The sequence below is a fragment of the Pseudopipra pipra genome, chromosome 21, assembly GCF_036250125.1.
Source record: "Pseudopipra pipra isolate bDixPip1 chromosome 21, bDixPip1.hap1, whole genome shotgun sequence".
NCBI classification, from domain to species: domain Eukaryota; kingdom Metazoa; phylum Chordata; class Aves; order Passeriformes; family Pipridae; genus Pseudopipra; species Pseudopipra pipra.
The window spans coordinates 2,693,362-2,815,257 of NC_087569.1; the positions used below are offsets into that span (position 1 = coordinate 2,693,362).

At 56.1% G+C, this 121,896-nt stretch overlaps 6 protein-coding genes and 1 long non-coding RNA gene across 9 annotated transcripts; 4 read left to right on the forward strand and 3 right to left on the reverse strand.

Moving 5' to 3' along the window:
* The first annotated feature begins 37,545 nt into the window (after positions 1–37,545).
* Positions 37,546–40,444, forward strand: METTL27 (methyltransferase like 27). The gene is made up of 5 exons (XM_064677640.1): positions 37,546–37,730; positions 37,800–37,928; positions 37,998–38,133; positions 38,277–38,369; positions 39,034–40,444. The coding sequence occupies exons 1-5, from the start codon at positions 37,623–37,625 to the stop codon at positions 39,270–39,272; spliced, it is 705 nt and encodes a 234-aa protein (XP_064533710.1). The 5' UTR covers positions 37,546–37,622; the 3' UTR covers positions 39,273–40,444.
* A 596-nt stretch (positions 40,445–41,040) lies between these two features.
* LOC135425688 (claudin-3-like) lies at positions 41,041–41,601 on the reverse strand. The gene has a single exon (XM_064678241.1). It carries the CDS (start codon positions 41,599–41,601, stop codon positions 41,041–41,043), a length of 561 nt encoding a protein of 186 aa, XP_064534311.1.
* Positions 41,602–44,499: 2,898 nt separating this feature from the next.
* Positions 44,500–45,458, reverse strand: LOC135425396 (claudin-4-like). The gene has a single exon (XM_064677642.1). The coding sequence runs from the start codon at positions 45,223–45,225 to the stop codon at positions 44,596–44,598; it is 630 nt and encodes a 209-aa protein (XP_064533712.1). The 5' UTR covers positions 45,226–45,458; the 3' UTR covers positions 44,500–44,595.
* A 7,263-nt stretch (positions 45,459–52,721) lies between these two features.
* On the forward strand, positions 52,722–53,917 carry LOC135425398 (claudin-3-like). The gene has a single exon (XM_064677645.1). The coding sequence runs from the start codon at positions 52,884–52,886 to the stop codon at positions 53,526–53,528; it is 645 nt and encodes a 214-aa protein (XP_064533715.1). The 5' UTR covers positions 52,722–52,883; the 3' UTR covers positions 53,529–53,917.
* A 715-nt stretch (positions 53,918–54,632) lies between these two features.
* Positions 54,633–57,678, forward strand: ABHD11 (abhydrolase domain containing 11). Of its 2 annotated transcripts, XM_064677643.1 has the most exons (6): positions 54,633–54,758; positions 55,679–55,814; positions 55,895–56,068; positions 56,463–56,633; positions 56,720–56,901; positions 57,160–57,678. In XM_064677643.1, the coding sequence occupies exons 1-6, from the start codon at positions 54,682–54,684 to the stop codon at positions 57,296–57,298; spliced, it is 879 nt and encodes a 292-aa protein (XP_064533713.1). In that variant the 5' UTR covers positions 54,633–54,681; the 3' UTR covers positions 57,299–57,678. The 2 variants fall into 2 exon arrangements, with proteins under 2 accessions (XP_064533713.1, XP_064533714.1); XM_064677644.1 differs by lacking the exon at positions 55,895–56,068.
* Positions 57,679–58,100: 422 nt separating this feature from the next.
* LOC135425399 (uncharacterized) lies at positions 58,101–61,063 on the reverse strand. The gene is made up of 2 exons (XR_010435591.1): positions 60,892–61,063; positions 58,101–60,460 (listed from the first exon to the last, which is right to left on the reverse strand). It is a non-coding gene; the product is annotated as an uncharacterized LOC135425399 (long non-coding RNA).
* Positions 61,064–61,293: 230 nt separating this feature from the next.
* MTMR4 (myotubularin related protein 4) lies at positions 61,294–118,830 on the forward strand. Of its 2 annotated transcripts, XM_064677647.1 has the most exons (19): positions 61,294–61,378; positions 81,718–81,791; positions 92,603–92,692; positions 95,401–95,517; positions 96,168–96,250; positions 96,395–96,561; positions 98,344–98,440; positions 104,038–104,151; positions 109,761–109,957; positions 110,150–110,278; positions 111,313–111,424; positions 111,861–112,056; positions 112,524–112,709; positions 113,492–113,662; positions 113,766–113,920; positions 114,249–115,422; positions 115,743–115,853; positions 116,102–116,190; positions 116,577–118,830. In XM_064677647.1, the coding sequence occupies exons 2-19, from the start codon at positions 81,789–81,791 to the stop codon at positions 116,752–116,754; spliced, it is 3,369 nt and encodes a 1,122-aa protein (XP_064533717.1). In that variant the 5' UTR covers positions 61,294–61,378; positions 81,718–81,788; the 3' UTR covers positions 116,755–118,830. The 2 variants fall into 2 exon arrangements, with proteins under 2 accessions (XP_064533717.1, XP_064533716.1); XM_064677646.1 differs by lacking the exons at positions 61,294–61,378; positions 81,718–81,791 and adding an exon at positions 90,152–90,359.
* The last annotated feature ends 3,066 nt before the right edge of the window (positions 118,831–121,896 follow it).

Consider the following 121,896-nt stretch of genomic DNA (forward strand, 5'->3'; position numbering starts at 1 on the left):
GGATTAGCGACACATTCCAGCCGCGAGCGACCGCCGGGCGGATCAGCGGGGCTTTGCCGGCTGCCCCCCGGGGATTGTCGGGACTCAGTGGCACGCTTTAATAACTCAGGATATTTTTTTTTTTCCCTGCAGAAACAGCGGGCTCGGCCAAGCCCCGGGAAAGGCTGGCGGGGGGGATGGACAGCGGGATGGACAGGGGGATGCACGGCTGCCTGAGGACGGAAGGTTCCCCCTCCTCTGGGACCGAGGGGAGCGATCGCGGCGCTGGTCCCCGAGGCCCCGCGGCTCCCCGGGGACCCGGGGCTGCCAGGGGCCAGGGAGGCAGACGTGCGTGTGCGGGGAGGAATGTTTGCTCGGGCAGGTCCAGCCCCTGCGCTATTTCTGATCCCAAGAGGCCCCGAGGGAGGGCTGTTTATCAGGGATAGACTGTACCAGATTGACTTGGCATCTCCGAAAAAAAAAACAAAGCTCGGTTTTGGGGGTGTATTTTCTTTCAGACAAGAGGTAATTACGAGGAAGGCTGGAGGAGAAGGAGGGTGACACGGGATCTTTTGGGCTATAAGGGAGAGGACGGGGTGTGCTGCAGCTACCAGAGCTCCTTACAGTGCATTTTTGGGAACAGGTCACCAGCATCCCTGAAGAACAAGGGGCACAAAAAGGAATATAGTGGGTAAGGAAGCTGCAGGAGAGCAGGGCATGGGTGACTTTGAGAACTGGAGTCTGGAAATGCTCACAGGTGTGATGCTGCAAGAAGATTTTGCACTTAGAGCTGTCCATGGGGCTGGTTTTGTCTGGTGGAAGCCCTCAAGGCAAAGACAGGCTTCAGATGTCACCCCTAAGCCAGCAACATGACATGGCTGTGTCCAGAGGGTCAAAGGGTCAAAAGGATCCTGGGGTTACCACAGTAGGGGTCCTGGGATCCTGGGGGATGGGATTTGCCACCTCTGTGCTGCCACTTGCCCACTGTGTGCCCTTGTCCTGTCCCTCTCCTGGGAAGCACAGACCCTCACTGGAGCTGTCCACAGGCCTCCATGAAGTTCCTCGAGGTCCTGGAAGCTTCCCACTGTCTCCTGGCTGTCTCCTGTCCAGCCATGTGCTGGGGTGGTTGCTGATGTTGGATAGGGGGACCTGGAGCCCTCAGAGGAGGGGACAGAAGTTCTGCAAGGCCTCTGTTCACAGGAGGGACCTGATGGTTGGCACTTCCTCACAGCTTCCAAAGAAACAAGACCTTGGCCACTGCCATGGGATGTCTCAGGTGGGGAAAAGGCACCTTCCAAGTGCCTGTGTGGAACTGGAGGTGTCTCTGACCCATGGGATGGGCTCCTGAAGGAGGCACATTGGGCATCCCAAGCGTGGGGACAAGACAAACCAAGCTGCTCCCGAGTCATGGGGAGGTTAAACAGGAGACACCTGCATTTATCCCACTGGGAAGGAAGGATGTGAGACCCCACCTTGCTGCTGTGAGCCCAGGAGGGCACAGGACATGAGAAGGAGCTACAGGGCTCTGATCTACAAGGCATTATCAGCCTCAGGACGTCCTGGCTGGCAGGTACCCGAGCCTGCGCCTGGGACTGGCTCCCAGGCAGGGAACAGGGCCAGCAGAGGAACAGGCCTGGGGCTGGGGCTGGGACAGAGATAACGGTGGTTCTGGGCCAACATCTGCCCCTGGTGGGTTCACTTTGGGAGGGGAGCTTGTGAGGATCATGGGAGTAAGCAGGGGACATGCAGGGACAGCAGCCACCCCAGGGCAGCCCATGGCGGGGCAAGAGCTGGCACGGGGTGACTCCTTTCAGGAAGGTTCACCCGTGCAGCTCTCCAGGACTTGCTCTCTGGCACCAGGAGGCAACTTCCAGGAACTTCTGGGTGCCTGGGAAAGCCTCGGCCGCCGGCATGTCCAGCCTTTTAAGGAGCTTGTCCTCCACAGCTGAACTCCTCCTGCCTTCTCCGGGCATCCTGGGCAGTGCAGGCACGGCCAGCAGTGCTCCAGCACAACACGGGACTGGCACAGGCAGGATGAGCTGGGGACCCTGCAGCACCTGGGCTTCAGAGGGAGCAGAGGGGAAGAGCTTGGACAGGGATTTGAGGGGTCTCCATCCCTGAGGACATGGAGAAGGTGTTGAGGTGTGTCACAGTGACACCTTCTCTGAGCATCATGAGCCTCACGGTCACTGGGCTGGGCCGTGTGTCTGCACTGGGTGGCAGAGCAGGAGGGCACCTGGGTGTGTGTAAGCACCTTCTTCTCTGCACTCGTGGCTGGCCATGAACCCATTGGCATGTTTGGGTGCTCCCAGCTGTGTGTCTGTCCTTAGGCTCGTGCACCACTCGTGTCTGCACTCACCAGCACAGCCCCCATGTCCCTGTGCCTGTGCCGGGGGGGGACAGCAGGGATGTGTGTGCAGATGTGCACGTGGGGCTCTGCCACCACCACAGGAAGCTTCTGTGGGACCTCGGGGTACTGGCTGGCTGAGGGTACCTGCCCCCTGCAGTGCCCACCGTGCCTGAACCCTCCAGTTTTGTTTGGGGCAGAGGAGGGCACAGCTCCCGCTGTGCTGGTTGACATCATCCCACTCCCCGCGTGTGGCATCATGCCCTGCCAGCTCTCCTGGCAGTTGTCACTTCCAGAAGAAATCTCAGGGGTTGCTGAGGGACACGGCTTCCTCCAATTGTCCCCGAGCTGTGGTGCTGGGCTGGGCAGGGGGCTGAGCTCAGCCCACGGCCTTGGCACCGGGGGCACCAGCGCCAGCACCGCGCGAGGTGGGGCGGCGAGATAAGGGGCCCAGACACAAAACACAGCAAAGCCAAGGCTGCCAAGGCACAGGGACAGGAGATTTCAGGACATGCACCTTCCAGAGGGACACCTTGTCCTCACAGGGAGGTCATGGCCAGGGAAGATTCTCCCCGTGCCCTGGTTGGTGGCTGCGCAGCAGGGTTAGAGGGGGGCAGAGGGTGGTGGAGCTGAGAAGCAAGTTGGAGCCATTCATAAAACCACAGAATCATAAGGCTGGAAAAGCCTTTAAGATCGATTCCAACCATCCCCCCAGCACTGCCAAGGCCAACACTGACCCTTGTCCTCAAGTGCCACATCCACATGTCTGTTAAATCTCTCCAGGGAGGGGGACTCCACCACTGCCCTGGGCAGCTGGGACAGAGCCTGACCACCTTTTCTGTGATGAAAGAGTCCCCAGTATCCAACCTAAATCTCCTCTGGGGCAACTTGAAGCTATTCCCTCTCCTCCTGTCCCTTGTTCCCTGGGAGCAGAGCCTGACACCCCCCCCCCCCCCCCGGCTCCCCCCTCCTGTCAGGGAGTTGCAGAGCCAGAAGGTCCCCCCTGAGCCTCCTTTTCTTCAGGCTGAGCCCCCCCAGCTCCCTCAGCTGCTCCTGCTGCTCCAGCCCCTTCCCCAGCTCCATTCCCTTCCCTGGACACACTCCAGACCCTCAACGTCTTTTTTGTCATGAAGGGCCCAAAACCAAACCCAGGCTTTGAGGTCTGGCCTCACCAGTGCCAAGTCAGGGAACAATCACTTCCCTGGTCCACTGGTCTCTGACTCCCAGCTTTTGGCACAGATCCCAGGGCTTGGCCATCTCTCCCAGCTCCTTGTAGCAAGTGACCTGGAGCAGTCTGATATTTGAGCAGCTGGATGGGACCATCCCATGTCATGGGGGCTGCCTGGGGCTTGTAACAGGCACTGCACCTGGCAGGGGTCCCGGGACCCCTCTGAGCAGAGCCCAGTGACCCACCCCATCCCAGTGGGGAGCAAGGCTGTAGGGTAGCCCCCAGCACCAAGGGGGTTTGGAGGAGGGAGAAAGCACTGGGTGGGCTGAGTCTTCTCCAGCCATGGGAGGACTGGAGCCATAAGGAAAATCCAGGACAGGGCCAGGTGCAGGGAGTCCAGCCAGCACAGACCACACCCCACCCTGTTTGGAGGCACATCTCATGAAAAAAGTGACCTGTGGGCTCCAGGTTTGTTTTCTCGTCACGTCCTGTGCATTTTTCAAGGCTTCTTTGGGTTTTGATCAGCAAAAAAAAAAAGGTTACTGAAAAAAGAGTTACTGAAAACTGTTTCGTTGCAAACTGCTCATTTTGCACGACTCGTTCTGGGCGAGCAGCTGAGCCCTCAGACCTTGCGTGACTTGCTCCATCTGACACTGCTCTGGGAGAAGTCACTGCAAGGTCTCCCTGCTTCTCCCGCTGGGATTTGCTGGGATCATGAGCAGAAGCCCAAGGAAAGCAGCAGCTCTGCAGGTTCTGAAAGGGGTGTCAGGCCCTGGCCCAGCTGCCCGGGGCAGTGGTGGAGTCTCCATCCCTTGAGGGGTTTAATGGACATGTGGATGTGGCACTTGGGGACGTGGGGCAGTGGTGGCCGTGGCAGTGCTGGGGGAACAGTTGGACTCATGATCTCAGAGGGCTTTTCCAACCCAAGTAATTCTGTGATTCTGCTGCCCCACAGCAGCAATTCGGCAGTGGCCAGGGATCCAAAATCTGTGCTGCCTCATCTCCAGACAGCTGGGTCCAGACACAGCCCACAGTACCTTCACACAGCATTTTCTAGCATTCCATCTACTCCTTCCCCACATCCCTCTTCAGCATCAGGAATGTGTCCCTTAGCACCTGCTCATCCCACCCCAACCTCTATGTGCTGCCAGAAGCACCTCGGGGGGCTGGAGGTGGCCCAGCGATGCTTGGTCCTTCTGGCACACTTTGGGCATCCCCTCCCTCCCATCCCCTTCCTCCCATCCCATCCCTCCCATCCCACCCCATCCCACCCCATCCCATCCCATCCCATCCCATCCCATCCCATCCCATCCCATCCCATCCCATCCCATCCCCTCCCTCCCATCCCATCCCATCCCATCCCATCCCATCCCATCCCATCCCATCCCATCCCATCCCATCCCATCCCATCCCATCCCAACACTGCCCATCCCATCCCACCTGGCAGCCACTGCTGCATGATTTCTCATCCACAAACAACTGCTGGTAGTCAGGGTGACTCCTGGGCAGGGAGAGCTTCCTGCAGAGCCAGCCAAGGGGCCATGGGAAGGCAGAAAGTCTGGAGAGACCCCTCCTCTTCCAGGCAGTTGTGTTTCCAAGGCTGCTGTGCCCCAAGGCCCCCTCAGGCAGATAACAGCCTCCTGTCTCCCAGCCCTGCTGCCCCAAACCCACCAAAAGCTCGTTGAGAGGGTTAAGGTCCTGATTCTGCCTGTCACATGTCCTCAGGGTGGATGAACAGCCAGGGAAAGGGCTGGAGCAGGGCAGGGAAGGTTTGCACCCAGAGCTACCCGGGGAAGGAGAAGATGTTCAGGAAGCAGGAGGAAAGGCCAAGGTGTCCCCACTGTGGAAGGCAGCTCCGTGGCATCAGCAAGAAGCAAGCAAGGCTTTATCCTGCCTGTGGGAGAAGCTGTTTGGAGGCATTTCACCCACGGATGGGCACTGCCCAGATGCCCTGACTCCCTCATGCCCAGGTATCCACCTCCCTGGGCTGCCCCAGCACTGGGGTGGGGGCAGGTCAGGGAGCAGAGCCCGGGCAGAGGGGGCAGATGAGCTGTGGGCAACCTGCCACGTTCTGCAGCCCAGCCTGACCTGGCAGAGGGCCCAGGAGGCAAGGGGGGAAGGCTGCAGGAACTTGATAAGGGGTGTGGAGGGTGGGGACACGGGGCCGGCTCCAGGCTGCCCGAGGGGAGCCGTGGGCACAGCCGGGGTCCCAGGCAGCAGCTGAGCAGTGACGGGCAGGGTGAAGGGTGGGAATAGGCACAAGCCTGCTTGGATGTGGCAGGGAGGGAGTGTGGTGCCCTCAGCAAGCAGGGAAAGGGTCCCTGCAGCCTGGGCTGGCTCAGATGCAGCTGCATGGGGGCTCAGGGAGCAGCCTGTGCCCAAGGGACGTGGAGAAGCCGGAGCAGGGCAGTCCTGCTCTGCCTGTGCACCACCTGCACGTTCCTCTCTCCTCCCTCCCAGCTCACAGGACCCCATGGTCTGGAGCTACAAGGGGTTTTGGCTGGAGCCTGATGGTCCCTGAGCTCAGGGACACCACAGTCCAAGGCTTCCTCCTGAACCTCTCTGAATGTGCCCCCAAGATCATTCCCCCTCGTGCTGACCATGGGCAAGAGTTGGCCAACTGGCCCAGCAGTACTTGGGTGTGCTTAGGCCTTCACAGGTAAGGATGGACTGGCACCACAGAATCACAGAGTCATGGAATGGTTTGGGTCGGAAGGGACCTTAAAGACCATCTCATTCCACCCCTGCCATGGGCAGGGACACCTTCCACTAGCCCAGGTTGCTCCAAGCCCTGTCCAACCTGGCCTTGAACACTTCCAGGGATGGGGCAGCTTCTCTGGGCAACCTGTGCCAGGGCCTTACCACCCTCACAGGCAAGAATTCCTTCCTAATATCCAATCTAAATCCCTCCTCTTGGAGTTTAAAACCATTCCCCCTTGTCCTGTCACTCTTTCCTTTTATTTCAGAAGTCTCCTTTAGGCACTGAAAGGGTCTCCTTGGAGCCTTCTTTTCTCCAGGCTGAACAACCCCATCTGTCTGTGTTCAGAGGAGACAGGCTGAGACCATCCCAGTGGCCTTCTGTGCCTCAGTTCCCCCCCCTGGACAGGTGGGACACCAGAGCTTGTATGGCCCAGGCAGGGCAGGGCTGGGCTGATCTTGGTCTGAAACCCCCAAGGCAGTGAGACAGGAGCCAAGGCAGGAATCTGCTGGCTCTCAGCCCTTGGGATTCCCAGCAGGATAACGCCAGCTGGTGCCAGAGCTGTGGGTCAGGGAGCTGGGGGGTGGCACAGAAGGCAGTCCCTGTCTGTCCCTCTGCTCTCTGTCCTCCCATCCACTGCTGGGACCACGGGCTGCTCTGTTCCTCCTGTGTCCCAGCACCTTGTTTCTCCCCGTAGCACATCCCAGGGGGATGCCCTCCCCGTGGTGCCCTGAGGTCCAGCTCCTGCTGCCCGACGGGGGCTGCTCAGGACCTGCCCTGTTGCTGCCCGGCACCACCTCCCACCTCCACCGCAGCAACCAAAACAGCCGGTGCTTCAGAGCCCGCCCAGCCCCTCCTGTGACCCAGACAGGCCCTGCTGCGAGGGAACAGGGGGTCAAGGGCCACGGGAACATCTGGGGGGAGGCGCAGCCCACCCCACACCCGCACAGAGGGGCTGCCACGCACAGGCAGCGCTTGGGGGTCGGGAGGTGCGGGGGGCTGTGCCCTCAGCCCCGGGCCGTGCCGGCAGGGGGGTGTGCTGGCAGCAGCCCTCGGACACAGCCGCTCCCAGGACCCCCAGCAGCAGCACACAGCTGGTCACCGGCCACCAGCACATCTGGAACCTCTCAGGCCGGTCCAGGCAGCTGCTCACAGAGAGCACGGCAGCAAAGGGAGAGCTGGATGCTGGAGCAGGCCAGGCCTGGGGCAAGGAAGGGGCACTGCACCCCACTAGAGCCACCCCAGAATGTGCTGCTGTCCCCACATGCTGTCTGAGAGGGGAAGCCACACAAGGAGGGGCTGAGGGCACTTGGTTGTCCAGCCTGGAGGAAGCTGAGGTCAGACTTCATCGGGGTTTGCAGCTTCCTCCCAAGGGGCAGCTCCAATCTGTGGCCTGTGTGACCAGGGACAGCACCCAGGGAATGGCTGGAGCTGTGGTAGAGCAGGATTAGGTTGGGTATCAGGAAAAGGTTCTTCCCCCAGAGGCTGGTTGGGCACTGCCCAGGCTCCCCAGGGCAGTGGGCACAGCCCCAAGGCTGCCAGAGCTCAGGGAGGGTTTGGATAACACTCTCAGGGACAGGGTGGGATTGTTGGCATGTCCTGAGAAGGGCCAGGAGTTGGACTCGATGACTCTTGAGGGTCTCTTCCAACTCAGAATATTCTGTGATTCAATGAGTTTATGATTCTATGATTCTTGCTCCAGTCCTGCAGGATGTCATCCCTTGTCCCCAGGGCTGGGCTGCAGGGACTGGATGAGCAGCAGAGCCAGGGCAGGGTGCTGTAGGGATGCCATTCCAGCCACTCCATCCAGAGGCTGCCAGCACCCCATCACTGCCCACAGGTTTGTCCTGGAGGGACAGACGGGGTGGATGGACAGGATTAAGGGACACAAGCAGACAGAGCAGAGAGGAAGCAAAGCATGGCCACAGCTGGCTGGGAAGGGTCAGCCCGAGCAGCCCAGCTGCCCCTTGTTGGACCTGGATGTCTCAGCCATCCCTCTGGGCCTGGGGGTCCTCCTCCCACACAGCCTTTACGTGGGATTCCTGCATGGTCCCAAGGGAGAAGCCAGGAAGATCTCAGACAGGCTTTGGAGCATCTGCTGGAGTTGGTCACCCCATGATGAGTGAGTGGGGCCACCAGCAGAAGGAAAACATGTCCCAGTCTTATTCCTGCCCAACAACTTCACCAGCAGCCCAGTGGAGAGTCCCAACACAGCCCTCCTACTCCACCATCCCTCTTCAGGCAACCTGCCTCTTCCCCTGGCCAAGAGCCCTGGCCCATCAGGGCCTTCCCAAACCAAGCTCCATCAGGGGATGGAGCAGATGATACCTGGATGCTCTCCCGGAGGCTGGAGCCTGGCTCTGTCAGCTGTTGTTGGCAGTGCCACGAGCATCACTCCTGTGTAAAACAGGCAAAACCCCAGTTGCACTGAAACAGGGCACAGTGGAGGTGAAACCCAGCCCCTGTCCTGCCTGTGCTTTTCCCTCTCCCAGGCAGGTCTGTCTGCTTTTAAAGCAAAGGGTCTCCTTCCATGTAGTTTCCCCAAGCCACTCTGGACAATTCCTACCAGCCTCCAGCCCAAGGAGGCTCCTGCCTGGGCACGTGGTGGAGTCTGTGCTGTTCCCTGCAGCAGCTGGACCATCTCCAGAGCATCTGCAGAGCACCAGCCCTCCCCCAGCCAGGGGTGACCCACCACTGCCCACCAACACACTGGCAAGGGAAGGGGAGAGAGGGAGTGGTGTCCTAGTGCCAGGGTCAAAAACATCACTAATGAAGCATCAGTAGCTCATCAGGGGAAAGCAGGGCTGTTCCCAATTAGTCCAGATCTAGATTAGGCAAGAGAGGTGAGTAAGAGCGTGGGCTGGACCCATGTAAAGTTATTGGCTCAACTAGACCAAAAAATAAACTGGAAAAAAAAAAAAAAAAAAGGAAAGAGAAGAAATACCATATTCAGGTCTGGTTTGTTTATTCAGAAATAGAGAAAATTAAAACCTAAGTACTAGGAAAAAATATGCCAGCTCTAAATTCTGCCTGAGATGATGATTTTATTAGCAAAGAATCTGGATCTCAAGTTATGTCTCAAAACAACACAAAACCAGATGCAGAGGTCAATACTCTCCTGCCTAATAACAATGCTTTCAGTGACATCCTTAAGGAAGGGATGGACTCATCAGCATTGCAAGAGACTTTTTAAACAAAGTTGGCCAGCAAAGACAGCAAGATTTCACTATTAGAATCTGCAATTCAAGTTGAGACAGAGCATAATGAAAGCTCTGTTCCAAATGCAATCCCATGACATCACCAAGACTCAACAATTAACATCAGCTGCTTCCCAAGTAGTTTGAAAAGTGGAGGTAAAGTCATAACTCATCAGCTAAAACTATCCCATAAGAAAAATCTGTGGTATCCTTAATAAAAAGGGGGCTTCAAGCCATTTCCAAGGGGAGCAATAGCAAAAGTAGTAGGAAATAAAGTAGGTGAAACTAAGACAAATGTTGAAAAAATAAAACTTTTGCAGCAGAATCAAGTCTTGTGAACAAAACCCTCTCACTACCAACCAAAGAAAAGGTATCTTGAAAGATATCTTAGCAAAGATTAATTTTGCAGGTTTGAGTAAGACTACTCAGTTACAGAGAATAATGTGGGCATGCCAAGAGTGTTGTCAGAACAGGCTGCCCAGGGAAGTGGTGAAGTCACCATCCTTGGAAATGTCAAAAATCATGTGGATGTGGCACCTGGAGGACGTGGTTTAGTGGTGGCTTTGGCAGTGCTGGTTTAATGGTTGGACTTGATGGTCTTAGAGAGCTTTTCAGCCTTAATGATGTTATGAATTTTAAAAGAAAAGACTCAAAAAAACCCAAGCCTAAAGCCTTGTCACAGAAAGGGTTAAGAAGTCCTGCAACCAAAAACCAGAACTGGGAGCACTGGGACCAGAAGGCCTCTGTTAATTGGCTTTTTTGAAGTCTTTTCTTCCTTCCAGTCGCTGGTGTCCAAACCCCAAATGTTCTGCATTTCGCTGCAAAACCTTCCAGGCAGCCCTACAAGAGGGGGTTGCAAAGTGACACACGGGAGGTGAGAGCTAACGAGGGGGAATGAGGTGTCTCCCAAGCGTTTGAAAAGCTGGGATTGATGGGATGAGAGCTACGACCGCTTTGGCAGCTCCGGGAACCTCCCATGGGAACGAAAACGGAGGCAGATGAATGAGGCACTCTGTCCATCGAGTGCAGTGGCTCTGCAGGGATGTGACAGGGATGTGACAGGGATGTGACAGGGATGTGACAGGGATGTGACAGGGATATCTCCATTCCCATGGATGCGAGAGGCCCTGTGAGCGCTGTCAGTGGTGGTGTGTCCACAAAGCCAGATCTCTAACCCAAAACTGCAACCAAGACACAGACCATGTCTGGCAGAGCATCTCCCAGGAGGCCTCCTTGGCTTTGCTTTCTGCCATCTGTCCTGGAGGAAAAGCTGATGAGGTTCCACCACAAAAAAATGCCACTATCAGTCCCTGCTCGTTCCTGGCATTTCAGATCCCAGAGTAACATGCCAACTACTAAGATATTAAGACATCTTGCAGTTTGGAATGGACAAATATGGCACTGCATCCATGATAAAGGTGCCCAGTGGGAGTAGGAACAGTCTCCAACACCCTGGGAAACCCTCTCTTATCTTTAAAGAAAGCTGCAAGTACATGGCATTTGGCATTCTAGAGAGTGTTTATCAGCAATGCTGATGGCAAAGAGAAGCTTCTTTAACTCTTGAAAGCCAAAGCAAAAAAAAAAAAACAACCTTATTTTGGACATTTTGTACTTGGCAGTCATGTCTTACATTCTCAGTGTGGGAAGATGACTGAGAGGGTTGGATGGGTTGACCAAGAAATAAAACATTGTGACCTGAGGGCAGGTGCTTGCAGGACATTTGTTCCAAAGCAGGAGTAAAGCAGAGGAAAGCATTGAATGTGTCATGTTAGGGAGCCTCAGAGAAGGTGCAAGGTTGATCTCAGAGGGGCTGGTGGCAGAAAAGAAGAGGAAACTGAGGGCTGTCCCTCTTCACTCCCTCCATTCCTGGCAGCAGAGAGCCCTGCACGGCCCCTCTGTGGGCCTTTGGGGACCCTGCTTGAGCCCCTGGCCCCTCAAAAGCTGCTGCTCCAGCAGCTCGTGCTCCCCTGGCTCCTGCTCATCATCATTCCAGGAAGCCAGGGGAAAGCAGGGGTGGTGCAGAGCCCTGGGACAGGCTCCTTTCCCTGCTGAGTCCCACTCCTCATCCAGGGTTTGCTCTGTGGATTTGGGTTCATTCTGGGGCCTCATGGCAGACAGGAGCTCCTCTTCTTTTCTGCAATCAGCCTCTCTGAGATCAGCCTTGTACCTTCTCTCAGATTCCCTAATATGACACACACAGTGTTTTTCTGAGCTTTCCTCCTGCTTTGGAGCAAATGTCCTGCAGGCAGGAGCTTCCAGCAGCTCTGTGCAGTGAGGAGGGTCCAACCCCGTGAGGCCCTGACCCAGTTCTTGTCGGATCCTCAGAGTGACAACAGGTTTCTAGAGAAACCAAATCACCAGCCAGGTCTGGTCCCTGGCGACTCAAATACAGAGGTGAAAGCTGCAGTTAGGAAACATTGTGGGTTTTCCTGGTTTTTCTGCAGCTTGGGAATAAGGGCAGAGCTCATCCAAGTGAGGACACGGTCTCTCAGCACCAGGTCCAGGTCTGCAGCCTCACTGCTCTCCCACTGCCAGCCCGTGTCCCAGGGGCCTGGCTCTGACAATGCCCTCCCTAACAGGAACAGAAAGCCCATAGGAAACTTTTCCCACTTTAAAAATGTTTTGCCCAAGGAGGGTAAGAGAGCACAGAAGGTGGGAGATGACCCCTGATCTGGAGGCGCCCAGGCAGCTGATGGGCATCACCAAGCACCAACCAGCAGCAGGGCACTGGGTCCTGTGCTGGTCATCTTTCAGATGCACCAAACTGAAGACCACAAGGCCACAAACACGACTGGAGTGGTGCTGTCCTGTGACCACTGAGACCAGGAATGAGCTTTTGGCTGAAGTTCCTCTGCCAGGAAGGCAGCCAGGCTGCGTGTGAGGAGAACTCAACCCCTGCCCTCTGCAATTAGTTCCAGTCATGGTCAGTGTTGAAATATGTGCTAATCCACACTTGGGCAGGCCCAGCTTTAACTCCCAGCCTTTGGGTCTCGTTATATTAATTTCTCTGCTCAGTAAAAGGGCTCCCAAGTACTCACTTGCTGTTTTGATTCTGCAAGGCAGCAAGCCTGATGTGATCATGTGTCTGTTCCCCATCCCTTCCTAATGTGTGCAGCAAATTCAGGCAATTCTGACAGACTGCTGGTGCCTTAGGAGGCAGCTTTTAAGGATTTAGGCCAGGTTGGATGGGGCATTGAGCAACCTGGTCCAGAGGAAGGTGTCCCTGCCCGTGACAGAGGTTTGGAGCAAGATGGTCTTTAAGGTCCTTTCCAACCCAAACCATTCTGTGATTCTATGCTTTTATGATTTTTATTTTTTTTTAATTGGACAAATGTGTGGGAAGAGAGAAGTTGTGCTGATTTCTCCCCCTTCCCATAAAATTCCTGTAGGGAAGAATGTAGAAAACATTTTCACTGGTGTCCACATCTTCATGGAATAGGTGATCCAGGAGTGGATCTGTTACTCAGATTTCCATTATCCCAGTTGAAATATTGACCCATGAGGAGACATCCCCTTGGAACAGGACATCCACTCCACGAGCTCCTTATCACTGGTAACAAACCATCCTGCTTCTCCCATCCAGTCCAGCCACCCAAACTCCAGCTGCTGGTCCTGCTCCTCAAGCTTTGCTGTCATGGGAAGCATTTACCCCCCAGGGGCGAGCAGAGACCTCAGGGCAGGCTCTTCGCCTTCCAGCACTCGCATTCCAGTCCCCATTCCAGATCTGTGCATGCACCACTGCTTTTGCAGAGGGGATTTTCCAGGATAAACAGCTGAGATGAACTCATGGAAATCTGTGCCTGGTTAACCCTGGTTAACAACCCCCGGCAGGAGCCCGGGGACTGGGAGCCCCCTCGGGGGCAGCCTGGGTCAGGGGTTAGGGAGTTCTGCCGGGCACCAGGAGCTGTGCAGGTGGCAGGGCAGTGGGGCTGGCAGGGCTGGACATCCTGTTCTCCAGTCCTGTTCTCCAGCCCAATTACCAGCACCTCGGAGAATGAGGTCATTGCAGCGGCCAGACAGTCTGGGAAAACACTTTCACAGCTCCAGGAGGATTTCCTTTTTCCTCTTTTCAATTGTTCCTCTGTGCTGCCTCCCTCTGCTCCCCCCTCCCCATCCATGTCCTCAGGCCTCCTTTGCACTTGGGCAGAGGCAGTTCCTGGATGCTGCGCTCACGTTATTCCCACAGGGAGGCAGGAGAGGCAGCCCCAGCCTGCAGAAAGGCTGCAGGGCTGCTGGGGGACACCCTGGTTGCTGCAGTGGGTTCTGCTCTCCCTGTGCTATTGCGTGGCCGTGGGAAGGAGGTGGCCACAGAGCTTCTCCTGGAAGCCTCTGGTCAGCCCCGATATCGCTGGGACTGGTGGGGGGGGTGGCAGGGCCAGTGGCTCTGTCCTTATATCCTCCTCTTGGCCATGTATTTGGGACAGTGATGTCTGCTCAGCGTGGCAGGCAGGAGGACCTCAATATTCTGCCACCAAAAACATGAAAGTCCTGGAAGATGAAAGTCTTCAGAGTAAATATATCCAAAAATATCTCCTGCAGCAGCATTTGCCAGGATTACTATGAGGTTCCCTTTGCTTCCCACTGTAGCTCTCAGATCCAGAGTTGCAAAAGCCTGGACGTGTGTCTCAAGGCCCATCCATGGGTCCCTCTGAAGTTATTTCAGGAATCCTGTGACCACAGCTGCTTTTGTCCTCCAGGACCACACTCAGCCTCCCATTTCTCCACATACAGTGATGCTCCCCCTCCCCTGACATCCCTCCCAGCCCCAGCACAGCCCCAAGCCCTCCCTGCTTCACCAGGGGCTCCTTGGCAGGACCCAAGGGTCACTCTCATGGTTAGTGACCACCACGTCCTCCACCCACAGAGGTGGATGTGGTTGTGCAGGATGGGTCCCAGGGGATGGGCAATGCAGGACCAACCTGGAATGCAAGTCCCTTGCCTTCTAATTCATCCAACAGCTTTCTTGGGAAGCAGACAGCATTTAGGGGCCACCACCAGCAGCTTGGCAAGGGACTGGCTCAGACACAGCAAGGTTTTAACCGTGCTAAAGCAGGGATCACTGGTCCACTGTCCCCAGAAACATCACCTAAATGTTTCCCAGTGTCCCCATCACCCCTGCCAGCTGCCCAGCTCATCCTGCTGGTGTCCTGCATCCTCTCCACTGCTGCTGTCCATCCTGGGAGCTCCAAAGCCCAGTAACCCTTGCTGGATCACTTGGAATTGCTCTCCCAACTGCCGATGGTTTGTCTTATGCATCTTGTTCTGAACTCCTTGGTTCTGCATCCCCAGGGGCCTGTCCCCAAGCTGCTCAAGTGCTGCATGGTCACTGTGCTACTGGAGGAGCCAAGCAAATCCCAGAATCCCAGAACAGGCAAGGCTGGAAGGGACCACAGTGGGGCATCTGGTCCAACCTGCCTGCTCAAGCTGGGTCATCCCAGAGCACATGGCACAAGTTTGGGACATGACACAGGTCCCACATGGCATGGAGTGGTTGGATTGGGGCATGGGAAGGATGTGTTTGGACAGCTGGTGTGCCCCTGGCTTTCTGAGAGATCAGACTCTGGCTTTGGGGCACCTCTTCATTCAGACATTGAAGGGGAACATCCAATGAGCCGGACACTGAGGAAGAGGAGCCCTCAGGACTTGGTGTCCTGGCACTCCTGGTCCAGCCTGGCTCTGAGGGAAGATGTGTCTGCAGGAAAAACCACATCCCACAGCCACCATCTGATGCTCCACGAGACATCCAGGGAAAGAAGATCTGCAAACACACTTTTCCAAAGGAGCTGCCAGACTCGTCCGTGGCTCCACCACAGCCCCGGGCTCTTGTACTGCCCAGCCACTGCTGCCTTATCCTTTCAGTGTTTATTCCCACCATGCCTCCTCACTTTGGAAACTGCTCCCACATGCAGCATCACCCTCCCCTGGAGCTCCCTGCCTGCCCTGTGCTCAGGGCAAGCGTTCCAGCAGGACTTTGCCAGGCTGCCTTAGACATGACCTCAGGCCAGTGTGCAACTTGCTCCAGAGGTGCCTGTTTTCCTCTGGGGGGAACGCACAGAAGAGGGATACACAAACCCGCCTGATATGTTCAAAGAATTACTGAGCATCTGCAAGGAGAGGGAAAGAAAAACAAACACGCGGATGAAAGGATTCCTAGAACATGACAAAGGGGGAAGAAAAGGAGACAGGGATGAATAAGGCCACCCAGACAGGTCCGAGGCTTTTCCGGGAGTCCACCATTCCCTGGAGGAGAGGGACCTCAGCTCTTTGGCCAGACTGTCACTGGCTGTCCCCCCTGTTCCTCCTCCCTGGAATTTGCACTCAGACAGGCCACATGGTGCAACTTCACAGAATCATGGAATGGTTCTGATTGGAAGGGACCACAAAGACCATCTTACTCCACTCCCCTGCCATGGGCAGGGACACCTTCCACTATCCCAGGTTGCTCCAAGCTCTGTCCAACCTGGCCTTGGACACTTCCAGGGATGGGGATCACCAGTGAAGAGCTCCTTTCTGCCAAGCATGGACATTGCTCCATAACTCCTCAACCTCTGCACGGACCACTTGGAGCAGGTAATGGTTCTGCAGTTATTATTAAATGTGCCTCTTGTCCCTTCTGCATCCTCTCTAAGGAATTCTTTGCTCTCTCTGCATGAAATCCACACTTTCTTTACTGTCCTTGGCACCAGTCACGTCAGGCACATCCATCCATCTTCCACTCTTCCAAGGCTCACTCCATTGCCATTCAGCAGTCTCTCAGATACTGTTCCACAGCTCCTTTTCCCTGCCTCAATACCAAGCACTTGGTTTTATCCATCAAAAAACAACGAGGGCAACATGTGATCTTCCAGAATAAGCAGAGGAGCTGCAGCTCTCGCTCTACTCGAGAAGCCCAATGGAGGAGGATGCTGAGACCAGTTCACATCCCTCAGGAGATGTTCAGAACTGCTCTTCAAACTCCACACTGCAGTGCTGAGTGCTCAGGGGGGATGACACTCAGTTCCTGTGCTGTGGAAACCCCCGTGGTCCCCGGGAATAAGCAGGGATGGGGCTGCAGATTTCCAGGAAACTCATCCCTGGCAGCCTGAAGTCCTGCTTGCCCTGGTGGACCTCCCACTGCAGCTCTGCCTTTCCACAGAGCCCAAGCCCTGCTGAAGCAGGGATAGGTCTCTGGGTGTCACCTTGTCCCTGGGGATAAGTCCCTGCACTGCTCTGAGGCTCAGAGCTGCTCTTCACTGCCATGAGGGTCAGGCCCACAGTGAGGGATGTCTGAAAGAGGGATGAGGGAGGATGATTCCCTTGGTCTCCAGGTGCAGGACTGAACCAGCTGGAAGCTGCTTGTTCTCAGGACTGGTTTTCATCCTGTGTGTGATCCAACAAGGAGAGGCAGGTGGGATGGATGGGAGGCTGCAGGGAAACAGAGCTCTCCAAGTAAGGGTGGGAGACAGACCCTTCTTGTGGCTTCAGCCTTTGGGCAGACTTTGCTGGCTCATAAAACAAATCCCAAAGTGCCTGAAAACTGCCAGTTTGAGATCAGAGATCCCATGGCTGACTGGATCACAGGCAGCACAGTGGGGGAAAAGAAACAGGAGGGGACCAGCACGAGAAGGTCTGGGGCATGTGGAGAGCTCAGAGGCACATGCCTCTGTGTGCAACCCCAGGTCCAGGCCAGGCCCAGATCTATGCCCAGGTCCATGCCCAATTCCAGGTCCATGCCCAGGCCCAGCTCAGTGCATGCCTGGAGAGCAGGTGACACTCAAAAGGAGTCCCAGGGCCCTCGGGGTCTGACTAATGTGGTACAGGAGGAGGATCCTCAAAAGGAACCCAATCCTAGCACTTCTCATCCAGGTGTCCTCTCTCCAGGGACCTCTCAGGCACTTGTGCCCTCATCTCCTCCCCACAGAACCCAGATCCTGCCCCCTGTCCTCCCACTGCATCCATCTGATGCTGGATCATGTGTCCAGCAGGGAGCTGGTCCCAGGGGGTGCTGTGTGGCTGCAGAGCTGTTTCCTTGGGTGCTATTTGACCTCATAAAGGTGAGACCTCCCAGGATGGAACGGGGAGGAATCTTGCCTTGATGGGGTACCCTGGGCACACCAGCACAGGACACAAACTGGAGCTCAAGGGCTCTTTCTGGGCTCCACAAACATTCCTGCTCCTGGGTCCCAGGCTGAGCTCTCGAGTCAGGCAGCGCCAGGACCATTAATAGTGCAATGACAGTGTTTAAATTGGAGCTGCCACCACCACAGACACAATAACTCCCCGTGCCCGAGGAGCTGATTAGCAACAGCCCCGGGCTGCATTTTCCATCACCCTCTGCAGAGCAAGTGAGGAATTTGGCTGGGGGGGGGAAAGGGTGAAAAGTGGAACTCTGGGGCTGTGGTCCACCCTGTCATCACCAGTCCTTCCCCGTGGCTGTGTCCTGTCCCCTCTCCCTCCTGTCTGGCTGCTGGAGCCCCTTCTGCAGAGCTTTGGGGCTGCGCTGCGACTTATTGTCGAGTGTTTACTGTCATTGCCGGGGAGACATTAGTTCAGATTATGTCAAAACAAAGTTATTCCAAGCCCAATCCTAGAGAAAAATATTATTGTAAGCACTGATTGGCGAGGGGCGGCGTGTCCACCGCCAGCAGCCCCAAAGCCCAGGGGGTGGGGGGAGATAGGATCTTTGTTTTCAAGCCAGGCTCCCAGCCAAGAGCAGCCAAAGCCGAGGTAGAAGAGAGATTTTGTGAGGCAGCCAGGAATTCAGGTCAAAGCTTCATTTTCTCCAGAAAAAAAAATAAAAAAAATCCTTTAAACTGTAAAGAGAAAGTCCTGTTCCAGCCCCAGCCTTGGCCAGAGAGTATATATGTGCCATATTGTCCAGGAATTGAATGTAAGGAATCCAGATATGCCATGTTATCCAAGAATCACATGTAGGAAATCCAGGAGTGACTTGTTATCTAGGAATCACATGCTGGGAAGCCAGACACAGCCTGTTAGACAGGGATTGTATGCAAGGAATCCAGATGTGGCACATCAGATGGGGGCTGGATGCAAGGAATCCAGATGTGCTGCGTTACCCCAGAGTTGCAGGGAGGGATGAGAAACAGGCAAACACGTGCAGGCTGTACCGAGTCCGGAGGTGCAGGTACTCAGATGGCTCCAGCCTTGGCTCAGAAAAAGATGAAAAGCAAAAAACAGCCTGAAAACCAGGGGCTGAGGTTGGGGATAGACTAGGGACAAGCCCACAGGGTGGGGGACACGGCGGCTAGCTTGGAGCAGGGCAGAGGGGAACAGGCTGGGGGCGGAGGTGGGGTCAGAGACCAGCCCTGGAGATGGGGGTCAGCAGGGATAGGGGTCAGCTGATGGATGGCTCTTCTCAGTAGTGCTGGACAATGGCCCCAGGGCCACCAAAAGAGGTCCAGGAGCCAGAGGGCCCTCGAGCACATCTGACAGAAGGAAGGGGATGCACCAAGGAGTGGAGGAGACGATGGAAGGGTATAAATGAGCCTAAAGAGGTGCAAATAAGGACAGCAAAATGCAGGCAAAGTCTCAGGAGAAATTCCCAGACAGTGAGATAGAGTGGGCAGTGGACACCTCTCCCGGGGCTGGAAGGGGCTGGATGGGAGCTGTGGAGCCGACTCCCCGGGGAGCTGGAGGGGACAGAGCCCAGAGCCGCCGGCCAGGCAGGGAACCCAGAGGTGCAGCCACCTGATCTCAGCCCTGGGGGGCTCTGTGGGGACATCTCAGCAGGGTGGTCACTGAGATCACCCCAGGTGCCACCCCAGGCTGAGCATGGCCTGCTCATCCAAGAACACAGACACAGATATCACCACCATCCCAGCACCTTTCCCAGCACATGTCCCCTGGGACTACCGCCTAGTTTGGAAGTCTACAAAGCATCACAGTCCCTTCCTGTGCTTCCAGGACATCTTCCCAGGAGCTGGGCAGAGCTTCAAACCAGCCAGCACCATCCCCTGGCAGTTAAGACTCCTCTGGTGCCATCCCTAGGGGACACTGGGAATAGGTCCATCACCCCACTGATGGGGCAGTTTGGTGCCAACCCACGATCCAGCGCTGTGAGCTTCCCACAGCAGCATCCTCTGGGGCTCAGGTGTGCTGCTCTGACCACTTCCCCTCCCCTGCAGGACGTGGTTTCTCATCTGCTGCTTCTCTCAGCCTCTATTTTCGTCGCTCCCTCCCGCCCGTTGAACCAGAGCCACGGAAATAAAGCGCTGGGCGGCTCTGGGGACTGGCCAAAGCACGGGCTGTGCAAATGGCACCAGGCAACATGCCCAGCATTATTCTGGCATTGACATGGCCTTTTAGAGACTGACCAGAGCCCTCCCCTCTCCCAGAGCTCCTGGAGGAAGGGGCACCCTCAAGGTGGAGGTGGAATGTGCCCCGGAGATGTACAGAATCAGCAAATTGTCCCTTGTTTTTTTGAGGAGGATGGAGCAGAGCAGGAGGCAGCAGGCAGGGGTGGGACAGCAAAGATGCCCCCAGGCAGATGATCAGCATGGCAGCAAACATCTGACTGTATCCATGGGTGTTCTCAGAAAAGAGCCTGATCCTGCCTGTGCCATCTCCTGGGTGACTCCAGGCAGACATTTCTCAGCCCAACTGACCTCCTCATGCAGACACACAGGCGGTGTCAGTGCCACCCTTGTGTCCCAGTATCCCCTGCTGCTTGTCAGTATTGTCACCTTTGGTGGCTGATATTTCTATCCCATAATGTCCTCTGTTCCTCTGCACTGTCTTGTCCATCTCCTGTGTCCAATGTCCACCACCATCCTGGTTTTAGGGTACTCTGTGGGTTTCCTGTGCTCTGGCCAGCTCTTTTGTTGGACATGGACCTGGGCCCAGTTTTCCTGCAAGCTCTCTGAGGTGTCCCCTAAGAAAGGGTAAAGCCCTGACAGGAGGGTGGAGACGGGGGAGTGTTGGGCTCTGCTCCCAGGGAACAAGGGGCAGGATGAGAAGAAGCAGCCTCAAGTTGCTCCAGAGGAGGTTTAGGTTGGATATTGGGGAAAATTTCATCACAGAAAGGGTGGTCAGGCACTGGCACAGTTGTCCAGGGAGGTGGTGGAGTCCCCATCCCTGGAGGGATTTGACAGACGTGTAGATGTGGACATGGGTTAATGGTGAGGGAATGGTTGGACTTGACCCTCTTAGAGGGCTTTTCCAACCTAAATGCTTCAGTGATTCCATGACTCTTAAAAGCTGTGCACACACCAGCTTGTTCCCCACAAGGGCCATGAAGGAATGGGAAAAACACCATGATTTGATCCTCATCAGCAAAGGTTACCTGGAGAATTTCTCCTACAAGCTGGCCTGGAGCCTGCCTCACAGGAAGATATTTCGTGGCAGTGCCAGAGCTCCAGGTAATGGTGAATCCTCCCAGCATCCAAAATCTCCTCCAGTGCCTGGTGACCCTGGAGGAGTGGGAAACTGTAGCTCGTTTCAAGGCTGCATTTGTCTAAATTAGGTTTCTAACCAGTGGACTGTAGCAGGCATTTGTCAACGCTCCCAAAAGCATCCCCCTCCAGGAAACATCTTTATGTGCAAGTACCTATAAAAACGGTGATGTCACCCCCAGGCCCCTCTGAGGGAGCAGGATAAACCACGCCCCACATCCTGCAGTTCATTCCCCAGCCCCTGGGACCAGGGTCCATGACCAGTGGACAACCACGACTGGTTGTACATCCCCCTCCCTCCACCATCCCTGGCTCCTGGCAGGTCTCCAAGCCCTCGGCGTTGTCCTGTCTTTCCAAGTCTCATTCAACGTCAGTGTCAGCATCTCAGGGGCTCTTCCAGCAGCTCATTCTGGGCTCCAGGGTGTGAGTGAACCAGCCCTGTTGGTCTGTGGTTACAGGGCCTCCCCTATTACAGATGTTAATTGCTTTACCCCCCCAAGACTGAACGTGCCTCTGCTTTGACCCAAGCCCAGGGCGGGGTCCTCTCTGGAATACTTATGGTTTTTCCTTGTTACAATTAGGCTCCATTTGTTTTACGCAGAGCTGGGATTTGGGGCTGGCTTGACTTGGTCGTCCTAAATGTGTATTTTCAAAGGCCTCTCACTGCCCTCAGCCAGGGACAGCTCGCTGATTTCTTTGGCTTCCCCTTCTACACCAACAGTTCTGCCCCTCGCTGGAGCCCTCCCTGTTCCCCCCCCTCCCTGGGGTGCTCCGCCTTCTCCAGGTTGGACCCCGGGTTTGACACATCCCAGGCTCTCAGCTGGAATCTTTCCCCAGGTGAGAGGAGATATCTCCTGCATGCCCTGCACAAGAGATGTCAGGACAACTGGGAGAATCCCATGGGCCAGATGGGCTGTGCTGGAATTGCCAGCTATGGGTATTCCATCACCACACCTACAACCTTACCCTGTGTCTGTCCACAGCCAACCTGCCAGAGCCCTTCCCAGGTGGGTGGACCAGCCCAGCCAGGACCCTGGATGCTCTGCTGGGTCTCAGGGCAGACCCTTTCTGAGGTCTTCACCAGCCACCAACATCCCACTGTCCCAGGAGATGCCACCAAGGCCTCTTTCCTCACCCAGTGGCCACGCTGCTCCACACCACCAGCCTTCCCATCGTCTGACTCTGCCTGCCCAGCATGAGTCACACCTCCAACATGCATGGCTGAAGCAGCAGGATGAGGAAGAGGGGAAGGCACGCTGCCCTCTCCAAGGCAGCAAAACAGAGTAACCCCTTTGGCCTTCGTTCAGCTTCCTCCCCTCCTTCCCACATGCTGATCAGGCTCCCGCCTGCTTCCCACCTGCTGCACCACACAGGGCAGCCTGGTCCTCCCCCTGCAGCTGCACACCACCACACTCACACGTCCAAACCGCCTCTGACAGCTTCTTCCCTGGAAGAATTATTTCAGGCTATGAAATCATGGCTTTTGGGGCACTGTTGAGATGTCCTTGAACGAGTCCCAGGCTTTGCTAACACCTCCCACTCTAAATTTACAGTCCCAGCCGGTCACGCCAACGATTGTTTTGCATTTTAACAAATTGACCTTTCAGATGTCCAAATAAACACTCCGTTCATTGATGGCCGGGGCCAGCACAGCCACGCTGCTCGGGGGGCCTACAGATCCCCCACCCCCAGCCCAGCAAGTCTCCTGTCATCAGCAGAGACCACTCGCTCCTTCCCCTGGCAGCGTCCAGATCTGTAGTGACCAGCTCTTGTCTGTGATTTTTAGAAACTCTCGAGCAGTTGTGTTTCTGACTGCACAAGACACCCCTTAAGCCTCTACCAGGCATCTCCGGGGAGTGAGTTTCCCTCCTCGAGCCTTTCCTGTAAACTGCAATCACGGTTCCCCTAAGGGACCCTGCCTCTAATTAGAGGAGCTGAGCTGCCTGCAGGACAGGGTGTGGATGCCAAGGCCATCAGGATGTGTCTGCTCCTCTCCTGCCCCTGGGCTGAGCCAGAGCATCTCCCTGCAACCGCTGCATGCTCGGGGTCACAGTGCTCATCCAGACTCTTTATCAGCTCTTCCAGAGCTTGAACAACCCCTCCTGGCAGCTGCATTTCATTCATTCCTCATCCCATCTTCCATCCCTGTGAGGCAGTTAAATACTTTACCTTTGGGGCTGGGGTGTTTTTAGTTCGTGGAGTCCTTCCGCCACATTTTTGGCAGCCCTGGGGACCAAGTCCCTCCCAGCCACCTTCCTTCCCTCGGTTTGTTTGCCGAAACTCAAGCTGCTCCTGGCCATGGTTTCACTGAGTGTCTCCTGACACTATATTTGTAACGAGGGTTGGGCAACACCAGGAGGAGGCTTCGTGTTTCTAAAACCGTCTATTTTTGGGCCCCGCGTGCAGCGATGCTGGGGTTGAGCTCGGCCCTCCTGGACACTCCTGCACCCCGTCCTGCCTTGTGGGATGTGCTCTGGCACCAAACCTGTGCCAAGGGGCTCAGATCATCGGCACAGGTCACTCACAACGGGCACCACCCAGCAGCAGCACACCTGGGGTCGACTCTCTGCCCACCAGGCTCCCTGAACTCACACGTACAGTCCACACCAAGCTCCCGGGACCTCCTCGGTCTCCTGGCCGGTGGGATCATTTCCAGGAGGAAAGTTGGCAAGGCTTGGGTGCCACGTTTGCGAGGTCTCCACTGGGCACACTTTGCTGGGCACTGGAGATGATGTGGGTCGTCCTTGCTTGTTGGTCACACCAGGATCTGCTGCTCCGGGAGGTGCCCACCCAGCCCTGCCAGCTGTTCCCACCCCAGGTTACTGGTCCCTCAGCAGTGGGGTGAACCTGGCTCCGAGCACGTTGCCTGCACCATTCCCTCTCAACACACCTCCTGTGGCAATGGGAAGCCTCCAAGGGGATCAGCCAGAGCAGGGATATGTTCACCTCCTCCCCCCGTGGAGCCACATCTCTACCATGAGGGTCTACATCAGGCCAAGCTTTCTGCACCACACCAGAGGGGGTCAGATCCCACCACACCAAAATGGGTGTTGCTGACTGATGTTCCCACAGGTGGAAGGACAGAGGCCATAACACCCCTTGGATCTCCTTTCCACCCAGTCGGAGGGGAATGGCCACTGGCTCCAGAAGAATGCTGGTCTCCTCCCATAGAGCCCTTTTCCCATGGGACAGAGCCTTCTCCTGGAAGATACTGCCAGAATCAGGACCCTGGAAGGAAGACCCAGGCCCAGAGGACAAGGTGACAGGGGCTGTCCAGGCTGCTGCTGGCAGCAGAGATGTCCAGGGGGCTCGTGGATCCTGACAGACACTGGTGCCAACCTGAGCTCCCCGTGGATGTGAAGCAGCCCTGCTCTGTGGCACATCCAACATGGACCATCCCTGGATCACCACGCGGGGTTCGGAGGTGCCGTCAGTGCAGGCGTCGGTGACTCACGGAGTGAGAACAGGCAGTTCTGCGGGACAGGGGAGCCCAGGGAGACAACAACACTCTGAGATTTATTCCACAAAGCAGCCTGAAAACAAACCCGAGGAATGTTTATTATTTTCCCTCTGTGGCAGGGAAATAAAGCCCGATTGTCTCCCGCCTGGAAATGCTGGCATCCCCACACACGGCTCCTCCGCTGAGATAGCACAGCACACGGACACTCCCAGCCCTGAGTCAGGGCTGCCTCTCCATGGCCTGCTCTGCTGAGGAAGGGAGATTTATGGAGTGACTGAATCCCTGGGATGGAGCCCACTGGGAAAGGTCACACCGAGCCACAGGACCACCTGCCACAGCCATGGACATTTGGGTTTTCTTTCCCTGCAGCACAGTCCTCAGGCTGAGAGTGATGGACATGGAGGAGGGACCCATCACCCCTTCCCTGGAGCTGTTTCCCCCTCTCCATGGGGGTGCATTGGTGGCAAAGGAGGGCTGGGATCTGCATTGGAGCTGCTTATGTCAAGTCCACACCTTGCACACCTTGTGCCCTCCTGTGACATCCTCCCAGGGCACAGAGCCCCTCCATCCCCTCCACAGCACCCCCAAACACTCCTCCTGGCTCCAGCAAGGCCAGGCAAGGTGACACTTGGGACACTATGAGTCAAACATCACCCAGCCCAGCCCAGCTCCTCTGTAAGAGCAGGCAGCAGTGCTGGAGTTACTGGGGGAGATGTCAGAGACTGTGGACTAGGACATAGGCTCTGCTGAGCCCAGACACCCCACAGACTGCACAGAGTCACCCCAAAACACGGCTGGTCTCACCCTACACCACACCCCATCCAGGTGCTCTCTTGCCCTGCTAACACAGCTCTTCCAGGAGCTGCATTCCTTTGCATCCCTCCCTGGGGTGTAGTTCCCAACGGCACCAGTTCTGAACCCCCCTGGGGTGCCATTCCCAGTTCTGAACCCCCCTGGGGTGCCATTCCCAGTTCTAAACACCCCTGGGGTGCCATTCCCAGTTCTAAACCCCCCTGGGGTGCCATTTCCCAAAGCTGCACCCTCCCTTTCCCAGGAGCAGGAACAGCAGTGCTGAGACTGGTACACAGAGGGGGGTTTGGGGATGGGGGAAAACACCTCTGGGAAAAGAGCCCTGGGAAGGGCAGGTGTGGGCAGCACTCGATGAGCAGCCCAGCAAGATTCCAGCACATCCAGTGCAGCCTCAGCGGGCCCCAGGCTGGGAAAGCGAAGGATGAGCTGCCCCAGAGGAGGATTGAAGCCACTAAAAGTGGATGGCAGGAAGGTGGAGTCACAAAACCCCCAGGTGAGGAGACAAGGGACTGTGGGCCCCTTGGCAGCGCTGCCACCTTGTGATTTCCAGATGTGGGCAAGGATGGAGAGAGCCCTGTGGGCAGTGCCAGCCCGTGCACAGCGAGTGCAGCCACCCCCAGCTCATGTTTTCCACACGTCTGGCCAGGGGCCTTCCCTGCGATCCGGCCTTGCAAGTTTTTCCAGCTTTGACCTCAGTCGTGCTGCAGAACACACAAGCTTGGGAGGGCTGGAGCCCATCCCGTTCCCTGCCCTGTCTCGCAGGGCCCAGCCCTTCACAAATCGAGAATGTTTATTTAAAATCATTTAAAAAAAAAAAAAAAAAAGAAAGAAAGAAAGAAAAGGGGAAAAAACCAAACCAAACCAAAACAAAAAAAACCTGACAGAGAGTTAGGGAAGCCCTGAGACAACAAATGAACACGAGGGTGATACTGAGCTTCCAAAGGGCAGGCAGAACCGGTCTGTGTCTCATAAAATAATGAGTGACTATTAGGAAAAGGTCCTTAAATACCACAGATAAAAAAAGAAAAAGCATCTGGCACGGCCCGTTCGCAGAGAACATCTCTTGCCTGAGAAACTTAATTGTTTTGTCAGGAAGAATTACTGGAAGAGGCCAATTAGAGCTGGATTTTGGTTTGGTGCCTGTTCTGATGGCCCCAAAGATTAGCACCCACACGCATCCCAGTGTCCCGAGCAGTGTCACACCAGCTCTGGCCCAGCAATGCCTGGGAACTGCCAGGGACACAGGGATGTGTCCTGGTTTGTGTGGCCACCAGCCACCCTAGGAGAGGTCCAGGGGCTGTTCCTGAGCCCTGGGGACACCAGGTCCAGAGGGGCTGGGCTGCTGTTGCACAGAGAGATGTGAGAGCGGCAAAGGGAAGCCCTTGAACCCTGGGATCCCGTGGCTGGTCCATGGGGAACATCCTGTGAAGGGTCTGACCCTGAGAGCCGGAGAGGACAGTGAGGAAAGAAGAGTCTTCCCACTGATGGGGCAGCGGGATCGTCCCCGGGGCACCGGCTCGTGCCCGGAGTCAGCGTGTCTGGGAGGACCCCAGAACGACCTGCTCTGGTGCCTGGGAGAGGATGTGCAGCTCCATGGCAGAGCAAAGCTGGTGGGGCAGGACCATCCTGGATCAGGGTCAGGTGCCAGAGCCGGGAGGGGGGGTCACGTCCCAGGCAGGTGTGCTGGACAAACAGCTTTAGCTGCAGCCTGGGATGGACAACCCAGGGCTTGGGGTCCCCGTCCTGCGTCTGCTCCCTTTGCCTTTTCTGCAAACCTCCTTCATGATCTGGACCTCCTGTGACAGCCCCCAGTGGTGGCACCTCTCAGAGCCCTCAGCCTGTCAGGCACGACTGTCACCTGTGGGGAATCAGACAATTCCAGAGCCCCTGAGGTGGGAGGGGGCTCGTGGAGGTGTCTGGCCCAGTCCCACTGCCCCAGCACAGCAGGTCTGAGGTGATCATGTTGCCTGGGGCCACGTCCAGTCAAGTTCTGACCATCTCCAAGAGCAACGTCCCACCAACCACCCTGTTCCAGTGTTTGGTGGTTCCCACAGGGGGAGAAAAATTCCATCAGGGAAAAGTCAGACAATTCCCTGTGTTGCAAACAATCACCTGCTGCAGCCCAGCAAGCCAAGGCTACGAGACCATGTGGGGCATGGAACAGTGCAGCTCCCAGTGCCTCTTCCCTACTGGTCCCCTCCTCCTCCTCACCCCCATGGTCCTGCTCTGTCACCCTGGACAGTCTCCTGGTCAAAGCAAGCGTGTGCTCTGGTGAAGGGATGGGTGGGAGCAAGGGCTGTGCTTCCTGGGAGCCTCTGAGGTTCAGGATTGCAGGGGCTGTGCTTCCCTGGAGCCTCTGAGGTTCAGGATTGCAGGGGCTGTGCTTCCTGGGAGCCTCTGAGGTTCAGGATTGCAGGGGCTGTGCTTCCCTGGAGCCTTTGCCCTGCAGGGGTTTGGGGCTCAGGGCCAAGGGCAGCGCAGAGGTCAGTGAGGGCAGCAGGGGAAGTGGAAGAGGGCAGAGGCAGGGAAAGCTTTGGAACAGCCTTAAAGGAAACCTCCATTCCCTCACAGCAGACAGCGACCCCGAGCATGAGAAAAACCAGACCCTGGGGGAGAGATAACAGCACAATTAGGGCAAAATTGGAATCCTAAACCGTGGCTTGCTTGCTCTGCTGGGGAAAAAGAGCAGAAGAAATGACAAAAGACAGAGAAAAGAGCAGAAAAAATAACAAGAGACCTGCCCCAGGCACCCGCTCCTGCCTGCTGGGCACAGCCCCAGAGAGCTGGTCCATGGCAGGAGCCAAGGGCAGGGGTCGTGCCCACAGTTGGATGGGGCTGGTGGCACTCAGGGATGCTTTTGTGGGAATCCCTATGGTACCCAACCTCTGTGGAGCACTGCCAGCCTGGGGGAGCATCCCACCCCACACTGGGGGCTATGCCCCCATAGGCTGAGGAAAGACGGGATTGAGATCCCACATACTCACAGTGTGTCCCAGGAACTGCTGATTTAATCAATGGCTGGGACTTTATTGCAGTCATGGAGTCCATGGAAAGACACATCTCTGGTGCTTCTCAGCTGTGGCCGTGGGACGGGACCTGAGGCAATTCCCTCTTTGGGATGCAGCCCATAAGTTTAAAAATCCCTGCACGAGCAGGAGGCTGAGAGCCAAAGCCACAGCAGGGACAGGACACTGAGCCCCCTGGCAGCAGGCATCAAGGTGGGTGAGCAGCTGAGGGCTGGCAGGGTGGGAGCTGGAGGAACATGAAGGAAACCCCCTCTCCTTACACCCTGATCCCAGCCCTCAACACCCAGAGACACAGCCCTGAGCTCCCCCGTCTCGGCCTTCCCGCTGGATGTCTGGCAGGGTGTGGGGAAACCAGCTGCTCCCACCCAAAGCCCCGTCAGAGAGGCCAGAAGAGCAGCAATCCCTGTGGCCACAGGTCTCCAGAGCTTCCCCCACTGCTGTGTCCATTCCCACCAACACCAGCCACGGGCCCAGAGAGCAACCAGGGACAACCCAGGGGTGGCAAATCCCCTCACTGACCTTGGTCTGAGAGATTTGCCAGGGCTGCACAGCATGGGGGGATTTAGGATCTCAGGACACCGCTTAGGGCCCCACGGCCAAGTCCAGCAGCCCCACATCCCAGCTCAGCACCCACACACAGCAAAGCTCCCGAGCAGTGCCCAGCCTTGCACAGCCTGTCACCCCCTCCCACAGGGACAGTCCCCTGCACATCACTTGGGGGGTTCTGGGCTGGGCAGTGCCCTCATACCAGATTGGGAACAGGGCAGCAAGGGGGCTGCCAGTTTGGGATTAAGGGGTGTAATCCCCTTGGACCCCCAGCACTCTCATTACGGGACAGAAAACATAAACTAGTCCCTGGGAAATGACTCTGAGGGGGTCTCTCCTCACCCCTGACTCCACAGGCAGCACTGGTGGGAGCTGCCCCTCTCTGCCCACATGCTCTGCCAGGGGACAGGGCAGCCCCACAGGACAGTGCCAGCGTGCTCCCCGTCCCCAGGCGGTGCAGGAGCAAGCCCAGCATCCCAGGATGTGCCTGTCAGGAGCAGGAACACAGCCCATAAATCGCTCCAGCTGTGCTGGGAGCTGGATCCAGGCCACGACCGTGGCAGCCCCTCCTGCTCCCCTTGCCAAAGGGAACAGGCAGGGCACGGGGCTCTGGCTGTGCTGCCACCACACGCAATCCGTCTGCAATGCTGCCTGTCCAGCCAGGGGGGCTGGGCAGCTGCAGCCTGGATTTATATCAAGCAGGGCCAAAGGTTGGATTATTTAATTTTTAATTTTTTTTTTTTTTTGCAGTACAGCAGGAAATAGCTGGGATAGTTACATACCTGGCGAGGTGGCTGAGGAACCAGGGGCCAAGGAACACAGAGGCTCTGGCACTGCCTGGAGCGTTCTGGGGTTCTGTGAGCGGTGCTGTGCTGTGCAAGCCCCCAGGGCTGTGTGGGGACCTGCCTGAGCAGGGGGTGGTGGGACACAGCGAGGACCCCACGTATGGCCAAGGCTTCAGGAACTGGTGGAGAGTGGCTAGCATGAACTGGGTGGCTTAGAATTATAGAATCATGGAATGGTTGGGGTTGGAAGGGACCTTAGAACTCATCTCACTGCAACAGATGGGCAGGGACACTTCCCACTATCCCAGGTTGCTCCAACCTGGCCTTGGACACTTCCAGGGATGAGGCAGCCACAGCTTCTCTGGGCAACCTGTGCCAGGGCTTCACCACCCTCCCAGCCAAGAATTCCTTCCCAATATCCCATCTAATCCTGCCCTGTGTCAGTAGGAAGCCATTCCCCCTCTTCCCATCACGGAAGTCTTCTCTGACACTGGTACTTCACTGACACCTTGGCCCCTAAATCCTTCTTCTACCAAATCCTCCCTTTGCTGAGGGATCAGAGCACGTTCCTCCTGACCCTGCTTTTCCACCCCCATGGGGCTCCTCCAGCCCTGTCCTCTCCAGCATGGTCGTCCTGGCTGCCCCTTCTGGCCTGAGAGTTTCCTTTTACAGCATCTCCCTGAACGAGGTGGGTTGGGTGGTGATTTTTTTCTTAAAGATTGTTTCTTCAACATATCAGCCTTACCTAGAACTCTGAGTTGGTCCTTCAAGGCTTCTCACAGGGCTGTGAGTCTGGGAATTGCAGGGTGTTGAGGATTGCTCTTTGGGAACCTCACCTGCACACAGGTTATAACAGTCCCAGGCAAGTCGTGGTCCTGTGAAACAGCATCAAACACCCTCCTACAGTAAAGAGTTGGAGATGTGCCTTTCCCATCTGCCTTTTCAAGTGCTGTAGGAGGTTCTCTGCCTTCCCCTGCACTGCCCCAAGGCTGCCCCTCCATCCTCTCCAGCAGGGGTGAACAGCATCCACACAGGCTGACACATCCTCAAATACTTTCCCAGCTTACAGCAGTTTTCATGGACCTCCTGAGCCAGAGCTGAGCCTTTTGCTGTGATAATCCCTGCTGGATTTTTCTTCCATGAACTTGAGCTGAACCCACCCTTTGCACACACGTGAGCTCCCAGTTTACTTGTTCTCAGAGATAATCCACAGATGAGATTTCTTCAGCCGGTGTTCAAAGTGCCTGAAGACAAAAGCCCATCATCAGGCTTTTGGAAATCTGGGATTTATCCAAGTGCCCTTTGCCTCCAGCCCAGCCTAGGCTGAGCTCAGCCCTGCAGGGGACATCACCTGAGTCCCCCATTCAATGTAGGAAAGGAAAGTAACCAACCAGCCATCCCAGAGCCAGCCGTGGTCACACCTCCCCAGGACCACAGGGACCACCATGGATTGCCAGGACCACCAGGGACCACCTGGAGCATCTTCACCTTCCCTTTAGACCCCTGGAAATCTCTCAGCCATCTCCAGCGGGTCGTGCTGCCTCTGCCCCTGCTCTCCTGTTACCCTGCCTCCAATGATTTAAAGTTGTTTCCGCTGTCTGGGCTCCTCCTCCTCGTTCTTGAGATAATTGCTGAGATTTCCATTTTGCCAGATTCCTGGCCTTTCCCTGAACTTACTCCCTCAAAGCTCTTTCCGAAGGACCAGGCAGCTGCCCTGTGATATCCTCCCTCTCACGTGCTTCCCGGGAGTTGTGATGCAGCAGTTCCCAGCCCTTAGTCTTCGCTTTGCTGCTCTCCCTCCTTTCCTTTTCCAAGACACTAACTGTACATCCTCTTCCAGCTGCGAGTTAGGATAGACCCACCACTAGCCTGCCTAACCAGGTCATTTGGATCAACATGGGCTGGAGAGCATTCAGATGAGCAGCTGCAGCCAGGAAATCCAAAGATGCAATCCCCAGGCAAAGTCCTCCAACGCTGGAATCCTCCGGCAAAGGGAGGGCAAGACTCAACAGCCAGGAGGGATTGGTTGACATTGTTTCAGCCACAAGAGAACATGTCATCGAGCTCTAGGATGGATGAACTCAGGGGGGTGGAATGAGATGATCTTTAAGGTCCCTTCCAACCCAAACCCTTCTAGGATTCTCTCGCTCCATGGTCACTGTCACCCAACCCACTGTCACCTTCTCAGTCCGTTGCTCTCACTCAAAGGGACTCATTTAACTTCTCTGCTTGCTCTCCCTGGGTGTGTTACACAGTCCGTGCCTGGTGATTTGGTTCCAGTTGGAACTGGCAAAGCTCAGCTCAGGTTCAGCTCAGTTTAAGAAAATAATAATGGTTTGACCTATTTGGCTCCACTCCCCCACAGACCACACCCCCATCCTCATTTGGGAAAGATGAAGCAACAGAGGGATCTCCCACCCCTCCTAACAATGGTGAGCTGCTGGGATTCATGGATGTCCTTGAGAAAGGAAGGACTGGGCTCCAGGAAATACTACGAGAGCCTGAGGACAAAATAAATAGTGGCAATTGGGCACAGCAGCCCATCCTCCTTCCTGAATATCCGTAGAGTTGGGAGCTGGAGGAAATTACAAACTGCTTTTGAAGATTCAGGTACCCAGATACCACCTCGGTCCCCGAGCAGGGTGAGGTGGGGTGGCTTGACCTCACCAAACGTCCAGCAGTGCTTTAGGATCATCACAATGGACCTCCACAGGTAAGGTCCAGACTGCCCCGGGATCACCACGGTGTCCTCTTGGACAGCAACCAGCCTCCACAAAAGCACTGAGTCATCTTTTACAAGTCACAAGGAATCCCTTGCTTATTTCTGGCCTCTAATCCACTCATTAATTCCTGCCCCAGTGAAAGTTTGCACCTTATTACTGAGCTGTACTTAATGGCTCCAGATTCCACCTCCTGGATCTCACCCAGCCTGTCCCTGGTGCTTCCCAGGATGTGGCAGTCACTCCCTGAGGTACTGGCTTGGACCAGAGGACACTGAGTCATGAACGTGCTGTTCCACGAAGGACTCTGAGTCACGAGGGTGCTGTCCCCTGAGGGATGCTGAGTCACAGGGCCGAGCTGTGCCAAGGTGCTCCTGATGAGCTGAGGACATGGGAGCAGGGAGGCAGCAGCAAGGGGAACCCACCTGGCTGTGGGAAGGGCTGTGAGGGAGGGGAAATGGGTGTGGGAGGTGATGGGGTGTGACAGGGCAAGCAGGGGACGTGTGGGTGACAGCTGAGCTCTCCAGGTGTTGGACATGGGAAGGGGAAGTCCCCAGTCACAGGAAGAGAGAAGGTGGCAATTGGGTCCAGCTGGAACTGGCAAAGCTCAGCTCAAGTTTGGCTCAGTTCAAGAAAATAATAATGGTTTGACTTATTTGACTCCCCTCTCTTGGGCAGGATGGGCAGGGGGTGAAGCACCCAAGGGATCCTCCATCCCTCCTACCAAGGATGAGAAAGGAGGAAGCATCAAGCACTGGGGGTGCAGGAGGGGTGGGAGGGCTGGGCACCAGGGGTACAGGGGGGGTTGAGGTCCATACACCAGGGGTGGGGGGGAATGGAGCACCAAGGGCTGGCGGTGCAGGAGGGGTGGGAGCACCAAGGATTCAGGGTGCAGGAGGGTTGGGAGCACCATGTACTGGGGATGCAGAAAGGGTGGGAGCACCAAGGATTGGGAGTGTATGAGGAATGGGAACAGATTTGAGCTTGGGGGGGTGGGAGCATCATGTAATGGGGGTGCAGGAGGGGCAGGAGCACCACACACTGGGGGTGTGGGTAGGATGGGGTGCAGGTGACACAGGTACAGAGGCTGGGGCTGATGTGGGAGCACCGTGGCCACGGGGTGTTCTTGGCGTGGCAGGGATGTCTCATCATTTGACAGGGTGACAGGCCACAGCCAGGGAACATGTCCTGTCCTAGGGGGCTGTGTGGGACATGGGCAGCTCTGTGGTGGGAGGACAGCCCTTCCCAGGCCTGCGAGAGGTCACGAATCAGCTCCGTGAGCTGCTCCCCCCGTCTGCCTGCCCGTCCTGCTGGTGTGATCTGCATCCAGCTCTGAGCTGGGCTGTTCTGATTTACATCTCAGCCTCTCCTTCCTACCTGGTCCTGAGCCATGTGGGTGTTGGGGCCAGGGCAGATGGTTCAGTGACAGCAGCCCTGGGTGCCATCAATCACAGCAACGCCGGGATTTACAAACTGTGAAGTCGGGCAGGAGCCCAGTGATGGGGGGGGTGTTGTGGTGATGAGTGGTGTGTGTTAGTGGGCAAAATCCATCAGCCCCTGGACACCAGAGGGCTGGGCTTTAGGGAAGAACTGGATAGTTCAAGGGCTGACAGTCTCTGGACACATTTGGATGCTGGGAAAGGAAAATGCTCCATTCTCTGAGGGTGTGAGTGTGGGGCCATCCCAACCCACGGCAGCGCTGGGGTGTGAAACCCCACCAGCCATCCTGGTCCTGCTGTCTGTCACCTCCTCAGCCATGGAAAGATCACAGAATCATTAAGGTTGGAAAAGCCCTTTGAGATCATCAAGTCCAACCATTCCCCCAGCACTGCCAAGGCCACCACTGACCCGTGTCCCCAAGTGCCACATCCACACAGCTGTTAAATCCCCCCAGGGATGGGGACTCCACCACTGCCCTGGGCAGCTGGGACAGGGCCTGACCACCCTTTCAGTGAAGAAATTTCTCCTAATACCCAGCCTAAAACTCCCCTCTGCCTCTGCCTGCCATGGGGGCTCCCCACATCCCACCAGGCTGGTACCCCACAGAATCTGTGGGGCAGGGGGGTGCTCTTGTCTGGGAGAAGAGAAGAGAGAAAAAACAGAGAAGAGGCACCTGGGAGGGCTGGAAAAGTCCACACTGAAGGGATCTGATTGCTCCATAAGCTCAGGGGATGGATGTGGGTGCCAAGGCAGGGGAGCAACAGGACCCAGGCTGGGATGCCTGTGGTTCTGTGAGGTCTCAGCCACAAGAAGCTGCTCAGAGCAGGAGCTGGACATGTTCAGGGATGGTCAGTGCAGCCTCCAGTCTGCATCCCACCCCTCACCCCACAGGACAGCCACTGTGGCTGCTGATGGTCCATGACACGGGGGTATGTGTGTGATGGACATCATTCCAAACCCCCTGGATGTGTCAGGGTGCCCACAAAAGCACAAGCCTTGGGCACTTATGTCCCTCTGTGCTCTTGCTGGGAACCAACTGACAGTCACTAATTGATGCCACTGGACTCATCCATGGCTCTGTGGGTAACTCTGAGACACACAAGGTCATGGGACCCCTCATCTCATCACTCCACTCTGATGAAGAGGCTTAGGAATATCCCAACAGCTTTTGTTGGTGCTGGAGGACAGCATTAGTCCTGCCCCAAGGGCCAAAGATGTGCCAGGGATGCCTTGCAAAGGCCCTGGGGTGTGCAAGCCCACCTGCCTAGTGAACTGCTGCCACTACACACTTCACCCAGGGGTCCAGGACTGACATAGAGGGGGGACCTGCAGGTCAGGTGACATTGCCCACGCTGGCCTGACCCTGCAGAGGACCCAAACCCAGCTCAGACTTGGACTTTCCCATCACCCATCCCAGCTCAGCTGCAGGTTTGAGGGCAAGGGAACCCACCTAAGCTGCCCTTCCACCCCTGCAGCAGCTCCTTGGTGAGGGAGGGCAGGCGAGGTCACACCAGAGATCTGTGGGCTCGGGGTGCTCAGCCCCCGCCTCGGGGCCACGTGTTCCTCCAGTCTCCCTGCTGAGGGGTGATGGGGACACCCCAGCAGAGCAGCTGGACTGAGCTGCAGGGTCCCAGCAGGACGGGGGGATGCACCTCTCCAGGCACAGCCAGACCCCCTATCCCCAGGCAGGGGACAAGGACAGCGCCCCGCGGACCTGCTCCATGGGAGCAGGACATACGTGCCCCAGGGGGAGCCCTCCAGCACCAGGCCACGTGTCAGGACAAAGTCCAGCCTCACATCAGCCCTGGGAACGCTCCAACCTGCCACAACCTGCTGCCATTTCTGTCCCCCACCATCCTCAGGGGACAGCCCAGTGTTGGCACCGGGTCCGGTCCAGACCCCCGCTGGCCGGTGCTGGGTCCAAGCTGGGCCCAGGCCAGCCCGGAGCCGTGGTGATGAAGCTGTTTGCACAGCTGTGAGCTCTGACAGAGCCAGCCAGCCCCGGGAAGGAGGTGTTTGGAAAAGCGTCGGCTGATCCGGGGCTGGATCCGGGCGGGTCAAAGCTCAGGGAAAGCACAACCCACCGGGGGCATCAGAGCCGGGGGCAGGGGGATGCTGGCAGTGCCCCCTCTCCCTGGTTTGTAAATGGAGGTTCGGTTAGTGGTGAAAACCATGATGGGATTGTGGAAGCCGTTGTGAGAGGCCCGGGGGCCACCGCCATGCCGGGGGGGCAAGTGGGAGGGGCGGGATTGGACCCACGCCGGTGGGTGCAGAGGGGACAGAATGCCCGTAGGGTAGCATTTTGCGGTGGCAAGATCTGTCTTAGGGCTGCAGCCCCCCCCGCGGGGCCCATCCTGGAGCCACCCGTGTGTCCTCGGTGTGGGTGGGACAATCCCTCCTTTCGCGACTCCGACCCCTCGCCGTCCCCAGCCCCACACGCTCTGTGCCACCCCCCCAGGAGCGCTCCGAGGGTGTCCCCGGGGGTGACAGCAGAGCCCGGCGGGCGCGGGGTCCGTCCCGCGGGTGGAGGGCTCCCTCTCGAGGGCCCCGGGCAGCACTGCCCGGCCCGGGGGTTGAGCTGAGCCCACGGGGACCTGGAGGGCAGGGGAGAGGAGGGACACGGGGACCACTGAGGAGCCGCAGCGAGGAGGGCATGCGGCCACCAGCGCGGCCTCGGGGCTCCATCAGGGCACTGCAATTTCTTCCAGTCATTAATTAGCGGCTGGATCCGTCCCCTTCAGCGCTGGACACAGCCCGAGGCGATGGGGCACAGCTGTGGCTTGTCCCACACGCCACGTCCTCACTACGACACCAAAGGTTGGTTTAGCAGAGGACGAGTCGCTCCCAGCGCGGCGGGGACTCCCCAGTGACCTCCCATGGGGCACTTCCAAGAGATAACGAGCGTCTCGGTGCATTACAAATTCTGGGCACCTGGACCGGGCATTTTGGAGAGCGATGATGTGGAGAAGACACCCTACCCATCTCCCCGTGCATCGTGTTGGCTCTCAGGGCCGCTTCTTGCTCTGAGCAAAACCCAAACTTCGTGTAGAATATACACTCAGAACACCTTAATATGGAAGGGACCCAATAAGGATCAAGTCCATCTCCCTGCTCCCTGCAGGAGCCAAGATGCTCCTCCTCCTCCTTCCCAGCCCCGAGGGTCCACGGTCCTGTTCTCTGTCCCCAAGGGGCAGCACAGAATGACCCCTAGCCCGTGGGGAAGGACCTGCCCCGGTGGTGGGTGCGCCCTTCCCGGGGTCCGGGAGAGCCGCTCAGCGCTGGGATGTCCCTGTCACAGGCGGGGGGAGAGGAGGGGTCAGGTGGTGGCCGGTGTCCCCACTCGCTGCGTGACATGTCGGAGCGCAGGAATTAGATGCGGGTGCAGGGACGGAGGTGACAGAGCAGCATCGGGGCCCTGCGGAGCTGGGCCAGGATGGAGGTGACCTGTCCGGGGGACTGTCCCCGCACCGGGGACGCCAGTGACAGGATAGGGACTGACCCCCACACGGGACAGAGCAGCAGAGACAGGGGACACTGCAGTGGTGGCCCTGGGGCTCCTGGTGCCACCTCCTGTGGGCATGTGGTGTCACACCCCCCCCCGGGCATTTTGTGTCACCATCCCTGGGTACTTGGTCACCTGCCAGGGCACTTGGTGTCACCATCCCAGGACACTTGGTCACTTCGGAGGTGCTGGGGCCGGATCCTGAGCTGGGTCACTGAGCCAAAGGGGAGCGGGGGTCGTGTCCCTGGTGCCGGGGGCGTGTCCCCGGTGCGGGGGGCGTGTCCCAATGCCAGGGGCGTGTCCCGGTTTCGGGAGTCGTGTCCCGGTTTCGGGAGTCGTGTCCCGGTGCCGAGGTCGTGTCCCGGTGCCGTGTCCCGGTGCGGGGGGAGTGTCCTGATCACGAGGAGTGCCCCGGTTTCGAGGGTCGTGTCCCCGGTGTCGGGGGCGTGTCCCGGTGTTGGGGGCGTGTCCTGGTCACGAGGGGCGTCCCCGGTGCCGGGGGCGTGTCCCCGGTGCCGGGTCCGAGGGTCGCGGCGGTTCCCGGTGTCCCCGGGATGGTGCTGCCGTCGGGGGTGCGGGAGCGGGTGGCGGCGGTTCACGGGGGCTCGGCGCTGCCCGAGCGGCTCCGCCTGTACGACGGCTGGGCCACTGACTACGACCAGGTACCCGGGACAGCGGGGCATCGGGGGGGGCGACCGAGGCTGTCCGCGCTCACCGCCGCGTCCCCGCAGGATGTGGCGGCCCTGGAGTACCGCGCACCGCATCTCGCCGCCGCCTCGCTCGCCTTCGCCTTCCCCGCTGCCCCCGCCGGGGCGCGGCTGCTCGACGTGGCCTGTGGCACCGGGCTCGTGGCGCGGGAGGTACCGGGGGGGAATGGGGTGGGATGGGATGGAACTGGGATGAGGGATAACGCCCCTCTGTCCCCGCAGCTCCACCGCCGCGGGTTCCGCTGCCTGCACGGCGTGGACGGCAGCGCGGGGATGCTGGAGCGGGCGCGGAGCACCGGGCTCTACCAGGAGCTGCGGCAGTGTGTCCTGGGCTGGGAGCCGCTGCCCGGGCCCGCAGGTAACGGGGCGGCACCGGGCGGGGGGAGAGCCGGGGGGACCCCGAGGGGTCACCCCTCGTGTCCCCGCCCGCAGGTAACGGGCCGGCACTGGGCGGAGGGAGCCCCGGGAGGACCCTTCGATTACATCCCCGTGTCCCTGCAGAGCAGTACGATGCCGTGACGGTGGTGGGGGCTCTGGGCGAGGGGCAGGTGCCGACCACGGTGCTGCCGGAGCTGCTGCGTGTCACCAAGCCGGGTAAGGGGGGTCTCGGTGTCCCCTCCCCGCCGGGACCCCCGCGGTGGTGGGATGGGGACACGGAGCCCCGGTGGATGTGGATCTCCGGCTGGGCGCTGGTCCCGTGTCACAGATGGGGTGTGGCTTTGTTCCTGGGGCCTGGGATGGTGATGGCCCGGGGTCCCTGACTCTGCTCGCTGGCAGGTCCGGGCGGTGGGACGAGGCAGGAGTTGGCGGTGGCACTGCTGGTGCGTGACAGCCTGTGCTCAGGCGTGACGTCCTGCCCGCCCCGTGCCCACTGCCCTCCTGCCCTGCCCGTGTTCTGCCCGCTGTCCTGCCCATCCCCTGCCCACTGCCCTCCTGCCCTGCCCGTGCCCTGCCTGTGCCCTGCCCGTGCCCTGCCCATCCCCTGCCTACTGTCCTGCCTGTCCCTTGCCCATCCCATGCCCACTGGACAGTATATCCCTTGCCCACTGCCCTCCTGCCCTGCCCATTCCCTGCCCAGTGCCCTGCCCGTCCCCTGTCCCCTACCCTGCCCGTCCCCTGCCCTCTGTCCTGCCTGTCCCCTGCCCACTGACTCCTGGCAGGCTCTCACTGCCTCCCCTTGCCCCCCACCCTTTCCGAGGAGCTGCCACCCCCAGGGAGGGACACCCAGTGTCAGTGTCACCCGTGCCCTGTCCCACAGGAGGCTTCCTGTGCCTGACGACGAGGAGCAACCCCTCGAACCTGCGGTACAAGCGGGAGCTGGAGGCAGAGCTGGGGAAGCTGGAGCGCTGTGGAGCTTGGCAGAAGCTGCTGGCCCAGGAGGTGGAGCACTGGGAGAGGGCCACCTCGGAGGAGGAGAGCACCCGGGGCACTGGCTACATCTCTGGAGTGGTCTACCTCTACCAGAAATGCCCTGTGCCCCCCCTCGAGGAGGACTGAGAGCTGGCATGGCTCTGGAGGGGGGGTGAACACTTGGCCTCCTGTATAAAATTCAACCCAGTGACCCCCTCCTGGAGCAGGGCAGCTGCTGGAGGGGGATAACATTTTGAGGGAGTGTCCCCATTCCCTTCCCCGTGTCCTTCTCCCCGAGGTCTGGGCCTAAGGACCTTGTCTGCTCCTCAGCATGGGGAGGCTCTCCTAGTCTCACCAGGGTCTCCTGGGCACCACCATTAGCTCTGACATTCAAGTATTGTCCCCAACACCTCAACCCTCACCGTGACATTTTGCAGACCCACATGGCTGTTCAGAGCCATCTCCTGCCCAGGATGTCTTCTCACTGTGCCCACCTTGGCACTCGTGGTCAAAATCTGGATCCTTCTTTGTCTTCCACTCCCAGCCCCCCTGGGCTTTACCTGGGGAGTGCTGGAGGTGGATCCCCATCACTGTGTCCTGCAGCCTCCCATCCTCATCCTCCCCAGGGGATAACCCAGTACACACTGAGGTGCAGGAGACCTCCACATCCAGAGCAGCAGCAGCGGTGCCAAGGTGACACCCAGCTGGAGAGGCTTCCAAGCGCCACATCCACCTTTCATCCCACAACAGCTGCTCAAATCTCTCATTTTCCCAGAGCTTTGTAGTTAATGGTCTGGGTGGGAAATGAGTTTGGAAGGAACTTGGGGAGCTGGTGGCTGCTCCCCACCCAGGAGTCACCCAGCACTGCCTGCCCAGCCTGTTCCCCCAGCCCCTTGCTGTGCTGCCTACACAATTCCTTCTCCACTGATCCCTTGGGAAGTTTTTTACCCAAATCTCTTGCTGGAATATTTGAGGTTTTTTCCCTTCCCCCAGACCTGTTCCTGCTCATCCTGTTCCCATGGTCCTTGGGAACAGGTTACTTCTTTCCCCTTGGGAGTGTTTCCCAGGTGGGAGGCGATGGCTGTGTCTGTCCCTGTCCCCCACTCAGGGTATCCTAGATCTCCAACACTCACCCTCCTCATGGCTCCTGCCATCCTTCCACATTGTCCCCCCAGGTCTTGGGGTCCCTGTGCCCATCATGGGTAGCTGCCCTACCACCCTCTCCCCCCGTTTGTCCCCAGCACTGTCCCCTGGGCAGTTGGGGGTCGTGGCTGTCCCCAACCCTGCACTTGGCTGTTCAATAAATCCCCGTCCCCGCTGTCTGCCTGCTGTGTGTTGTTCCTGGAGCAATGGGGCTGTGGAGCCTCTGGGGTGGGTGGCCAGGAGCCTGGGAGTGGGGATTGGGCCTTTCTCTGGGGGCTCAGAGGACCTGGTGTCCCCCGTTGTGCCCCTCTTAGCTCTCAGCATCCTCTCCCTGCCTCAGTTTCCCTGCTGTGGGATACCCCAGGAGCACCCTGGCTGGCTACTGCTGCTTTCCCCGTGGGGACATGGGGACGTGCCAGGCACTGAGGCAGCAGCCCTGACCTGGCATCAGGCTGGCAGGGCACAGCACCCCCAGGATATATCACCCTCCTCCCCACACCGCGCCATTCAGAATGAGCCCAGGCAGCCTCGGTGGCACCAGGTTATTTATAGTCCCTGCTCTGGGGAAGGGCACATGCTGGAGGACCGTGCTGGGGTGCAACCAGCATGGGAATGGGGATGGGGATAGGGATAGGGATGGAGATGGGGATGGGCATGGGGAGGGGGATGGGCATGGGGATGGGACAGGGATGAGGGTGGGGATGGGATGGCACAAGGAGGCAGGGCAGGGACAGTGGTGCTCTCTCTTGGTCTGGCACCTGGGCACAAGGGCTCACACGTAGTCCTTCATGGGGTAGCCTGTTGAATCGCAGGTCTTCACCCCTTTGTAATTCTTGGCATAGGAATCCTGCGGGTATCGGGTTCCCAAGCGGCACAGGGCAACCCCACCGGCGAGCAAGAGGGCAAAGGCGACGAAGCCGATGTAGATGGCAGCCCCCAGCTCTCTACTGACGGCCTCGGGCCCCGTGGGGATGTAGGTGTTGTTGATGATGTTGCTGGCAGGGAAGGAGACGGCGACGAGGATCACAATGGAGGACGCGACGAACAGGGTGCCTGACGCAGTGATGAACGCGCCCTTGTTGCTGCGGTCGCCCACGCAGCTGGGGAAGATTCCACGTGTGATGAAGACGATGATGCCGGCGAAGGTCATGATGAGGGCGGTGACCACCAGGGGACGGGCAATTAGCAAGTCGGGGGTGATCTCCAGCATGGAGCTGTAATACCTGCAATGCGACTGCCCCGTGCCATCGTTGGAACAGGTCACCCACAGCCCGTCCGAGTACGACTGGGACCCTACGTTGTTGGAGCCGAGGCAATTTGTCACCCTCCACATGGGCAGGGCACAGATGAGGATAGTGGCCACCCAGCCCACGATGCCTGTCACCAGCCCACTCGTCTGCATCGACATCGTTTCCATGGTCAGTACCTGCAGGGACAGGGCACAGCTGTCATGGACATGGCCCCAAGTTAGGGGGTTGCTGGAGAGCACAGGCTTTGTCTGCTGTGTCCTGCTCCCCATCGGGGTGGGAACGGCTGCAGGACAGCGTGGGCACTCAGGGGATATGGGGACATGAGTGACATTGGGCAGTGCTGAAGACCAACACAGGGACACAAGCGACATGGGGACATGTGTGGCACGGGACATTGCTGCAGGACAGCATGGGGACATGAGTGACATGTGGCATTGCTGTGGGACAGCATGGGGGCACACAGGTGGCACTGAGGACCCAGGCCCTGAGCAGGCCGATGTGCAGGGGCCCTCATGTGTCACACTGTCCCCTACAATGTCCCCCCAGCACAGGGCAGCCTCTGCCATCACCCCTTCTTGGAGCATGGCAAGTGTCAGGGAGGCGACGGCTTTTGGGAAGCAGGATGGGGGGCTCACGGTGCCCCTCCTGCCATGCTCCAGATCCCCCACCCCACACTCACCCCATATCCTGCTGTGGCAGCAACCCCCCAGTGCCCACCCCATGCCCTGCTCCACCGCTGGTGCTTCAGCCTCCTTGGCCACGAGCATCGCGCTGGGGGGCACAGGCGGGGAAGGCAGCCCTCCCTCCCTGCAGCACCGGCTGCTCCCAGATGGAGTGCAGGTTGCTGCAGTGCTCTTTGGACCCAGGATTTCCTCTCTGAGGTGCTGGGAATGGGTCAGAGCTCAGCTCTGCTCCAATCCCAGCTATGGAGGGCAGCTCTTTCAGTGATACTGGCTCTTGGCCCCCAGGAGCAGTCCCCATGGGGCAAACCCTGGTGAGGGGCTGCAGGGTCACCACAGACACCACCCCTGGCAGAGGGGTGTCTGTTTAGGCACACACCAGACACACAAACAGCTCCACCACGGTCACACGTGGCTGCTGTGGCCCTGGCTCAGCCCAAACCAGCTCAGCCCAGCACGGAGCAGAGTTCACCCCCGGGTGCCTGTGCCCAGCAGCTGGGACTGGCTGAGTTTTTATGGCCCCGAGCTCAGCGGGGTATCGGTTGTGCCCGGCACACCCTGCAGCACTTGCTGGAGGTTTCACCATCATTTCTCCTACCCCAGTTTCGGTTTCTCCCGCCTCTCCTTTCCCGTTGTGTCCCCACTCCTTTCCCAGCACCTTTCATCCCTCGGTGACCTGATGGACACCCAGCACTGGGACTTTGGGCCATGAAAGACCCTTTGGGCCATGAAAGACCCTTTGGGCCAAAAAAAAGTGATGGGTGTCATCCTGGGCACCCTTTCCCAGCCAGCAAGACCTGGGCCACAAGAGACACCCAAAACAAGGTGCATGACCACCCACACAGGGACAAGCAGTGGCCCCCCAGGGAAAAGCGGTGCCCCCACAGATCCCGAGGCACAGCAGGGATGTTTGCCAGAGCATCACACTCACAGTTCCACCTGGCCACTGCCATTACAGGGCCACAACAATATTTTCCACCGTTCCCGGTCCCAGTGAAAGGATGGGAGAGTCCTCAAGCCCCAGACCCACATGAGACACCCAGAGCCAGGCAGTCAGAGTCAGCCCTCGTCCCCACACCCCCCGAGATGGGAGGGAAGGATGTTCCCAAGCGCAGGGAGCACTGGCAGTGCCGGAAAGCGAGATAGGCAAAGCACCCTGCACTGCCCACGCCGGCCCCGGGGTGCTCCCAGCCGCGGTTGTGGGGTGGCCCCGGGGCCAGCGCGCCCCGACTCGCCCTCGCCGGCGCCTGCCGCCTTCTTCCTGCTCGGGTGGGAAGGTCACACAGGCGTGGGACAGCCCTGGCGTCACCAAGGCACTGTGCCATGGAGACACCCGCTGTCACCCCCGGGGTGGCCCGGGGAGGGAGCGGTGGGGAATGCCAGGGCTGGAACAGGGGGGGTGGGGGTCGTGGGAGGCTCTGGAGAGAAGATTTGGGGAATCTCAAAAGAATGGAGATCTGCAGCACAGGAGCACCGGGCTGTCCCGCTAGCAGGTGTTGGAGAGGGTAAAGAACAAAAGGCACAGCGGGGTCTGAGGAGCTGCTGTTTAATGCGGGAAGGATGGATGCGGGGCCGGACGGCAGCACAGCCAGGGGGACCGAGAGCCACCCTCTCCCGCCCCCGGGCACCCCGCTCAGGGAATGTCGAGCGGGGCGATGGATGGGGTCGGGTCTGAGAGTCGCCCCCCTCCACGCGGGTGCACGGCCCCGCTCGGCTCCCGCCTCCCCGACCGGTTCTCCCAGCCCGGCTGCTGCCTTCCCACTCCCAGGATAATGATGCCCCCGCCCTGGGGAGCTGCCGCGAGAAATCACACTCCGTACGGCCACTCCGAGCCCCGAAAGTAGGTCATAGTCAAAATTTAGGGTACAGGCAGGTGAAAGCCCCTGATAACCCTCGACACCCTGCCAGGGTCCGCAGAGCCACCACGTCCCCATGACCACGTGGGACAAGTTCGCTGTCCCCACCAGCACCGACACCGCCACCCAGCCAGAGGGACTGACAGTCCCGGGGAGCTTCACCCGGTGACAGCCCCGTGCCACCCGAGGGACGGGCTCTGGGAGCTCTGTCACCACATGGCACACCCCGATACCGAGAGCCAGGAGATGCTCGAGGGGGGCATCGGGCGGCATCTCAGAGAAGATGCCTCTGCTGGATGCTCCGGGAGGGGGGGAACAGGACCCCCGCCGCGGGCAGCCAGGACAGGATCTCCTTGTTCCCTGTCTCAGCCGAGATTAAAGAACCGGCTCCAATCCAGGCAGAACAAAGGCAGCTCTGTCTGCTCTCCCTCGCACTGCCCGGCGCCCGGCCAGCCCCAGCCCGGCCGGGGGGGCAGGTCGCGGGTCCGGGAGGTCCCAGTTCCCTGCGGTGGCCGGGGGGTCCAGGCGGGAGCGGCGGCTCCTACACGTAGTTGCTGGCTGGCAGCGAGCGGGCGGCCGTGAACTTGGCAGAGTAGGGCTTCTCCCCCCGGGGGGGGCAGGTGCAGCACAGGATCCCCCCCCCCAGCAGCAGCAGAGCAGAGGCCGCCCAGCCAATGTAGAGCGACGAGCCCAGGTCCCGCTTCTGGGAGTCAGCGATCAGCGGGTTGTAGAAGTCCTGGACGATGCTGTTGGCCGACCAAGAGATGGGGACGAGGATGAGGACGCCGGCCACGATGAAGATGATGCCCGAGAGGATCATGACCCTGGCTTTGGCGGTGTCGTCCTCCACACAGTTGGTGCACTTGCCGCCGGCGACGGCGAGCAGGGTGCCCAGGATGGCCAGGACGATGGCCACCACCACCATGGCACGGGCGGCTTGCAGGTCCTGTGGCAGGCCCAGCAGCGAGTCGTACACCTTGCACTGCATCTGCCCCGTGCTCTGCACCACGCAGCTCATCCACAGCCCTTCCCAGATGATCTGGGCCACCACGATGTTGTTCCCCACGAAGGCCGTCTCCCGCCACATGGGCAGCGCGCAGCAGAGGATGGAGGCCAACCAGCCGATGACGGAGAGGGCGATGCCCAGCACCTGCATGCCCATGGAGGCCATGGCTCGCTCCCGGCACCCCTGCCCGCCTCCCGCTGTGCAGTGCCGGCTCCCGGGACCATGGCAGGCATTATATGCCTTTGCCGAGGGAGGAGCGCCGCCACAGCCGCCGTCCTGCCGCCGGCACCGGACGGAGGGGTAAAACCAGTTTCCCGGGATTCCTCCACTTGTATTTCTCCCTCCAGCGCTGACACTTAATATCCCGGTTGCTCCCACGGAGGAGGACACAGGGGACCGGGATCAGGCCACCCAGGCGCAGGAGTGCGTCCCACTGCTGTCTGTGGGTAGGCAGTGCCAAGGGCAGCGCTGGGGCTCAGCCTGGGATGCTGAAGGGGAAGAGCCGGTGTCCAGGCACCGGGATGTCTCTGCCATTACCGTCAGCACCTTCTGTTCCATCACCTGGATGGGTTCCTCCATGTTTTCGTGCCTCAGTTTTCCCCCAGCTCACGGTCACTGCTCCAGCAGCAGCCCAGTCTCAGGCCCCCCACGGCCCCGTGCTGGGAGAGCAGCACACCGTCCCCCCCGCTGCCGGGCTCCGTGCCCAGCAGGACACAAGCAGCTCTTGTTTGCTCCTTGGCATCCATACCAGCACTTCCCAGCCCTCCATCAGGCCTCGGGCAGGAGGTGTCACCGCCCAGACCCACAAACCGGTTGGAGCAGCTGCTGGTTCCCCAAGGAGGAGAGACGGCACTGCCCGGGGCAAAATGGGGGGCAGACCCCAAACCCGCCCCACCTTGTGCTCCACCACCAGCCAGTGTTCACAGGGCTGCCCTCAGCCCCATGTCCTGGTGCCTGCTTGGTGGCTTGGGGCTGTGGGGGGCAGAGGTGGCCTCAAGGTGTCCCAGTGCTGTACCCACTGGTCCTGGTGCCGATGCCAACACCAATGCCAACACCAATGCCAATACTGATGCTGATGCTTTGGGCACTGCCTGACCTCTCCTCTTTTAATCCATGACTCCCACACATGTCCCCTCCCTACTCCCTCTGAGCCCCTCCGGCACCTGCACAGGTGCTCAACAGACGGCAAGCAAGGACAGACAGACGGACATTGCACTGTTTCATCACCACAGCTTAATCCTGGGCCTCTGGGAAAGATAAGAAGCACTGAGATAATCTTAGTTTTCCTGAGCACTGGGGTTACTGAGATGATCCCATCCCTTGTGCTAATTGCTCGGTGTGATGGGTTCTGGAGCTGCATGGGATGTCCCCGGGCATCGTGTCCCAGTGTGGTGGGACAAGCCAGGTGGTCCACGCACTGCAGTGCCAGGAGGATGCCTGGGGACATCCAGGTCTTGCTGCAGACTCCAACCTGTGGGTAAGAGTCAGGGTCCTGCCTGACCTGTGCCAGAGGAGCCGCCAAGGCTCCATCCCTCTGTCCTGCTGGAGTGCCCACATTACTCACATACCAGTGTGGCCACCCCGGGGCCAGAGCCTTGTGGTCAAGGGCTCCCTTTAATTTACGAGGTTCCAGAGCATCCCCGCCGGGGCCAGACTCTGCCTGAGGCTTTCACCTCCCAGCCGGGTGCTGTAACCACCACGTAATTTGGGGCTGGAGAGAGGGACACACCCATGTGTGTGTGTGCCTGGCATGGGCTGTGTCCCTGCAGGCACGTGGGGATGTGTCTGTGGGCTGGGGACAAATGACAAAGTGAGGACAAGGACTCCTCCATGCGCGGAGCATCAAACACCTGAGCTGCTCACATTCCCCCTCAAGCCAGAGCAGGCACCAGCACGGCCTCCCACAGCCAATTACTGTAATTAATGCTGGAACGTGACATATATTCCAGCTGGTGGATGCCATCCAGGGACAGCCCCCGTGCCCTGTGCCCTTCCCCACATCTCCCAGTGACGTGCCTGCCCACCCAGCAGCACCAGCCTTGTGTCCCCACCACTGGCAGCCAGCAGGACTGACAGACACTGGCTTGGCACAGAGTGGAGGAGCAACAGCCACCCCCAGTGCCCATGGAGCCTGAGGATGGTGGTGTAGCACAGGTGGGACCTCCGAGCGCCTCAGCACATGCCATCCAGGACCACCACCCCATGGACATCAGCCCCACATGAGCACTGGCCCCACGGCCGCGTCTCCATGCTCATTCCCAGTGCATCTTGCAGGATCCCAGTCCCTGGCTTTGTCCCAGTGCCACAGCACATGTCCTGGTGGGACCACAGCCCACCTGCCCAGCAGAGAGCTCCTCCACCCCAAAACAGGGTGCTCAACCCATCCTGAACTTTGGCCACTCAGCACCTGCCCCAGCACCCAGCCAGGTGTGGATGTCCTGCCTCAAATCCAGTGGGATTTGCAGGATGGGGGAGCCCGAGTTCCTGTCCCTGCTCCGCTGCGCTCCTGCCCCAGCATGTCCATCAGGAGATGCCCTCCAATGCCTGCTCTGGCTTCACCAGCATGGGGACACACTGCAGTGCCTTGAGGGCCCCCTGGGTAGTTAGGCCATCCCCAGGCAGGGAGGTGGCATTAAACCCAGTGTCACCACGATGCCAGGCACCACCAGGTGCACAGCAGAGGCTACACCACCCTGACCTTGCTCAGGGCAGAGGACACCCCACAGGGAGAAGGCCCGGGGCACAAATCTCCTGCCAAAAAGGGCCACCAAGGACACAAGTGACAGTCCCACCTCACACACAGCTGGCACCAGCTCAGCCCTGCGCTGAGCCAAGAGACCCTCATTCCCCAGCACCCGCACATGGACCTACCACCCCGGCTGCTTCCAGGTCCCAAGAAGGCAGGTGACAGTTGCCAGCAAGAGACAATCCACCGGGATCTCTGGCTTTGCATCTGCCAAGCGAGGCATGGTCACCAGCCCTCCTGCTCAGCCCACATGGAGCAGGCGGCCAAGGATTAGTTACCAGCAGCCCAGAGACTGAATGTTCCCAAAAAACATCCTTGCCCGACATAACCCCCCTCGACCAACTCAAATGTGCACAGTCAGGTTGTTTCTCAGTATGGGAAAGCAAAGCCTTATCGGCTCAGCAGGAGAAGAGCTGTGTGCCGGGACCTGTGGGGTCCCTGCGGGCAGAAACGGGACCTTCGCCCTGAAGTCACTCCAAAAGTCAAAGCTCTGTCCAATTTCTGAGCAACAAGTGGCTCCCGACATGTAAAACACCCCCAAGTGCTGCCGAGGTGGTTGGCGAAGGGATGGGGGAGACAATGACCACGGGTCAGGAAGGAGGATGCGGGCGGTGCAATGGGAGTCTCCTGGCCGGCGATGCTCGCAGGAAGGGGATGCTGTGGCAAAGCCGATCCCAGCACGGCCCAGCATCCCCCGGGCGAGCCCCCTGCCACATCTCGCTGGCCGGTGCCCCCCAGCCCCCTGTGTGCCGGCACCTCCCTCCCCGCCCCGCCGGCAGACAGAGCTGCCATTGATGCTCGGAGCCGCCTTTACCTGCTCGCCGCCGCGTCGGAGGGGTTCCAACAATGGGTTGCCTGTGTGCCCTGGTCAGCACCGAGACAACAGTCCCGCGCCTGAAATATAAGCGGCCGAGGCAGCACTTACCGCCCCGGCCCCGCTCGCCCGGGGGGGAACGCGCGGCACTCCCGACCGCAGCGGAGGGGAAACACCCCAAATCCTGCGCCGGCTGCCGCGCACGTGAGTGGGACGCGGCCCCGAGGCACCCGGGGCTGTTGCTGCCGTCACCTCTTGCTCACTCCCGGGATGATGGGTTCTGGGTGTATGACAGGAAGGGGATGCTGCACTGGGTGCCCCCCCGTCCCCCATCCTTCTTGCCCCCCCAGGTGTCCTTCCTGCAGTGTGAGCCACCAATCTGGTGATGCTCCCATGATCTTTGGGGTCTGACCTTCATTCGGCGTCTCTGTGTCTGCAGCGGGCAAACCTGTCATCATGTCACCGTTGTGTGACCACAGCTGTGGCCACCCTGCTTTGTCCTCATCCCGGGGCACTTGGATACTCCCCATCCCTCCCCAGCTGCGGGGGGGAGGGAGGGGGATGCAGCAGGAGGGATGGGTGTGCCCCACAAGCACACTGGCTCCGTTCAGCTCTTTGGTAAACACTATTGATCCAGTTTCCTCACCACAAGAATGTGTCCTGCCAGAGGTGACCGGAACCCTGAAACCCCGGTGATTTGCCCCTTCCCCCACCCTGAGTCAGGTGTCAGTGGCTGCCCCAGGCAGACACAACACTGGACAGAGCCTGTACTTTGGCAATTTGGGATGACAAAGTGTGAGGACGCGGCGCATGGGGCTGATTGCAGGGTTGGGGGCTGCGGTGCTTTGCTGCCTCATCCCACCCCACTCTGCTCCAGCAGCTCCTACCCCAGGGGTATCCCCACTGCCCCACATACCTGCCTGGAATATCCACCTCTCCCCCTGCACCACAGCCCTACCAGGGATGACCCCATTGCCCCACACCCCTGTAGGAGGTATCTCCCCTGCCCCACATCCCTACACAGAGTATCCCCCACACACACACACCCCTCTACCTGGGGTATCCCCCTTGCCCCATGCCCTTGTATGGAGCATCCCCACTTCCCCACAGACCTGCCTGTGCTATAACCCTGCCCCTACTCCCGAGTACCACAACCCTGCCTGGGGTCCACCTTGCCCCAGAGCCCTGCCTGGGATAAAACCCTGCCCCAGAGCCCTGCCTGTGGTATAACCCTGTCCTAGAGCCCTGCCTGGGGTACATTTGCACCCCAGAACCCTGCCTGGGGTACCCCTGACCCAAAGCCCTGCTTGGGGCACTCCCTTCCCCCTACCTGGGGTACCCCCTCACCCCACAGCCCTGCCTGGGGTACCCTCTGCCCCAGAGCCCTGCAGCCGTGTGGCTGTGGGTGCATGTGCTGGTGTGTCTGCAGCCGTGTGTGTGCTGGGGAGGTGTGAGCACCTGCACTGCCAGCGTGTGCCTGTTCACCTTTGTCACTGTGTCTGTGTGTGTGTGTGTCTGTCCACGTGTCTGTGAGTCTGTCTGTGAGTCTCTGTGTGTCTGGGTGTGTCTGGGTGTGTGTGTCTGTGAGCTTGGCTGTGAGTCTGTGTGTTTGTGTGAGCCTGGCTGTGTGTGTGTCTGTGAGTCTGTCTGTGAGTCTCTGTGTGTATGTGTCTGGGCATAAGTGTCTCTGTGTGTGTGTCTGTGAGCCTGGCTGTGTGTGTATCTTTGTTGCAGCTGTGTGTGTGCCTGCGTGAGTCTCTCTGTGAGTCTGGCTGTGTGTCTGTCTGGCTGTGAGTCTGTGAGTCTGTGTGGCTGTGAGTATCTGTGTGTGTCTGTGTGTCTCAGTGTGTGTGTGTCTGTCAGTCTCTGTGTCTGTGAGTTTGGCTGTGAGTCTCTGTGTATCTGGCTGCATGTCTGTGTGTCTGTGAGTCTGTGTGTGTGTGTGTGCCTGTCTGTGAGTCTCTCTGTGAGTGTGTCTGTGAGTCTGTGAGTGTGTCTGTGAGTCTCTGTGTCTGTGAGTCTGACTGTGAGTCTCTGTGTATCTGGCTGCATGTCTGTGTGTCTGTGAGTCTGTGTGTGTGTGTGTGCCTGTCTGTGAGTCTCTCTGTGAGTGTGTCTGTGAGTCTGTGAGTGTGTCTGTGAGTCTCTGTGTCTGTGAGTCTGACTGTGAGTCTCTGTGAGTCTGTGTGTCTGTGTGTGTGTGTCTGTCTGTGAGTCTCTGTGTCTGTGAGTCTGACTGTGTCTGTGTCTGTGTGTCTGTGCGTGTCTGTGAGTCTGTCTGTGTGTATCTCTGTGTGTGTGTGTCTGTCTGTGAGTCTCTCTGTGAGTGTCTGTGTCTGTGTGTGTGTGTGTGTCTGTGAGTCAGTCTGTATGTCTCTGTGTGTGTCTGTCTGTCTGTGAGTCTCTGTGTCTGTGAGTCTGTGTGCGGCTGCATGTGGGGGTGTCTCTGCCGGCAGAGGGGGGGGGTGTGTCTGTGTGTCTGTGTGTCTGTGTGTGCCCCTGTGCACACCTGCACCCCAGGGCCGCTGCCACACCCCTGCCTGCATACCTGGGGGGTCTTCAAACAGCCCCGACCCCCCTGTTTGCCACTGACACCCTCCTGTGCCCACCATCACCTGCCAGCAGCACTGGGTCATGGGTCGGGTCCCCCGAGGGCCAGGACCCCCAGGACCCCCAGCAATGAGGGCACAAAGCTCTGAGGTGCTGCTTGCATGGGCTCCCTCCCAGCAGCACATATGGGGTCACGCCTGGCTACCCCCCCAACTGTCTGTGGGGACTTGGGGTCCCCTTGGGGGGGTGATCAGGGTACAGTGGGGTGGCAGAAGGTCACCTAGCCAGATACTGGGGATTTTGGGGATGCCATGGTTTGCCAGAGGCTAATCTGGCTGGATATGGGGTATTGGGGTGTCACGAGGTGGTCAAAGTCAGACACAGGGGGTTGCAAGGAGCTGGAGCCCAGCCTGGATGGGTACAGGGTGCTTGGGTGACAGGGGCTGACAGCAGCTGATCCAGACAGATATGGAGTGTCAGGGGGCTGTGGGGTGGCCCCACTGGTTGTGGGGGTTCAGGGTGCTGCAGATCAACAGATGGTGATCCCCCAGATAGAGGGTATTGGGACGGTGTGGGACACCCAAATCCAAACCCCCTGGCTGTGGGGCGTCAGGGTGCTGTGGGGGTACAGCCAGGCAGTTACAGGGCTCCCACCCCCATCCCAGAGCTCCCTCCACAGCACCAGCTGCCAGCATCCCACCGCGCTCTTGAGTAGTTAATAAGTTGCAGAGGAGATTTTTGGAGCAGGCAGGGAACAGGTAGGAGCAAGTCCGTGTCCAGCAACCACATTCCTGGGCAGAGGGGGGGCTGGAAATGCTGGCATTACCCCCAGCACGCAAAGACTGAGGGGGGACACAAGCACCCCACAGCCATAGGGCTGTGGCTGACACGGCTGAGGGGATTGCTCATGCCTTGGGATGTTTTTCCTTTTGCCACTGCTAGCTCAGGTTGTCGGGGTGACGCTGCCAGGGTGGTTACGTGCATTATCTGCTTCCTTCAAGGCCACGAGACTTGTGCAGGATGAGTAAAGATCATTATCAGTCAGTCAGAGTATCCCTGACAGTGCTCCCGGCCCCGCACGGTGGGAGCAGGAGGGGGCTGGGCGGGGGTAAAACGTGCTCCCATGGCTCCTGCCAGGCCGGGAGCACCCGTGGGTCCCCTGGAACGGGGACACAAACCTCAGGGCACAGCGAAGGGGTTGCACTTTGCACGGTGATGCAAAAGTGCCCCGTGCTCACCGAACCCCAGTTAAACGTGAGCACTGATAACATTCTCCAGAAATCAGCCAAACCCTGACCTGCCAGTACCTCCAGGGAGGAAAGGTGAGCCCTTGGCATTTCCACGTCCCCAGAAAGGGGGTTGGCAGGTCAGAATGAGTCTGGTGGTTGTGTTTCCCGATACCTATCGCCCGAAACCAAGGGGATGGCCGTGGCAGGTGGCGTTTCTCCTCCTCCCGCCCTTCTCTGGTTACTCGTCGCCATCTCTGCAAACAAAGGGGAGGGTGTGGGACGCAGGTGACGGGTGACGGAGGAGCGCAGAGGAGCGTCCAGCAGGCAGCACTGAAACCCCACCCCGGGCCGGCCGTATAAATGCCGCTGCGCACAGGTGAAAGCCGATCCCCACGGGCTGCGAGCGGCGGCGGGTGACGGCGACGGATTCGGTCCGTGGGTTCTTCTTTGCCATCACTCGGAGCGTGCCACTGAACCGTCCACCATGTCCATGGGGCTGGAGATCGGCGGCGTGGCCTTGTCGGTGCTGGGGTGGTTGTGCAGCATCATCTGTTGCGCGTTGCCCATGTGGAGGGTGACGGCCTTCATCGGCAACAACATCGTGACGGCCCAGATCATCTGGGAAGGGCTGTGGATGAACTGCGTGGTGCAGAGCACGGGGCAGATGCAGTGCAAGGTCTACGACTCCATGCTGGCGCTGCCGCAGGACCTGCAGGCCGCCCGCGCCCTCCTGGTGGTGTCCATCGTCCTGGCCGTCATAGGCTTGATGGTGGCCATCGTGGGCGCCCAGTGCACCCGCTGCGTGGAGGACGAGAGCACCAAGGCCAAGATCACCATCGTGGCCGGCGTCATCTTCCTGCTCTCCGGCGTCATGACCCTCATCCCCGTGTGCTGGTCGGCCAACACCATCATCCGGGATTTCTACAACCCGCTGGTGATCGACGCGCAGAAGCGGGAGCTGGGCACCTCGCTCTACGTGGGCTGGGCAGCCTCCGCGCTCCTGCTGCTGGGGGGGGCCCTGCTCTGCTGCTCCTGCCCCCCCAAAGAGGACAGGTACCCCACGGGCAAGGTGGCCTACTCCGCCCCACGCTCCGCCGTCACCAGCTACGACAAGAGGAACTATGTCTGAGCCCCCCTCCCCGGGATCCCTCGGCACCCCCCACCCCACCCCACCCCACCCACCCACCCACCCCGGGACCCCCATGGCCCTCGGTGGAGCCCGGGCACGGCAGCGCCGGGGCGGGGGGGGCGCGAAGGAGGGGACGGGGCCGGCGGCGGGGTCAGGGCCGGGCTGTGTAAATAGAGACAGTTTCGGTTAAACACGAGGCAGTTTCGGGTCGGCGGGAGAAGCGGCGCCCGGCGAGGCCCCGCCGCGCCGATGGGGCAGGATGGGGGCGGGATGGGGACGGTGCCCCCCCCGGCGTGTCCCCCCCATCGCTGCCGGCCGGGCACCGTCTGTCCCTGTTACGCGTGGTCTGTACCGGTTACATTTGTCAATAAACGTGTCCTGTTTTGGTACCCGAGTGTCCTTGGGGTGTGGGGGCACGGGGAGGGGGGCAGCGGGCTACAGGCCCCCCAAAGGGACACCCTACACACCTTCCAAGGGCAGTACCGGGACGGCACCGGGGTGGGGACCGGAGGGGGCTCAACCGCACCCCTCTCCCCCTGCCCCGGGGGTCTCTGCCCGGGTGGCAGGGGTGGCGGGGGGGGCACACCCGTTAGCCCACTGCGGTCGGGAGGCATTGCCGGAGCCGCTGGATGCCTCGGGGACACTCCCTGCCCGCCGGTCCAAAGTCTGGGTCCCCTGGGGAGCCGCGGGGCGCTCCCCCCCCGCCCGGGGAGCCGCGCTGGGGCGAGGCCGCCCTGCCCGGCCGCTCCCCGCGCCCTCCGCCACGCTCGGCCGGGCAGGGACAAAGGGGCAGGAGCCGGCGCGGCAGTGCTGCCGGACGCCGGCAGGCGCGGGTGCCGCTGTGCCCGCGGGCCGGAGGGCGGCCCTGGGGCCCGCCCGGCTCTCCCGGCGGTGCCCACCCCGGGGGATCCCCCCGGCTCTCCCGGCGGTGCCCACCCCGGGGGATCCCCCCGGCTCTCCCGGCGGTGCCCACCCCGGGGGATCCCCCCGCCCCGGCTCGGGGGGCGGCGGCCCCGCCGTGACCTTCCCGCGCCCGCAGTGCCGCCCCCCGCCGCTGGGGGGCGCCAGAGCCGCGGGGCGGGGCCGGAGGCGGGGCCGCCCACGAGCACCGCCTCAAGGCCCGCGCGCCGCCGCCGCTGCCGCCGCCGCCGCCATGATACTCCGCCGGCTGCCCCGCGCCCCCGCCCCGCCCCGCCCGCCGCCCACCGCCGCCGCCCGCTCCCTGGGCACGTAAGGAAGGGCACGGCTGCGCGCGGGGCGGGAGCGGCGGGAGCGCTGCCGGAAAGGGTCCCGGGGAGGGTCCCGGGGAGGGTCCCGGGAGGGGTCGCGGGAGGAGCGGCGGGACCGCCAGACGGGCCTTCGCCACGCCCCCCTTTCCGCAAGCCACGCCCCTGCGTTGTCGTGCCCCTCACGGCGCGGCGGGTCTGGCCACGCCCCCGAGTGTGACCACGCCCTCTGACTGCGCCCTCCTGTTGTGGCCACGCCTCCTTCCCCCTTCCCGCCCGCACCCCGGGCCCTCCCTGATATATCTTAATATATTTTTATATATTTGACATTATGTGGTGGCTCGAGACTCAAAGAATCCCAGGATGGGTCAGGCTGGAAGGCACCACAGTTGGACATCTGCTCCCACCTCCCTGCTCAGGCACAGAGCTCCCAGCCCAGAGCACAGGGCACAGGATTGTGTCCAGAGGGCTCTGGAATATCCCCAGGGAGGAGACTCCAGCCCCTCCCTGGGCAGCCTGTTCAGAGCTGGGGCACTGCCCAGGGAAGAAGTTCTTCCTCCTGTCCAGCTGGAGCTTCCTGGGCATCAGTTCCTGCCCGTTCCTCCTGTGCCATTGCTGGGCCCCCCGAGCAGAGCCTGCTCCATCCTCTGCCCCCTCCCTGCAGCCCCTGACACACAGGGGGAGGGCCCCTCTCAGGGTCTGCTCTGGAGGCTGAACAGCCCCAGCTCCCTCAGCCTTTGCTGCTCAGGGAGATGCTCCAGTGCCCTCCTCATCCTCACAGCCTGTGCTGGCCCCGTTCCAGGAGCTCCCTGTCCCTGCTGTGCTGAGGAGCCAGACCTGCCAGGGCTAGGCAGAGGGGCAGGGCTCATCCCTGTATCCCCCACACCCCTGACCATGCCCCCACGCCCCTCTCTCCCCCCACAGTGCAGTGCCCCTGGCCCACGTGGTGCTGGAGGGTCGCAGGGACCGGCCGCCCCTGGTCCTGCTCCACGGGCTCTTTGGCAGCCACGGCAACTTCCAGACGGTGGCCAAGACGCTGGTACGACGTGGGAGTGGCAAGGTGAGACCCAAGGGGGCCCCCCCGAGGAGGGGCACAGTGGGCAGTGCCCACAGGGTGACACGGTGCCCCTGCCCAGGCAGGTGCTGACAGTGGACGCCCGGAACCACGGCGGGAGCCCCCACAGCCCTGAGATGACATATGAGGCCATGAGCCTGGATGTGCAGCACCTCCTGAGCCGCCTGGGCATCGCCAAGTGCATCCTGCTGGGACATAGCATGGGCGGCAAGACTGCCATGACGTTGGCCTTGCAGCGGGTCAGCAGGCACGGGGCTCTGGGGTCGGGGAGAGCAGGCTCGGGGGGCTCCTGGGGGGGTTGTAGGAAGGGGGTGGCACCCTTTGGGGGTGTTCACTGGTGCCAGCCTTGTCCCCAGCCCCACAGGGCCTTGTCTCCATCAGGGTGGGGTGCAGGAGCAAGTCCATGTTCACCAGCCCAAAGCTCTGCCCCGTCCCTCCAACACCAATGGAGAGGGAGCTTGGAGATCTCTGCCAAGCAGAGGGACTCTGGGAAGGGCACATGGAGGTCTCTGCTGAAGCAGGAGGGAGCAAAGAGCCTCCAGGAAGTCTGACTGGGAGCAGAGCCCTGTGCCCCCTCCCACAGGGGAGATCTTGGGACATCCTGGCATGGATGTGCCCTGCTTGTGTCCCCAGCCAGACCTGGTGGAGCGCCTCATCTCTGTGGACATTGGTCCCAGCTCGACCGCCCCCGTGTCCGAATTCTCTGCCTACATCTCTGCCATGAAGGAGGTGAAGGTCCCAGCTGGCCTGTCCCGCTCTGCAGCCCGACAGCTGGCTGATGACCAGCTGCAGCCTGTGGTCAAGGTAGGAAATCCCATGGGAGATGGAGGTGGAGGTGCCAGAACATCCAGGTTTGTTACTGAACAGTGCACCGTCCCCTTCCGTGGCAGCTCCCACAGCTCAGACAGTTCCTCCTCACCAACCTGGTGGAGGCGGAGGGCCGCTACGTGTGGAGGGTGAACCTGGAGGCTATTTCCCGGCACCTGGAAGATATCATGAACTTCCCTGTCTTCCACAAGCCGTATCCTGGCCCCACACTCTTCCTGGGAGGGTCTGACTCGCCCTATATCAGGTGGGACTGGAGAGAAGCGGTTCCAAGTCTGTGGTTTGACCCCTTGTGCTCTTTGCAGCTGCTGAGGGTGGGGAGGAAGCCCCTGGGGTGGGGGAGGTCCTGAGCGAGGTCTGTGCCTTCAGCAGTGACACTGATGCTGGAGTGAGGGGGAACCTAGGGAGGGGATGTGCTCAGACCTGGGATCACCTTCTGTGTGGGGAAGGGGAGGGAAGACACCAGGAGGGACCTCTGACCGTGGCACGTTCCCTTGTCCTGCAGCTCCAGAGACTATCCGGAGATCCAGCGCCTCTTCCCCAAGGCGGAGATCCAGTACATCAAAGGTGCAGGGCACATAGTCCATCAGGATAAATTCGAAGAATTCATCACTGCTGTCCTCAATTTCCTGCCACAGGTGTAGCACTGGGGACCAGGATTTCTGCAAGGACCATGTGGGTCCTGAGGAGCTCTGGGCAGTGACACAGGGCTTGGGGCTCTGTGAGGAGGGGCTCAGCTGGGACTGGCTGCTCTCAATGCAGTCTGATCCTGCCTGCAAGGCTCTCCCATCCTGGTTCTCCTGCAGCCAGAGTGGAGAGGGAACTCCATCCCACTGATCTCCCCTGCCACCTCGCAGGGACACAGGGTGGCACCAGCCCAGGACACCGTCCTGCCTGCACTGGAGTGTTGGGCACTCGGAGGGGGCAGGAGAGCCCTCTCGTTTTCCTGCTGCCAGACCCACCCGTGGATCTGGCTGTGACTTTGCAGAACGTGCAATAAAGCTGAATCGGTGCCAAGGCACAACAGGATTTGGATGTGGCTGTGCAGGGCAGGGAGGGTGTGGGGGGCACAGGGAGGGGCTCTCACTTGCCAACAGTGACAGCTGGACTGGGGCCCTAATGTGACGAGCTGTGGGAGCAGTGAACAAGACACAGGTTTGAGGATCTTTCTTGGCTCCCAGGGGAATCACATCCTTGCTTCACCTCTGGGGCAACATGAGGACTGGGGAGCAGGGGAATCTGCCTCCTGAGCAAGGAGATGCTGCCAGCCTGTGAGGGGGAGGCATGGAAACCCCCCAGAGTGCATCTGCACAGCCTGTCCCAAAGGCAGAGGTCCCTTTGTCCCTGAGCTCCCAATGATTTCTCCCCTCCCGCCTGCTCTGCATCCCCCCGAGGCAGCATAACACCCACCCACCCTCTGTGGGCTGGAGGCAGAGGAGCAGGGTGTCTGCTGCAAAAATCCCTTTATTGGACAATGGGTAAAGCCAGGGATGGGGTGGAAGTGGCTGTGGGGGTGACACATCATCTCTGTCACAGCTTGGGGTAGGCTCTGTGTAGGGACAGTGAAGAGAGACACTAACCAGCTTTGCACTTGGTGCTCCCCAGGATGAGTTTGCTCAATCTGAGGTTGTTGGGAGGCCCCAAAGGGCAGGGAGGATGGCAGGCCAAGGATGTTTTATTCCAGGCCTGGCTGTAGTTGGCTGGCAGAGGGGGCACCAGGGGCTGGTTGGGCGATTCGCTGTGTTCCTGCAGAGCTGTTCTTGTCTCTTCCCCTTGTCCTTTTCTGACAAAGTGCATTTTTCAGGAGCAGGGCTGTGTTGGCCTTGAGCTTTCTGCTATGTTACCTCAAATTCAAACACTTTTGCTCTCTGTGTATTATTTTTTCACCAGTGAAGAACATCAGACCAAGAAGTTCCTGAGCCACTGGCTACTGAAACGAGTCCCTTGGGTGCCACCAGCCAGCTGGGGGGTGAGGCCTGGCCCCAGCTATCAGCACACAAGACCTTTGGACCAAGCCATGAGCTCTGGAGCCCAGGGTCAATGGGGAATTTCTCCCCACTCCTTCCTGCTGGCCAGGTCCCAGGTTTGGGGCACGGACAAAAGGCTGCCACAGAGTTGTGAGGTGAAGAGACAGGAGGTCAGTGGCCTGGGAAGAGATGGAACGTCCATCTGGTGGCATCTGCTGAGGGAATTTAGCAAAGCATTGTTGGACCTGGGGTGAGGGAGACAGCAGGGAGAAATGAGAGAACTTTGTTCCCTGCATGAGAAGGGTGCAGGGAGTCAGGAGGCATCCCAGGGGCATGTCCAGGGCCATGTGTCTGGTGCCATGGGCTGCACCAACATGCCAGGCTCGTGTATGCTCATAACATGTCAGGGTGCTGATGTCTCCAGAGACCCAGCTGACTTCCCAGGCCAACCCAGACCTGGTTTTGACTCAGCCTGCTCCCAAGGGGCCTGCTGAGAAATGGCCTGGCCTGGCCTGAGCTCTGCTCCCAGCAGGATTTCTGACCCTTGGCACAGCTGGTTAACCACAGAGCTCACCTTCAGGAAGAGCTCCTCTAAGTGGCTGTTACAGGCATGGTTTGAAACTGCTCTGGCAGGCACTAGATGAAAATGGAGCCTGTTGATGACCCTGGGGGGTCCCTGTTCAGCCCTGCAAGGGACAGCCACCCCCAAAAGCCCTGTTGTCACAGCATAGGGGGGCTCAGAGCAGTGACACCAGAGACACCCAACTGCCCCTTGCTTTCCAGCGTTGGACACTCCCCAGGGCTGGGACCCATTCCAGCATCCCACTGGAGGTTCTGGGAGCCCCAGCATGTCTGGGAGCAGATGATGGCCCCTCATCACTCACCCAAGTCAGCAGCCAGGCCCAGCTGCTCAGCCAAGGTGCCATCCTGAGGCTGTCAGTGGAGATGTGGCTGGGCCCTTGGAGCACGGTGTCAATGAGGAGCTGAGCCTATCCACGCACATCCTGCATTGATCCTGCACCTCTTCCACCCCACTGAGGCTCAGAACCCCTTGGGACAGCAGGTGGCCCAGCAGCCCAGAGGTCAGTGGGTTGTTCACATGCTCCACAGACTTTCCCCATGTTCTGGAGCAGCTTATCTGCAGGGTGGCACCATCAGCCCCATGTCACAGCTCCAGTTGCCCCACCACCCCCTCCAGGTGCTTCCTCTTCCTCATCACCCCTCTACCTGCTCCCCTTCCCCATCACCTCCCCTGGATGCTCCCCTTCCCCATCACCTCCTCTGGGTGCTCCCCCTGCCCCATTGCCAACCCAGGGTGCTGCTCCCTCCTTCATTTTCCAGCCCAGAGGTTTCCCCTGCCACCACCCACCTCCCCCTTTTGCCAGCCCAGAAAAATTGCACCAGGGAATGCATTTGCATGGACCCAGCAGCCGCTGGGAAGGGAGGAAGCTCCCAGCCCTCTCAGAGCCAGGCATGGGGCAGCTGCACTCACAGCTGGCAGCCCCAGTGCCAGGCAGGGATGGTTGTCCTGTGCCAAGGACCAACATCCCCTCGTGCACACCCCCCAAACCCTCCAGACCTGTCTGGGGCTGGGCTTGGCTCATCCCCTCCAGGGGCCACAGGGGCAGCAGCACCTCATCCTGGAACAGCTGTCCAGGGAGGGCGTGGAGTCTCCTCTGGAGACATTCCAAACCTTCCTGTGTCACCTGCTCCAGGTGACCCTGCCTTGGCAGCAGGGTTGAACTGAGTGATCTCCAGAGGTCTCTTCCAACCACATCCCTCCTGTGACTCTGTGATGCACACACGGGCCCAGCAGCCCTGTTTCCATCCCGCAGGAGCCTGGAATGTAAAACCTGGGCTGTGAGAAAGCCTGGGATTGCCCCAGAATTACATCAGTGGGGCAGGCTGAGCACAAGGCGAGACCTGGGTGGGAATGGCAGAAGTAACGCCAAGGACGGGGAAACCTAGGGACAGGGACACAGGCACATCCACCCTGGGGGAGGCACATCCACCCTTGGGATGCACATCCAGCCCCTGGGATGCACATCCATCCTTGGAATGCACATCCAGCCTCGGGGATGCACATCCACCCTTGGGAGGCAGAGGGATGCAGCAGCTGACCGGGGCTGGATGCGGGCCGACAGAAAGGGGCGATAGAACGGTGAGGCCTCACGCTCCCTTGACCGTCCCGGTGGCTCCGCAGGCAGCGAGGCCCGGCCCTGAGCCAACCCTTCCCCCCTCCCCGCGCCATCCCGCCCCGGCCGGGGCACCGGAGGCGGCGCTGCCGTGAGGGGCTCGAGTCCCGGAGGTCCCTGATGCCCCAGGCCGGGGGTCCCTCGTGCCCGGGGGTCCCTCGGGCCGGTCCCGGTGAGGGCTGAGGGGGTCCCGGTCCCGGGCGGTCACGTGATGGGACACCCCGGCCCCCCTCGCCCGTTCCTGAGGGGAAGCGCCGCGCGGCCTCCCATTGGCCGCGGCGGGACGCGCTGTGATTTCTCATTGGCCGCCCGGCGCCGGGTCCCGCCCCCCCCGCGTGTCACGGGATAGGCCTGGCGGGAGCCGCGGGGGGCGTGGCCTGGCAGCCGGCGGCGCTGGGCGGGGACGCGTTCCGGGCACTGATTGGCCGGGGGCGCCGGCGGTGCCGGGCGCTGATTGGTGGCGGCGCGCGCGCCGGCGGCGGGGGGGCCGGGCGGGAGCCGCACGCGGCAGAGGCGGGAGCGGCGCGGCCGGAGCCGGGCGGGACCCGCCGCGACGGGGCAGGTGAGACCGGGGGGCACCGGGGGCAGGGGGCACCGGGGGGGCCGCTGGGAACCCCCTCCCGCCGCCCCGGCGCTGCCGCTCCTCCTCCCCGCCGCCCGGGCAGCGCGGCCTCCCCGGGGCCTGTCCGTGAGGGGCGGCACCGCCCGGCGGCGGCAGCGCTGAGGCGGCGGTCCCTCCGCCACACCGGGCGGGGGCGGGTTGGCCGCCACAGCCCTGCCCTGCACCGCTCCGGCCCTGCGGCGCTCGGGGCCTGGGCCCTTCCCTGGGCCGAGCCCGCGGGCCCCGCTCGCTCCCCCTGTCCCTGGAGCCGCGGAGATCCCGCCTGGAAGCGCCTGGAGGGTGGGAGGTTCTTGTGCCGCCGGGGAGCTGATTCTTGTTCGCACCCGGTTACCCCCCGGAGGTCACTCGGGGTTGGGTTTTTGGAGCAGGTGCCTTCCCTCCGTGCTGGGCAGGAGCTGTTTCTGGCTGTAGTTTGGTGGTGTTGCAGGTTGGACCTTTATTTCGAACCCCCTCAGCTACCGCTGTGTTGTCAACATTGACTTCCCTAAAGCGTCTGCAACGATGCCTTTGGGTTTTCCTGCTGAATTAACCGAAGGGGGATGAACTCAAAATAGTCCGTGTTAAACTGGGGGTTCCTAGGACGTTACTGAGGACAGTATGTCAACAGCCTCATAAGGGTCCTGCTGGTGATTTTGGCAGTGACCTGAAGGAATTTTGCAGCTAAAAAGCTGAGGAAGTGCATGGGAAGCTCAGGGTGCTGCGTGGGAAATGGGAAATGGAGATCCAACACAAGGGGTCTGGTTAGTTTGGCACTGGACTTTGGGGAGGCCACATGTGTTTTACCAGAGAAAACAAACTATTCTGGAAGGGTCTGTAATGGGGATGGAGAGACAAGGGAGAGAGGAGTGGTATCTGTCCTAGGAAGCAGGAATTTTTGCCTGAGATTATGGATATATTGAATACAGAAAGCCAGGCTGGAGGTGGGTTTTGGACCCTCACTGTAAAGGAGGAGGAGGAGGAGGAGAGGGAGCATTAGATCAGCTCCAACACTGGTGCAAACACTGCTCCCCCTGGGTTTGGTGCCTGTGTGTGGTTCAGAGCTGGTGGAAAACTGTGCAGAGTTCAGAGATGTTGGGATTAAAGGTGAAAAAAGCTGCCATGTGGTGCTGAGAACTCCATCTGCTTCCTCCAGCAAGAACCTGAGAGGAGATCTGGCCAGTCTGCATGTGGAGGACAGAGGCTGGACACTGGGAATTCAGTCTGGCTGGGGGTGGTACGTGTGCATGCAAACCAAAATGGATGTTTTTAAGTGATAGAGCTTCAAGCATGAGAACAAACTTCCCAGAGTCAGTGATGACTTTGTATGGGTTGCCAGCTTTTACGTGGAGTCTCCATATTTTCCTTTTTTTAATAAAAGCAGCTGGGCTGGCAGCCCCGGGAGTCCTGGGGTCTGCTCTGCTTGGGGGGTCTGTAGGGCAGCTCTGATGTCTTTCAGGGAGTTTGCTGGAGGATGGATTTCTAAGTCAATTGGGATGAAGACTGGGAAATAAATTGAAAAGTTTCACTCATTAATTTCTAGGAACATCTGAGTTCCCCTTTCCTTTGCTGTGTTTGTAGGAATCTTTCTCTGGCTGTGACAGTTATTTAATGCATCTGAGAGAGCCTGAACAGGCACGTTTCCTCAGAGGTATCGTTGCTGTGGGTTTTGTGGCAGGGTCCTTCCAGCCCTTCTGTCTCAACAAAAGTGTCACTTACCTGTCAGGTTAGGCTGTAAGAAGCTAAAAGGAAGGAAAAAAACTCAAAAATCCAAACCAAGGGAAGCTTTAGGGGTAGATCTTGCTTTGGAGGAGGCTGCTCTGCCAGCTTTTATTGTGATCTCGATCTGCCAAATATGCACTGGCCTGCTTTTGTTTTTTGTTTACGTGGGGCTTCTCAAAGTCTCCCTTGTCCCGGCGGGAGCGCAGGGAATGATGTGAGCAGCTCTTCCCTGTCCTGGTCCCTACATCTCACTGAGCTTTGCTCTCCTGGAGGCAGGTACCAGGCCTGCGTGGCTCTTGGCCACCCAGTTTGTGAGGATTGCTCCAGGAACTGGGCCTTCTCCTCTAAGAGATCTGTGCCGTTTGAGATGGAGCTATTTCCACTCCTCCTCTCTCTCCTCTGTTTTAGAGGCTGCTGTCAGCTGAGGGAGAGGCTTGTTCTCAGTAATACCTTGATAAGTGAAGAAAAAGGAGGTTAGAGAGAGCTGGGATTGTTTCTGGGGTTGCACTGAGTGTGTGCAGTGGTGTTGGAGATGACTGAGCATTGTTTCACAGCAGAATCCAGCAGTGTCATCTAACCCAGATTATTTCCATCAGGGAGAAATGTTAACAGGAACAGTAAAATCAGTGCTTGCACATCACACTCAATTCCCAGGACAGGCATGTTCCCCCAGGAATTAATAACTAGCAAGCAATTATGAAAGCTCATACCTTTCTTTTCCACCTTCCAAGGCGGCTCCATCCACGTGTTCCTGGATTTCCAGCAGGCTCTTAACGTGAGACTCTTACTGCTCTTTGCAGAACTAGATCAGGGCCCTTTTTAGATAATGATGAATGGAGACCAGAGCTATTTAAAAAATTACTTTGCTCTTAGCAAATTAGCGTAACAGATTAATCCCTGCTCGTAATCCCTGGCCCGTTCTCCAGGAGGATGGCACGGAGGAGCGGGGAGGAATTTTGTCTGGTCACTCCCCGCTGCTGTAATTGCTTCCCTTCTGTTCTTCCCCGGCACTCCCGCAGTTCCCTGAGCTCCCAACAGCCCCAAAGGATAGGATTTCCCCTCGGAGGGATCAGATGATTAGCTTATAAATAGCAAATGCCTGCTCAGGCCCTGCTTTCCAGGGGGGTTGGTTCCTGTCTGGTACAGCCTCACCCGCACCTCGCAGCCCAGAGCTGACTCCAAGGGAATGGGGATGCTTTCCATGAGGGATGGGGAATTTCTGCACGGGAGGAAACCGAGGTGCTTCAGCTTTGCAGCCAGAGCCTCAGAGGCCGGGATGGATTGGAAGGCTCTGGCAGCAGCAGTGCACCGTGGTGCTGGGTTCACTGGAATAGCGCCTGATTTCTTGCCTGCGCGGGGAAATCGGCTCTTTTCCCTGGGAATGGGAGCTGAAATGGAACTGAGGCGTTGAATCCTGCTTGAAATGAGCCCGTTTTCCTGCCAGAGAGCCTGTGCTGCTGCTGGGGAGCCATTGTCTCAAGGCCTGAGCCCTTTGGGCTGCACCTCACCCCTCTTCCCTTCCCTGCCATCTCTTTCCCTCCAACTTTCCTGCATTTCCCTCTGCTCTGGCCAGTCCTGTGCTGCCGAGGGTCTGACACACGTGCAGGTTTGGGTCTGTCGGGACTTCCTCGTGCTGAGGGTTGATGTGGAGCCGCCCTTTGCTCTGTCATACCCGGGTTTACCTCGGAGCTGGAGGAGCCCCTTCCCAGGAGGGATGGGGATTGGATTGTGGGAATAGTTTTGCCTGGGGTTTGTTTTGCAGCATCGCTCTGCAGCGATCTGTGCGTGGTGGGCTTGGGAGCAGCATCTGCCGTTCCCAGCAGAGAAAACTTTAGTGGGACAGAGCAACAGCAAAACTAAACAGCACACACAGCACCCTCAGAGCAGCTCTGCAACAGTAAAGACTTCGTTGTCACTTATTATTTTGACCGTGTTGCTCTTTCTTTGTTGAGAAGCCCTGAAATTTCTTCTTCAAAAGGGAAAAGCTTGCCCAGAACCTATCCCAAGAGAGGAGAGTTGTCTGTCAGTATATTCTGTTTCAACATGTATCACGTTTCTGGCCTCAGAGGTTTCCTTTTATGCTGTGAGCATTTGTAGGCCCTTTATTCCCTTCAGTCTCTGATGGAGAGCATTACTTATCTACCTGCCCTCCTGGGTCCTGTTGCTTATCTTCTAGGTGGGGTGTTTGCTCAGCAGGGTGTCTGACACAGCTGATCTCAGGCACTACGTTCCCAGGAAGGTCCCTGGTCCAGCTGTGCACAATGGAGTTTTGCTTTTGCCAACATTTCTTTTCCTGGGGGACAGAAATACCACAATGTCCCTTGCAAGAGAGTGGGTCTGATCTCACCACGGAGATGGGAAGGATGGTGATGGGGATTGAGGTTTACCTAAATCTTGGGAATGGGGTTTGCCAGATATAAGGTGGATGGGAATGTTCCGATGGCAAAGTCCAGGTGATATATTGGGTGCCTCTGCCTGAGACTGAACGAGAGCCAAATCTGGTGCCTTTAGCTGAGGTTGCTGACCACTGTCAGCTCCTCCCCACTTTGGAGGAGCCTGTGCTGGCAGCAGGGACAGGGGCAGACACGGGTCCCAACTTATCTGCTCGGGGGCAAAGTCTTGTAGCTGAACTTAAGCCCAGAATTGCAGCGGGGTGTTCTCTGGAGCTCAGCTTTCTGCCATTTCATGCTGCCTGAGCAGCACTGACTGGGCAATGCAGTTGTTGTGCCTTTTCCAACCTGACCAGTTCTTCACTGCAAAATGAAATTGTGGAATTGCTCTCTGGCAGAATGTGCTCGAACATGGCACTGCTGGGGAGTGACAGCTTTATGGTAAGGACCCTCAAAGCATTTCTACTCTGCAGTCAGTTCAATTGCTTAGACCCTGCCAGCCTTTCCCTGATGGTCCCTGGTGGAGCCCAGGACTGCTCCGAGCGAGGGCTGCAGTTTGCATTGTTCCTTCTGGAAGCTTCAGAGGGTTTTGTTGTTTTGTTTTATTCTAGAAACTTGTTGAAGTAGCCAGCTTTCCCCGAGTGGATGAGTGCCTTGTGGCAATGCAGCATGAATCTATTCAGTTGCCTCTGTTGTTCAGACTGTGCTGCCTGGATTCACAATAAATTTTTTTTTTTTTTTTTAAATCTTTCAAAATACTCGGCGGAAGTCACTTTATTGCAGGAGCATGACTGGCACGTAGCACTCAGGGCCACCAGTGGGAGAGAGCCAGGTGGAATCTGTCCCAGAGTCTTAATGGGAACAGGAGGAGCCGCTGTCTCGTTTAGTATCTCGTTTATGAGGCACCTACACCCAGTCTGGGGAACACTTTGCTGAGGGTACCTGGGGAGAGCCTGGCTGCCTGCCCTGGGGTCATGCCCGTGCTTCCTGCAGCGCCTTGGCTGCCACCACCACCTGGCACCATCGTCACCCAGCGGCCCCTCGTGACCCTGGCTGCTCAGGTGTAGCTTTAGGAGGATGTGAGGAGCCCCGGAATTTTTGCTTCTCACCCCAGTCAGCACCGTTTGGGCTTGTACTCCCTTCTGCTTTCCAGCCACACTGCCCCCCCTTCCTGCTGCCCCTGTGCCAAAGGCACTTCTGCCTTCCTTCCTGGAGAGCAGACTGAGTTTTCCAAGGGCTAAAATGTTCTGTTCTTGCTGAAAACTTTGGAGCAAGCCCACGGCATCTGGGCACAGGCCAGAAGGCCTGTGCTGCCCTGGAGGTCAGGCTTGGGGCAGTGGAAATGAGTCTCTTCAGGCACGAGGCTGAAGTCAGATGTGGAGCAGAGCAGCCTGTGTGTGCCAGGGCTGGGACTGGGGGGGGGAAATCCAGCTGTGGTGTGTTTGGGGGCTTGGTGGGAAGAAGCACAGCAAAGTGGGATTTGGTGAGCTCCTCTGGAAGCACCAGAGATTTTATTCAAGATGCTGTTTGTACCACTGAGGGTGCTGTGTCTGCTGTGCATTCCCAGTGACTTGGGGTGTTAAATTTTCCCTCTGGCTGTGCTGAAGTACAGTTCATGTTTTGGAGTCCTCTTGACAGCTTTCCTATGCCCTTGGGTAGGTCTGGGCCCTTGTCAGCCCCACATTCCCTCTGCAGTGCTCCTCCAGGGTGAGTCCAGGGTTTGTCACTGCCTGAGACTTTTATGTCCTCTCGATGTGGGATTTATTTCCTTTGATGCTAAAGTTCAGTGCTGCTTTATTTTTTGAAAGGTGAGGTCCTCGTGACTTGGGGAGCTGCTGCTGAGTTCTGGTGTGATGAATGTCTGCCCCTGTGCCTGCCATGCAGCCAATTCCCTCCAGTCCCAATGGACAGCAGGATGGTCGGGAGCCCTGCAAAGGGATTAACTCTGGCTCCTCTTTCTGGGGTATCAGCTTTTCCTTCTGTGTATTTGGATCCTTTGTGCTCCTAGACAATGTGCCTGCTTCTTCTCAGTTCCTCTGCAAATGCCTCTCTCACCTGCACAGGGCTGTTCATCACCTGCCTGGAGAGGAAGGGAGGATCTGCTGCTTCTAGAAAGTATTTCTCTGTCAGTATTTCTCTGTCAGTATTTCTCTGTCAGGGAGCTCCTGGCTTGTGTTTTTCAGATCCACCCCTTTACAAGAGGTGTCTTCTCTAGGAAAGGAAAGCTCTCAGTGCCCCCTGTTTCTTGCACAGCAGGTGATATCCAGAGGCCACAGATGTGTGTGCAATCCCAGCCAGAGGATGTGGATATAGCAAGAGGGAGTCTGGGCAATGAGAAATCTCACCTTGTTTGCAGCAAGGAAATCCACGTCTGGACCTGGTTTCCACAAAGTTCCAGGGGCTCTGCCTGCTGCCCCTTTTCCTTTTGCAGGAAGAGGGAATAACACAGTGTCCAGGAAGAGGGACAACAGCTGAGATCAGCAGTGGCTCTTCACAAAGCAGTTGTAGCCTGGCTGAGCTGATTGATAACCAGGTGATTGGGAATTTTGGTACTGGTGCCAGCTCTGGCACTGCCAGCCTCGGTTGGTACTACAGCTCACAGGGTACAGTGCCTTTATAAAGTACTTTTATTTCTAGATTTACAAGTTTTATCATCCCCAGGATAACCCAGTGCTGCATATCCTTCCTGCTCCTGCTCTAGCTCCCACACTGCAGCCCTGCTGAGGGCCTTGGTACCTCTGAACTTGGGCAAGTGAAACTATATTGTGCTCTGGATGTCTGATGTTGATGTGCACTGAGCTTTTGTGTGTGGGTATAGCTGCCCACGGGAAGAGAAAGTCCCTTGATTTCCAAGGAGAAGTGCTGGTTTGTGCTGTGAAGTCCCCGTTTTCCGGGGGGTTTTGAACCTGTGGTGCATTGTTGTTGTTCCTAAAGGGCACATGATGGCAGGAGCCCAGGAGGTGTTCCTTAGAAGTGCTGTGGTGAGGGAAGGGGTGAGGGAAGAGTCTCCCAGGCATTGGAGGTCGGTGCAGAAATCCCCGAGGGGATCCAAGAGAGAGTCCCAGACGTTCCCCGTGGCTTTGCCACATTGCACCATCTCCCAGGGCAGTGCCAACTGCTCCTCTGCCCGCAGGGGAAACGTCCCCTCCAGCCAAGCTGTTGCTGCAGCAGCTTTGCTCCGTGACAGCTCCGTTTCTGCTCCTCAGCTGCCATCCTTGGAGTGGGCGTCTGCCGGGCCTGGTGAGAACAGAGTGGGATTTGGGGGGCAGCATCTTTGGAGGGGTGACCTGGGCACAGTTGGTCTTTGCCATAAACACTCAGTCATGATGTTGACTCTGCTCCTGGGTGATGTTGTGTCCCACAGCCCTTTGGGAGCGTGAGGAAACGTGTTGGAGCTTTGCTGCTTGCTGAAGGTGAGGGATGAGTCTGGTTGCAGAAGGGATAATTAATGGAGCTGCCTCAGGCTGAGATTTGATGGACTAAGGGAGGAGCAGGGCCTGCAGGGAAACCTCTGCAGGGCTTTGAGATAATAAACGATCAGAACGGAGTGAACAGGCCTGCTGTGGCCTGAAGGATTGGTTGCATCCTTTTTAGTGCCTGTGACTGACTCACACCCCTGACCATTCCCTTCGAGCATCCAAGGTGCTGTGCTCGTTATAGGGCAGCCTGGAGACAGATTGCAGGCTGAGGGAATGGCACGGTACCGGCAGGGAGCCAGCAGGGCTGGATGCACATCCATGGGGGAGTGGATGCCAGGGCTGGGATGTGCTAGCAAACCCTCCCTGGTGTCCCTTGCCCTTCTCAGGCTGGCATGAGGTCATGTCTTACCTACCCTGCTCTTTGCTCTTTCCCCTTTCTATAAATTAAAAGTCAATATATTCACAGTCTTCAGGGAGTGCCACCCTTCCTGGTGTGCCAGCAGGGAGATGGATCCCTCTCTGCTGCCTCACGTGTGCATTTCCAAAGGAAAAGACGTGGCCAAGCACCTTTGGATGCTGGATAAGATGATCCTAGACAGAGCCTGTTTTGTTCAGCAAGGAGAGCGAAGGGAGATTATGTTTTTAACATGAAACTCTCGAATGCAGGGGTTCTGTGCAGATCTGGCTCATTAGGAAACTGTGCAGAGCTTTCATTGCTGCTGCTTAATGAGGTAAAAGAGGAAGTAAAAGTGGGTTTGTGCTGTAAAGTGGACTCACAGTTTTGTTTTATAATAAACCACAGACTTGGTGAAAAGTGACCCCCTCCACCTCCCTTTCTCCTACTGCATCGTTCCCTCTTCAATAGGTGTTTTTACTAGAGGAATTCCCAGAAGTATGACAGGAACCGTTCTTCCTGTGAGCTTGTCTTTTATTGAAATACAAGAGGAAGTTCCTTAGACTTCTCCAAAAAGGTTCAATAGGTCTGTAGAAGAGGAAGTCACATTTTCAGCGTGTTTTACTCATGACGAAGCAGCCAAAACCGAGGCCGGAACGAGCAGCCGGTTCCTCTGCTGGAATTCCCTGGGGAGCAGCAGCCCAGCGGGTGGGATCCCACTGCCCTCGTGCTGCTGCTCCTGCTTCCTCCCACCCCCCAAAATCCCACAGCAGAGGGTTGATACTGGAGCCATGGGAGCTGGGAAGTGGGAAGGTGCCTCCCTGGGTGCTGTGATTCCAGCTTTCCACTCAGCCTGTTCTATGGTGCTGGAGCTCGGGGTGTGACCTGTGTGGCAGAGTGTGAGCTGGAGTGGATACACAGCACTGGGGAAAACCTGGGTTTGGCTGGGACTGCCACTGGTTTCAGCAGCCATGGGGTTCCACCTGTGCCAGTCAGTGATGCACTGACGGGAGGAAGGGAACTGCCTCCTATTTGGGCAGAGACGATAAAAACCCCATTGCTTCCTGAGATTTATCTTAAGTAGAGCCAGTCTGATGCATTTCAGTTGTCTCCTAAACCTTTTAGAGGCAGGAATTTGATCCCTAATGAGTGTTCTTCCCTTTGATAACCGTAATAAATCCCAGGCTCTGTTCCTGGCCCTGATAAAACCTCGTGTGAATTGCAGCAGATGAGTATAAATCCTCAGGCTCCTTTCAGTACCGAGCCCGGCATGTGGCCGCCTTCATCCCCCATGCTGGTGGAAGCTGGCAGCAGGAAGGGACAGAGTGTGTGAATGTGAGCAGCTCTTGCTGCTAGATAAGCTGGGGACTTGCTATATATATATCCAATTGCCTTCCCTTCCCCTGGATCGATTGGCTGGGGATTTCCCTTTCTAAGAGTGCCTTTGGAGCGGCCGGCATGGCCAGAGCTGTTTTTAGCAGCAGTTAAGCTCGTGGTGGAGAGCAGGGATGGGAGCACTTAAGCTCAGCTGAAGTTGCTGACCTGCCCACATCCTTTGAGGTGAGGTTATTAATGAAAGCAGGTCAGTGTGCAAGGCAGTCCCTCCATGGGATTTTCCACTGCCGAAGTACAAAGCATTTTTGCAGGCTCCAGATACCTGGAAATTAAAGACCAGGGGACCTACTTCAACCTTCTTAAACCAATTTGGGTGAAGCAGAATTGTTCAAGGCCAGGTGAGGTATTGCTTGGTTTTGGGAGGGATACCACCCCCAGAAAAGCCTCACGAAGGGCAAGTTTCCAAGTTCATTGCCTGGCTGGGAAGAGGAGCAGTGGCAACACGAGCCCTCAGAAGGCTTCTCTGCACAGTGCCAGAAGGATGGAGGGTGTCCAGGCTGTCAACATAACAAACCATCTGGAGGTGCTGCCCACAGACCCAGGGTTTCCATGAGAGCCAACCATGCTCAGGTTGGATGTGTAATCCCAACTGAGTTCTTAACTCAGTAACAGCTCTCAAGTGTTTCCCTCTCCTCTTGTGGTCTTCTGTATCGTCATGGTAGAAACCTGAGCAGGGACCCATTGCTCTGGTTTAGAGGTTCTTCCTGGGGAAGGGGGACATGGGAAATTCGTTTGATGATGGCACAATTATGGCAAGTTTTGAAGAGAAGCTGGGTTTCCACCGGGAGTGCTCAGCAGAGATGTGTGTTCCCAGCCACATTTCAAGGGTTGGACGTCGCTGTCAGCACTGCAGATCCTGGTGCAGGATCCACCTCCTTAGGGCAGCTGGTTGTGGGGAGGCTGCTGGGGAAACTGGGCTTGGTTTGGGTGAGCCAAGAGAAAAAATCCTGATGCTTTGTTGTCCTCCCAAACCTGCTGTGGTTTCAGTCATAGCTTTTGCACATACGTGTTTATCTGTGTTACTAAAAAATGCTTCATTTCATTCCCGTAGAAGAAAACTGTTCTTGGAGAAAACAGGCTCTCCTAGAAATTTTGTCTGTTAATGAAGGCACGTGGGCTCTGGCCTGGAGTTCTGGCCAGCAGCACGTGATTCCAGAGTCCAGGAGCTGGAATTGCAGCTGTCACAGGGCTGTGAACCCCAGTACTGTTACAGGACCATTACAGGGCATGTGATCACCTGGAATAACAGCAGTATTTTTTTCTTTCAGACGCTGTTTCTACTGCCTGTTTGTCCCAGTGGGGATCCAGATCCTTGCAGGCAGGTACCAGTTTGGATGCCAGAGGTGTCCAGCTGCCTTTACCAAGGGCTATAGTTCCACCATCCATCCTGTCCTCTGGCTGCAGGCAGATGCCTCAGAAACCCTAGGAGTCCTAAAGTAATACCAGATGGGTCTGTTTATGCACCTGTATAAAAGAATAATAGTTATATTTATAAAAACAGCAGGGCTGAAGTTGTGTTGCTGCTGTTTGGTTGAAATTGTTTTAAAATACCCACATGTTGAGTGCAAGGATGTTGCAGGTGGATGCTCCGGAGAGCCCTGAGCTCAGCTGGGAAAAGCTGTTGTGGGGTGGAGAGGGGGAGAGATTTCAGAGCCTTCTGGTGCATTTGGGTCACATATTTCATGTTTTTCTGCAGTCACAAAGATTGCTTTTCAAAGAAAACCACGGCTGTCAGAGACTCCCCAAGCTGACGGGAATTAAAAGGTGAATTCTCCTCATGCATAACGAGATCTGAGTGTTTGCACAGAGAGCAGTTTAGACAGTACTTTTCCAGCCTGGAGACTTGGGATGTGACCTCAGTAGTGCAGGCACCATTTCCTTGAAGCTGTTGCTGCTTCCTTCCTGAGACTGAGTTCAGATCAGTGCACGGTGAGGAGAGAGGCACTGCCAGGGCAGGGTGAGAGGGAGCCCAGCACCCACACATCCCTCCCTCCGGGGCTGCAGGACCCCCAGGAGCAGGCAGGAGCCTGGATTGCAGCTGGGATTGGTCCATCTGCACTGCTTTGGGTAGGGACCAGGCAATTGTTTGTACTTGAATAAAGGCTTAATTGTGACTTGAAATGTCCCAACTGCTTTTTAAAAGAAAAGCAAACAAAGCTTGGAGAACAACGGGCTGGAGTTACAGGGGACTTGGGAAATGTTTGCCAAAGCTGTGCTTCCTGTCTCTGTCAAGTGTGATGGTTATGGAGTTCAGCTTGGAGCCTCAGCTTTGAATCCCTTCCCTGCCAGCTCGGGATGAAAGGCCTGGAGGGTAGGGATGGCACGGGGGCAGCGGGGGCTCTCTCTGTCCGTGGCTCCTCCATGTGCCCTCGTTGAAATGAATGAGGGGTCTGTCCTGCTCTCTGCTGGTGCCTCGGGCTTCTCCCTGGCTGGGATGGGAAATGAATCAGCACGGCCATGGCAGAGCCGCTGCCAGTCCCTGTTCCCTGCCAGCTCCTTGGGAAGACGAAGGAGGAGGCAGAGGCTGCCCTGGCAAGGGAGCATCCCCTGTGTGCTGCTGCCACCTGGTGCCACCGGCTGCCCCGGCCCCGGGGCTGTGTCACAGCCTTGGGAAGGGAAGGGAGGTGATCCCGCTCGTGCTCCTGGCTCTGTTTCCTTTGCAGTCGCTGCTTTCCCCTTGAAACTGGGATTTCACTGTCATTAATGTAAAGAGTGGAGTCAGCTGGCAGGCAGGCAGGCTGCTGGAATTAATTATGCTTAAAGCCATTGCAGAGATGGATGGCAGTGCTCGTTAGGGGTCTGGCAAAGCGTTCTCTTCCCTCATTATCCTGTACACCTTGATGGCATCTCGGTGGCACTGCTGGACCCTCCGAGCTGGGGTCTGTCAATCTGCCCATGTACCACCACCTCATAGAATCAAAGAATGCCTGGCTTGGAAGGGACCTTAAATATCATCTTGTTCCATCTTGCACGTGGTATAAACTGTTTTCTGGCTCCTCTGTGTATCCATCTCTCCTGACTCCTGGCTGAGCGAGAGGTGGCAGAGGAAAGGGTGGGACAGACAAAATGCTGCTGGGGATGTGGTCCTGTGGCTTGGGTGCACCAGAAGGATCTCCCCCTCCCCTGTTTCTTCACTCTTCCGCAAAACAAGTTGTCATTAGACCACTGATGGTGTCCCCAGGCTCAGCTGTCCCCTGACACAGAGGTCACTGGCAGGTCTTTGCTCCAGGTGCATCCTTGGCCCAGCCTATCGAGTTTGGCATTTTTTGAATTCTGGTGGTATTTTCCTCCCCCAAGCTCTGATCTTGTTTGCCCATTTCCCCCTCCAGCTCCCTCCACACCCTCTTCTACATTCCTGCATCCTTCCTTCCAGGGCTGTTTATTCCACCCCCAGCAGTCCTCACTTCTACACCGTTCACTGGCATGACCCCAGACCTGTCTGTACCCCAGTGCTGCTCCTGCCCCGGGGTCCTTACCCCAGTTCAGCTCCTGGTTCACCCCAGTTGCCAGGACACTCTGCTCCTTTCCCTGCACCAGGCACGTGTTCTCTGGCTTGTCCTCTCACCTCTGGTCCTGTGCTGTCTGTTCTTCCCTGTGACACTACTCCCCTTCCCCCCTATTCTTAATTTCTCCCCTGCCTCTGAATCCCCCCCCCATGCTGTGTAGTTTCTCCCCTGTTCAAGGCAGAGCTCCCCTCTGCTCCACTCACCCCCTGGGCCTGACGTTTTTTCCCCATTTCCATGGTAAGTCCTCAGCCTGGAACTGCTGCTGCGAAAACCTTGAGCTTGGCAAAATCTCCACATCATTCTCACCCCCCTTGGCCATTTGGGTGGTTTGACTCTGTGGCAGTTGTGCTCCTGAAATCCTGGACTTGCTCTGCCCATTCTCTCCCTTGCTCTGCCATTCCTTCAGCCCTTCCTTAGGGATTTGCTCTCCCAAGGGAGCTCTGCTTTCCATCCTGCTGTTGCTCTGTGTAACCTTATCCTCACACACACATCCCCCTGCCCTCCTCTGCAGCTGGCACGTGCTTGTTTGTGTCCCCCCCTGATCCCTGGCTCAGTCATGGGGCTGGATACTCTGTCCCTGTATTCCCTGTGTCACTCCATAACCAAGACCAGCCTCCAACATCCTCTTGCTCTGGGAATGGGCACGAGGACCAGCACAGCCACCTCTGGATGTGTTTTTGAGGGCCCTTCTCCCATAGGATGGTGCTGTGCAGTCAGGAGCATTCCTGGCTACTCCAGTCCTGCAAATTGCTGCTTTATGTGTCCTGGTCTGAGCTCTTGGGAACAGTCTCATGTTTGAAACCTAGATGTTCCCCCTTGGAATGCAGGTGGAGCCTAATCAGCCTTCAAAGAGGTCTTGGTTGTTTTTAAATATGAAGAAAAACCCCACTTCCAGGGCATTTTAATCGTGGCCTGGCTCTTTGGTTGGTTGGCCAGGAAGGGTTTGCAAGCCATGACCTTTTCCTGGTGGCTGTGGGTGAGCCAAGGTGGAATGTGGTTGGCTCTGTGCCATGGGCTGAGCAAGGTGACACCCATGTCCTGCTCCCTGTTGGCCTGAGAATGTCTCCCAGCACCCAGGATGGGTCATGCAGGTGCAGCTCTGCAGTGCCATGGCAGGTACCCCCCTCCCCTGGGACAACTCCTCTTACCCTTCCCACATCTCCCAGGTGGGATAACTTTGGATGTGGGACTCTGTGATCCCCAGTCACTGATCTCCTTGGGAAGAGCAGCTGGAGGTGTGGGATGTGCTGAGGGCACCATGGGCAGCTCTGCTTGCCCAGAACCCTGTGGAGGGGATTTGTGTTTTCAGACCTGGACTAAAATCTAACTGTTTGATCCATTTGAAGTACTCCAAGCAGCAACAAGCACAACTTTTTCCATAAGTTTGATGGAATTTATTCCATTCTGAAACTTCATCTACCAGTAATTGGATTGAGAGCTATACTTGTCAGAGTTGCCCAGAGCTGATATTTTGCATAAATACTTCAGCATATTGAAGGATTTTTTTTAATTATTATATTTGGTTTTTAAGCTGCATATCCAAGCTGTTTTTATTTTGGATTACTAGATGGGATTGGTGTTCCTGCTCCAAACATGCTGGCTGAGCTCTGGCCACCCAGAGTCAGCTGTAGCTGTGGGACAGAAGTGGGGGGACAGAAGTGCCACCAATCCATCCCCTCTGCCACCACTACTGTCATATATTATTGCAGCAGACTTTTTGCCTGTCCCTGTATGAGCAGCTCATGTGGAGGTGTCTGTGGGGTCCTCTAATCTGCAATTCCAGCAGCCCTTCATCCATGGGTAATTCTGCATCTTGGAATTCATCCCTTGCCCCTGGTTAGACCCATAAATTATGATCCCTTCCAGAGCAATCTGAATACTTTGGCAACTTGTCACCATCATCTGGTACTGCTGTGACATTCCTGAGCTCTGGTAGCCTCATCCTTTCTTTTTAGTAGTTATTCAGCAGTAAAAGAGATTTGTTGTTGAAGAGCAGCTGGTCGTGGCCTTCATTAGAAACAGCCCTCAGAACTGTAATTTTGTTTAAAATAACAAAGACCATCCCATACAATCTGCTTTGCATGTAACTGTGGGGTCTGACAATTATATTTTTAGCCTCTAATTAGTCGAGAGGCTTGAGATGACTGTTTCTCTTTCATTTGGGATCACAATAAGGTTAAAAGGGTTCCTGTTTTTTGGGTTTTTTTCCTAACATCCCCTGTTCAATATTGGACTTATTTTTTTCCCCTTTAAGTGTGCCAGGACTAACTCTACGATTTTAGCTGAAATTAAAGCATAACTCTCTGCCTGGGGCAGGAGCTGAGCACAGAGAGCTTCGCTCCCACTGCAAACAATTGCTGCACTTTTATGAGCAATTAAAACCGAGTTTCCCAGCGGGAAGTGAGGAGCTGCCAGGGGCCACCCACCTTGCCTGGGGCACCCACGACGCCCCAGGGAATGGCTGGAGCTGTGTCAGGGCAGGCTCAGGTTGGATCTCAGCAAAAGGTTCTTCCCCCGGAGGCTGTTTGGGCACTGCCCAGGCTCCCCAGGGCAGTGGGCACAGCCCCAAGGCTGCCAGAGCTCAGGGAGGGTTTGGCTGATCCTCTGGGGCACAGGGGGTGACTCTTGGGGCTGGGCCTGTGCAGGGCTGAGGGTTGGACTCCAGGATCCTTGGGGGTCCCTCCCAACTCAGCGCATTCCATGATTCTGTGACACCTCTCTGGCTGCACTGACCAGCTGGAAAGCTGTAACTGCCTTTCCCACCTTTCCAAAGCTCCATGTGTGTGTCTGAAATCCCCCTGTGTGTGATGGGCATCCCCCCTCCCTCCCCCAGGACCTCTGCTCCCCATGGTGTGCTGGCAGGGAGTGCCATTGTTGTTCCATGTTCCCAGCTTGCTGTCGTTAATCAGGTGTGCTGGAGGTGTGGCTTTAAGCTTTTCTCAAAGACTCCTGTAAATCCACAGCTCTGGACTTTTGTGGCACCTCCATGAGATGTGGAGAGGCAGAGAGAGAGGAAACGATTCTCCTGGGTTTTGGATTCTCCCGGTTTTTGGCAGCCTGGTTGTTTGTGTGGAGAGCTGGGATTTCCAGTGCACGTACGGTTTCTATCCCACCTTGGCTTGGATTGCAGTTGAAGGGAGACCTGGGGGTTTGAGTCCAGAGCTGCTGTTTTTGGGAAAGGACAGTCACTGGTGCGTGTGACAGTCTGGCCAGGGCCAAGGCTGAGCATCCTGGAGGAGGACAGGGCCAGCTCTGCAGGCAGAGCTCTGTCCTGGCCAGGCTCTTCCAGCATCTGCAGTGAACTGGGACAGAGGTTTCCAGACCCTGCTCTGGTCCCTGCTGCTCACCAGGAAGGGCAAAGATCCCTGGAGGCCACAGTGTGGTTGTGTAAGGAAGAGTGGTGTGAGTCACATGGGCAGGAGGTTGTGGAGGGAACAAATTAAGGGTTTTACAAGTGTTCTCACCTCTGACAGGGCATCATTATCAGAGGGTTTGGCTCCTGGACTGAGAGTTCCAGGGAAGTTACGAGCTGTAAAAGTGCTCCAGTGAAGTGAGTTATTTTCTCTACTTCCCTCAGCCCGGGTGTGTCAGGTGGCATCGGCCCCCTGGCCCCACCAGCATCATCCTGTGACCCTCCAGCGAGCCATGGGGAGGGCAGTGGGCTCTTGGCCTGGCCCTGGGGGCACAGCAGCATAACAGCATGAGGGTTTGGGGTTTGGGCTGACTTGGGGGTGATGGTTGACAAAAAAATCCACATGAGCTGGCAGCGTTCACTGGCAGCCCAGAAACCCCCGTGCCCTGGGCTGCGTGGGCAGCAGGTGAGGGGGGATTCTGCCCCTCTCTGGTGAGACCCCACCTAGAATACCCTGTACAGTTCTGGTGCCCCCAATATAAGAAGCACCTGGAACTGTTGGAGCAAGTCCAGAGGAGGCCACAGAGTTGATAAGGGGACTGGAGCACCTCCCCTTTGGAGACAGGCTGGGAGAGTTGGGGCTGTTCAGCCTGCAGAAGAGAAGGTTGTGTGGAGACCTCACAGCTCCTTCCAGGATCTGAAAGGGGCTACAAGAAAGCCAGAGAGGGACTCTGCATCAGGAACTGGAGTGACAGGACAAGGGGGAATGGCTTCCCCCTGCCAGAGGGCAAGGTTAGGTGGGATATTGGGAAGAAATTCTCCCCTGTGAGGGTGGGGAGGCCCTAGCACAGGTTGCCCAGAGAAGCTGTGGCTGCCCCATCCCTGGAAGTGTTCCAGGCCAGGTTGGATGGGGCTTGGAGCAGCCTGGGCTAGTGGAAGGTGTCCCTGTCTGTGACAGTGGGGGTTGGAATGAGATGATCTTTAAGGTCCCTTCCAACCCAAAGCATTCTGTGACTCTGTGATTCCATCTGTGTGTGAAAGGGCATCGTTCTCTCTTACTTTCTCTCCAGTTCCATCCCTTCTGTCTTGGCTTTCCCTGTCTCTGGTCTCATTTAATTCCACAGCATCAGCCTCCACCTTGGCACAGCAGGTGCCACCCCCAGCCCATCCCCTGTGACCGAGATTTTAAGGGGAGCTTCTGACCTGGATTTTGAGGGAATCCAACCTCTTTGCATGGGAAACAGACCCTTGAGCAGCTGCCAAACCTGACTTGCACAGGGGAGGTGGTGGGTGCCAGCCCAGAGAGGTGCTGGACAGCAGTGCTGGGTGCTTTGGGCAGCTGCCACCTCCTTCCCGAGGGCTGGAGACCCTTTGGCTGGAAGCCACAGTGGCAGAGCCAGCAGCCAGCAGGACACAACAGCCTTTGGAAGGAGGAGTCCTGAAACAGGGGGATGCATTTGGGATGCCAGCACAGGAACATGTGGAAGTGCACAAGTGCAGGAGCAAAGCCTGGGCCAGGTGTAATTTGGGTAATGTTGGAGGTCCTCGGTTCTACAAGCAGCACTTGGGGTTTTGTGGTATCTCCTGGCTTCCTTCACCCCATGGACCCTCAGGAGCCCCTTCAGCTCTGTCCCTGCTCCAACAGGAGGAGGAAGCCCTTGGGGATGGAAGAGTGACAGCATTCCTGGGGGCTGAGCTCATGCAGAGTCCCCTGCCATGAATTGCCTTTTTCTTGGGCAACTGTGGCTTTCCAGAGGAGCTGGGGGATGGGAGCCAGGAGGAACTTCCTCACACATGACACAGCCAAAGAGTTTCGGTTTCTGGCCATTACCAACTTCTCCTCTGAGGAAGGAACTGAGAAACTGAGGTGGCAATGAGTAATGATTGGATAAATCTGTACCTGCTCTGCAGGAACAGTCCTTGTGTGTCATTCGGTGTTAATAATTCAGATATCTTCAGATTTCCTGAAAAAAAGCATATTTAACATTTTACTTCCCTTGCTAATTGTGCCTCTCACCTCACTTGTAAGTCACCTGCTGGCAGTGACTCTCCCAGTGGTGTGGTGGCTGCTGCTCGTTTCTCTGTGAAGTCTTGAGATGTGAGATAATTTCTAAAGAGTGGAAAAAAGGCTTTTATGGTTGAAAAGAGCCAGGCTGATCTGGGTTTGAAGGGCAATATTGCAGTATTTGGCTTTTTCTGTTTTCCTGGGAAGTTTGATTCCCATTGTGGTTTTTTTTTTTTCATAGTTTCCTGAAACCTGGTGATCTGCTTTTAAATGTAAGGTAATATCATGGCATGGTTTGGGTTGGAGAGACCTTAAAGACCCTTCTGCCATGGACAGGGATACCTTCTACCAGACCAGGTTGCTCCAAGCCCTGTCCAACCTGGCCTTGGACACTTCCAGGGATGGGGCAGCCACAGCTTCTCTGGGCAACCTGTGCCAGGGCCTCCCCACCCTCACAGCCAAGAATTCCTTCCCAATATCCCATCTAACCCTGCCTTCTGGCAGTGGGAAGCCATTGCCCCTTGTCCTGTCCCTCCATCCCTTGTCCCCAGTCCCTCTCCAGCTCTCCTGGAGCCCCTTTAGGCCCTGGAAGGGGCTCTCAGGTCTCCCTGGAGCCTTCTCTTCTCCAGGTGAACCCCCCCAGCTCTCCCAGCCTGGCTCCAGAGCAGAGGGGCTCCAGTGCTCGGGGCATCTCCATGGCCCTATACAGATAATTAAGTATATCAATATATTGCATAAGTTTTGAGTCCTTTCTGAACTCCCATTCCTTTCTCCTGTCCTTTCCTGTCCCATGCATGGCAGGTTGTGAGCAGTGAGCAGAAAGGCCAAGGATAATGATTCCAACCTCAAGCAGGGCAGGAGCTCCTTCCCACAGGGCTCCCGGTGAGACTCACATTCCAACCCTGAATCCTTGATTCAGCTTGGTCTTGTGGGGTGGAGGTGTCAAACCTCACCTTATTCTGGGCTGGGAAGGAAATTCCTGAGTAAGGGAAAGCCTCGGGCAGGTATTCAGAAGCTCTTTTGTAGTTGACACAATTCCTCAGTGGTGGAAGGAGGGGGATGCTCAGCCTGGGGTGTGCTGTGTGGGAGGTTTAGACGCTCCCCAGTTGCACATCTGTTGGCATTTGTGTTTCATCTAAGGAGGAGAGAGGTTAAAATTAATGGTGGCAAAAATTACCAAAGTCCTTGAGTGTTCTTGAAGCTTTGGCCTGCAAAAATCAGGTTTGGTTGGTGAGCTCTGAGCCGTCCTCAGGCTGCACCTGAATACTGAACATCCCTGCTTAAACCATTGTACTTAATGAACACTGGGACATGTGCAGAATTACAGAATCCCAGAATGGTTTTGGTTGGAAGGAACCTTAAAGCTCATCTCATCCCACCCCCTGCCATGGGCAGGGTCACCTTCCACTAGCCCAGGTTGCTCCAAGCCACGTCCAGCCTGGCCCCTGAGTGGGGCTGGAAGAGCAGAGCTGAGGCAGAGTGAGAGAGATGTTGGTGATCAAATGATCCCATATTGGAGAGAGCTTCCTCAGTGGAGCTCCCAGGATCACCCATTGGACTGTCTGATCCTATTGGAAAGGATTTTCTTGGAGCAGGACCTTGCTTAAGTCTTGCTGCTTGGCTTTTCCCCTCCCAGAAATGCCTCCTGTGACCTGTGAGCGGGGGCAAAGCTGGCAGAAGGGGCTGCTGGTTTTTCATGGCACTGGCAGGACTGGATTTTAGAAGTGATTTCCTCCCCAAGTCCACAGCAATCTTCTCAAAAGTTCTTTAGGAAGGATCCTCTCCAGGTCCTTGAACCACAATGGCCAAGCCTGTCTTCCTTCAGCTCCCTCCCATGTTCCCAAGGTGTGGGTTTTGTACCTGTACCTGTGATGGGTGATGAGTCTTGTGTGCTGTGTTAGTGGCTGTCCTAAAGGATTTGGTGTGTCCCCTGTGATACTGAATCTGATTTCCAGTAGCTCTTGGAAAGGGCATGAACTGAAGGACAGCAGGGATAGGTACAGGGCACTGGCCATGGGGGAATATCATTCCTGTAAACTAAACTTCTGGACTAATTTCCTTTCTAAACTCAATTCCTGTAAACTCAGCTTCTGCTCTGGGTTGTCTTCTCTTTGCTGCAGGTGAGACTTGTGGAGGAACAAGAAGAGACTGAGCTGTGATTGAACCAGGAAAGGTTGGACGGTGTCTGAGGATGGTGAGTCCATATCCTATTTCCTCTCTAAAGAAAGACACTGAGGGGCTGGAGTGTGTGCAGGGAAGGGAACGGAGCTGGGAAGGGGCTGGAGCAGCAGGAGCAGCTGAGGGAGCTGGGGGGGCTCAGCCTGGAGAAAAGGAGGCTCAGGGGGGACCTTCTGGCTCTGCAACCCCCTGACAGGAGGGGGGAGCCGGGGGGGGTCAGGCTCTGCTCCCAGGGAACAAGGGACAGGAGGAGAGGGAACGGCCTCCAGCTGTGCCAGGGGAGGGTCAGGTTGGACATCAGGGAAATTTTCTTCACAGAAAGTGTGGTCAGGCCCTGGCACAGCTGCCCAGGGCAGGGGTGAAGTCCCCATCCCTGGAGGGGTTTAACAGACGTGGATGTGGCACTTGGGGACATGGGTTAGTTTTGGCCTTGGCAATTGGACTCGATGATCTTGGAGGGCTTTTTCAACCCCAATGATTCCATGATTCCAGTCTGCCTCTGTCCTCTGTGGGTGGTCTGTTTCTCTGTGTGTCCAAATATTGTATTGCTGCTAAATGCATGAGAAGAAATGCAAGAATGAACAAGAAGAGTGCTATAGTATTGTATATTATATATAATAATATAACACAGAGAGCTTTTATCACTGTCAGCAAGATGATGTTGATAGGATACATTTACCCCTAAACCTGTTGTTGGAATAGATTGGGGAAAAAAGGAAGTAAGACTAGAAACCTCTCCTGTCTCCCTGGACTAGTGACATTTGTGGCTTATGATTTATTTTTACTTTAAAACTTATTGCTGGGGTTTCTCATTGTGTTCCTCTGTCACCTCTCAGTGAAGGATTTAACACCATGTTAATAACAGCTCTGGTGCCACCAAAGTAGCAGAAATTTCACAAGAATTAGTCACAGAAAAATGTGGTAGAAGAGAATCTGAACCCCAGCCAAAGCAGCCAGATTGCTGATAAACTCGGATAAAGGGCCTCTAATGCCTCCAGCAAGAAATAACCCAAAATACGAGGGATCTGCTGGGAGGAAAAAAAAGCTGGAGACTGGGAATGTTGAAAGATAATATGCTGAGAGTGCCCTGAGGGTGGTAGTTTGAAGAGGGGTGATCTGCATGTGGGGCTGTGGGTGGGCAGAGCCTGAGTTTGCTGCAGTGACACGGATTAGCATCAGCTTCTTCGTGCTCCCACTGCCAGGAGCGTGTTGTCGTGGGGGAAGGAGTGCTGAGGAGAACAGCAGAGACACTCAGAGGGCTGGAAATTCCAATTGAGGACATGAAAATTTAGGTTAAACATGTTAAAAAAAAAAAAAAAAAAGGATAAAAATCTGGCAGAGTGCTCGAGGAAATCGTGACATCTCCTGAGGGATTGTCCCCCACGTGTTCTGTTAACAACTGGAATAGGAAAGGAAACGTGCTCTCTGCATTAGTTGAACTCTCAGCTCCAGTAGTTACACACGCAGCATTTTTGGGGTAGTCCCTATCCTTGTGCCTTCCTGGTTTTGCCTCAAGATCTCCTGTGCTTCCTGTTGGAAGAGCTGCAAGATGAGGAGCTTTCTCTGGGATGGAGAGGTGAAAGTAACACCTGGTAAAGGATCTTACACTTCCCTTGGAACTACCCTGGTGTCACATTGGAGGTGTAAAACCCAACAGCTTCTCTGGGGGTGAGAGGGATGCAGATGTATCCAGATATGAATGGGGAAAAAAAGTGAATAAACACGTGGAAAATGCATCAAAACACTCTCCAGGTAACGTGGAGAAGGCCAGGCTGGTCAGACACCCACTGACAGGGGGAACATGGCTCAGGTGTGTGCCCTCACCTGTCAGGTCCTGCAGGATCTTGGTAATCCAGAAACAGTGCATTGATGTTTTATGAGCCCTTGGTAGGTTTTTCATCTGTGAATTCATCAGGCTTTTCAAAACCAAGACGTTGCAGCAGCAACCCGGTGTGTCAGAGCTGTGCCAGCCGTGTTTTGGAACCTGCCCCGTGTGGTTTTGGTTGGTCCCCAGTTCTTGTAAAGGGAATAACAGTAAAGTGTGGTGCTGCCTGGGGGCACCCTGCCCTTCAGCATTTTCAGTCCCCTTAGACATTCACATTCTTTCTTACTTACATATTTTACATTCCCCTTAGACATCTGAAGAGCTCTAGTCTTTTAAATTCTCTGTAGCAAAGCCACTTTTGTCCTTGTCACCCCTCCCTGGAGCTCTGTGTTTTTTTGGGGTGCACAGACTGGAACTTTGGACCTATTATTCTTTTCCCTGTGCTCCTTTCCTGTGTCTGGGTAGATCTTATCCTGACCTGGCCTTGCCCACCCTTAGGTGTAACTGCAGCTTGGTTTCTTCTAGACAAGAGGATTTTCTGCTCCTCATGAGCACCTGAAAGATACCCTTTCAAAGGCCTTTCTGAAAAGGATTTAGGGCTTTTTCATATTTTATTAAAACGTTCCTTCGATTTAAAAAAAAAAAAAATCATTATTTTCTCTTGGGGAAAAAAAATCCCACGGAAACCCCACAACTCCCCTCCTCACCCACCATTTTGGGAAGGGACTTACAGGCTTTTTGTCTCCCATGGCAAGGGAGAGAAAATGGCTTGTAATTGTGAGCTGGAGAAATAAGCACTTGCCTCCACCTACTTACCTGAGCCTCTGTCAGCAGCTGAAGGCAAAGAGAGCTGCTGTAAACCCCTGACAGCCTCCTTGGAGTCCTTTTGGGACCTCTCCAGAAGGCTGTGACTCCCAAGTTAAACACAGGGAAGGCTGGAGGTGGGTTGCTGCTTAATAGATGCTCCAGAATGTTGTCTGCTCACCCCAGGGTGCTTTGGGGCTGGAGCTCTCCAGGGCTGGTGGAAATCCTGTTCCCTGCAGGCATGCTGAGTGCTTCCTGAATTCCCTGTGATCACTGGAGGCAGAGGGCACAGCACCAGTGCCCCCTAGTTAGCAAGGGCATGCCCAGAGGCTTCTCCCTGATGTGGCAGCAGCAGCAGCCCAGATGTGGCTCAGCAGCTGCTCTGCCCTTTCTGCTGCACAGATGTTTGGGCGAGTGTCAGTTCAGAGGTTGGATTGCAAGACTCTTCCTGCTTTTCCCCAAAGACCAGCTGTGATGGGAATGACCTTGAAGACCACGCTAGTGCTGGTTTAATCCTTAACTCTGGCCAGTGGAGCCCTGGTACCTTAATACATTACTTAAAACTCCCCTGGCAGGTAGGTTAGTGCAGGTGCTGCTCTGCTCGGTGCTCAGCTCTCACTGCATGTACAGCTCCCATGGCAGCATTCCCTCTTCTTATTGCTGGGAATACTGGGAATGTAAACATCTGAGTTTCCATGACGGTTCTTACCCTTTGGAGGGGCCCATGACTTTTCCCAGGTGGGGGTTTGCAGCTCAACCCTCCCTTGTCCCCTCTTGAGGTGCATGGAGTCGACAGCCCATGACTTCTGCCCTTTTGTCCCTCTTCTCAAAGGTTTCCTTCTCCATATTCTGTTCCGTGCTCACCTCTGGGCAAATTCCTGAGCAAATACTAAATGCAGTATTACAGATCTATAAGCTCTTCTGTCATCCTGTGAAGATGAAAGGACGACAACTCACCATCCCAGTCCTGATTTATGGGCTATAAACCAGCAACTTCTCTTTGCACAGGTTTAGGGGTTTATTTCTGGGAGGCCACCTCAGTGGCTCAGCAGCCTTTTAGTTCATCCTTAGGCTTTGAGGAAATGAACTATTCTTGTAGGGGGGACCCGAAGCAAAGATGCCCTTCGTGCAACAGAAGTAGGGGAGGCAGAACAAGAAGTCCCTTTGGCCACAGCTCGTCAGCTCCCTGCATCAGTTTATGGAGAGAGAGAGAAATCCGTGTCTGAGTGCAGTTCATCTCATCCCAGTGCAGTTCACCTCATCCCAGTGCAGGCACCTGCCAAGCAGGAAGAGGAGAAATTTTAAATTCTAGGATGAGATAAATGATACGAGTCTCTCCCTCCCCCTCCTTACCTGAAAAAGAAGATCTAGATGACCAGTTCCTACCTTGATCTTCATCCAAAACAAATATTCAGACCTGGAAGGATCTAAACTGGAGTACCCTGATGGCCCCTCTGCTGCCAGAGCCCCCGGCTGTCAAGCAGAGCTGCCCTGGCTGTTTTTGACTTGCTTCTCGTGTCCTGGAAGTCCCTTCCCAGGGCAGTCAGCTCCTCCTGCCAATTTTCCTGTCAGAGTTCTCCAGCTGGAGGCGGATCAGGGCGGTCTGGGCAGTGGATGTGCTCCCAGGGACAGGGGCATTCGGATCCCTGCCATCCCTTGCCCTCCCTCCTCTCTGTCTGCAGGATGCACTGTGCTGGGGGGATGAAAAGCCCACCCTTATTCTGTAGAAGGGATAGATGTGGCGCCTTCAGCCCAAGGAAATAATTTTACAGTAATTTTATTTGTGGCACCAAAAATAAACGGAGGATGAAGCCATGTCAGGGTCAGGAAGGGTGTCCCTGCCCACAGAAGTCTGAGTCAGGTGTGGTGGCAGCTCCCTGCAGTGGATGTGACCAGTTTGCCTCTTGGAATCATGGAATGGTTTGGGATGGAAGGGACTTTAAAGATTGTCTGGTTCTCCCCTGCCTCCACCTTCCACTAGCCCAGGTTCCAACCTGGCCTTGGACACTTCCAGGGATGGGGCAGCCACAGCTTCTCTGGGCAACCTGTGCCAGGGCCTCCCCACCCTCACAGCCAGGAATTCCCTCCCAATATCCCATCTAACCCTGCCCTTGGGCAGTGGGAAGCCATTGCCCCTTGTCCTGTCCCTCCATCCCTTGTCCCAAGTCCCTCTCCAGCTCTCTTGGAGCCCCTTTAGGCCCTGGAAGGGACTCTCAGGTCTCCCCAGAGCTTTCTCTTCTCCAGGTGAACCCCCCAGCTCTCCCAGCCTGGCTCCATAGGGGAAGTGTTCCAGCCCTGTGATCAGCTTGTGGCTCTTCTCACCCTTTCTGCAGGGAACAGACTCTGCCAGCAACTGTATTTCACACAGGGTTTGGGCTCCCCCAGCTAATCTGTGAGTCATTCAGCAATTTGGGACATTTGCAGACCTTTGCTTGGGACAATTGTCAGTTTTGGAGAGGTTGAGCTGCAGACCCTGCAGAGGTGACCTGGCAGGGTGGGAATTAGCTGCTCCCTGACCCCCACCCATTCCCAAACCTGTGGAATGCTGGGCCAGCCATTGGCAAAATGATTCATTTAAGATGTTGACTGGCTCCAGGCCACGAGAGAGATTTCAGCATCTCTGTGCCTGTCCCCTGCTCCCAGTACGGATCCCCTGGGCACGTGGGACCGGATGGCAGCTCACCCCTGTGAAGCCCATGCTGCAGGCTGGGCTCCTGGTGCATGCAGGCATGTTTCCATAGGGAATATCATCTCCCTTGGAGGCTGCAGGATGGCCCCTTGAATGCCAGTCCTGTCTTTGCCAAGCTCTGTGTTATCTCCGAGCCTCTAAATCCCTTTGGGGACCCTCAGGAGAGGTTGCAAGCTGTTTACCTGCAGGGTGGGAGCAGAGGTGCCCAGAGGGGTGGGAAGAACAGCACAGGAACACTGTGCAGTACTAGTGAGAGGGAAAAGGGTTAATCCCTACCAACTGCCTAGGTTATATTCAGCTCTGATTCCTCAGAGCAGAGGAACCTTTTGGATTGTTGTGGCTGGGAGATGATGAGGGAGGTTTCTCTCTGCCTGCATGAACACACACATGCACAAGGAGGAGCCCAGTTGTGTGAAAATAACCTTCTCTTCCTTGGTGATTCGTGATAGTGGAGCAGAACTCAGCTGCTCAGCCAGGGAGGCATCCGAGGTGGCATTTAGGAAATCCCTGTGGCCAAGCCAGCTCAGGAGGCTGGAGCGCTCTGTGGTCCCGTGCTGGGCCACCCCAGCTGCCCAGCACCACTCCTGGCCTTGCCTGGGTCACTGGAGGGGAAAGGAGGGCAGGTATTTTGGGAACTGTTGAAGGAAGTGAAAGCAGAGTCTGAATCCAGTTCCTCCTGAAACTCTGTCAAACCACTGAACTGCGGGGCAAGATCTGCTTCTGCTCTGCACCAGGCTCAGCGCTCGGGCAGAAGTTTCTAAGCCATGTGTGAATCTTTTTCTAATGCTAAAAGTACAGAAATATTTCAGTGAAAGCAGAAGCAGTTCTATTTGTGGGCGTTCAGGTCGGCTTAGGTTGGAAATTCAAAGTCCTGCTCTGACCAGCAGCCCTTTAACTCGGCGCAGCTGCGGCTTAGGGGGGTTACAAAGGTCCTTCTGCAACTCGAGCTGCAAACAGGCCCCATGCCAGGCCCTGAACTGAGCCTGGGTCCTAAAAATCTTGCCATGGGTCAGAGCAGACTCTTACCTGCCTTGTCCATGGTTTTGTGTGTTATAAACACTGGTCATGTGTTGTCTGCTCTCAATAACAATTGTATGCTCGAACTCTGCCCAAGAGACTCCTGTGCTTCAGTTGTTCCCCAGACCTGCTGTGCTGCTTTTCCCTTGATACATGTTAGGAAAAAGAATAAATATTGACTTTACAGTGTTTATAGCTCTTTCTCTCTGGTATAAAAGGTTTCTTCCACCTTCTGCTGCTCTGCTTGCTCAGCACACCTCTGACATTCCCCTCAGAGAACCTGCAGGGAGCAGGGCACCTCCCCTGCCACTCACATTTGGCCCAGACAAATCCATAACCTCATCCTTAACCCTCTGTTCTCATCCATAACTCTCTGTCCTCATCCATATCCCTCTACTCTCCTTGTGTTTTGGTTTGTGGGTGCCAGCTTGAGTTGGGTGCCCCTGAGGATGGGCAGTGCCTGATGTTCACCCATCCCACTCCATGTAAATGTTGGAGTGGGACAGAGCCGAGGTGAAATGGGATTTCACAGCTTATCTCCAGGTGTGGTTGTATGTTCTTCCAAGTCTTTTATCCGATGTGACCCTGGGCAGTCTGTGGGATTGTTTTCCCAGCAAGAGAGCTCAGGGAACTGTGTTTTGCCCTGCAGTGACAGCAGGCAGCAGGTCTGGGTGTCACAAAGCTGTCCCATGGCCAAAGCAGCTCTGAATAATCTAACACTGAACCATTTTGCAGAGAAATGCCCAAATCTTTTGTCTGACTTGAGAAAAACCCTTTGAGATCTCATTGGTATTGCTAGGGAGAGCTGTCTGTGGTGGTTTTGGGGCAACCACATCTAAGAGGAGCTCAACAGCTACGGGCTGTGCTCTGTTTTGGATCTGTGTTTTGTTTTCAGGGCAGAAAGCTGGTGTGATTTGAGCAAAACAGTTGGGCCTTGGAGGATTGATGAAGGGCCGGGTTTTAATTTTACATTTGAAGAAAGAGATTCTCCCTCTGGCTCAGCGGTGGAGGCAGAGCAGCAGCTGATGGTAGAAATGGAGATGGTTTTCCCCAGGAAACCACTGTCCTGTGGCTTCTAGGATGGGCTGTGACCTGGGAGCTATTTGCTTGTGGGCTTGAAAGTAGTAAAGGTGAGCTCCGGGGGGGGCTGGGGGGTGTGGGTGCTCAACCACAGCATTTCCTGCATCTGTGTCTGTGAGTGTCGCCAAATGGGAGCTGACTGTCCACGTGGTCAGCAAGGGGAGCAGTGGCCCTGGGGAGCCTTGCCCACACCAGGGACTGAGCTCGGGCACACAGGTGCTGGTGGGAGCTGGGGACATCCAGCTGCTCCCTGCACGCACGGGAGCTCCTGGGAAGGGGACTTAGTCTTGGGAGTGTTCTGCAGTGAGCCAGCAGCAGGGCAGCCCCTTTGTCCTCATCTCCATGTCCAGGCAGAGAGGACTGGAGGAGGATGGGGGCTCAGAGGTGCAGCGGGAGGTCCTGGCTGAGCGTCTGGGAGCACGGCCGGAGCAGAGGGGTCGAGGCAGAGGGGTCAATGCTGAGCTGGAGGGCTTGGCGTGGAAGTGTCTGTGCCAGAGTGGGTGGCTTGGGGTGGATGGCTTGGTACCGAGGCAGAAGGCTTGGTGCTGGGGCCGAGGGGTCGGTGCTGGGCCGGAGGGCAGAGGTTTGATGTCAGGGTGGAGGGTTTGGGGCGGAGGGCTCAGTTCTGGGATGCAAAGCCGGGGCAGAGGACTCGGTGCCGGACCATGAAGCCGCCTTCCCGCTATTGTTCCCGGCGCTCCCGCCATCAGTGCGGCACGAGGCAGGTGCCGGCGGGAGCAGCGCCAGGGGCCGGGAATGCACCTCCCGGGGCCGCCCCGCCGGGAAGGGGCGAGGAAGGGGCCGCTCCCGCGGGGCCGCGGTCCCTGCGCCGCCCGCTCCATTTTCTGCCTCGCCTGTCAGGGAGACGCTCAGATGGCAGAGCCGCGCTCGGCCGCCTCGGGAGGGAGGTGGAGTCTGCCCGTCCTCCGCCCGCCCTCCCTCCATTGTCAGCGGCGGCGGCGGCACCTGCTCGGGCCGCCGGCGGCCGGGATGCTCCTGCCCTTCCCGGCGGAGCGGGGACGGGGACGCTGCCGCAGCGCCGGGCCCGCGGCCGCAGCTCGGAGCCGCAGGGAGGAGATGCTGCTTGTGCCTGCCCGGCCCTGCTGCCGCCTCGGGAAATGAACATGAGTCTGCCAGGCCGCGTCTCCTGCTCCATGCTCAACTGCTTTGTAAGTGCTGCTTTTCATTCCCCTCCCCTCCTCCATGGAAGCGGGGCCGTAAGGCAGATGCTCTCTCCAGCATCCTCTGCCCTGGCTCTGCCCAGCTGGGCGTGGAGAGGGGGGATCCCCTTTCCTGGCTCCCGCCGGGCGACACAGCGGCCGGTCACCGCTGCCCTGCCCCGGTCCAAGGGCACGGCAGTCCCCGAGCAGCCCGAAGGCCCCGGCCACCGTGTGCCATGATGTGCCACGCAGGATGCGACCGGTCCTTGCCTGGAGCTGGAAAATTACCGTGGAGAGCATCCGACCCCAGGGGAGCTCCGCTCCCGCCATGGCTGCGGCGCTCGCAGGGCGTGCAGGACCCCTCCTGTGCCGGTGCTGCTGTGCTGGGAGGGCGTCCCGAGCTCCCTGGCTTTTATACCTTCGGGGAGAGGAGTTTTCCTGCTCTGATGCCCCTTCTGCAGACCCCCTGTCCACCCCTCCCCGGGGGACTCATGGCCAAATGGGCTCTGAGGGCTTCAGGCGGCTGGTGAAGAGCGCGGGGCCCTGAGCCCCCGCCCTGCCGGTGGCCGGGATGGGATGTGGCAGCAGGAGATGCTCAGCCTCCCGCCCGCCCTGCGCCGCAGGCGAGGCGGGACTCAAGGACACCCAGGCCGGTGGAGAGCTCGGGCTGCCCTGTTCCAGTTCCTGCTGCTCACTGGGATTTCTCTGCGAGCTGCAAAGTGGTGATGGGAGATCTCTGCTCCCCGGCTGCCGCACCGGCACGGGCACACACCTTCCCTTTGTGCCTCGGCGTGGGAGCGAGTCTCTGGCAGGAGCTGTGCCCTGTGTCCATCACAGTGGGGGTGAGGAGGGGCAGTGCCTTTCCCTCTAGCTGGGGTTGATGCCGAGTTTTACACCAGTTATAACAGCATGTGTGCAGGTTCCTTGGAGATGGGCTGGGGCGGGTCTGGTCACCCCTGTCTGAGGTCCAGGGAGCGCCTCAGGCCATGCTGTTCTTGTGGATGACAAGGCTTCAGCCCCTGTCACTAACACAAGGGGATTCAGCATCATTTTATATATTCCTGAACCAGAAGGATTGGCATCTCCTTTCTTCAGGTTAAAATTCAGATTCTGGCTTGGGTGGCGTACCCAGAAAGATATTTCATTTTAAAATATTACTCAGTGCTTACAGAACAGAGCGTTTCCTGGTAAATGCTGGAGCCTAAAGAAGCTACAGTTAGGAGGCATTCCGAAGAAAACATTCCCACACCAAGTACATGTGGAGTTAACACCATCCTGGGCTCCCAGCAGTGAGCGTCTGAGTGCTGCTCCTTCAGACAACACGGTGGTTTGACGAGGTCTGTGGGAGGGCTGGTGAAAATTGGCACTGGCATTTCATGCCAGAGCTCAAGGAGCGTTTGGACAACACTGTCAGGCACAGAGTGGGATTGTTGGGGTGTCCTGTGCAGGGCCAGGAGTTGGACTTGATCTTTGTGAGTCCCGTCCAACTCGGGTTAGTCTATGATTCTACGAGTGACTGAAGATTCCCAGGTCCTAAACTGAGACACACACTCTGCTTGTCAAGGGTGGCGTGTTCAGGCTCTGTGTGTCCTCTCAGACCACCCTGAGGCCTCCATGGGCTTTCTGGGGTGTCCATCTGAGCAGTATGGACACGTCCACTGGGGCTCAGTGCCCTGCTTGGGTGCTGGCACCAGTCAGTAATGCCTGCTGTGAACTGGGTGCACTGAGGTGCAGTTGTTGTTGGGTTACTTTTCCCACTTGTATATTCTCCTCAAGAAACTTCAGGCTCTTGCCAGATTTTTGTGGGCTGAAAGTGAAAATGAAAACTCCTCAAAGAAAGCAGTCCTTAAGAGGAGGAAGAGTTGTTTGAGGCTGGACTGTAGATGGAAACCCTCTGTGTCATGCTGTGTCTGCCGTGGTACCGGGGAGGTACCAGGGGAACAGCTGACGTGACAAATTACTGTCACATCAGTCCCAGATCCTGTGCTGGCCAAGGTGCATCTGCTTGGCTTTCCAAACACCACTCAGCTGGAAGAGGCAGGACTTGGAGACCTGCTTTGGCCTTTTACTGTGCTGTGGGGACTCTGCAACAGACAGGAGCTGCTGGGGTCCAGAGGCACAACAGGCATTTCCATGCACAGGCATCCCCAGGCTCCTGGGGTGCTGAGAGTATCCAGCAGCTTCAGTTTTTGGCTTTCACAGCACGTGCTGACTGGGACCTGTCTGACTGTGTGCTCTTGTTTGCAATGCAGGGTGAGGAGGGCCCTCCCAGTTTGGAGTACATCCAGGCCAAGGACTTGTTCCCCCCGAAGGAGCTCGTAAAGGAGGAGGAATCATTGCAGGTAAGGAAGTCAGAACACCCAGACAGCTTTGGGATGTGGCAGGCTGGGCTCTGCAGGGTGGCTCTCCAGCCCAGGACAGCCTGGAGGCCACGGGCTGGCCAGTGCCAAAGGTCACATTTGGAGTGGTGGGTCCTTCCACGTGTTGCCAGTCATTCCAAACGCACCAGCCCTGCCTTTCCAGCCCTGCCAGGATGTGTACAGCACCTCCTGCCTCTGGGAAACGAGGCTGGAGCATGATGTGATGCACAGCCAGGCTGGGTATTCCCTGTCCTCGCTGGCAGTGAGGAATGTGACGCTGCCTGCGTGGCTCTGCAGCAGGGAGATGCTCCCTGGGACAGGGGATTAGCTCAGTTGATTAGAGTGTGATGCTAATAGTGCCAAGGTTGCAGGTTCTATCCCAGTATAGGCTATTTGCTCAGGAGTTGGACTTGATGATCCTTGTGGGTCCCTTCCAGCTCAGGATATTCTGTCCTGTTGGAGCGGGGCCGTGCTTGGTGCAGTGACTGCACTGCCTGCTCTGGCCCTGGTACACGTTGCTCCTGGCATTTTCCTGCTGCAGAGTGGCTGGAAGGAGACACCTCCATATGGTGCCAGCCTCCTGCTGCAAAAAACCCTTGGAAGAGCCCCGGGTGCTTTGCCGCTGTGCAGCAGGGGCAGGAGCACAGCCCTCGGGGGTTTGGTGCTTCCTTTGACATCATCCAGGGCTCATCGTCCTCCTCCTGGGGCTGGAGCCAGGCTCACCTTGTTCCCGCTGCTGCTGCAGTGTCTGAGATTGTTCTGGGATCAGCATTGCCTTGGCAAAAGGTGCTGGGCAAAGCAAGGACTGAGAGGTGTTGTCTTGAAGGAGCAGCCATGGGCTGAGGAGTTGTTGGGGTCAAGGCTGCAGGTCTGAGGCCTTTGGGGGGGTGAAGCTGCTGAAATGACTCTGAGCTGAGGCTCCTGGAGAAGAACAGGCTCTGCTTTAAGTCTTCTGCATGGAGGACCGTAAATCACCCCTCCAAGGGTAATTTCCCTTCAGTAAATTGTTATTTGAATGTAAAGTGAAGTGTCCAAGGCCAGGTTGGACGGGGCTTGGAGCAACCTGTGCTAGTGAAGGGTGTCCCTGCCCATGGCAGGGGGTTATAGAACAAAATGAGCTTTAAGGTCCCTCCCAGCCCAAACCATTCCACAATTCTGTGATTCCAAAAGGGTGCCAGTGGCTTGATAACAAGCTGTATTCAGGCACCTGCCAGTTTATTCCAGGATTTCCCTCTGTCAGTTCTTGCAGCCTTTCCATCCCTTTCTAATCTGTCTCCCTTCTGGTGCTGTGTGAAAGAGCCACGTAAGCAGAAGAAACACATGCCAGCTAAAAACAGCTCTGGCAAGCACGCAGAAATAAACTGCAGAAATAAATAGAGGATATTCTCTTCATGGCAAATAATTAATACTTTTAAAGGGTGTTCGGACACATGCCAGTCTAAGGTGGTTATTTTTGTACAAAGAAAGGAGAAGTTGTTTGTACAGTTGTCACTTGAAGTCTGAAATCCAGGAAATTCAGGTTTTTAGGCAGCACAAGCCTTAGAAACAAGTTAGAAATAAAGAGAAGGTGGTCTGACTTGCACTAATTACAGTGTAATGAATTGTGCCATCAGCTGCCTTGTCTGGCAGGTTCCAGCTCTGGCTGAAATGATAAATCATCATGACATTTTTTGCATAATTGGTTGCCGACTTCACCTGGTGTAGGTGGCATTCAGGGAACAGGAGGAGCCTGATTAGCTAAGGACAAAGGGGCCTGGTGAATTTTAGGCTGTTCTGCCTTCTTTTTTTTTAATGTAAGAAAAGTCAGACTTGACTGTCTGCCAGGATCCCACGTTTTAAAAATAGCTACAGCATGTCCAGGCTGATGGGGAGGGACACAGAGACACTTGATTATCTAGATATTTAACACTAAAAAAATTGAATTCAGGTGACTTTAGCTTTGTTGTGGATTAACCAGGACAAACTTCCTCAGTCATACAAATAACTATACAGAGAGATTCCCTCTGCCTGGTTAGCAGAAACTGGGCACAACTTTGGTTCATTTGCTTACTTGGATGGTAAGTGGTGATGAGTCTCTCAGTGATGACCATTTAAGTGGTGCAGGATCACATAGGTGACACTGCCCTGGGGCAGGGAATTCTGATCCATCACAGAATCATTAAGATTGGAAAAGCCCTCCAAGATCATCAGGTCCTGTGCCTGACCCCCAACTTTGTTCCCCAGTGCCACGTCCAGTCCTTCCCTGGACACCTCCAGGGATGGGGACTCCACCACCTCCCTGGCCAGCCCCTTCCAGTGCTGCCCCTTGTCCCAGGGCTGGTTTGCCCTCTCCTAAGAGCAGGGATCATCGATCCCTCTGCCCCATTGCACACCCTCACTGCCAGGTGTGCAGTGTGTGTGCTCACACCTCTCCTCCATAAGCATGATCCTTCAGGAGGTGCTCTGGAGGCATCCTTGGGAAGCAGATCCACGTGTGGGGCTGGGCAGTGGGTCCAGTGCTGTTCCATGCTGTTGGCAGCTCTCAGGGCACGAGGAGCACATTGCTGGGAATGGTTTCCCATGGGAGATGCACTGCAGAGGCAGTGGGAAGAGCGGCTCTGGGAATTCCAGTGCACAAGGATCTCCTTTTCTGTGGCTGGGGTATGTGCTGCCTGTGTGTGGGTGCTGACCCAGCGCTGTCTGCCTTGCAGGTGCCATTCACTGTGTTGCAGGGTGAGGGGGTGGAGTACCTGGGCCATGCCAACGACGCCGTGATCGCCATCTCCAACTACCGCCTGCACATCAAATTCAAGGATTCCGTGATCAACGTGAGTCTGGGTCCGGCACCTCTCCCGTGGTTTCAGTGTGGGGAGGGGTGGGAATAACCCTTTTCAGGGGGCTGTGGCATGGGAAGGTGCTTCTCAAAGGATGCCAGGCCTGATGCTGCCTCTGGGCATGCAGTTGCTGTTCTGCTGCTGTACTGAGGTGTGAGGGTGGGGTTTTCTTTTGGATACTAATTAGGCCTTTCCTTTGCTGTTGTCTTTAAAGTCAAGCTTTAACCTCGGTGGTTTTAAGGCTGTTGAGGTCTCTTGCAGGCCAGTTTTAATGAGACTTCTCACCAACCCAGAGTCAGACAGTGGGAGCCTGAGGCTTTCTCTCACTGTCTCGACTTGCCACCTCTTACTGCAGCTGCTGTTGGGCTCAGTTACCTGGGTTTGGCTGGAAGCACTTGAGTCAGTAACTGGCCCCCGGTGGGAGATTACCCAGGGACAGAGCAGGAATCAGAATAGTAATCATGGAAGGAGCTGCACGCTGAGTCATGAAGCTCCAGAGCCCCGGGAGTGGGTTTGTGGTTCCCAGTGGCAGCTCGTGATTGCTGCTGGAGCCGTGACTGAGCGTGAGGGGCCCGCGGGCAGGGCTGCTGGGGCTGCTGTCGTGCTGTGCCTTGTCATGCCCTACATCTGTCCCTCCCCCACAGGTGCCTTTGAGGATGATGGAAAGCGTGGAGTGTCGGGATATGTTCCAGCTTCACATCGTCTGCAAGGACTCCAAAGTGATCAGGTACCTGCTGTGTTGCTGTGGGGTGGCTGCTGCTGCAGGCCCTGACCAGCTCTGCTGTCTCCCTCTGTGCTGCCGTGGGAATTGAGCTGTCCATGGCCACAGATGAATGTCCCCACTGAGGCTGATTTGCCTTTGTGCTCGCAGGTGCCATTTTTCCACCTTCAAGCAGTGCCAGGAGTGGCTGAAGAGGCTGACCCGAGCCATCGCCCGCCCTGCCAAGCCTGAGGACCTCTTTGCATTTGCCTACCACGCCTGGTGCTTGGGAGTCTGCGTGGATGAGGAGGATCAACATGCACATCTGTGCCGTCCCGGTGAGCTCCTCCCTGTCCCCTTCCTGCTCCTCTGCCCAGGAGCACTGCAGTGCAATTTAGCTGTTCATAAACCCTGTCTGGCTGTGTCTTGTGCTCTGCTGCAGCCATAGCCCAAATTCACCTTGCTGGCTCATCCTGAGTCCAGCTGATGGCTGGGTGCTGCAGGAGAACAAGCACAGTAAAAAGAATTACAGTTATAAATATAATAAGGAACATTCTGAGCCAGCACCACAGAAGCAGCTTTTCCCTTTCTCCTTGTGAAGGAAGAAAACTTTGACACTCTCACCATGATGATTGAGAGCTCAGGCAGTCCTGTAAACATCACCAGCTTTGAGGCAGCCTAATTAATATGAGCCCATCTGCATCTCTTCTCCAACAACCAGAAATGCTGTGACATTCCCGGGATCAGGTCTGTGGAGAGCTCTGGCTTGTCCTTACACAGGCACAAATCAAATCCTTGAATCCATAGAGAGAACACCAGAGCTGTGCTGGTGCCCTCGTGTGGCTTGGGAGTTTCCCTTCTCTGGGAACTCAAGGTTCCCTTGCAGCTACTTTGTCTTATTCATGATTAAGCTGTTCAAAAAGGGATTGAAATGAGTGAGAAACCTGGTTTTAGGCTTAAAAAATGTGCTGATCCTACAGGAGAGCAGCAGTAGCCTGAGTGAAATGTCCAAACAGAGGCTGGGATAGAGGGATGAGGTTCAATAGTAGAGCTGAAAGAGATACCAAAGAGAAGCTGGTAGAGAAAGGTAAATTCTGTGTCCTTATCATGCCCCAAACACCAGCAGTTGGGAGATATTTGCTGTCTTTCCTTTAGGGAAAGTAGTATTCTCAAGTATAAATAAACTCACCCGTGGAAGTTGTTGCTGCAGGATATGACTGAGGCAAAGAGCTTTGCAGTATTTATTTATTAGCAAGATTTGACGCTGGAGCAACAAAGGCATCCAGAATTCGTGAGGTGAGGCTAAAAATAAGAGAGCAAACCCTGAGTCAGCGTCTGAGAGCAGTCTGGAGGAAGGAACTGCCTGGGGTGGGTGCTCAGTACTCCTTGCCGTGGGGTTCCCAACATCCACTTTGGAAGCTGTCACTGGCAGAAGGGCAAAAGTGGATTAAATTAACTCCCCACACTTCCTCAGTGACATGGGGAGGCTGTTTCCATCCTGCTCTGTGCTCTGAGACAAAAAGTGATCTGACTTGACAAAATAAACAGAGGAACCCCTCTGAGGGACAAGTCTTTTTGGCTTCTGAAGCACCGTCCCTGCTGCCATCCAGCTGCCCTGGAGTTTCTCCTTGCCGTGGATGTGCTCTGAGAGCTGGAGCCCCTCTGCTCTGGAGCCAGGCTGGGAGAGCTGGGGGTGTTTAGCCTGGAGAAGGGGTAACCTTAGAGCCCCTTCCAGTGGCTAAAGGGGCTTATAACAGGAGGAGAGGGACTTTCTGTGTTGGCAGAGAGTGACGAGACAAGGGGGAGTGGTTTTAAACTGCCAGAGGGATATTGGGAAGAAATTCTTTAATCAGAGTGTGGGGGGGCCCTGGCACAGGCTGCCCAGAGCAGCTGTGGCTGCCCCATCCCTGGAAACGTCCAAGGCCAGGTTGGATGGGGCTTGGAGCAACCTGGGCTGGTGGAAGGTGTCCCTGTTCACAGCTAGTGGTTGGAACTCTGTGATCTTTAGTGTCCCTCCCAACCCAAAGCAGTGTGGGATTCTCTCCAGCCTGGAATAGTTGCCATGAACACGTTCCTATCCCCTCGGTGCTGTCAGTAAGTCCCTGTGCTCTGCTCTCCAGGAGACCACGTGAGGTACCGCTTTGAGATGGAGCTGGTGAGGATGGGCTTTGACTTGCAGAACGTCTGGCGCGTCTCTGACATCAACAACAATTACAAGTGAGTGTTTCCCCACCAGGCTCTCCCCACTCTCCTCTTCCCTTGCTTTCCCTTCCTCATCCTCGCGCAGGGCGGTGGGTGAGTCAAACTCCAGCTAATCCTCCTTCCTGGCCTCAACAGCCCTCAGGCAGTTCAGTGTCTGAGCCAGATCCCTTTTCTTTCCGCCTTTCACATCGTGGAATTGCAGAAGGAATACAGCCCAAATGTCAGAGCTGGCAGGGAGGGTGATTGCTGACTCAGGTGGTTTATAATGATGGGGCTCTAATTCCTCCTGGAAGACATTGGGGAGTTTGGAGGATCCGTCCATCATGGGTTTCTTTCTGGTCAGTTGTTCTCTGACATGACAAACAGTTTTCATACACTGGGGCAGCTGTTCAGCTTTGTGAGGAGCTGGGACTGAGCCAGTGGAGAGCTGTTGGGATGCTGGGGAGTCTGGGAGTGAGCAGGGCTCGTTCAGTTGGAACAGGAGAAGCTGGAGGGGTGATCTGCCTCCTGCTGCTGGGGGGGCATTCACAGAGGGGATGGACTGAAACCCTCCTGACAGGGGCACATGACAGAGCAAGGGCCAACAGCCACAAAGTGCAGATTGGGAGGCTCAGAATGGACATGAGAGGAAAAAAAAGCCATTCCCCAGGACGTGGTGCTGGGCTGGGGCAGATCCCCAGGGAGAGGGGTTTCTCCATCATTAAGGTGTTTCCCATCTCACTGTTGCAGGTGAGCTGGGAGTTGGAGTGGGGATCTCTAGAAGGTCTTTCCCACCAGCACATCAGTGTTTGCAGCCAGTTTTCTACTCCTGGGGAAGCCCAGGACTCTTGGAGAAGCACTGCTCCTCTCTTTGCAGCAGGTGGCATTAAGCCAGCAGGATTTTATTAAGCTTTGATGGACATATTCATTTGTGCATTCCCTATAATCCTTTCCTTGAAACCACTGGTATCCCTCAGTCTTTCATCTCTGTCTCAGCCAGGAAAGGCATCCCTATCACCTGTGGACTGGACAGTTCCAGGACTCTGGTTTCTTTGGGAGTGCCTTGGAGACACTGGACTGGGGAAATGCTGGTGGAGTTTTGCAGTCTGCTGCCTGTTCTCTCTTCCTTAAGAATGCAGACATTTTGGGGATGATTTACAGTTTCCCCTTTGTCCCCACTGACTACATCATTGCTTTGGAACTGTCCACATGACTTTGCATTTATGCAGTTTCTCCAAGGATGTCAAATAAAACCTGTTATCCTGAACTGCTTGGTTTTGGAGGGTCCCTGCCCTGGGTAGAGTCTCTGCATGTCTTTGAGAGCAGTCAGACTTTCTACCCTGTTAAATTTTGGGGTGTGGTTCCCTCTGACCATTTCAGAAAGCTCAGCTTCCATTTACCATCTGTGCCTCACTTCCTGGCCAGTAATCCACAGCCATTACCAACTTCTCTGAAGGCAGGTGTTTGATTTCCAACCCAACCAGGGAAGAAAGGACTTTGAAACAAACCTCAGCAAGCCTGGCTTTGCTTCCCTCCACCTGCCTGAGTTCCTCCCTGGGGATGCTGGCAGGTCCCAGCTTCCTGCAGACATCCTGGGATCTCAAGGGTGGTGTAATTGCCTTGTGCAACTCAAACCAGTTCTCTCTTGCTGCTGGGGGAGTGTGTCTTTAAATCCTGCCTTGGCTTTTGATCATAACCACCTGCCTCTATTCACAAGGATCAGGTTACTTTTTAACTGTTTATAGTCCTTTTATCTTTTATTTCCCTGCATTGGCAAAACAGTGTTGTTAAAGACAGGATACTCCAAGGCAATGGCTTTGTTCCTTGTCTTTCAAGTCTGTTCCGAGATGTCCTTATCTGGGAACTATTATCTTCTTCCTGGAGACAGCCATCATAAAATGAGAGCAGTACAAGCTTATAACAACCACTCCTTCGGCCCTGATAAAAGTGTGCAGTGATAATAAAATTATTACACGGGCTCTCCCTGGCTCCCACATCTCCAGGGATCTGTGCACCCAGGGAAATGGGATCACTCCAGCATTGCCCATCTGGTGCACCCAGGCTGTCCGAGGGAGGAGCTGTTCCATGGCAGCCTTAGGTGGGTTGGGTACACACGTGGTTCCTTCAAAAAGGGAAAAAAAAAATATCCACTTTTCCTCCACTGTTGATGCTTGTTTTCAGGTTTCATCTTTCTACAGTGGTGCTTTTATTTGTTTTTGACTTTATGAGGAAAAAGCTGCCTGGAATTCCGTGTTGCTGCTTTACCCAGCTAGTGTTTCCTGCTTGTTTCTGGGACTGCTCTTAATTAATATTTTGTCTTATTTTGTTACAATTCTCTATAGATTTTAATATTGTCCATACCATTGGAAATGGGATAATTAGTGTCCTTGATTGGATTTGTTGTAGGAACATGTGAGCAATAAGTCTGTGAGGGCTGTTAGTGATAAACATGTGTGAAGGAAGAGCTTGGACAAGGCTCTGAGGCACATGGTGGGATTATTGGGGTGTCCTGTGCAGGGCCAGGAGTTGGATTCCATCCTTGTGGGTCCCTTCCAACTCAGGATATTCCATGATTCTGTGATTTCTCTCACCACCTTCGTGGTCAGAAGATGCTCCTTGTCTACAGGTGCCAGTTTATGTGGCTGTGTTGTTCCAGCCCTTTTTCTGCCATCAAACCTCACAGTTCCAAGGATGTTTCCCTCAGTGGTCGGGCTCAGTGTGGTCCCAGAGTGTTCCAGGCCACCCTACCACAAGTGGTTCCCTTTAGGGCTCCCTCTGTGCTGAAAAATGGGTCTGGAGCACGAGTCTGAGGAGGAGGAGCTGGGAGGGCTCAGCCTGGAGAAAAGGAGGCTCAGGGGGGACCTTCTGGCTCTGCAACCCCCTGACAGGAGGGGGGAGCCGGGGGGGGGGGGGGATCGGGCTCTGTTCCCTGGGAACAAGGGACAGGACAAGAAACAGCCTGAAGTTGCACCAGGGGAGGTTTAGGTTGGATAGTGGGGGAAATTTCTTCATGGAAAGGACTGTCAGGCACTGGAACAGGCTGCCCAGGGAGGTAGTAAACTCCCCATCCCTGGAAATGTTCAAAAAATGTATGGATGTGGCACCTGAGGACATGGATTAGTGGTGAACATGGTGTTGGTGCTGGTTTGGTGGTTGGACTTGTTAATCTTGGAGGTCTTTTCCAACCTAAACAATCCTATGCTTCAATGTTTAAATAACCATCATATCTGTCAGCTCCCCCCTCACCCTTTTCATTGTTACCGTCATGGGGTCATTATCCCCTCCGAAAGTGTTGTTAAACCTACTGAGTGATAAATGCTGTGACAGAGTGATTTTTCAGTTATTCTGCTTTGCAGCAGTTTAGGCCCAAAATAAGAGAGTCAGGGACTTCTGTATAATTTGTCTGGGAGCACCAAGAAGCACCTGGTCGTGTCCGAGAATGTCACCTTTGTCTCGGGCACTGTCGTGGCACTTGTGTGTTCTGTGTGGGAGCAACACAAGCCTCCCACAGGAATCTCTGGATGTCATTCCTGTCGCTCCAGGGGTTGGTAGTGTAGCCTCAATGCTGCCCTGTTTCTGTTTAGGCTTGGGATTTGATCCAGGCACACTCTGGAGGATGCTGGTAGCTCTGAGCCTCTCACTTTTGCCCTCACATTTCCCTGGAACGTGCCCACACCGTGTTCACAAGCTCAGCCTGTGCAAAGCTTGTACTCTGAAATTTAGGGTGCCACTAATTTTCTTCCTTGTATCAAGTTTATAAGATGCTGTTAAGCCAGCATAGTTACTTATCCTGGCTTTTCACTTCCTCTATGGTATTTTTTGGGAATTCTAGCCTAGAGACACGTCTGCTTGTGTTGAGCTCATTGCCTGTTTCTATGCACCCTGCTTAAATTTGGCTTAACTTCTTAAGGCAGTCCTGTTTCATTACCTGAATTTTATTGATTTCTGTCTTACTGTTTTCCCAAGTTTTAGTGCCTTAACTCTTGGAATGCTCCTGAGCCTCTCCTGGCCTGCCTCTCCCCAGTCTGTAGTGTAACACACCACCCTTAATGTTTCATTTGAGGTGCCAGGGCACTGATTCTGTTTGCATTTCAATGAAGCCCATTCTTGTATAGACTCATCTATTCCAAAAGTTCCTCCAGACCTCACCAGGTGCTATCCCTTTCCACATTCCTGCGTCCTCAGTCACGCTCCAGTGCTTCTTTAATTTCCTGTCCAACTTTACACATGGAATCTGAGGCATTTCAGAGATGTCCAAGCCTAGACATCCTACTACAGACGTCCTGCTCTTCACCTTCTTACCTGACAGCTTTAATTTTGCTTCCTGGATTCCTCACCCTGTTGTTTTTATCCCTTACCCAGCCTTGCTTTCTGCCTGGGGCTCTCAGAGGAGATGTCTAGACACTGAAGTGCCTTTTTGCACTGTGGCAGGCAGTTCTTCACTAGCATCACAAACTAATTAATAGTATATCATGCCTTTTGCCATCAGCTGGGATATCCTGGGCTCAGGAACACCAGCCCACCCTCTGGAGCTTGCTGGCTGGATATTTTCACCCCTTTCACCTTGCTCCCCATCTGCCCTGAAACATTCCTGCTAAATGATGTGGGTTATAGCCTAGAGCTGGAGCTGCTCTTTGATGTTCCTTGCCATGTACCCACCTGTGTCAGCCTGGGCCGTGGGGGCTCAGCTGGTCCAGCTTCCAGGCACTGCTGTGTCTGAGCCTGCCCTCAGCCTGTGCTGGGAGCACCAGGGGCAGGGCAGGAGCTGCAGGAGCCAGGAAGCTCCCCCTGCACTCCGGGAATTTTGTGTGTGCTTCATGGAATCCCAGAATGGTTTGGGTTGGAAGGGACCTTAATTGCTCATCTCAACCCACCCCGTGCCATGGGCAGGGACACCTTCCACTAGCCCAGATTGCTCCAGCCTGGCCTTGGACACTTCCAGGGATGGGGCAGCCACAGCTTCTCTGGGCAACCTCTGCCAGGGCCTCACCACCCTCACAGGGAAGAATTCCTTCCCAATATCCCATCTAACCCTGCCCTCTGGCAGTGCTCTCTTCTCTCTCTGTTCTCCTCTCACTGCTGGTACATGTTCAATTGCCTATTAGGAATCTGATTTCTGGCACCCCACCAGACAAGGTATTGTTTAGATCTCCCTCCTGTCATTTTATTTGCATACACCCAGTCCCCATTGCCATCTTTCTGGGCAGAGCTGTGTCTTCCTCACAGAGAAATGTGTCAAGGTGACCTGGGTTCTGCAGGTCATCCTTTACCAGAAGCTCTGTGTGTACCCGGGTTTGCACCTGCTGCAAGAAAACCAAAGCCCCACAGAAATTACTGACTGTTCCACTAAACCCTTCTGAACCCACGTTCTTCAATCTAGAGGATGTTCCAAAGGCACCTTTGGGAAGTACTGGGACACTTAGTATGGGCCTGGAGGTGAGGCCTGAGGTGAGAAGAAGTTGTCTCAGTTCCTCACAGCACTTTTTGGGTCACTTTTTCCATGTTGAGGCTGTACTGAGACAGAGATGAAGAGCCAAAGTCCTGCATGTTGAGTTTGGAGAAATGTGAGCTGCTCTGGGGTAGATTTTTGACTGCCCAGTCCTCATCTTGCCTTTGTGCTTTCTTTTTTCCAGGCTTTGTTCCAGTTATCCCCAGAAGCTGCTGGTCCCCGTCTGGATCACTGATAAGGAACTGGAGAACGTGGCTTCATTCAGGTCATGGAAAAGGATTCCTGTGGTGGTTTACAGGTAAATACAAACCCAAAGCTGTGCTCTCCCCCAAACCCACGTGGTCCTGCACAGGGTTGGGCAGCCAGGTGAGCTCCACAGGGCTGAGGAGCAAGGGGTGACAGCAAGAGCTGGGCATTCCTTTTGCCTCCTACCTGAGAATGTGAGGAAAAGGTTCTTCCCCCAGAGGCTGGTTGGGCACTGACCAGGCCCCCCAGTGCAGTGGACACAGCACCAAGGCTGCCAGAGCTCAGGGAGGGTTTGGACAATGCTCTCAGGTGCAGGGTGGGATTGTTGGGGTGTCCTGAGAAGGGCCAGGAGTTGCACTGGATGATCCTTGTGGGTCCCTCCCAGCTCAGGATATTTCATGATTCTATGAAATATTCCCTGGCCAGCCTTCCAGAAATAATCCATAGAGTAGGATGTAGGAGGCCAGGTGAATGGACAGAGCTTTGCAGGGTAGGGGGTGGTCTCTCCCTAACTTGTCTCCTGGGAGACTGATGTGTTTGAAGCCAGCCAGGTTTGAAGGTGCACCCAGCCAGTTGTGCCTGGTGTAAAATGTACATTATGATCTCTAGCCTTAGACTCTGTGTTAGCAGTCACCAAATCCCAGTAGAAAAAAACTTTAAAATATCACATCTGCACAGCAAAGGAAAGTACAAAAGTCAGGAAGCAAGCCCAGTGAATTTACAGATGCCTTAACTCTGCATCTTCACGTTTCATGACTTGGTAAATGCTGGCAAAACACCGTGTATTGCTTCTAGAACTCAGTTGTGCAGTAGAGTAAGAATGAGGAGAGCTTATCTCAGGGAGCCTGTCCCTCCTTGGAGCCAAGTCAGCTAAGAACTTAATTGTATTTGTGATTCCTTTTGCTAAAAATGGCCTGGCTCTGGAGCCTGTCCCAGTGTGCCTCCCCACCTGAGGGCAAAGCCGTGTCTTTTTCCTACTCCAACAATTATTTTGTTCCTTGCTTTATATCTCTGTAATGGTACCCAGTAATTTACAGGCTGAACTGCAACCTTTTGCAGCCTGGGATCAGATTAGAAGACGCTGACAGGGGATGTGACAAGATGGGACAAGTGCTTGCCCGTATGTGTCTCGCATTTTCCTGCACTTTTTTTAGCATTTGCCCTCAAGATTGAAGTGTTTTGTCCAGGAGGGTCTGTGAGGGCCATGGCTGCTTCTGCAGTGCCTTGTGCTGTGTGGAAGGGGAAAAAGGGAAAAGCCTCACACTCAGCTCCTCCTCCTCACTTTGAGTTCAGGAGAGACTGAATCCTGCATCCCAGGGACTGTTGGATAGACCTGAGAGCTTTTGGGAGCAAGGCTGAACTCACTGTGTGACAGTCACATCTGTAAAACATGTCACCAAAGGTTCCACATCATCAGATTTCTTTGAAAACGTCCAATTTAAGCAAAGCAGAAATTTGAGTCTCCATCTCAGCCCTCAGTGAGATGCACAGGAGAGATGCAGCAGCCTCTGGGCACAGGCCACTTCTAAATCAAGGCAGAGGATGCAATTAATTATTTAGCTGAGTGCAGAGGCAGACGGGCACGGCATGGCAGCCTCTGCTCAGCATGGCTCTGTCTGCACAGCCACCTTGAGGAGACCTTGGCAGCAGGAGAGATCCCAACACTTGGCATCACCTGTGCCTGTGGTGCCCTGGCTGCCAGGGAGGCAGCGGGTGGAACTGTGGGCACTGCTGCAGCCCCGTGGCTGGGCACTCGCTCTCGGACTCTCAGATGGTGTCAGAATTTCAGATCATGCCACAGTTTCAGATCATGCCACAGTTTCAGATCATGCCAGAATTTCAGATCACGTCACAGTGAGATGGGAGTTTAATCCAGAGATCTGGGAAGTGGAAGCACTTGCACACAGGCAGCTCAGCTGGGAACCTTTAAGCTCATCTCAGTAAACCCTCTCCAAGTTCTTTCTTGTGTTTTAAGCCAAGCTGCTCTTTGTGTTGTGGATGAGCACTCCCATGGCGGGGAAATAACAGAGAGAGGGCTTGGGAGATCACAGACTCATGGAATGGTTTGGCTTGGAATGTACCTTAAAGATAATCTACTTCCAACCGCCCCGCCACCTTCCACTAAACCAGATATTAATTAATCTGTTCTGGATGATTGTTGTGGCTTACATGGCATGTGCTGACAGTATCAGATGTGCTCTAGCCTTGTGATTGGAATGAATCTGAGAGGAAAAGCTCAACTGATAAACTACAAAGGCACTTCATGCTCCAGCTTTGGATGTTGAAAGGGTCTTGAGTCATTAAAGCTAAACTGAAGTCCCTGAAGAATAATTCGCTCCACATAAGTTAAAACATTCCAGCACCTTCTGCCATTCCGGTTTCAAGAAAGGAGCTTTTTCCTTTGAGGAAAACCTCCTCGAAAAGCCCTGAAATGCTTGCTGTGCTCATGCTGGGGAGATGTGCAGGAGAAGGCAGAGTCAGGCTGTGGGTGCTGCCCTGTCCTGGGCAGCTCATGGCGAGCTCAGCTGTGGTTTTGGTTCCTCCACTGGCACCTGCTGTACTTTCTGCTCACTGGTGGCTTCACACTCATCAGTGCTGCCACGTTTCCTCGTGTTTTTGGCAGGTCACTGTGTCCCTTGAAAGTCCCCAGCAGCTGTTGGAGTGCTCAGAGGTTTGCGCTCCCAAGATGTTTTCCGAGTTTAACGCGACTCTGGCTCTGTCACAGCATTGCCTGGATCCAGCTGCCCCACACGGCTGCACTCCTGTGCCTTCCAGCCCAAAACAGTGTCCTTGCATCCAAACAGCCTGCTGGGAGCAGTCCCTGGCACGGCACCTGCCTTTCCCAAAACGTGCTCAGGCGCTGTCTGGGAAAGTGCTGGTTGGCACAGACTGGGGACTGTGGGTGGCTCACAAACAGGCTTGGAGATCACAGCCCGGTGCTTAAGTCCACACCTTGGCTCTGGTTCATTTACTAGTATAAACAAAGCCTTTGCTGCTGTCTGTGTTATCCATCCCTGAGTGATCCTGAAGGCAGGAATAGATCTCCTGGGAGTGACTGCTCTCCAGTCACCTTGCAAAACAAAATGGCACCAAAAGTAAAGGACCCCACAGTATTTCAACTTGGCCAAATGTGAGTATTATTTCTTTGGAAGTTTAAAGTCTTCATCACTATTATCTGTGAGATGACATTAAGGAAACTACATGAACTGACAGAGGGCAGGGTTAGATGGGATTTTGGGAAGAAATAGTTCCCTGGGAGGCTGGTGAGGCCCTGGCACAGATTGGGCAGAGAAGCTGTGGCTGCCCCATCCCTGGAAGTGTCCAAGGCCAGGTTGGAGCAACCTGGAATAGTGGGATGTGTCCCTGCCCAGGGCAGGGGGTGGAACTGGACGATATTTAAGTTCCCTTCCAACAAACCATTCCATGATTGTGTGATTCTGTGATCTTCAGGGAGGTGCTGCAGGAAGGGATGGGCAGGGCTGAGCATGGTTGGTGTGAGGTGTGAGGTGCAGGATAATGTCCAGTCCATTATCCCATCTCCAGGAAGGACCAGGCACCAGGAGTAGCACCTCGGGAAAGTGTGACAAATGGGACAGGGATGCAGGTATTCTTTCCTGGGGCATCTTTGGAGCATGTGGGATCTTAGATTTCCTACACCCATTCAGGAGAATGGGTGACTGTATGTCATGGTCACTTGGTGGACCTGCCACCAAGAATTTTGGAATGTATTTTGGAACAGTTTGTTCTCCCACATTGCACTGTGGCAGTGAGTCCATTCTTTGTTTCATTCATTGTCCAAAAAATACTTGTTTTTCTGAAAGGTATGGCATGACCATTCCAGTGCTTGCCTGTGTTTCTCTCAGGGGAAAACAAGACTAATCTTCCAAACTCACCTTTTTTTATCTTTCTAGACCCTTTATGCTTCTCTTCCGTTCTTGTCCTTCTCTCATGGTGGGTGGTTGTTTCCTACTTAAGTTGGTCCTAAAGTGAAGCTCTTCTGCACCTCTGCCTTCTCTGAAGGTTTGAGTATGACGTGATCCTTTTTGAGATGGATTAGTGAAAAATTTATGTCATTTTAAGATTGGTTGAGATGTGAAGCCGTGATACTTTCTGTCATATTCTTTTCCCAAAAACTGGTACCACAGTCTTAACCTTTCTGCTCCTCTTGAGCAATGAGGCTTTTTCAGAGCTCTCCAGTGACTTCCAAGCCTTTGGGATTTGGCTGCTGGTTTGCACTGAACTGCTCCATGTCATAGCTGGGGTTATGTTTTGATCATCTGTAAACATTCTTCACTTATTAATACTAAATTTCAGCCTCTGTTTTTATCATGTGAGAGCATTTGCAACTTTTTCCAGGCAGCCACAGACTCTCCTGGGTCATTCTCTGTCCCCAGCAACTTTGTCACTTCATGGTCCCTTCCCTTTGCAGGCCATTTGTGGGTGACTTGACCAGTGTGTTCATGTGAAAAATGAACTGCTTCAGGCCTCCTGGGAGGCGTCAATAAGCAACAGCCAGGGTAGGGTTCACATTTAGGGGTTGTTGATAAACACCAGCTCAGGCCTCCACCCAGAAACTCCCCAGTCTGATGCCGAGTGAGCTCATCTTTCCGACATACAGGTGATAAGTGAAATGGTTTAACAACCAGTCCATAATTTAAGGGAGGAAAAAGAGAAGGGGAGAGCAAAACAGCATTAAATGAAGTGGAAGGTGTCCCAGCCCACAGCAGGGCAGTGGAAGAACATGGTCTTTAAGGTCCCTTCCAACCCAAACCATTCTGGGATCTTGTGGAATGACTGGTGTGACTCTTAGGGATGGTTCTGTGCAGGGCTAAGGGTTGGATTCTGATCCTTGTGGGTCCCTTCCAACTCAGCACATTCTGTGATTCTGTAGAATAGTTATTACTTTCCCAAAGTACAACCATAATGATTTAAAGTTCTTCTCTCTGGTTTAATATATAAATACCTATCTAGCTACAATAATATATATTTTATATATGATATATTTATAGATTAAAGTATATATTTCTATATATAAATAGAAGTCGAAGGTTGGACTTGATGATCTTGGGAGGTCTTTTCCAACCGTAGTGATTCTATGATTCTGTATTATTTTAAATAAAAATACAAGGCTAATTTAGCCTCTGTCAGTGCTGTAGTCATGAATAATGATTATTTCAGATTCCCTGCCCTGTTTCAGCACTCAGTGCAAGAGTCACACAGAATCCCAGGATGTGCTGAGCTGGGAGGGACCCCCAAGGATCCTGGAGTCCAACCCTGAGCCTTGCACAGGCCCAGCCCCAAGAGTCACCCCCTGTGCCCCAGAGGATCAGCCAAACCCTCCTGGAGCTCTGGCAGCCTTGGGGCTGTGCCCACTGCCCTGGGGAGCCTGGGCAGTGCCCAACCAGCCTCTGGGGGAAGAACCTTTGGCTGAGATCCAACCTGAGCCTGCCCTGACACAGCTCCAGCCATTCCCTGGGGGCTGTCCCTGGTCCCCCCAGAGCAGAGCTCAGTCCCTGCCCCTCCTCTGCCCCTCGGAGTCAGCGCGGCAGATAAAGCAGCTGCAGCCCGGAGGTTGCTCAGGTGCTGGCTGTACACGGGGCACATTTCCTGGGTTTTCCCTTCCCTCTCCAGAGGGTTCCTCAGTCTCTCCTTCCCCCGCAGACACGTGCGCAACGGGGCGGTGATCGCGCGGTGCAGCCAGCCCGAGATCAGCTGGTGGGGCTGGCGCAACGCCGACGACGAGTACCTGGTGACATCCATTGCCAAAGCCTGTGCCTTGAACCCCGGCGCGAAGGCGGCCGGTGCCGCGCCACACACCGGGAGCAGCGACGGCAGCGAGGCCTGCGACGCCGACTTCGGTGAGACAGCCCCTGGATGTGGGAATTAGGGCTTCCAGCGCCCCCGTGCCGCTCCCGGCGCCACCTCCGCCTTTAGCCGGGGGGACATTCTGGGCCCTGTCAGGCCGTGTGTCCCTGGGATCGCTCGTGGCGGCTGTGGGAGGGAGGGAGGGAGGGAGGTGCCGGGAGCTCAGTCCATGTCTGTCCCAGCAGACTCGTCCCTGACGGCGTGTTCGGGCGTGGAGAACGCAGGGACTCCTCAGAAGCTGCTGATCCTGGACGCCAGGTCCTACACCGCGGCCGTGGCCAACAGAGCCAAGGGAGGTGGCTGCGAGTGTGAAGGTACCGAGCACATCCCAGAGCTCCTTCCTCTTGCACCTGCCTTGCAGTGGGTCCTAGAGCACAGCTGGGGGTCGGGGCAGCATTTTGGTACCTGGCCTCTGGGATCATGTTCCTACAGAGGGATCTGGAAGGGCTGGATCAATGGGTCAAGGCCAGCGGTAGGAGGTTCAACTGGGCCAAGCTCCCCGTTCTGCACTTGGGTCACAACAACCCCATGAACACTCCAGGCCTGGGGCAGAGGGGCTGGAAAGCTGGGAAAGGACCTGGAGGTGCTGGTTGACAGCAGCAGAACATGAGCCCAGGAGGCCAAGGGCACCTGGGCTGTGCCAGCCATGGTGTGGCAGCAGGCCCAGGGCAGGGACTGTCCCCCTGTGCTGGCACTGCTGAGGCCCCTCAAATCCTGGGGGCAGTTCTGGGTCCCTCACTGCAAGAAAGACACTGAGGGGCTGGAGTATGTACAGGGAAGGGAACGGAGCTGGGGAAGGGGCTGGAGCAGCAGGAGCAGCTGAGGGAGCTGGGGGGGCTCAGCCTGGAGAAAAGGAGGCTCAGGGGGGACCTTCTGGCTCTGCAACTCCCTGACAGGAGGGGGGAGCCGGGGGGGGTCGGGCTCTGCTCCCAGGGAACAAGGGACAGGAGGAGAGGGAACAGCCTCAAGTTGTGCCAGGGTTGGATACTGGGAAAATTTCTTCACCTAAAGGGTTGTCCAGCCCTGGCACAGCTGCCCAGGGCAGGGGTGGAGTCTCCATCCCTGGAGGGGTTTAACAGACATGTGGATGTGGCACCTGGGGACATGGGTTAGTTTTGGCCTTGGCAGTGCTGGAGGAATGGTTGGGCTTGATCTTGGAGGCCTTTCCCAAACTTAGTGACTCCTTGAAGACCAGAAATGATGTGTGAGGGGGTGGCTGCACTGAGGGTGTGGAGGCAGTTGCTGTGGTGGCAGCAGAGTTGGAGACTGATCCTTGTGGGTCTCTTCCAACTCAGAATATTCTATAACTGCTGTGGCTCTCTCTGAATGTTCCTGTCTCTCATGTCAGAGTATTACCCAAACTGTGAAGTCGTGTTCATGGGCATGGCCAACATCCACTCCATCCGGAACAGTTTCCAGTATCTCCGTGCTGTCTGCAGTCAGGTGCCTGACCCCAGCAAGTAAGTGACTGTTCTCCAGCTGACTGTGATGCCGTATCTGTCAATATCTTGAGAGGTTTTTCCTTCCTTTCTCTCTGCTTTTTCCTATCCGAGGTTTCTATGTGCAAAAATGGAGGGACAGGAAGGTGCTCACAGTGCCTGAATGCTGCTCATTTTGATCCATTAATCCAAAAGGGATTGCAGCACTGCCTTGGTGCCACTTGGCTGTGTGTGTCCCCTGAGGGTTTCTAAAAGATGGCTGTATTTTAGAAAAATTAAATTAGGCACTGAATTCTTTGCCCTTCTTCCCAGGCTGCCTGCCTCTTCTGGGACATGTTTTAGAAAAGACTGATTTCCACTGAGGATTCCAAAAGGACTGAAGATAGATTTGATTTTTTTTTTTCATGGGAGAACTAAACAACCTTTTTTTTTTTTTTGCTTTTTTTTCCTCTTCCAGCTGGCTTTCAGCCCTGGAGAGCACCAAGTGGCTGCAGCACCTGTCTGTGATGCTGAAGGCAGCAGTGCTGGTCTCCAGTGCTGTCGACAGGGAAGGGCGTCCGGTGCTGGTTCACTGCTCCGACGGCTGGGACAGGACCCCGCAGATTGTGGCACTGGCAAAGATTCTCCTGGACCCTTACTACAGGACCATGGAGGTAGGACTGTGCTCTGCTGCAGTTCATGTCTGTTCAAAGGCAGCTTTTGGCTCGGAGTCTCCATGGAAAGGAGTAGGATCACATTTGGGAATAAGCCTAATGGCATTTCCGAGCTGCTGCTGTGGGCGTTGGGTTTTCCTTGTCCTCTTCCCGCCTGTTTTGGGTGAACTGTTCCTCACTGCTCTGCCCAGCCTGGGGAAGTGCTGTGGGAAATAACATCTTGTGCTCGAGGTTCAGCTGCTTCCCTGCTCTTAGTTCTCCAGTGTGTTTATTGGATAGAAATAACAACTGTTAGTCTGTGTCTGGAAACCCCTGACACTCAGGGAGCTTTGCTCCCAAACCAGGCACTGCTGCAGCCTCCTTCCCAGCCCTTCCCCATCCTGAGTTTCCTGGTGGATGGACCTTGCCTTGTCCTGCTATGTGCCCTCAGCAAAGTCTCTGCAGTTGTTGTTTTCTTTTACTCACAGGGTTTCCAGGTGCTGGTTGAGTCAGACTGGCTGGATTTTGGGCACAAGTTTGGGGATCGCTGTGGGCACCAGGAGAAGGTGGAAGATCAGAATGAGCAGTGCCCGGTTTTTCTCCAGTGGTTGGATGCTGTTCATCAGCTTCTGAAGCAGTTTCCCTGCCTCTTTGAATTTAATGAAGCTTTTTTGGTAAGAAATACACATGCAAACGTGTCTTTATCCCAGATGTGAGTAGAGGCAGGGGGAAGGTCATGATGTTTTAACAGTATTGGGGTTGAAAGAAAGCAGATCTGCAGAACTCAGGAAATTGTGCAGTGATCACAGAATCCCAGAATGGTTTGGGTTGAAAGAGTCCTAAAGACCATCTTGTTTCAACCTCCTGCCATGTTCCAAGCCCTGTCCAACCTGGCCTTGGACACTTCCAGGGATGGGGCAGCCACAGCTTCTCCGGGCAACCTGTGCCAGGGCCTCCCCACCCTCACAGGGGAGAACTTGTCCCTAACATCTAATCTAAATCTCTCCTGTTTTAGTTTAAAACCCTTCCCCCATGAACATGCTTATGGTAAAGGGTTTAGATTCTCTGGTTTCCCTGAATCCCTTCTTCAGATCCCTTTCCAGTCCAGGGAATTCAAATGCCAGCACTGATCAAACCACTGGTTTGATTTGCCTATCTCAGAGCTGTATAAGTCTGAAACGTTTCAAAAAAATACATTAGGAAAAAATTAATCTCAATCTTATCAAATAATGCAGGTGAGAGTTATAGAGGGATGGGTTTGGTGTCAGTTGAGTGTTGCTTTCACTTCAATCCAGGTGATACCTGTACTGTCCCTGTCCTACTTTGTCTGGAAGCAAGGACAGCAATGGGGTCACCGATGGGGTAGGCAGTGCATGAGCCACCCCAGAGGAGGGGAAGACGTGTCCCCTGTGGACAGGAGTCCCCATTTCCTGATGTTGTCCCTTCCATACCCCAGGTGAAGCTGGTGCAGCACACATATTCCTGCCTCTACGGGACCTTCCTGGGGAACAGCCCCTGCGAGCGCGAGATGCACAACATCTACAAGCGCACCTGCTCCGTGTGGTCCCTCCTGCGGGCTGGCAACAAGAACTTCCACAACCTTCTCTACATGCCAGGGTCTGAGCAGGTCAGTAGAACTCCTGGCCCAGGTCCTTTCCCCCTGCCAGGCACCGGGGAGGGGCAGGAGGGGTTTCCTTTCGCGCTCATCTCTGACCGTGGGGTTGTCGCAGGTGCTCCACCCCGTGTGCCACGTGCGCGCGCTGCACCTCTGGACAGCCGTGTACCTCCCAGCCTCCTCACCACATCCTCTGGGACAGGATGACATGGACATCTACATGCCCCCTGGGTCCCAGAGCCAGGAGTTCAGCGGCAGGTGTTTGGACAGGTAAGAGCCTAAAGCTCCAGGCCCAGGTTGCTGCCTACCTGCAGACCTTCCTTCCCTCCCTGTAGTTCCTCGGGTTGACCTATTCTCATGTTCCCTGTGGGAGCAAGAGCAGTGTCCCAGCCACTTGGAGAAGGAGGTGTGCAGCTCCCTGCTGCACCTCAAAGGCAGACAGCAGAGGCCACACTGTAGCACTGTGCATTTTGGCTCATGCAGCTGCCCACAAGCTGTAATTATTTGGAACATTTCCCTTCCCTCATCTCAGATTTGACTGAAACCGGGGAAGTTTCAGGGGGCTTGTTGTGAGATTTGCTTTGCTTTTGGGTTCTAGATTACCAAAGACTCGATCTATGGATGACCTGCTCTCAGCCTGTGACTCCAGCAGCCCATTGACCCGCACATCCAGTGATCCCAACCTGAACAACCACTGCCAGGAGGTCCGGGTGGGCCTGGAAGCCCGACATGCTGCCACTGAGGGGGCTGACAGTGCTGTGGTGGCCACAGGAGAGGCACGGCAGGTGGAGGAGGAGGAGGAGAACCCACCCCTGCAAGGCAGCAGCTGTGCTGAGCAGGAGGGGCAGAGCAGGCAGCCAGGCAGCAGGGCTGCTGTGCCAGCCAGCAGTGTCCCTGTGGAGGCAGGAAAGGGAACACACACAGCGGAACTGGATGGCACGGGACCAGCTCCAAATCATTCCGGAGAGGAAAATGTTGACAAGGTTTCCACCAGTTCTGGAAAGCAGTTAGAAACCTGTCCCCAGGAGTCTTTGAAATCTGCTGACAAGAGAACCACAACCCACCAAGACATTCCCAGCCAGGAGTCTCTGGCACCAGGCGCCCCTTCCCAGGACATCCCAGGCCCTGCTCCGGGCATCCCCTGCCCGGATGCAGACAAGGGCAGAGCTGATGGTGGGCGGAGCGTGCCCTGCGAGGAGCCCGGCCGGCCGGGCAGGGTCCCGCTGGAGCAGTGGCGTAAGCCCATCTCCCAGAGCCAAAGCAGCGAGTTCTCCTTCCTGGGGTCCAACTGGGACAGTTTTCAAGGCATGGTGACATCGCTCCCCAATGGGGAGCCTGCCCCCAGACACCTCCTCTCCTATGGCTGCTGCAGCAAGAGGTTGAGCAGCAAACCCCTGCGGGCCCCGGGCCTGTGCCTCAGTGGCCCGTGGCCTGCCAGGGAAGGTGGGAAGCCCTCGGCCTGCGCCGGCCACGTGGGCACACACTTCGGGAAGCCCAGCCGTTCGTGGCTGCCCTGCCACCTGAAACAAGCCTCTGGTCCCAAGCACATGCCGCCAAAATGCCCCTCTCCTGTGCCTCCTCTGTACCTGGACGACGACGGGCTGCCCTTCCCCACGGACGTGATCCAGCACCGGCTGCGGCAGATCGAGGCCAGCTACAAGCAGGAGGTGGAGCAGCTGCGCCGGCAGGTTCGGGAGCTGCAGCTGCGCCTGGACATCCGCCACTTCTGCGCCCCCCCGGCTGAGCCCCCCATGGACTACGAGGATGACTTTGTGAGTACTGGCCTCTCACAGCCCGGCCCTGGCACTGCAGGGGTCCCTGCACCCCCCTCATGCTGCCCTCTCCACCCAGAGCCCTTTGGGAGGGGGTGGGTGAGGTTGTTCCTCTGTTTCCTCAGCCCTGTTCCCTTCCTGTCCCTGTCCTTGTGCCACGCAGAGGTATCTCTGCTGCTTGAGGGCCAAGCTCCTGCACACTCATGGATGCTTTACCCCTTGATTTGGGGCGCTCTGGAGCCACCCAGGTGCCCCTCACCAGCACGGAGCAGGGAATGCCCTGGAGTGGATGGGGTCGGTGACCTGGTCTCGTTTTGCAGACATGTTTGAAGGAGTCGGATGGCAGCGACACGGAGGATTTCTGTTCTGACCACAGTGAGGACTGTTTGTCAGAAGCGAGCTGGGAGCCTGTGGATAAGAAGGAGACTGAGGTACATGTCCCGTTGTGGAGCTGGGATGCAGTGGGAGGGAATGTTTCTTTGCAGCTGACTGGGGTGGGTACAGCAGCAGAGCGAGGCAGAGAGCAGCCACCTGGGTCTTTATCACATCCTCTGCTGCTGCTGGCTCTGGTGGGGTGGGCTTGCTCTGAGCCAGCCTGGTGTGGCCCAAAGCCACCCTGAGGCTGTGCAGAGCTGTGGCGGGGGGGTCCCAGACTGGGAGCTGACTGGTGTCTCCGTAGGTGACGCGGTGGGTTCCGGACCACATGGCCTCGCACTGCTTTCACTGCGACTGTGAGTTCTGGCTGGCCAAGCGGAGGCACCACTGCAGGTAAGCAACACCAGCGCTCTGGCTCTGCTCCCCTCCTCAGCCTGGTGCCCACGAAATGCCCCTCTGCCATGTCTGTTCCCTCCAGCTCCCAGGAGAAGGTTTTAGATCTCTCTGTACTGTGCCAGGCCTCAGCAATTCCCTGCAGATTTCCCTTCGTCATGGTTCTTGTTTCTGTTTTTCCAAAGCCGTTGATCCCTCTCCTGGGCAGCAATGCCCATGAGTGCCTCTCAGCTCTAGCAGTTTGCTTGTGTGGCACACCACAGTATAAGAAACACATTGACAAGTCCTCAGCCAGGCTGGTGCTTCACCCCAACCTGGGCCCTTTGTGCAAGTTCTGCTGTGGTGTTCCCAGCTCTCTTCTCACTGGTTTTCTTGCTCCTTGACAGGAACTGTGGGAACGTGTTCTGTGCTAGTTGCTGCCATCTGAAGCTGCCCATCCCTGATCAGCAGTTGTATGACCCTGTCCTCGTTTGTAACTCCTGTTATGACAACATCCAAGTGTCTCGTGCCAGGGAGCTCATGAGCCAACATCTGAAGAAACCCATCGCCACAGCTTCCAGCTGAATGCCAGACAAGGGACCTGTCTAAGCCCAGCCTTTTCTCTCGTGGGTTTGAAGGGTGACTCTGCCTCCAGGGTAACTGTGAAGGCCTTTGGTGCAACACTTGAACACCAAGCTGGAATGCACTGTCTGCAGCAGCCTCACTGCCAGGCTGGAGCAGAGGAGCTCAGATCAGAGAGGATGGGGTGTGTCCCCACTCCGAACCGGTGGGCCCGTGCGTTGTAGTCCTGACGACCTAGGGCTGAGAGGGGATCACAACCTCTTCCTTTTGTGGGCTGGAAAGCAATGCTTTCACAGCTCTTGCCTGTGCAAAGTCCCCCCAAAGCAATAGAAAGGCATGTTTAGAACCACCTCCCCCTCCAAAGGCAGGCTGCTGTACGAGAAGGAAGAGGGCAGGCTCCCGGTGGGCCCGCGGGCGTCGGAAGGGCCTCAACCTGGAGCAGACCTGTAGATTCTCTTTCCATGAGTGTGATTCGCGATCAGCTTGGTGAACAAGACCCATTAGCCGTCACTAATTGATTTTCTCTCGGGCGTTGAAGAGAAATTCATTCTGGCTGCGAAGGGGCCGAGCGGGTCGTGCCCGTTTTCAGGCTCCGCTGGGATCGGTGGGCGCACTTTGGACTCTGCCCCTGCCCCCCACGCTGTGGGGAGGTGGGAGATTGGCTTTTCACTTCTGCTCTGCCCGTCTGCTTTGTCTGCGGTCGTGTCACAGCCTGGTGCTAACACAGGAATGGCACCCTGATCCTCTCCTGGCATGGAAACAGAACTCGTGTTCCTGTGTTGCTCCTCCTCCCCTTTTCTGCCCTCAGCTCTCCACTTCCTACTGCTCTTTATCCTGAAAACTTGATACCTTGAGGGTATAGGCCATAATGTGTTGTTTTACCTCCTGGAATGTGCTGTCTGGTGTATGTGAGGGTTTCAGTCCAAATGCTGCTATATATTTCTGTGCACTTAATGTAACCCGAAGAAGGGAGAATGAAGCATCGATACCAAAACGGGGGTGGGGAAGGACTGGCTGACGTAGACACTACGGTCTGTGCTTTTCACTTTAGGATGTACAGCCAAGCTACAGTGATAACCATGACGTGTGGCATCTGTTCAGTGGTGGAAACAATCTCTCTGACTTGCCCCAGCGCTACCTAAAATGCCTCTTGAATTTGACTTCTTTTTTTGTCTCCTGTACAGTGGTCAAAGTTCAGAGTTGCCAACTTGTAATTGCCTCTCTGCTTCTCCTTTAAACTCGAGAGCAGGAATCCCAACTCATCTTAAGGACAAGGAACTGGGTTTAGAAAGGAAGAAAGGTTTAGAAAGTGGGCTTCAGTGGGCTTGTAATCCCTAGATCCCTCGGGGAACATCCATCCTGCCTCCTCTGCAAGGCGTCTGCGGATATTAGTGAGGAAGAAGAGTTTGAAAACGGGGCATTTCTTCGCAGAAATGTGGGTTTTCTTTTCGGTATATTGTGCACCTCGTGAGCTGAGACTTGGTATGTGACAGTCTCATACCTTGGTATGTGACTTGGTATGAGGACATTGGTCTGCTAACAAGGCAAAGGACTTCACACTGTTGTGACCTCCCAGATTTTTTGGTAATGGTTTGTCATCTCCATCAGAGGGAGTGGAATAACGACCCTTTCCTGCACTTTGATGTGTCAGCCTCTGGTTTGGTAAATCCAGTGAAGCTCATCCTCTGAAGACCCTGTACTTCCTTGGACTCTGCTTCTTTTCCATACTGGGAACAACCAACACGGCTTTGGGAAGAGAAGGCACCTCGCTCCAGATTCTCCCCTGCCTTGTACCTTGCAGTCATTGCCAGACATGGAAGAGTGACCATTGGGCTGGCAGAAGAAACTGGATTTGCTCCTGTTTTGCACGTGTTGGAATGACTGCAAGCAATAAGGAAGCCAGAACTAGGTACTCCTGGCCCTGCTGTTCAGGCCATTAGTCCAAACTGCTTTTAGCTCTCGTGAGTTTTCAGCGTCACAATGTGCTGGCCAAAAACTCTCCAATCAGTTCGATGGCATTGTGACAAACAAAATGTGCTGTACAACTCAATACAGTCGAAATAAAATCTCTATATTAGTGCTGCTGTGTTTGGGGCCTTCATTCCTCTGTGGGAAGTCTGTCTGTGTGCCCAGTGGTTTTCAGGCTGTCACTCACTACTTTTTCCCTTAATTAAGGTGTGTTAGGGGTTTAATATCCCTTCTCAGGATCAGAATCATGGGTAGGACACAAGGCACCTTGTGCTAGAGGACTTCTGCTCTCTTCCAAACAAACCTGCAGCTTCCCAGGATACCAGCCCCTTCCAGCCTCTCTTATAACAACTCCATGAGGAGTTTTACTTTTCTAAGGAAAAAATGTTAGGCAGGATTCTCTCCTATGAGGAAACCCTGAGAGAATTGAGATTGTTCAGCCTGGAGAAGAGAAGGCTTTGGGGTGACCTGATTGTGGCCTTCCAGCACCAGAAGGGAGCTGACAAGAAAGATGGAGAGAGACTGTTTACAAGGGCCTGGAGGGACAGGACAAGGGGCAGTGGCTTCAAACTGCCAGAGGGCAGGGTTAGATGGGATATTGGGAAGGAATTCTTAGCAGTGAGGGTGGGGAGGCCCCTGGATGCCTGGGAGTGTTCAAGGCCAGGTTGGACAGGGCTTGGAGCAACCTGGGCTAGTGGAAGGTGTCCCTGCCCATGGCAGGGGGTTAGAATGAAATGGGCTTTAAGGTCCCTTCCAACCTAAACCATTCTGGGATTCCATGATTCCCTCACTCCTCACTGATGTTTTCCCACCACCTGTTCCCAGGTGGGTGTGTGGTTGGACAGCGGATGGGACTGTTGTGCTTTGTCAGCTGGATGGTGCTGCAGGTCAGGTATAATTTGTGATGGAGCCAGAGAGAATCTCCTAGAAAGCCTGTCCTCAATGTAAAGAAGCAGATCCCTGGTGAACTGCCACAGTTCAGCTCAGGTGTTCATGTCAGACAGGTGGTACCCAAAGGCCTTGTATTAGAAACATGAGGAGCAATGTGAAACATTCACCGTTGCTCCTCAAATAGTCACACCGATTAAACTATAAATAATCATTTATTACTTATAAATAGCGTTTATTAAGTTATAAATAAGCTGCTGGGACGCTCATGGCTGGTGTCACGTCCGGCTGAACGCTCATGGTTATTGAGCACAGAGGGAAGAATTATCACTTGAACATAAAACCATCATTGCCAACACGTTCAACCTGAGGTAATGGATATCTGCTGAAATGGGTCTGAACCCAATACAGGCAGGGAGATCAAAGCCTTCCCCATCCGTGCAGTAACTGGCAGGAATTCCTAGTGAATTAACAACCGGGGCTGCGTGTGATGTGCCACGATATCTCCCCAGCCAGCCAGCAAAATAAACAGCACTGAGGTGCAGTGAGGAGCCAGGTCAGGCTGGGGGTGGTTGGGGTCATTGAGGTGTGGTAACAGATAACGTTAGAACTGCCGGGGATGTGGAGGAAGAAGAGGAAGAGGAAGGTGATGTGTGGTCTTGTGAACCCTGCGAGGGCCACGCAGGAGGGGGCTGAGGGGAATGGCAGGAACTGAGAGGGACTGAGGAGACTGGGGATTCTGAGGGGGATGATGAGGGCTGAGGGGACTGGGAGGGATGAGGGGACTGAGGGGACTAGGGAAGCTGAAGGGATGGCAAGAACTAAGGGGACTTGGGAAGCTGAAGAGACTGGAGGGGGCTGAGGGGACTGGGGGAGCTGAGAGGGATGGCAGGGGCTGAGGGGGATTGATGGGGGCTGAGGGGACTGGGGTACTGAGGGATGGCAGGGGCTGAGGGGCTGGGGGGCTTTAGGGGGATGTTGGGACTGAGGGGACTGGGTGGGCTGAGGAATGGTGGGGCTGAGGGTGCACCGAGGAGTTGGTGGGTGGGTTTGAGAAGCACTGGGGGCTGTGGGGTTTGAAAAGCAGCACTGTCCTGAGGGAGGAGAGTGACCTGTCCTTCTGGTGGCTGCTCAGGCCACACTGTAGGAAAAGGTTGTTCTCCATGAAGGTGGATGTGCTGCCAGTAAGAGTGAGGAGTGTGGTTCATGTGTCAGTCAGCCTGTAGGGTACAGAACAGTCTCCACTGAGAACATCTTGCCTGATCCCTGTGGAGCTGACCCAGCTCTGCCAGGTGAATGTTGCTGCTCTCAGCAGGGATGCTCAATAAGCCCTGGAATCTGTGACAGGAGGGGTCCTGGGAAGTGACAACAAGAGCATCCTGTCAGTGTCATGCACAGGAGAGACCTGAGAAATAATTACAAGCTGGATAGTTTTTAAAGAGGATTGACTGAGTAGGTGAGAGCTGAGTAGAAAAATTATTGTTGAAAAGCCCCAGAACATGTGTTTTTTCTTTTAACCCTCCTTGAGAGGATCTGTGTTTTCCAAGACAAACCTGAGCCCTGAGAGGATTATTCCACAAATTGTTTATCAGTTTGAGAGCATTGTAGTTGATGTCATGTAAGGAAGATGTGAATATCTTGTTTCACAGTGCTCTTAGTCTGACCCAACCAAGGGCTGCTCCCAAAGAGCATCCTGCTTCCCACTCCCTGCTCGTGGGTTAACCCTCATCTTCCTCACAGCTGATACAGCAACTGGGGAGGAATAACCCCAGGCACCAGTCCAGGCTGGGGTCAACCTGCTGGAGAGCAGCTCTGGGAGAAGGACCTGGGGGTCCTGGTGGCCAACAAACTGTCCCTGACCAGCAGGGAGCCCTGGTGGCCAAAAGGCCAATGGGATCCTGGGGAGCATCAGGAAGAGCATTTCCAGCAGGGCAGGGAGGGATCCTGCCCCTCTGCCCAGCCCTGGGCAGGCACATCTGCAGGGCTGGGCCCAGCTCTGGCTCCTCAGCACAGCAGGGCCAGGGAGCTCCTGCAGCGGGGCCAGCGCAGGCTGTGAGGATGAGGAGGGCACTGGAGCATCTCCCTGAGCAGCAAAGGCTGAGGGAGCTGGGGCTGTTCAGCCTCCAGAGCAGACCCTGAGAGGGGCCCTCCCCCTGTGTGTCAGGGGCTGCAGGGAGGGGGCAGAGGATGGAGCAGGCTCTGCTCGGGGGGCCCAGCAATGGCACAGGAGGAACGGGCAGGAACTGATGCCCAGGAAGCTCCAGCTGGACAGGAGGAAGAACTTCTTCC

Excerpts from the sequence above, each read along its gene's own strand:
- ABHD11 (XM_064677643.1), top strand. The coding sequence starts at position 54,682 with ATGATACTCCGCCGGCTGCCCCGCGCCCCCGCCCCGCCCCGCCCGCCG. Across the intron at positions 56,069-56,462 it reads TGACGTTGGCCTTGCAGCGG|CCAGACCTGGTGGAGCGCCT; the intron begins GTCAGCAGGCAC and ends TTGTGTCCCCAG. Across the intron at positions 56,634-56,719 it reads AGCTGCAGCCTGTGGTCAAG|CTCCCACAGCTCAGACAGTT; the intron begins GTAGGAAATCCC and ends CTTCCGTGGCAG.
- LOC135425396 (XM_064677642.1), bottom strand. The coding sequence starts at position 45,225 with ATGGCCTCCATGGGCATGCAGGTGCTGGGCATCGCCCTCTCCGTCATC.
- METTL27 (XM_064677640.1), top strand. The coding sequence starts at position 37,623 with ATGGTGCTGCCGTCGGGGGTGCGGGAGCGGGTGGCGGCGGTTCACGGG. Across the intron at positions 38,134-38,276 it reads GCCGCTGCCCGGGCCCGCAG|AGCAGTACGATGCCGTGACG; the intron begins GTAACGGGGCGG and ends GTGTCCCTGCAG. Across the intron at positions 38,370-39,033 it reads GCTGCGTGTCACCAAGCCGG|GAGGCTTCCTGTGCCTGACG; the intron begins GTAAGGGGGGTC and ends CCTGTCCCACAG.
- LOC135425398 (XM_064677645.1), top strand. The coding sequence starts at position 52,884 with ATGTCCATGGGGCTGGAGATCGGCGGCGTGGCCTTGTCGGTGCTGGGG.
- MTMR4 (XM_064677646.1), top strand. The coding sequence starts at position 90,309 with ATGAACATGAGTCTGCCAGGCCGCGTCTCCTGCTCCATGCTCAACTGC. Across the intron at positions 113,921-114,248 it reads AGCGGCAGGTGTTTGGACAG|ATTACCAAAGACTCGATCTA; the intron begins GTAAGAGCCTAA and ends TTTGGGTTCTAG. Across the intron at positions 115,423-115,742 it reads TGGACTACGAGGATGACTTT|ACATGTTTGAAGGAGTCGGA; the intron begins GTGAGTACTGGC and ends CTCGTTTTGCAG.
- LOC135425688 (XM_064678241.1), bottom strand. The coding sequence starts at position 41,601 with ATGTGGAGGGTGACAAATTGCCTCGGCTCCAACAACGTAGGGTCCCAG.